The sequence below is a fragment of the Lichenostomus cassidix genome, chromosome 2 (assembly GCF_008360975.1).
Source record: "Lichenostomus cassidix isolate B80296 chromosome 2, HeHo_3.0, whole genome shotgun sequence".
Lineage (NCBI taxonomy): Eukaryota > Metazoa > Chordata > Aves > Passeriformes > Meliphagidae > Lichenostomus > Lichenostomus cassidix.
Genome location: NC_139482.1, coordinates 81,588,528 through 81,704,189, shown reverse-complemented (window position 1 = coordinate 81,704,189; position 115,662 = coordinate 81,588,528). Strand labels below are relative to the sequence as shown.

General features: G+C 40.0%; 1 protein-coding gene across 4 annotated transcripts; it reads left to right on the top strand.

Moving 5' to 3' along the window:
• Nucleotides 1-17,661: 17,661 nt before the first annotated feature.
• TENT4A (terminal nucleotidyltransferase 4A) lies at nucleotides 17,662-77,178 on the top strand. Of its 4 annotated transcripts, none has more exons than XM_085052169.1 (12): nucleotides 17,662-18,894; nucleotides 32,813-32,936; nucleotides 34,366-34,412; nucleotides 35,337-35,457; nucleotides 36,973-37,080; nucleotides 37,783-37,911; nucleotides 38,971-39,184; nucleotides 45,722-45,848; nucleotides 53,577-53,677; nucleotides 53,929-54,101; nucleotides 65,224-65,382; nucleotides 74,947-77,178. In XM_085052169.1, the coding sequence occupies exons 1-12, from the start codon at nucleotides 18,077-18,079 to the stop codon at nucleotides 75,121-75,123; spliced, it is 2,298 nt and encodes a 765-aa protein (XP_084908295.1). In that variant the 5' UTR covers nucleotides 17,662-18,076; the 3' UTR covers nucleotides 75,124-77,178. The 4 variants fall into 4 exon arrangements, with proteins under 4 accessions (XP_084908295.1, XP_084908294.1, XP_084908297.1 ...); XM_085052168.1 differs by having other exon boundaries at nucleotides 17,663-18,894; nucleotides 74,944-77,178; XM_085052171.1 differs by lacking the exon at nucleotides 65,224-65,382 and having other exon boundaries at nucleotides 17,663-18,894.
• Nucleotides 77,179-115,662: the final 38,484 nt, after the last annotated feature.

The window sequence follows — 115,662 nt, the reverse complement described above, 5'->3', positions numbered from 1 at the left end:
AGCCCACCGAGGAACCCTATGCCAGAGCAAGTGGATGCCTCAGAGGAAGCTGAGAAGCCTGTGCTGGAGCAGGGTCCTGGCAGGGATCAGTGGAGAGAGGAGCTCATGCTAGAGCAGGTGTCATGTTGGGACTCGTGACCATGTGGGGGACTCATACTGGAGTAGGCTGTGCCTGAAGTACTGCCCCCATGAAAAAATGACCCAGGCTGGAGCAGTTCATGGAGAACTGTTGCCCATGGGATGGATTCACATTAGAAAAGTTCATGGAGAACTCTCTCCCATGGGAAAGACCCCATGCTGGAGCAGGGGAAGGAGTCCTCTCCTCGAACAGCAGGAGAAACTATGGGTTGTGAACTGACCATGACCCCCATTCCCTGTCTCCCTATGCCACTGGGGGAGGAGCTAGAGGTTGAGAAGGTGGAGGGAAGGTGTTTTTAAGATTTATTTTACTTCTCATTATCCTGCTCTGATTTTGTTAGTGATAAATTCAATTAATATCCCCAATGTGAGTATGTTTTGCCAGTGACAGCACTTGATAAATGATCTCTCTTAGTATTTAGAAGAATGAGCCCATGAAGCTTTCACTATGATTTTTCCCCCCTGTCCAGCTGTGGAGGGGAGTGACAGAGTCACTTTGGTGGATACCTGGCCTACAGCCAGGGTCAACCCATCACAATATCTTATATCTTCAGGGATATTTGTTTAAAAATCACTAATGGGACAACCTACCTGTAAAAAAGATCTGCCTGTAGCAATTTAGTCTCTAATGTAACACCTTTTCTTTCTTTTTTGAAAAGGCAGACTCTTTTAATAATAAAAAAGGAAAGAAAGGTCACTGTTCACTATGTCTCTGTATATTCAAGAGCTGTAGCTCTTTAGTCAGTAGTCTCATAGTTTAGAGAAAATTCATATGGATGCCTCGATTTTGCTCTGCTACTATATTAATAATAGTAGTATAATAGGCAAGATTAGTAGTAATATAGGCAAGATAATAAATATTTATCTTGCCTAAAAGTTCGGCTGGTCTGCCCACATAATGTTAATTTATGGTTTGCCTATAGCAGGATCCAATCTGAAGTGTGATGGTCTGATGGCTTATCCCTGCTCTCTCTTGTTACAGAAGACGAAAAGCTAAGGTCTGTAGGCTGTAAATGTCAGCATGATTTGAAATTCTAGTTGATTTCATTAACAAAATAAAACCCAAACCCAAGCCAGGTGGTTTTGTTCTTTGTTTGATTATATTTTATATAATGATTATACCTCTAGAGCCTTCCCTAAGTAAAATACAGATTTTATTTTAGGCAGGTCATTAGAGCCCAGATCTGATGAGATGGGGCTGAGGGAGCTGGGGTGGTTTAGCCTGGAGAAAAGGAGGCTCAGGGCGAACTTACTGCTCTCTACAAGCACCTGAAAGGAAGTTGTAGCCAGGTGGGGGTCAGGCTCTTCTCCCAGGGAACAAGTGATAGAATGACAGGAAATGACTTCATGTTGTGCCAGGGGAGGTTTAGATTGGGCGTTACGAAAAATTTCTTCACTGAAAGGGTTGTCAAATACTGGAGCAGCCTGCTCAGGGAAGTGGTGAAGTCATCATCCTTTGAGGTATTTGAAAGACATAGTTGTGGCACTGAGGGACATGGTTTCGTGGTGGACTTCTTAGTGCTGGATTAAAGGTTGGACTCAATGAACTTAGAGGTCTTTTGCAATCTAAATGACTCTGTGACTCTTCCATTTCAAGACCCAGGTATGTTGGTGAAAGCCGACAATCAACTTGGTCAAATTCATACTTCACTTGCAATTCCTTCCCTTTTTAGCACTTTTGACAGATTTTTCTGTTGGAAAATATCTAATACAGAAATTTTTTATTGAGAATATGCAGTGTGAAAATGAATTCTGTTCTTCCCATTCCAGAGGGAGAAAAGATGCATGCGTTCTAATATATGTAGCAATTTTTAATAGAGATACTTCTAGTCACATTGCTACATCTTTTCCCCAAATCCCCTACTAATAAAATATTATTTGTGGTGTCTTGCTTGAATACTTGTTCTTCTATTAGTAATCCTTGCTCTAACATATGGAGATTGACCAAGGCTTTTGTACCAGCGATTTCATTATCCCAGTTGAGATCTTGGGGAACGTAAAAACATTGTTAGATTAAAATGACCTAGATGCATGTGTGAACTTGATGAGATGCACTCAAAGCAATTATTAAAAGTCACAAGGTAAATTTGTCTGGTGATATATTCTTTGTTACGTAAAACAGAGTATGTAGCTGAGATGTTCTCCACTTGCAATTAGAGCAAAGATTAACAGAAACAGAGACTGCTCATTTGGGTTCATCTCCTGGTGCTAGGTCACTTTTCACTTGAAAAAACTGTAGCACCTGCTGTTTCAACTATTTTGTGTTTCAGTTAATTGTGTATCTTTTGGGGAAGTGAAGATAGTGTACAAATGATTTATCATGTAAACTTCTATTCTTCCAACAAGCAGGAGATCCTGAGTGCCTACCACAGTTTTTATACCCTGTTTGTGATTGAAATATATTAATAACTTTAGTATGAGACTGTCCCAGCCTGTTTTATGCTCCTCAGTTTTACCAGTAACAGTTGCAGTTGTCGGGGCAGCCTTTCATATACTCATCCATTTTGTGAGGAAAGCAGACCTCAGGGTAAAATTGCACCACTTTTTGCAGTGATGCAACATATGTATCACCATCTATGTGCCCACACAAAAATACATGAAAGCAAGCAATTAAATTCCTGTTGCAGGAATTTAATTCCTATAGCAGGACAACTAAAGGGCAAAGTCTTAACCAAGGTTTGCATCTGAAAGAGTTGCACAACTGAAGCTTGCTCTTGAACTGCCTAAACCAACATTTTTTTACGTCCCTTGCTTGATTTACCATGTTTGCGTAAAAATCAAAGCCAATACGTGATGCTTTGTTGTGTACAAGTGGACAATGGAGACACTTTTTTCTCTGGTCCTAGAATTATGAGCCAGACATGGTTAAAGGGATAAGATTTAATAGGATCCTATGATGCACAACTTGTCAAGGTGGAAAACACCGAAATGCACATACTGTGTAAAGTGTATACAATTTTAATAGACCTTGCAAATTAGCATATCTGACAAAGATCCCCCAAATAAGAAGCTTAATAGATGAAGTAACGTCCCCCCTATTCTAAAATCTTCCCCCTCAGAAGAGGCTTGAACCCTCTTTACAAAACATGTCTCAGAGAGAAAGTTTCAGCTTTGGTTTCTACAGAAAGCCAAGATAGCATAGGGGCTTCCAGCCTCCAACTGAGAGGCTTTTAGGATGTTTGGTCTCCCTGCCTAGAAAAATACCTAACTAAGGTACAATAGCAGGCTAAAAAATTACAAATATGTGTGCCAAGAATACAAAGGATATATAAAAGGTATATAAAAAGAAAAAGGCAAAAAATCATCACGGCATCAGTGGAAGCAATAGGTTATTTGCTCGCAGACATGAAAGAAAACCTAACACTTGGTAAAACCTTGAGTGTAATGCTTCCCTGGAGATGATACATTACCAGCATGCTAACAAGAGTGTCTCAGTGGTGGTGTTTGTGCCTGCTTCCTCTTGTTTTGGAAATATCTGTCCAGTTTCTGAGATGACATGGGTGCTGGATCCAAAGAGATAGCATGAACAAAGCCACATGTTCCAGCTCTTCTGGGAGGGAATACTTATTTTTCTTGGGCTATTAAAAGAGAAAACCATGGCAAACTTAGTTATAAACTTCTGCCAGAAGAGAAAAAGCTGTGTGATCTGTGAATGGGGCCTCAGACATTGAGCAGCATTGTCCAGACTAAAGGGCACTCCAGTGTAAGCAAGCAAAACCTGCTTCAGGTACCTGCTATCTTTGTCTCCTGCTGGCTGCTTCACGGGGTTGGAATTTAGTCTTTTTAATCCATATCAGAGTGTTGGTGAACAGTCCAAGAGGCTTCCAGTTATGCCTTCACTCCAAGTGTTATGTTTGCTGCAGAAGACCAAGAACCACACGTTGTGCAGAGTCAGGGTCCCGTTAATGTGCAAGGAAGCCCTGTGACAAAGCAGCCCAATGCAATAGCACAGATTTGTAAGATTTTAATGTATTTGCAAGGCAAATAGATTTCCTCTTTCATTCTCTGCTTATCTCTTTGGAAAATGGTGATGGTATCAGAACGGGAGAGCTGACTTGAAAATCCCAAACAGTACTGTGGAAGTGTTCAAGTGTTAAAGGAGAGCCATCAGGATATAACAACATCAGTAACCAAAGATGAAAATAGTCCTTTTTATGCTTCAAATAATCCTTGTAAATTTTACTAGGCCTCAGAAATAAAGAGTATTAGATTAAACATAATATTTAGTCTAAAACAGTGCAATATATCATCATTATTGATAGAATAAAATAATACTAGGAAAAGTAGTTTAGAAAATACGAGTATCTATGCAGACAGCATATAGCAGTATAGTCTTATGAACAGAAAGCTAAATGATCGAGAAAAAATGAGTTATTTTCATGAGCAAAAAGAAAACACTACTCTAGTGTGGAGTCCTCGATGGGCTGCAGGTGGATCTCTGCTCTACTATGGACTTCCATGGGCTGCCAGGGCACAGCTTCCTCACCACAGCCTTCATCACAGACTGCGAGGGAATCTCAGCTCCGGTACCTGGAGCATCTCCTCACCCATCCTTGCTCACTGACCTTGGTGTCTGCACAGCTGTTGCTATCACATATTCTCACTCCTCTTTCCACTTGCAGTTGCAGTTTTTTCCCCCTTTTTAACTGTTATCCCAACAATGCTACCACCGTCACTGCTGGGCTCAGCCTTGGCCAGCAACAGGTCTGCACTGGAGCTGGCTGGTATTGGCTCTGTTGGACACAGGAGAAGGTTCTGCCAGCTTCTCACAAAAGCCTCCCCTGTAGCCCCCACCACCAATAAAACCTTGCAATCCAAGCTCAATACAATGTTTGACCTTATAATATAAAGCTCAAAATAAAACAATACCACTGCACTTGTAGGAAAAGTCTTTTGTCAATTACTTTAAGTGGTTTTCCTAAACTGAAACTGCCATGCAATGTAGACATTCCAGACTTCAATGAATAATATGCTATAATTACTACTTTTTAAATGGTTACTAATAAAAGTAAAAAACCCCAAAGTAATTGTACTTTGTTTCCTAAGTCTTCACACTAGATGAATTTTCATTGCAACAGCTTTTAATTTCAATTCAAAGCAGACAAAACAATCTCCTTTGCAGATGCAACCCCATCTGCTACTGTGGCTAAACCTCAGAGATCTTCTTCAATATTCTTGTTTCTGCATCAGATCAAAAAAAGATAAATTGCAAGTAACACTGCAGATGACAAACTGTGCCTTATTTTTCATAGAGTAATACTGTCATCTTCTGCCACTTTGTGGATGCATTAACACTAAGCTAATTAGAAACATGAAATGATTATCTAACATTTTCTTACATATAAAATCCAGTCTAACGCTGTTCTCAATTGTCTTATTGTGGCACTGCACAGATGTGGGCTTACTGGGTACCTATTGCATCATAGTTTCCAGTCCCCTCTAAGCACTGCCTAGAGCAGAAATTGTTACTCACAGTAGCAAATTCAGACAGTTTTCTATTCTACTTCAGGGACCCTGGAAGGAGACAAGAACGCACCCTCAAACACGCATGAATATATTATCAGCAGAGATCTGCACCAGCCATCTGTGTCTGTATTGTACAACATGTAGAAAAACAAGCAGTGCTAACCTTCCTACTCATGATCCTCTTTCTTCTCCAGCCCCCAGTGTGGTAGCCCTCAGTGAGATATTCCATCATCTACAAGCTTTCTAATAACTAGATCAGTTCCTTGCCAGCACCTAGGGCATAGACCCGCATTTGGAATCACAGCAGCCAGCCAAGCAGGCTGGGAAAGATGGAAACCTACATAGAGAATTTTTTAATTCAGCCTTTCAGAGGCTTACAACTTTTGTTTGGGTTTGGAAGTTTCTTATGTTTCTGGGAAATCTGTCAATACAAATGTACAAAGTGGATGCCTCCAGCAGCTGGGCTCAGGCTCCCAGTCTGCCCAGCAGTTGCCCCTGGATCTCAGTCTCCCCAGTCACTGGCACTTGGATGTACCAGCCCTTGCATGCATGGAGACACAACATGGATCCACCATTAATCCTGCTTAGACATGGAAGGCGAACAGCAGGAGGCCCTGGGTCCTCAATCTCCACAGCTGACAGCACTTGGACATGCAAAATTCTGAGAGACTTGCAGCTCTGTCCCAGCTGCTGGTATATTTAGTCTGTTCTTGGATTTTCTCTAAACACCTTCAGTTAAAACAAGCAAACAAAAAACAGAAAAAAAAATCTGTTCAATGATTTATTTATGTAATATTGTTTTACACATAGTGGATTTATGCACTATCTCATTAACTGATCATAAGAGGGGCTCCTGGAGGGTCTCATGTGGAGAACAAATTGCTTACTAAAGTGAAGTTTTACTTTGTTCTGGGTTTTTTGTGTTTTGGTTTTTTTCTTTGATCAGTTTTTGGTTTGGGGTTTTTTTTTTGTTTTTTTTAAAATAATATTGAAACTCTTTAACATCATAGAACTGTTCGTGTTTGTGCTGGTGAATTTTAGCAAAGCCCTGTTTGAAGGAGAAGCTGAAAGGGAAATGCTGGTACTGACCACAAGAGTCAGGCTCTATGTTTATTAATTATTTGCAACTTAAATATGTTCTAAAATAGATGACTGTAGCATAAGATGTAAGGGAAAATACAAAATACAAAGCACAGCACTATTGTTTATAGAGATTGCTTTCCATAACACTGTATTTTTTAGCCTAGGAGAATATATTTCCATGGGCATTTTAAACAGCAGCCTTTGAATGGGCTTTGGTTTAAAGTAAATGAGTTTTTTGAATTCAGTAAGGATTTGGAGTGGATACTAGTGAAGACTACAGGTAATTTTGGTCTCCAGGAACAAGCCCCTTATCTTTGTTAGCCTCTGTACAGATTTCTCCAGAGAAATACACTGCCTTTTCCTACTCTCTGTCCAACAGCAAGGCCAGCTGTTTGGCAGCAAGGCTGGGCATTCAGCCAGAGCTCTACTTGATCTAGAAAAGGTTTTATCTTTCCTAATGTACACTGTAAATATTTTGTTCTAGCAGATCCAATTTGAAACTTTCCAGGGTGATAGATGAGATCTGCCCTGAGACATCACAGACCATTTCTTCTTCCTTGTGGGTAACTGCAGATGTAATTTCTGTGAGATCAAAACATTTTGTTTGTAATTCTTGCTGACTTCCATGTGGCCCAAATGAGAAAGTTCAAACTGAATGAGAGAGTTTGAATCTGGCCCAGCAAAGAATTATGCCATGCAGTAAAAATGTCAAGAAATTGCTCTTCGCAGCTGTGCAGTAAGCTGAGGCAGAGGTGTCTATCCCATAAATGGCACAGTCAAGGTCAAACCACTTCCACCCTGTCTCCTAGCCCTATGTCAGAGCCATTGGTAGTAGAAACAGGTGGTTTCCAGGCCAGCACCGGGCAATAGAATCCTTACGGCAGAGCCAAGTAGTGCACTGAAAACTGTAACATGTGGTCAGCTAGAAAAATACCACACTCAGGGGAGGGAAAGGATTTCACTTGCCACAATGATACTGAAATCAGAAAACAGCAGGAAGAAAGACAGGGTAAAAGGTGAAAAAGGCAGCTTCCACATCCTCAGGACAGATCCTTGTATGTTCTCCTGTCCACGCCTAACAGATCCAGCTCAAGGGAAGACTGAAGGAGTCTGTACTTTACAGCTAAGAGTCAGCTATAGATTTATGCAATGGAACTCCTGAAGCATCCCACTGGGTAGTGTGGGGGATAGACTGATACTATGTATGGATCCTATAGGCAAGTTATAGAAGAGAATGGTAAAGGGAGGGTCCCCACTAGAGGGCAGAGGAACTGATCAATCTACGCCAAGAAGGAGCTGAAGGAGGATGACTGCATCATGTATGAACTGGCCGACTCCCTGACACAGCACCCTATGAGAACACTACTCTCAGAAAGGATCACCTCTGGACAGTATGACCTACACCATCAACAAGGGAAGGAATCAACAGAAGCATTTAAAATAAAATGGCAACAAAGTTGTCAGAGAAGCACTTTTCAACCACCAAGTGATGAAGTGTGCAGTTGGAAAGGGCAGTAGCACAGCTTTATGCTCAGAATCACTTCTGTGGAGTTGTCTATATGGCCAGTCTGATTAAGTGATGGAACATGAAGTGAGCAAATGAGATGCAGAAATTGCAAAAGAGATTCATTCAATGCATTTTGTTTCTCCCACCAGGCAAGACCTGTTGGTTGTACAGATCTTAACTTCCTGCACTGGTAGGCACATGGCTTAACCAGGTTCTGAAAATCCTGCATAATCCTAAAAATCTTAAATTGTGTTTAAATTGTGTTAATGACTGCCACCTTCTGAGTACATGCTCAAGAGATTATTTACATCCAACAAAAGTAGGTCTCATGGACCATGTCTGTCACTGCCTCATGAGGAACCATCTGGGATGAACTTCACAGTTATCATCAGGCAATTCTGAATGAAAAAACAGCTACATTGGTGATAAAAAGAGCCCTTCCAGGTCCCACCAGGCAGGCATGGAGCCAGAAGAACATATGTCTTGTGTCCAAATGAACTTGTTTCTAATGAGAAGGAGGTCTGTGCATCCTTGCTACCATATCAAAAGAAAAACGACAGCAGAACTTTTGTGTTTCTGTGAGCAGAATGAATATTCTATCTGTTTGATGGCATCATTCCATACCACACCATGAGCTCTGCTGGAGACTCTGCAAGTAAAGACTATCCCACTGCCAAATGTCATCTGTCAGCAACTATGGCAAAGATCTTCAATTTGAGCTGTAGTACTGGAAGCCAGACTATTCCAAGATAGGCTCCTGGCTGCAGGTTTCTTAGACCTCTCACTCAGCTGGGAAGCACTAGAAGCATCAGTGAACTGCCTGGACACCAGGACTCAGTGGAGTGGATCGCCAGCCTGTGAAGCCTCACTGCAGGAACCTGGAGCTGTTTCCAGGCTTCTGGATGCTTTGAGCCAGTGGTGAATTTGAGGCATGGGAAAAAGTCAAGCTGCCCCATCGCAAAGCTACATGGAAGTTTCAGCTTGGCACAAGGCAGCAGGAATAGCAGCCTCTCCTTGCTCTTGCCCATGACCTGCCAGGAGGGAGCAACAGATGTTCTACTATCTTAACCTAAGCACAGTAACCACAGGCAATCAGAAATCCTAATCTGTTTCAATGCTGACATTTCACTCCTCTTTCCTCATGCCTTTTCTGCTTTCACCACAATAAGTGAATGCTGTTTCTTCAACATTACCTGCATATCCATAGAGCTCATGAGCCCAGAAGCTCAGAGGCATAGACTTACTGTGAAGCCCATGCTTGCTGAGATAGAGACTAATATTATGAACAGACTCCTTAACTCAGTTTGCATGGTTGTGGAATGGAAACTGCCACTGCAGGTAATGATCATGTTCTCTGTGCTGGGTTCTGCCCTTGGATCACAACAACCCCCTGCAGTGCTAGACACTGGGGGAAGAGTGGCTGGAAAGCTGTCCTTTGGAAAAGGCCCTGGGGGTGCTGGTTCAGGTGACAACATGAGCCAGAGTGTGCCCAGGCAGTCAAGAAGGCCAATGGCATCCTGGTCTGTGCCAGTAATAGTGTGGCCAGCAGCATTAGGGCAGTGACTGACCCCCTGTACTTGGCACTGGTGAGTACTCAAATCCTGTGTCCAGTTCTGGGCCCCTCACTACAAGAAGGACATTGAGGTGCTGAAGTGAGTCCAGAGAAGGGCAGCAGAGCTGGTGAAGGATCTGGAGCACAAGTCTGATGAGGAATGGCTGAGGGAGCTGGGATTGTTTAGCCTGGAGAAAAGGAGGCTCAGGGGTGACCTTATCACTGTCCACAGCTACCTGAAAGGAGGCTGTAGCCAGGGGAGGGTTGGTCTCTTCTCCCAGATGACAAGTTACAGGACAAGAGGAAATGGCCTCAATCCGCACCAGGGGAGGTTTAGATTGGATATTAGGAAAAATTTCTTCACTGAAAGGGTTGTCAAGCACTGGCAGAGACTGCCTGGAAAAGTGGTGCAGTCACCAAGGTTTGATTGCCTGCAGGGATCCTGGAAGTGTTTAAAAGATGTGTAGATGTGGCACTTAGGGACACAGTTTAGTGGTGGACTTGGCAGTGCTGGGTAAAGGTCGGGCTCGATGTTCTACCAGGACTTTTCCAACCTAAACAATTCTATGATTCTCTGATGATAACCACAGACAGGAGATACTGGCACTGCCATCACAAGAGGGGTTTGGAACGCCCAGGTATGTTCTGTTCATCTACAGCCTTAAGTATCCCAAAAGCATGTCTGTTGGACTGCGTGGTAAGGTCTCAAGGTGAAATGTACTGACAAACTGAAGTCCTGGAGAACCCCTAGCTGATCTCTGTCCATGGTCTGTTCATGCACTGGAAAGAACTGGTGGTGAGGCTGTTTTTTATTTCTCAAGGAAGGCAGAGCTTCACTACTGAACCACAGGATAGGAACCACAGGAGGATTTGCTGCAAGAAAGTTGGTAGAAAGTCTGGGGGAGAGGTGCCTGAATACTCCTCTGGTTCCTGGCCTTGATTTTAGGTCCTTCTAAGAGCAAATGGACATGTGTGAGCTGACTGATGAGCCTACACACTGACAGTTTTCCTGGCCCCCTGGCCAACACCCTCATCTGTTCACTCCACATCTTTTTCTCCTCTTATTCCTAGTCCAGGTCTTTCTCTACATCAAATAAAATTGTCAGCCATGTTCTCTTACAGATGCATGCTTTTCTTATCTTTGTTCCTATACCATTCTAAAGGACCACCTAACCATATTATTCTTTCTTATAAGTCCCTATCTAATCTACCCTACAGCTGCTGCACATCAACTTTAGCTAAAAACCCTGCCAAAAAATCTTGCTCTCCTTTGATCTTCTGTACTTCTCTGCTAACTTATCCAGGGCCCAATGCAAATACAGCTCGGGTCAGCACTTTTATATTGGCATCAAGCTGTTTCTCTTCTGGAAATCTCTTTCCTGAGATGTCCAAGTGATTTAGTTGTGGCCCAAGAACAGTTAAAAATAATAGCTTTGAAGGTGGAGATGCAGGACATAGATATATTTAAGGAGAGGGAGGTGCATTGCAATAGAGCAGTTTCTATTTAAAGAGTGAATGTGTGTAGGTATGTGCCTGTGCTCCCTATAGATGAGGAGCAGTGGGCAGGATGAACCAATGATAAATACTTCCACAGTTGACCACGCAAAATAAATTATCTTCTAGAAATCTGTACAAGATCAAATATGGCTTTGATCTAGCATGGAATCTAATAAAAGTGAGCTACATCTTTCAGAATTATAGTTTTTGCTGATACCTGACGTAACCTTAATTCTAAGCACAGTCGTTCTGCTATGCATAAATGATCCTTCCAGGTCTAGTACAGAAGCAGCTGGTGCCCTGTCTGATGCCATGTTAACATGGTAGATCAGGGCTCCAGGGCACATCCTCACTAAGCAACTTTTACATCAGCTTTCTCACAGCTTGTCCCCTCCTGCTCTCCCCAGCAGAAAGCTTACATCCAGCAGAGATGAAGAAAGCATTTCTATTCTAATATTGTTCCCAGGAGAAACAATGCATTACTTGTATGTTCTTCTCCTGGCAGACAGTCTAGCCAGAACTACTTTTTCCTTCCATATTAGTGCACATGCAACCACATTGTGAGTTGGGATCCCTCCGCTCTGCCAGGATTCACACACCACATTCTGCATGCCCTCAGCTGTCCTCCATAGCAGCCTGGAGAGTGACCACTTAAAGATGATCCTGGGACCTCCAAGATTGCAAACACAAGTAAGTGAGGAATCCTGACCACTTTATTTCAATGAACTTCCGTAAGAGTCTCCTTAATATGTTCTCTCAACCTGTCATTCAAAGGCAAGTGACCCTTCTGACAGAAGCAACTCTGCAGGGCTGTGTGTTAATCAGAACAGGAAGACAGAACAGGAAGACAGAACATCTGATTTCATACAACTCTTCAGATCTCATTTAGAAAAATACTTTCAAAAGCTTTATATACATTTAACATAAACTTCATTTGTTTATGATCTCTCTCATAGAGTATTTTCTACAGCTAAAATTATTCTTAAAACCCTCTCTGTGCTTGTTACTATAATTTAATTTCATGTCTAAATAAAGCTTTGAAGAAAGAAAGTCTGTAAGATTTGTCTTCAATTAAGTGTTACTGCTGGCAGAACATCCTCTCTTATGAAAAATGACAAGTCTCAAAGGCAGAATTCCTAATGTCTGAGTAAAAAAACAAAACTTCCAAAATCTGTATGCTCCCAAACCTTCTCTAAATGATGAAAAGAAACAAAATAGAACACAAGAACTTTAAATTTTTCATAGACCACCCTTGAATAAATAAACATCATTGAATACTGCAAAACTATGCTGCATTAAGTATTTAATTGCTATGTAATAAGCTAAGATAAACATTCATAAAAACCAGACTGTTGAAAGTAATCCCTATCAGAGTCCCAACTATAGCAATGGAAATAGAACGTGGGAACGTCAAGGTGGCACCTTTACCTTGCTCCTGTTGTCGTATTGCACATCCATACCATGCACACAGTGCTGAAAGGTCTCCAAGGCAGAGTTCCCGCCAGAAGTGTTGACACACATCCAGCAGCGTGAGGCAAGAATCACACCTGGCTGTCTGTGCACCCTCTCCCACTATGATGCCACCCTGAATGCAAACAGAATGGAATGGCTTGTGAACCACCTCCCACGCTTTCTCCATTTACCACACAGCTATTTTATGAAGGCAGCTAGCAAAGTATTTTCATGTGCATGAACATGCCTGGCTGGAAGCTGCAGCTGTTCAGCTGCTGATTTATCATGTGTTCATCTTCTCTGACACAGGGCTGGCAACCCTTGTAAGAGCAGGGAAGACGGGATTGGGAAGAGGAGATGGCTGGTAGTTGACAGCTGTTTCAGGCTCTGCACTTTAATTGGCTCTGAATATGCTTCAGCAACCTAAATTTGGCTGATGCTTACTGTTCATCAGAAGAGGACATAGGAACTTGAAGAGAGAAAGAACTGAGCCAAGTAAAAGATTTCAGGGAGAAAACATAACATGATTTAGGCCTGTTCAGGATTACTCATGCCAGGCTTTCTTTAATGGGAGACACAAGACATTTTGAAGAAGGTAAAAGCCTGTATTTCCAGAGGACAGACCAAAAGAATGCCCCAAATCCTACCTTGTAAGAACCAGAAGCTTATGTCCTGGATTTCTACTTGTCTCCCTATTGTGATCAGTGACATTTGAGACATGAAAATTGTATCTCCTCTCCCATTCAGGAATGTATTTACTGAAAACAAAAAAGTGATGATAGCTAAGCTAAGGAAACTGTCTCCCTGTTACCTCCTCCCCAACACTATCTTCTGGTGACTAGCACACTCTGAAGGTCACTTGTCAGAGATGCACCTCCTTTGGTGGGAGAGCCTTTCTGTCACACCCCCATCCAGCCTGAGACCTTGACTTGTTTAGTTCTTTCCTCTTCCCGCCTTCATCAGCCACAAATGTGGTCAGCCATCCTGCTGAGCCCTACCTGCTGTGCCTTCTCCATCAATCCCAGCACAGAATCACAGAATATTCTGAGTTGGAAGGGACCCACAAGGACCATTGAGTCCAGGTCCCAAGTGAATGGCTCTGGGCCACAAAGGCAACAAAGAAGATCAGAGCTGATGAACATGAAAGAGGTGATGCAAAAGAGGCTTGCAGTGTGATTGTGGCAAGAATCAAGGTCATATGGGTCAAAATCCAAATGCCATATCCAGTCTTTCCTTAAACACCTCTAGGAATGGTGACTCTACCACCTCCCTGGACAGCCCATTACAATGTCTTGTCAACCTTTCTGTGAAAAAATTCCTCCTAATGTCCAACCTAAACCTCCCCTGGTGCAGATTGAAGCTGTATCCTCTCATCTTGTCACTGGTTGCCTGGGAGAAGAGACCAACCCTCATCTGGCTACAACCTCCTTTCAGGCAGTTGTAGAGAGCGATAAAGTCACCCCTGAGCCTCCTTTTCTCCAGGCTAAACAACCCCAGCTCCCTCAGCCATTCCTCATGGAATTTGTGCTCCAGACCCTTCATCAGTTTTGCTGCCTTTTTCTGGATGCACTCCAGCATCCCAATGTCCTTCCTGAACTGAGGGGCTCAGAACTGGACACAGGATTCCAGGTGCAGCCTCACCAATGCCAAGTATAGGGGGAGAGTTTCCATGACCTGCATCCTCACAAATTCAACAATGGGAAAGAAACTTTATCAAAAAGAAAGGAAATTTTTCTGATGATCCAAACTGTATTTGACTTTCAAACATTCCAAGAATCTTACCTTCAGTGTGGAGCTTCATTAAGTAAAGGAGAGCTGAATTAAAACCCACCAGACTTTTAGAAAAAATAATCCTTGCAAAGGAAGTTCTCACTTGCTACTTTTAGAATGAAATTCTCACTTTAAGCAGACAAGATTAGAAGCACGCTTTATTTAGATTTCTCACTGGAGAGGCTAGAAACAGGAGAATAAAAGCTGATGTTAGAAGATGATAATTTTTCTTGTCTGTGTGCCACAACAGACCATTGGGTATTATGTCTTCATACTGTACCCATTTATGTAGGAAACATGTAGTACCTCCTTTTCTGCACAGATATTTTGTTGATGTGCCACAAGCTTTGACAAACCACCATAAGATAGATTAATTAATTGGCATATTATCAAATTATTGCTTACAGATTTCTCAGAGATTTCCTTCTTCCCCAAGTTCTTAAAATGTGGACCTTTGAATACATTGTGCCCACCCATCCATCCCATGTTGTCTATTACACTTACATGGTATTTGCTGTTTTGAACCCATATAAAGAACTGACAAAGCACTACCGTAGCTTCAGAAATTCTGTCTAACACAGCTTAAGCTGGTGAGAGACAACTCTCTCTTTAGCTACTTCAGGAAATAGCCTAGCCTTTTCCAAGACAGTGTTGAGAATGGTGAGATGCTTTTGAGTTAGTGCCTCCTACAAGACAGTGGTCTCTACCGTTAGACCTCAAAATGAAGTTGGAAATAATTTTAGCTGAGTGGGAAATCAGGCCCTCTTGAAAATGCTGACTTTTAAAAGATGGCAGCAGGGTAGAGAAGCAAATAAAGAAAACAGGTAATGAAACTGCTGAGCTTGGAAAGCTTCCCATAAGATTGGCCATTGCATCTTTTTGGCTTCCCCGTCCACCTCTTTGAGCAACCTGGTCCAGTGGAAGGTGTCCCTGCCTATGGCAGGAGGGTTGGAACTAGGTGATCTTAAAAGTTCCTTTCAATTCAAACCACTTTGTGATTCTATGACCCTATGAGAACACTAATCAGTATTCCTTTATTTTAAGATATTTAACTCAGCAACTTGAAGATGTGATCTTCACTGGATGTATGAAAAGTCAGAACATGGAACTGAAAAGGCTGAGATCTGGGTTCTATAGCTGCCTCAGCCTTCTCAGTACTTCACAGTCAGCCTACAAAGTAACTCTTCCAACCGCTGGCACACCACACCAGCTAAGCTTGCCAAAATACTGCCGATCCTCACCTCTCCTTGCTGTACTCAGGCCATCACAGAGGAAAGAATGCAAAGTATTCAGGGCAAAAATAAGAAAGAAACAGCGTAATTCTCAGGTTTATTTCTTATGGCATTTATAGAAAAAGAACAGAGCTGAGGGGCCTGTTTATTTGTTTTCTTTCAAGTTCAGTTAAAACCAAACCAAAACAATCCAAAATCCTTTGGATGATGAACCATAAAACCAAGGACTGCTATCAGTAACTCAAGCTGAAATCTCTGCTGAAGATCTGAATATTTCATTGACCATGCAGGTTAGAAGGGTGCTTTGATTTCATCACATGGAAATTGTGGTGAACATACTTCTATATGAGACATAATTAATAGCTCCTTCATGTGGTTTGGTCTTGGTTAGTTTATTGTGTACTTTTATGTGTACTTTGGCTGTTAGTCCTGAGAATGGGCCTATTCCTTAACAAATCCAAATTAGTGACCTGCTTTTTCTAAATGACTTCCGATAATAAACATTAGGCTGTCACCCTCATATCAGCTGCCCTTGGTCTGAAGTTTGAAGATATAGTTAGAGAATACAACTGCATCAAATACAACTGCCCTCTGCTAACTAATGACAATCTTGTTCTCTTATCCTCTCTCTACCCCCTCCTCAGTGCCAGCTTTGATCACAAAGTAAGCTAATTCAAAATGAACTGCTGAAAACTATTACTTTTCTCCCAAGTGCAGTCTTCTCTGAATTAACAAGTTAAATTGGCTCACTGATCAATATCAGGGATTCTGCAAAGAAGCAGGGAAAGGAATTAGCAGGATTATGGAGAGTGGGACCTCTCCTCACCTTCTGTGGCAGCTGTATCACTCAAGATGTACCACACACCTGCATTGGAGGGCTATTCTAACTACGATTCCCTGATAGTATTTGTCTTTATGTACGTACAACCCTTCTCTGTGCCATTCTGCAGTCAGGTTAAAGGCTCTCTTGAATGGTCTGAAGAGTCCTGCACCGCTGGAGTTTCTGGGGGTACCCTGGGAAGGGACACTTTATCCATATGCATGCTGAAGCTGCTCAAGGAATAGGCCAAATCACTGGATTACAAAGAGAACTGTTATGGACATCATCTGGGAGGCTGGCTGTTAAAGCCCATCTTTAGATCATGGCATACCTGTGTCTGGTTCCGTTCCAATAGCAGTATGCATTTTACTCAGTGTTCACTGCACATGAGACCCATCCATTAGAGACACCCTTTGGAACAGGCACTGTCACCCTGAGACTCAAGCCCCCTTCCTTTGGTTATGGAACTGAATGGTGCTTGGATGCATCACCCGGGCCTCCCCTTTCCCGCAGTGAGTGAGTGGCCTTGCTCAGCCCCACACTCTCTGCCCCTCAGCCTCCCCAGAAAAGTCTGCCTGCACTTGCTTCCCCTCTGAATTTGTCCCCAAAACGCACCCTTTTATTTTTGTGGGAACTGGGCTACACTTCTCCAAAGGGACGAGCTGCAGCAGCGTTTGTGAGAAATCCACCGCAGGGCTGCGGCTGTGCCAGCCACTCACAGAGATGAAGGCAAGGCAGGTGAGAGAGGACCTCATCCCTGTAAGTACCTGAAGGAAAGGTGTCAACAGGATGGAGCCAGGCTTTTCTCGGTGCTGCTAAGCAATAGGACAAGAAGCAAAGGGAAGCAATTGATGCAAAGGATGTTCCACCTCAACACGAGGAAGAACTTCTTCCCTGTGCGAGTGAGCACACACAGAACAGGTTGCCCAGAGAGGTTGTCAAGTCTCCCTCACTGGAGATATTAAAGAACTGTTTGGATGCAATCAAGTGTTATGTGCTCTGGGATTACTCTGCTTGAGCAGGAAGGTTGAACCACTGCTCTCCCTCCCAGCCTGCCCCATTCAGCGACTGCGGGAGTTAGGGAGCTGCCGGCAGCCCGCCCCGCCGAGGCTGAGGCACGGCCACCCCGCTCCGCGCCGGCGCAGGCGGGCGAGCGCCGGGCGGGGGAGCATTCCCAGCTCCCTTCTCCCTCCCGCTTCCCGCGCATGTGCGGTTGCCAGGGCGGCCGTCTCCGGTGAAGGTTTAAAATCTGCGGGACATGCGCAGTGCCGGTTCTGGCCCTGGCGAGGGGGACACGCCACATTGGAACGGCGAGCGGAGCGCTCCGGGCACCGCCGGGTACAGTTTGCGCCGCCTCCGCTTCCTGCCGAGCCGCGCTCGCCTCGCCCGGCTCTGCCTCCGGCCGCCCTGCCGCCCTCCCCGCGACACATGCCGCTGCTGCCGGGCCGCTCCTAGCGCCGCTGCCGGGCCGAGCGAGCGAGGGAGCGGGCGGTGAGCGGGCGGCGGCGCGGCGCTCTGGCCGGGCGGTGAGGGACGGCGGCGGCGGCGGGCGGGCGTGGATGGATCCCCGCGTGGCCTGGATCCAGCCCGAGCAGAAAGGACCCGCGAATGCGCTGTGGATGCAGATCTGGGAGACCTCGCAGGGCGTGGGGGGCCGGGGCGGCGCCAGCTTCCCGCACTACCTCTGCCTCAACTCCCCGGCGCTGGACTCTGCCGCCTCTCCGCCCCGCGGGCACGGCTGCGTGCGGCTCGGGGCGCCCGGCGCCTGCTGCTCCTCCTCTTCGCCGCCTTCGCCTTCGCCTTCCCCGCCGGCCCTGCTGACCGGACTGGTGCCCGGTGTCCCTGCCGGCCCCGCGGCGGTGAACGGCGGAGGCGGTGAGGGAGGGCGGCGGCTGCAGAAGTCGCCTTCCGTGTCTTCCTCGTCCTCCTGCTCGTCGGTGGAGTCCGGCACCGAGAGCCCCGGCTTCTCCTCCTCGGGATCGTGCAGCGGCGGCGGAGGCGGCGGCTCCTCCTCTTCCTCCGGCGGCCCCCGGGCGGTGGCGGTGGCTCCTCCCGGGCTGCTGGGCAGCGGGGCCGGACCCGGGGAGTTTTTTAACTTCCACGAGAACAAAGTGAACGCTGTGAATGGGCACCACCAGCCGCCGCACCTGGCGCGCAGCCCGCACCCGCCGCCGGCGTCTCCCCAGCAGCACCAGTACCACCCGGGCCGCAGGAAACGGGAGAATAAAGCCAGCACCTATGGCATGAATTACCTGCTCTCCGGCAGCCGCGGCGTCGCCATCAACTCCCCCCACCAGCAGCGGCAGCCGCCTCAGCCAGCGCTGCAGAGCCCCGGCACCCCTTGGAAGACCAGGAAATACAGCCCGGGCGTGCAAGGGTGAGCAGCCGGGGTCCCGGGGGCTGCTGCAGCCCCAGAGAGAAGGGGGGCCTCGGCCGCCTCTTCTGCGGCCCCTCCGGGCAGTGGGACGGTGGGTTGGGATGACACGAACTCCTGTGGAGCCCGGCCTCAGCAGGGAGGCCGATGGTAGGGGATGGCGGGGCACAAACCCGTGCCCTTATATAAATCACCTTGGTCTGTGCCGGCAGGGTGGCTCCTGGCCGAAGCAGCGATTCATACGGGGCCAGCGAACCCTTAGATACAGGGAATTAGGCCTTAGCTTGTAGGTTGAGAGGTGAAGTTGTCAGGCCATTATCAGAGGTCACCTACAATAATAAAGCAAGGATCGGTGGAGGATGCTTGTCAGAGCTACCAGGTGTTAATTCAGATTGTAAAGGGGAAGTGGAATGCTTCCGTTCAGAAGAACTCAAAGAAAAACCTTGTGCTAATTTTTAAATGCCTCTGCTTAGGCTGCAGCAAGCTGGTTAGCTTGGGGAGTGTTAGGAACATCACTTGAAAGGGAGGTGCCGAGTTCTGTCTGAAATAGGCATGAAAGTCAGTGTGGTTTTAGAACATTTCTCTGAAGTGCATTTTAGCTCTAGGATAGGTTGAGCCAGCCAACACCTGTACAGAAATCTTGTCTTTTTGAAGAGAACACTTTTATGAAGCTTACGCTATCTTGAAAGCCATACCTTCTCATCTAAATGGGTAGTTAGTAAGGCCGAGTAATCAGTTTGATTTGATTGACATGGAGAAGGGACTAAAATTGAACTAAGCATGTCTGGGATGCAGTATGAGGTTGTTGTATTTCACCTGTCAAATTTCATTTAATCAAGAGGAAATGTTACTTTCTAAAGTTAAGGTTATTGTATTCCTGGAAAACATGCTAGCTAGCTGCATTGAATGACTGTAGCAGACTTCTTATGTCACTTCAAAAATAGTTTCTTGGAACATCCTAACATCAAGACCTTTGCATGCCTGTGGAGTAGGGGTGCTGCATATTTGCAGAGGGGAAATAGCTAAAGATAACTGGGCACCCTTTCAGAGCTGGGGATTTTTAATTGAGAGATTGAACTTAAGGAAAGTGTCTTCCTTTTCTCTTGTGTAGTACTGTCAGGTGCTGAGTATGTTAAAAGTTATTCAGAAGTATTAGAAGATATTTTTAAAGGTCTGTTTTTGCAAACCATAAGCTCTTCTGGGAAGGACAAAACTTGTGACTACTGCTTTTTGATTTCAGACTGACACTGAAAATAAAAATTTGTTACAGGAAGCTACGATTTGATCTTTAAGAGGTGTCTTGCACTAGGAGCTTTGAGTCCTATACTAAGAAGTTCGTATTTCTGAAGTTCCAATAGTATCTTTAAAATAGTGTGCAGTTTTTGTTTTTTCATCGAGATGTGGTAGAGCACTGAGTTAACCTTTTTATTTAGCTGTTTAATTCAAGTCAGTGTGAGGCAGATCTCCAGGCAGGTGGAGAAAGGAGCAGCCTGAATTTACCCAGCAGGTCTATGGCAAATGGCAAACCTGTGAATCAAATCCAGGCATTACAAGTTCTGTCCTGTAGCTGTTACGCAGAACCACTTATGCCATTCACATACCTTTATTTTTCATTGTTTGTCTTCCTGTTTTCTTTTGGCTTTCCTTTAACAGTGGCTATGCCACTCTTCAAGTATGAGTTTATAGAGAATCTATACTCAAGAAAATAATTTAGCTGAGATTCAGTTGCACTATTCAGTTCCATAATGCAGGTAGTTCTTTTGCTGATACATTAAAGATATTTTTCGCTAAATATCTTTGAAAGTGGAAGTTGTGTTTCCTGATCAGCTGCCAAGGATCTGTATTACAAAAGTGAGACCTGATTCTGGGAGTTACCAGTAACTACAGCATGTGTGGTCCTGTAGTTCCAGAGCTTTCCTTAAAGTTGCAGGGAACTAATGAGTGCTGAAGGAGAGCATGAATCTTGAAACCATAGACCTAAATATGACAAGCAGTTTCTACCTTGAGTTCTGTTACCCAGGGTGAATCTTGGACAAGTGTGTATTCTTAAACAGTTTTCTGTTTAGTGTTAGTAATTTTTATGAAGTGCTTGCATGATTGAGGTAAGAATACTGTTACTGATGGAGTGGATTTAGGTATCTAGCTCCAGCAGTAATTCCTGTTTAGTGGCGAGCTTATCTTTACCCTGAAACCTGGCTGGTGTGTTATCTGGCAATTCAAATAAAAATGCGCTGAAAAGGCTGGGATGGGGACAGATCCCTACAGGAGTTTTCTGTGGATCCCTTATGTTCCTTTAGTTGCCTGCTGTTCCCTGGAACTGTCAGCCAGGTCCTGAAGTATCACTTTGATAACTTATCATCTGTTGACACTATCTTCAGTGTTGCCATACTGATATAGGCAACTGTTGAAAAATGAAAATGAAAAACTGCTGAAAATCTTCAGCTGCAGTCTGGTTTGGGCATTGATCATGGGAAGAAGGACTTGATCATAGCTGCTCTTATGCTTACCCTGTACATGAATGGTAGAGCTTACTCTGCTGTGAATATTGTTCGTAAAAGAATGTTTTTCTACAACGTGCTGAAATTTCCAAGTGATATGCAGTGGCTCACAGTGTAACTGTATTATCTTTAGGTAACTGAGTAAGAAGGGTAATCTCTGTTAGCCCTCTCCCAGGCTGCAGTAGTACTTCTTATGAATTGCCTGCGTGCTTTGAAACAGTACTGTGCTCTCTCTGCTTTCTCATTCAGAGCTGAAGATGGTCTGTAGCACTGCAAGTCATTGTTTTTCACACTGCTCATAGTCAGTGGCTTTGTGATGGTAGGTGTGGTGGTGTTTAGGAATACTGTATGTTATAAAAGCTGTGTTTTCCTCTGTTTTATATACAGCATTCCTTTTTTTCCACTGGACTCATGCTTTCACCACTTTGATAGCAGCATGACAATCCTTGTAAAGGAAATTTTTCTCATAAAACACAAGTATGAATAGCTGTGCTTGATTAGATTTCATCCTAAAGCTGTGCTTTCGGATACCCTAGATTGTCCCATGTTACACTTTTACAGAACTTTGTAAGGTAAGGAGTGAGGAGATTGAAGCCATATTTATTCCAGTGCTTCAGCAGAGTGATTAATATCGCAACAGCGTAAATTCCTATATGCCTGGATTTAGTTTAGGACTACAGATGACAAAATGATTGGTTTCAGATGCAAGGCACAGAAGTGTCCTTTAATATTATGAGGTTAATTCAAACTGTGTGACTTATTTTCAGAACTACATGTTATTTCTTGGTACTGTAAAGTATCCTCTTGTGTGAATTAAAACTACATCTTGCCTCTTAGGATGTGCATTCTTTGTTCAGCAAATACCTTCTGTTTTTGTAAAGTCAGTATCTTAAATGTATCTGAGTAATTTAAGCATCCAGAGAGCTTAAAAGTGCTTGAATATTATTTCAAATAATAAGCTATTCTAAACTTTTTGCTAAGGACTCAACTGCTTTTGTTTGAATGCACAGCTGATACAGTGCTTTCTCTGAAGATGTAGCTAATAGCTTTTGAATAGTATCAAATCACATCAGATATAATTAGTTTGCTTCTTAATATGGATTTAACAACGTAAGTAAAGATTTAAGGCATTTTTAATAATGACTCTGTTCTGCTTCATACTTTCAACTAAGTGTTCAGTCTAATTGTAGATGTTGAATGAACATCTAGTGCTGAAATACCTAGCATATCTGCTTGGCACATTACAGTGCTGTGCAGAAACAACAGAACTGGCTTGTTGAGGATTAGTTTGGATACCAGAACCGTTATGATACATTGGAATGGTGCTGTGCCTGGACTAATTAGTGTTGCATAGTGTCTGATGACTTCCTGCATTCACTTTTCCCCCCATATAGCTGTTGCTTTTAACTCTCCGTTGATAATGACACACAAGTTCTGCTGTAGAGTACAAGAGCACCAAGACCTCCACATTTCCTTAGGCTGATCCAGGCCTAAGGATCCAGGCCAGCATTCCCTGATGGCCACAGCAGGTACCTGGGTAGAGTTCTTATAAGCAAAGTGAGCTTATGACAATGCTTTCCCGGAAGATTTGCTTCAGTGGTCACCAGCTTGCAGCTGAATGATACCGTGTACAAAAAGGGATGTCCAGAGATATGGTGGTGCTCCTATATGCTAAGCCTGTATTAGGTCGTCTTTATTTCTTCACCTGTATGCAGTGGTTTTAATTCCAGACTGACAGGGTTTTTTTCATTTTTGACATATTTCAGAACTTTGACTAAGATAAACTTAATTACTGTTTAGTGCAATGCACTATGAAAAATCCATTGCATTCAGGACTGTGCATAGCTCCAGCTGCATGTTTATCAGTCCTTGCTTCTTATTATCCTGCTGTCAGAGTTGTCAGATACAAATTAATGTGTGGGGATGCCACATTGTCAGCCCCTTCTGCAAGTTTTGTTTTCTTCTACTTCGAGCTGAAAGAATGTAGACTTTGGAAATGCTGTGAAGCCTTTACTGTCTGCACTGAGATGTCCAGCTCTTGTAGGGCTTTAAGGGCTTCCCAAAGGTGGTTATTCTTAACTCCTCCATGTACTTGACAGTGCTGTCTTGCTCCAACACACTTTTTAGTAAAGAGTCAATACAGTGGGCTGTGCTTCATCCACACTGCTGTTCAATCCTTGCTGTCTGCTATCTGTGGTGTTAAGTGTAGTGGAGGTATTAACGTGGGCAGCAGGTTGTGCTGGCATCGTACACTCAGTTCTTGGTTTGCTTGCCTATAGGGTCAGGGTAGAACTAGGCAGTAAATGCTGGAGTGTACGCCAGGAGAAGTGTGGAAGTAGTTGCCTGTTAGTCATAGTAAACTTCTGGAGAGCATTAGGATGTAGTTGAATGGATTGTTTCCATGCCTAAAGGCTGGTATGAAGGAAAGTTCCAGGGTAGCTGCTGGATCAATTGTCAAAAGAACAGAACATCTCTTTATTTCCGGTGGTCAAGTAAGTTGCCTTGGTGAAGCACAAAGTTTCCGTGCAAAGTGGATACCAGCGTAGAGACTGATGCTTTGGGGAGTGGAATGAAAGGAGTGTTGTCGGTGATGGATAGAGGTACTGAGCGTGGTTCATGCAAAGTCCGTTTTCTTTTTATACTGTTACATACTATAGCTTAGCCGTTACAAGAACTTTGGTTTCCTGGGTTACATGTTTTACTTTTCTTAATGGCTACTGATCACCGTCATCTCGCTTAACCTCTTCTATAAACTACTTATGCATAAGGTAAACGCAGACTTGTCTTACTCGTTGTCTCAGCCCCCGCTAAGGGCGATTCAGCTTATCTCTCTTAATGTTTCACATTAACTGGTAACAAAAGATCTCTGTAGCTGCCGGACCCCGCACCTCCACCCTGAACTCCCGCAGAATATTTTGGCAGCGGTAGGCTCAAGAGTCACTAGAGGTACTAGAGGTCAGAGAGGCTGAGCTACAGTAGTAAAACATGAGAAGGCCTTGCTTGACAGGTGTTCACATCTGTGTGTAAAGGAGAATGGGACATGTTTGGAGCAGTTTAATTCTGGCATCAGCTTCATGGTGCTTTTGCCAGTTGTTAGGCTTTGGCAGTAGAGACAGTTGGCACCAAGAACATCAACAGCTGTACTTGGTGAGACTGTTAGAGGCCAATGCTAAATATTGGGAAAAGGATATATTAACGAGAGCTTGGGGTGATATTTCCTGGAAGCATCTCCCAGCTTTAAATTGTCTATGGTTCTTGGACTACCTGGACTATAGGCAGTGCATTATTGTGCTTATTGTAGATTTTGCATGTGAATTTGTCTTGATCTTCTATGATCTTCTGGGATCAGCAATCACCTGTGGGAAGATGTTCCTCAGAGAAGCTATGCATTATGTAAAGGGTTTTTTTTCATTTATTTTCTTTTTTCGTGAGGCAGTCACTAGGGTTGTAGGGGCTGCCAATTGCAGGTCTGTGCATTACAGAGGCAGACCATGAGTGCACTTTGCAGGGGACTTGTAAAAGAGTGGTGGGGGGGAAAGGTTGAATGACCTGACAGTTGTTTGTTTTCTAGTCTGTTTAATCATTCCTTGTATTGAAACTGTTTCTTGCCTCTAGATGTTTATCTCCTCTGTATGCTTTTCAGTCCTGTTTTATCCTTGGGACTCATGTGAACCAGACCTGTGTGTGATAGTGTCACAATATTCCTGCGTCTTGGGCTATCTTGTTCTATCTTGTACTTTGTCTCCCGATTGGGGAGACATGGGACTTGCCTGTCGTTTTTCTTTTTGGGGCTTCACAAGTGATCTTCCTTTAATATGGAAACTAAGAGTTCCAGCTGCTTGTTTCCTGTTTAAAACAATTCTTTATCTATCTGAAGGGTCTTTCCCCTCATCTCATGTCAGCTTAGTTTCTTCATAAGCCTGCATAAGGCCATGTGGGGCCATTGTCAAGTGCTGTTTGGAAATCCAAGAAAATAACATTTCCCTTTGTGGTTCACTGATTCTTTCAAGTAGTTCTGAATGTTTTTTGTTTTGTTTTTTTTTAGACACTACTTCCATTTATGATAGTTATGTTAGCATCTTGATACTGTTGTAGCTATTCACTTGTTGCATTGATTCTACTTTAGGCTTCTTTGGCTATTTTTAATGTCAAAGCTAATCCTTTTAAATTAAAAAACAAGATAGCTACTTACTGTTCTCATACAAATGCAGTATCAAGTGCGTGTGACTTTTGGTGAATACCAGTCACCAGGAATAGGTTTTGCTGTGAAGTATTTTCTATGAAAAAGTTGGTTTGGGATAAGTTTTCCCTTTATAATTGTGGATCAGGGAAATCTGAGGAATTAAAAAAAATAAAATACTAGCTTCTCTACGTATCATACATTGGGATCACTTTCTCTGTACTGATCACTTAATTCACTTAGCAGAAGCAGGTTTTTGGGCTCTTGAACTAGTTTAGCCTTTCTCAGTCATAGCTTTGCATCTCGTTAAGTTGTACCTCATAATCGTTTTTGATACCCTTAATCTTCCAATCCTCTTTTCCTGCTTTGTGCATGACTTCAGGGTTTCTGAAGACCTCTCCTGATGGAATCCTGTGACAAGGTGGTAAAACCTCTTTTTTTCCACCTAAAACCTGATTAGTGATGCACACTAAACAACCAGTGTGATCTCTTTAAAAGTCTCTGAAAGACGTTGTTCTCTTGGTTATGATCTTAAAGGAGCTTCCTTTTTTAAATGGCAAAGTGCAGCAGTACTTAAATCCAGAAAAGACTTTTCTAGCTTTTGCCTTGCAGAGATGCTGACTTCGAATGTGAAGGGTTTGCTGCCAGTAGTGCTTTGATGAGTGCATTTTGAATTAGAGTCTGCTGCTCAGGATTATGTCAAGAGTTGCTTTTTTCTAATGTTTTGGTGGCTAACCTGGTGTAATGAGCACCTGATCTACATGGGCATAATTAGTCTTTCATCACTAATGTGTTTCTGCTGTTGCAGTCTGACTTGCCTGGGATGTTAATCGCTTGCTATCTTTGGGCATTCGGAAAATAATGGTATTAAGGCAGGAATTTCGGGGTTTAGTGGTTCTATTTATTGGCATAGCAAGCTTGCTGGTTCTGTCCCAAGGTTTAACATATGGCATTCTCCTTCACTGGTGCAACAAAATGATTGTGATGTTTTCTTGGTGGTGTAGGGAAGTCCATCAGTCGAAGTCAGGAGTAATGTACTTCAGAAGTTTACGTAGTGGATCTGCTTTGCCATATATTAAATTGGAGATGCACATCTGCTTATTTTTTAAATTTTTTATAATGCAGCTTTTGCAAAGTACATCTGGCCATTTATAAGGTAATTGGTTGAGTTTTATTGGATTGACATACTTTGCAAAAATAGATTAGTTTCTGATTCTTTTTAAAAATGCAGACAAATTCTGTTACTTAGGTCGGGAAATTTGCAGTGTAAATCAATCCAACAGACTTAGTTTCTTGAGCGCATCAACTGTCAAGGTGTTCCTAGGAGGTAAAAGATAATTGGCAAGAAACTTGGTATAAAGTTAAGATGGACTCTGATTTGCATTGCTGTGGGGCAAAGAGAAAGCTTAAGAAATAAGAACAATATGATCTCTTGTGTAAAAGGCACAATATATTTTATAAACTACTCTTTGTTCTGTGGATGAGAACAAAAGTACTTTTTTTCTTCCATCCTCTTCTTCGTAGCTAACTTGTGAAGAAAGCTCAATTCTTACTTGAGTTTAGTATTTAGGTTACCTAAAACATTTCACAGCTCTGATTCATAAGTTCTATACAGTTGAGATTTTTTTTCATTCTGCCAGTCTTTGGAGTTTGCTGCCTTCTATACAATTACAGTGACAAAGATAATTGCTGTCTGAATAACATAGTAAATGAGACTGATTTGGTTCAGTACAGTCTGTGAGTGTAGCACTGTTCTCATCTGTAAGCTTAGAACATTGCATAGGGCATAAGAGTTGTACTGCCTAAGCCTTACTGGTGTTGAGGAGGACTAATATACAAAGGTAAAAGCATCTGATGAATGTTTTGAGTGGGAGTCGGAAGAGAAGAATTGTAGCTCAGCTCTTCTTGGTCATAGTTGTATTTCAGCCCCTTTTGCAGTTGTCTTAAGCTTAGATCATACTGGGAAAAGTCTGTCTCAGAATATATTACTGTTTTCACTCATACATATATGTATTCTCCTTTATTTCACTGAATTGTGTTCCTTAGTTTTAGACTGTAAGACCACTTTCAACTATTGAATGCATTTGATTGTTGTGTGTGAGATTTCACCTGCATTTCCATGATAATGCAATTGTGCTTTGCTCTAGTCATAGGTGAAGGTACAGTTCAACAGCTTTCCAAAATATGTGCAGTGCTGTGCCTTTCACCATTTAGTCTTGAGACAATGAAGTCCTCACGCATGTTTTGGAGTTCATCCTTCATTGAAGGAATGTATTGTATGACTTGTAACCTTGATTTCAACAAAGATTCTTTTGAGATCCTGCCTATACTTCCCCATTTCTTTACTGCCCTTTTCTACAATCCCCTAGTGTTAGATCCCCATGCTTTAACTGTGGCATTTGTGCTTTCCTTTTATAAAGATTTTTGGATGATGTGTTAGACTTCAGTTAGGAAAAACATTCACTCTAGTAAGTAAAGGATGTTTTTAAAAAGCATTATTTGTTCGACGTAAAAGATGCAGTCATATTTCTGTCTGTTCCTTTAGAATAATGTGCTTAGTAGCATAGTCATGTTGAAAAGGAACTAGATGCCTACTTGAGTGAACAAACTCTCTGTAGCTTTTCATTTACCTTCTAGTTTGTTGATGATGTTTGAGAAATTCATTTCGCTGCATTGAAGTTAGCCCTTGAAGTAATAAGTTAATCTCATGTATAATATTTGCGGTAAATGAGTAAAGTGGATGATCTCCTTTCTTAAAAACTTGCCTTTAAGCAAAAACATTGCAAAAGTCTGAGAACATCACCTGAGTGTTATTTTAACTTGGAGACTAGAAATGTGTCTGCCTTTTCTAAAACAGTAAAAGGGGTAATTTTTTGATAAACAGATGATGTTAATTCTGTTGCATAGTTCAGCCTGTAAGCAGCAGATGCTTGCTGTGCTTAGCAGTAATAGCATCAGTGAACGGTAGGTTCCTCCAGGCTGTTGAAATTAGCAACCTGAATAGTGTAACAAGTACAAGTAGCCTCTTTCTGCATCCCTGCATTCTAATCTTTGCCATCTTATATTAAGTAAGAGTACAGTTATAGCTCACCAACAAGTTTCTTTCCCAGTATTTATATAAATACATAAGACTGTCTTGAGAAAAAGTTGATTACAAGGCTTGCATTTGCTAGTAAAGTAATACAATAGGCATCTTAAAATTTTATAAGAGATAGCTAGGTGCTGTGATGCTGTTGGGAGTCCACATTCTCTAAGAAGCAAATTGAGAAGGTTGACTTGTGCTATATGTTGAAGGAAGTTCTATGAAAAAGTTAGGATGTGACTTGTATCTGCATGTACACCATGTGCTTCAAATGGAAATTGTGTTCCTAATGCTTAAAATACTGTCACAGTCCTGGCTTAAGAAGTGCTTATGAAAATCATAGAGCCTGTGTGGACAAAATACTAATGTAAAAGCTATCCCTGTATTGGCTGGCTGAGTATTCCACTGTTACCTGTTTTTTTCAGACACCGCAGTATTCCTTCAGCTAGTAGAGGAGTTACTCTGGCATTAGTCCTGAACTGCATACAGGATCTTGTTTTATATACTTAAGAGCTGGGTTTTTCTTGTGACTGTGTTTCAGTAACCTTGTCTGAGCAAAGATGTTTACAAAAATGCGAAGTTCTGTAACATACAATTTTAAAAAAGCATCTCTGTTTTGAGACACTTCTTCAGGTGAAAACCAAAAGGTAAAATGTTACAGTGGTTGTGTTGTCATATGCAGACTGTGAGTATAGCATTGATTCTAATCCAGAAGGACGTAGACCAAGCAGACGATCTCTAAGAAGCAGAAACTGTTGAATTAACGAAAACTGGAGAGAGCAAACAAAAGAGAAGTCTGTTGAGACAGAGAGTTGAGAAATGGTTTGCTAAATGCAATGAGACCTGAAAGTCTTTCACATTGAAAGCAAGAAACTTGCCAGAGTCAATAGGGCTCATGGAGAGACATGAAAGGCCCCTGGGGGAAGGCAGATCAAGAACTAAGTGAACTAATTGCGTTGCTTTCTGTCATAGGACTTAAGACACTTCTCACCAGAACTTTCTCTGACTCCAGGCAAGTGTAATTTTAAATTTCAACAGGAGTTTAAATCGAGTCAGCAGAATGGTACCTGTTGTACCCCCATGTCTTGTGGTATATGCTGAAGAATTTCAGAGGAGTTAGCCGTGGGTATGTCTTGAACTCTCAATGAGCTTTGATTATCTGGCCCTTGGTTGTTGTCCTGTGCAGACTGAAGCATTAAACTAAGTACTGCATTGCCAGTGCAGAGTAGGAAATATGAACCTTTCTTCATATTAAAAAGCAGATCAGGGAAAGAAATGTAGACTCCTGATGAGTGATATTCTTCTGAGTCTTTCATGACATGGTTAACAATTGTGACAGTGTTAATCATCTGAAGAGAAGCTCAGTGACGAATCAAAGTGAGAGAGTACTTGTGTGTTGGCTATTTTTCTGAGCTCAGTGATGCACTGGGGCTGCTTTTGAAAGACTCTGCTGTGTATGGTAGAGGTTGTGATGCATATGGGGATGGAGACCCCTTTTTTCCCCTCCTTCCTTAACACAGGATGGCTACTGTAAATGCATTTTTTCCAGAAATACCTGGATCTCCTGGAATGGTTGGATGGGGCTGATACCATAACAAAACAGAACTTGTTGTATGAGCAAATGTAAAGAAAGGGTGTAGTGCATGTTTTGATAAAAGTAGTTGTGTTTCACAGGTCTCATTTTCTTGAAGGATTCATTGTTAATCCATATTCCTGTGTTCAGTTTGATAACACAACTGCTGGATTTTTTTCAGAAGAATGTTTGAGATTCTTTTTGAAGACTACAAATCAAACATTTGCAGGTTTGCTGGGCTAGCTGCGTACAAGTAGCCAAAGGAAGGAATAAATTATTTACTTTACAATAAGGGAAGGTTACAAATAGAGTTACTCAAGGCTGTTGCTCAATGTATTCATAAATACCTGGGGGGAAGAAATGAGTGAGAAAAGGATAGAAAGGATAATAGAAAGCTAGAGCTGACTGCAGACAGACGCAGTGGGAGTTTATTGTTCATTAGGTTATAAAATTGTTGGTAAAATTAAATTCTAGTAAATACAGAATCACGACTCAAGAAAAATAACTTAGGCTGAGTATACCCAGTGGGTGGGCTTTGTGTTAGTGGTTTTGTTCAGAAAATGCCTTGAAGCTCCTTCATAGTGGTCTCTTAAAGAGCAGCTGTGTGCTCAGATACCCTCAAGTAGCAGCAATATTCATAAGTGTAGGGACAATAAAATGGAAACAGGTGTGTGTCCTGGACTGAATGGCAGGATTACATGGTGACTCTGTGTGTATTTCTGCCCACCTGTCAGAGAATGTGCAAATTGAAAACAAGCTGAGGAAGGTTAGTAGTGATCAAACTTTGGGCTTTCTCTTGTTTAAGGAGACAGAAACCAATGAGGATTAGTAGCTTGGAAAACATCTGGTGAATAGAGACAAATGGATATGAATCAAGAGCCTGAGAAGTCTTATGTTTTGAGATGAAGTGCCAGTAACAACTTCTTTTGCCCCAAGAAAAAGCATAAGATAAAATCATTACAAGGCAGCAGTTTAAAATAAAGCACACTTAATTCTGTTGCATACTTAAATTCTCATGGAATACCATGAATAACAAAGCAGAAATGGACTAAAAGACCTGGAAAAATCTATGGAAGAAAAGTCCTTTGAGCTAATATGCGTCATGGTTGGGATTCACCCCAAAAGTATGCTAAAGGAAATTACTGGAGACTTGGGAAGGATGGCTGCCCCTTTGCTTTACCTGCTTTTCCTTACTTTCACCCCATATCTGCCTACTACAGATTATTATAGGCAGGAGAATGGGAAGTCTTTAGTTTGGCCCCACTGCTGTTAGGGTATTCAAGTATTTTATTTATTGGTCTTTTTGTCTTTGAAAGGTAGGAAAAAAGCATACTTTGTATAAACAAAACCAAATACAAGCATGTTAGTTTGCATTTTCTGTCTTGCTCTAAAAGTTTGGATTCCAGTAGATTAATCAGCAAATTGAAATGTTAGTTAAATCTGCTGTGTAGTTAAATGTTCAGTTTTGGGTCCAGGCTCAGTTGAAGATAAGAGAAAATGCAAAGTAATTCTAAATATGTGTGCTTTTTGGAAATAACTTTGTGCTTTGCTGCTAAAATCTCTTCGTGCGTGAAGAGGAATACTGAGACTTAAAAATTAGGCATGTTGTCTCTTGGAGGTTATCTGCTAGCAAGGGAATTACCTAGTAAAAATGAATTGTAAAAGTCTCAGATGAACAGTTGAGTTCTACTAGAGTTGTATTAAATTTTCCTTTTGGAACGCTAAGCATATAAACTATAGACTGATTTTTGGGTTTAGGATAGTATTTGGATTTCACTACAGTGTTGACTAGAAACCTTTTGTGAGTTAGACAGAAATCTTAGAAATATGTCAACAGCGAAAAGATGTTTTGGAAAAAAGTCACAGCAGTAGTTATTTGCATTTTTTGTTTGGCATGGCTTGATGCTTTTCCATTGAAGGCAGACATGACATTCACCTGAAAACTCAAATTTGGCAGCAAGAGTTCTGTAGTATTGGTAGATGTGAAACAAAAGGGCTTAATAGGTGTATAAGGTTACAGTGTCAGAACTCCTCATATAACACTGGTATAAAAATACTTTACACTTGAAAATATATTTAACATTTCTCACTGAGTTCAGTTGGAAGGTCACTTTCTATATGAATTAATAGCTAATGAAGGGCTTGAGTGTCAAAGGAACCTCCATTTGTCAAAGTGGACATTTTCACATGAAGAAATACTCAAATGTCCTTTTTATTGTCCTCTGCAAAAATTCGTTAATGCCAGTAGCCTGTTTGCATTCTGTGTAAGCTGCCACATACACAGAAGTAAGAACTGCTGGAAGAATAAGCCTGCTTGAAGACTTCAGTTGATCTTGTGTTGCTTCACTTTTGCATAATTTTGTAGTTTGAGTCAGCTTTGATTTTAAAGAAAGTAATCATTGAGAATCAGGAATTGGATTTGGCCTTCACTGTTGAGCCAGTAAGAAATTTAGTAAATGTCTACTAGAGTTTGTGTTCTGAGCTCTTTGGTTAAAGAAAGATATTAAATAAATCCTATAGCCTGTTTCTGGTAAAATTTATTGTAATAGCTAAATTGTCACTATAACTCATTCTACTTTCTCCATTAGATTACATGAAGAAATAATTGACTTCTATGACTTCATGTCCCCTCGTCCTGAAGAAGCAGCTATGAGAAGAGAAGTGGTAAAAAGAATAGAAACAGTCATCAAAGATCTTTGGCCTACAGCTGATGTGAGTGTAACTTAAGTTGTGATTTGATTCTTTAGTAAATTGTAGAGCTTGGTTCACTTATTCTTGCTATTGTCTGTCTTTATTTTAGAAATGAACAGGTAACTCTTCAAGCTTAAGGCAATTGATTTAAATCACAGCTCTTGCAGTACTTGGAAATTTATTTTAAAAAGTGGGGAAATTTCAAACCTAGATTCTGGGTTAATAAATGCTACTGAATAGTTTTTTTCATTTTGAGAGCTGGGAATGTGAAGAATTGTCAGCTTTTAGTAGTGCATTTCTTAAAGTAAGAGCTTATTATATTTGTCTCTGTACAATTTAATTTTGACTATTAAAGTGAGACAGACTAACTATATATCCATTTCTGCTAGGAGTCCTGTCTCTGTGGATGTTTGTAATTGAGCAATTAAATGCAGATTTTATTTTTTGTACTCCTCATGAATTTGACATTTGGGGAATTATTTTAGCCCCACTGTTGTGGGAAAATTGCACTCCCTGAGATACCTTGCAATCTAAGGTTGTGTACCTTCAAACACTTTGTTACCCAATGAATAAGTTTGCTCATCCAAAAAGAGTGTATTGTGAACCTGTGCAATTACCAGATTGTAGCATTGCTGTTAACAACCAGAAGAGTGTTTGAGACCACTGTGATTTCATAGCCTTCCATGGCAGAGAGTGAAGGCTCAGGCCAACACTGAGCTGAAAATACAGTAAAGCTCATCTACTTCATCCTCACTCATGTCTTTCCTTCATATGAGTAAGAATTTTCTACCTTGTGGAAATTGATATAAACACTGAAAAGGCCCTGTGTTGCCCAGGAGAGAACTAAGTGAGCTTGTAAATTGGGCTCTGCTGTATCAGAGAGGGAAGAACATCTCAATTCTTTAGATGGGAAGCTCGCTGAAAGTATTTGATGTATCCTATGGCTGTATCTTCATCATGCCTTCTTTTCCACACGCTAGACACCTGCTGCTACTTCATAGTCATTCTTAACAGTAAAATCTGGGGTATTTATATTTATCTGAATTGTATGTTTAGATGTACTTGCTGGTTTTTAAACCTAAAAGTTTGGAAAAATTTTTCCCTTAAAGTCTTTCAATTTCAGTAAACCTGTCCTCTAAGGAAAGGAAGGAGCAGGAGGGAAGGAAATAGATAAAAGCTTGTATGTCTGTCAAACTGGAAATAAATAGTGAAAATAATTTGCCTTAATTTATTCTCTGCTAGCTGGATTAGTAGTTATTTCATGCTAAAAAAGCCCAATTTCCTCTAGAGCTGCTTCTGTAAGAAAAAAATGTGTTTGTACAGAGAGTATATAGTAACTTTTTAAATTGGCTACATCCTTAACAAGTTGAGAAAAATTTTAAGTTTTGTGAAAGTAAAAGGAAGTGAACATTCATAATTGCAAGATATTTTCCTGCTGTGTTCTTTTCAGGTCCAGATATTTGGCAGCTTTAGTACAGGGCTTTATCTTCCAACTAGGTAAGTAATAGTTTACTCTTATATAGCAATTTGTCTTCTTTTAGTGAAGTGGTAAATTTCAAAGAGGAGTTTAGACTGGAATGTGAAAACCTCTCAAACTTTGAGTAAAACTTTAATATTTCATGTGACAAAAGGAAGACCTTTTGAACTTCAAGATTTGCAATAAGTATTTGATGTGTCATCTTACTGCTCTGTTCTGCTTATTGACCCTTTGGGGAATTATCTTTCTTTCCTTGTGTTTTGGGTTAGTCTGGCTTTTTAAAAAAATATATGGTGAAACTGAATGTTTAGTATTTCCCTTGTAAAGATTGTGTTTGTTTAATAAGATGAATTTCTGAGAATGTGTCACTTAGCACAGAATTACTGTGTGAAGTCAAAAGGGTCATCACAGTGCTATATTCCCATCTTTTTGGAGCGCAAAATGTCTTACTTAATTTGGCATTTTATATCACTTTATGGTTCAATTGGATGTGGAAACCTTTGTCGCTCTGTCTTAAAGACAATATTGTCTTTACATCAATTAAATTTTCAGTAGGAAGGCCCTGGAAATTTCATTTCTATGAATAGCAATCACTGATAAAATTGTTTGGATTATTAAAATGCATGTCAACATGAGTAAATAGATGAGGGATAGAATTGCGCTTTGGAAGTCAGAGGGGAGGGAGCATGAAAGGTGGAAGGGAAAGGAGCTCAAAGAACTTGTCAGAGTACTGGAAGTAAGAAGCTAGAATGCTGCTTTGGGTCCTGAAGCACCACGGACTTTCTTGCTTAATGTTCCTAGGAGAATCTTATTGGGGACCTGCATTGCAAGCTGCAAAATTATCACCTTGTACAACTTGTAATATGTAGAATGCCAATTTTACCTTTTTTTTGGTAGTGTATTATGCTTTAGACTTGATTTCATGTTCTCTTCTTTTTGTCTAGTGATATTGATCTAGTTGTTTTTGGGAAATGGGAGCGACCCCCTTTACAGCTGCTGGAGCAAGCACTAAGAAAACACAATGTGGCTGAGCCATATTCCATTAAAGTACTTGACAAAGCTACGGTAAGTAATAGCTTTGAAATACTGAACTGAAAAACTGAGACTCCTTAGCTTGTTGGTGATAAATAGTGTTCTTAATTTATGAAGCAAATAATGTTGTCTTAATCTCTCTGTGCAAGATTTCATAAGAATCTGTATGTGCTTAGCAATAGCATGGAATCTTTTACACAGACATAGGTAATTTTGTGCTATGTTTGCTGAAGGGCATACTTTATACTTGGGTTGTCAGTAAAGATCTGAAAGTTAGTATTTGCAAAATAGACAGTAAAATAAGTTAACTATTTGCATGATGTTTTTCCACTGACTGTTGAGGGGAATTTGTTTAGCCAGGGGCCAGGAACTAGAGCTGTCTAGCTTTCAACACAGTTTTCAGGTTGTCTTGTTTCTGATGGCATAGTGGTGTTCCAAACCTAACGTCAGGTTTTCCCTTCCAAAATAAATTACTTGGGAGCTTTATTTTGTTTGTGACACTGATGTGTATTATCTCCTGCATCTGTCTTGTAAGCCTGAATCATGTTAAATATGTTAATGCATGAGAATTTTATATTACTGGGCAAGTGATGTTTTCTCCAGGGGACTAAGGTGAGTATTCCAAACTTCTGTTAGCAAGCTTCTGTTTTGTGGTCTCTAAAACAGGTTTCCTCTCTTAGGTTCATAATATTCCTGTGGCTTTCATTAGAGTAGCAGTATATAACAGTAGCTTTAGTAGTCTTTGGTTTACCTGAGAATTAATGGGATTTTCAGAATCTGTATTAGCAGTTAATGATGGAGAATGGCACTAGGCTAGGTTTACAATTCTACCCTTTCTTATTTTATTTCTTCTGATGTTGTTATAAAATGGTGTTCTACTTCTCCACTTTCTTGTTTTCCATTTCATATTAAAAATATGAGGAGTTCAATTTAAAATAAATCTTATCAGCTGAAGTTTAGGTTATGATTGTAAGATGCTTTTGGAGGGGCGTTGCCTTCCAGGTGGTGTGAAGCTGAACTATGTATTCAGTCATGTTATAATAATTTATTCCTACCATATTGCTGCAGCTGCTTTGCTTTGTCTTCTGGCTTTCATTTGACTCTACATTGAACCAGTTCATCTTGATAAACCAACAGGCATTACTTTCTGCTAGGCTGATTTTCTGTCAGTTTAGCAAGTGAAAGGTGCAGTGCTGGGTCAGAGGAATGCAGTTCCCACAGGTTATGAGATTAGAAGATCTCCTATTACCTGGAATGAGTAATTAAATTAAGCAAATTAAGTTGTCGTATGTAACTGCCTTCTGCAGCTATGAAGGCAGATAGCTAATGTCTATGGGAGAGTGCAACAGTGATCTTAACTTAATGTGGTTGTACATTAATCACCTCCCTAGGAAGCATTCACTTGACAGCTTGGGATTGTTGCCTTCTCTCAGACAGACTTGATAGTTGCATTCGTTTGGACTGCTTGTATCCGTGTCTGGAGTAAGATAGGGAATAGCAGTTGTGTTGTATTTCTGGGGATTCATACTCTCGTCTTAATCTTTTCAGGTACCAATAATAAAACTTACTGACCAGGAGACAGAAGTGAAAGTTGACATCAGTTTTAATGTAGAAACTGGTGTGAAGGCAGCTCGATTTATCAAGGAATACATGAAGGTATCAGCCATATAGTGATTGTTATGCTACTTGCTAAGGATGTGCTAGATGCTTAGCTAACCTTTTTTGGTATGGATTAAAAATTTATTGCTGAAGACTATTTTCCTTAATACCAATTAAACATGGATGCTTTAATTTATTATCTACTGGTGTCCATTCTGTGTTCCCTTTAAATGCTAGGTGTTTGCGTGAATAAGCCTGTACACTGTGAAAGGACTTCTACAGTCATGTCTTGATCTGCAGATAGGTACTATGCTTCTAAAGCAAGTGTCTTTTCAGGTTTTGCTTACCTTGAATTTAAGTGATGCTGCATTATGAATACTGTCTTGCTAAACTGTTAAACAATTCTGTAGCTGCACACTTAAAAGTTTCCTTTTACACTCTGTAGTAAAAGTACTATCTAGAGTGAAAGCTTTGACTATAGTAAGTGACACTGGCATTCAAAGAAGGATATAAAAATCTTACTGTTTGGGTGGGAAATAAATTTGATATGTAAGGTCTTCAATCAAATAAGAGTAGAAGTCTATCAATCTGTTCCTAGAATAAAAAAAAACGTTTCAGTTCTTCCCATGGAAACACTGTATAGCACACCACTGAAAATATTTTTCTATTAGATGAATCTTGGTGTGTTGAGATTATGCAGTTCTTTATTTGTTTTTCAATGTTGACATTGTCACTGATAATACTTACTTTGCTTTGCAGAAATATTCTTTGCTACCTTACTTGATTTTAGTATTAAAACAGTTCCTCCTTCAGAGGGATTTGAATGAAGTTTTTACTGGTGGAATTAGCTCTTACAGCCTAATTTTAATGGCAATTAGTTTCCTGCAGGTAAGTCTACTCCTTATTCGTTTCTATGTTCTTTAAAATATATTGGGTTTTGTACCTATGCCTTTTTATTGTACTGTTTCTTCAGATGCCTCTTGCAATGCACAGCATTACTGTTACGGTTCTGAGTGTTTGACTCTTGAAAGATCCTGTGGTCTACCTCTCAAACATCCAAGATCTTCTTTGTGTGAACTGGAACAGCTGCAGGGGCCTTGTGAAAGGCATAGAGACTGTGCATTGCTCTTTACACTAGGGCCTGTACCTGAATCACCTTAGTGGTGTTTCATAAATCTGTGGGATGCAGTTTGTCTGTTGCTTCCCTGATGGCTGGTACTGAGTGTGCAGAGTAGTTGATTTCAAGGTGTAATAAAATGATGAAATCCCGCAGTCAAGTTGTTTTTTTAATTACATGTTGGTTCGGTTTTACATGTTAAAGACTGTCAGATGCTGTACTTGACTAATGAAATGGCCAAGTAACAATGTTACAAATAACTTACAACTTCTAATACGTTTTTGTGACCCTGAGCCTTGTACCTGTGTGATGTAGTATGCGGTTAGCATCTCTCAGCAGCTATGGTAATGGAAAACTTACATAGTCTGCTGGTGGTGGTGATGACTGAAATATTACTATAGATTTTATATACCACATATAAGAGGTGGAGATACAGACACAAACTGCATTTCCGTTGGGGCAACTAGATTGCTCCCACTTCCTGAAAACATTGAGGGATGGATTTTCTATGAAAAATCTGATACTAATGTGTTACTGACTAGGCCATAATTTAGCATGCAGTACTTCTTTATTGCTTTCGATTTAGGGAAAAGAATTCCCTAATCCTCAAAAACCTGAATGAGGAAAGGTGACAGAATTTTTTGGCTTCCAGATACTGCCGAAGTGCTGCCCCCTCTTGGTTATGTGGGAGTGGTTCAAGTACGTGAGAGAACGACTCAGTTGAGACTTACATGAAGTACTCAGTTGGTTAAATGAGAGCTTTTTGTTGCCCTGTGTTATGGTCTGAAAACCGCTAATTTTTAATAAGCGTAAACTGGTTTGTGTTCCAGCTACATCCAAGAATTGATGCCAGAAGAGCTGATGAAAACCTTGGAATGCTTCTAATAGAATTTTTTGAACTCTATGGAAGGAATTTTAACTACTTGAAAACTGGTATTAGAATAAAAAATGGAGGTGCCTATATTGCCAAAGAAGAAATCATGAAAGTCATGACTAATGGATACAGACCATCCATGCTATGTATTGAAGATCCTCTCCTGCCTGGTAAGGCTGTACACTTCTTGCAATATTCAGAGCTCTGGCTCAGCTTGTGCTCTCAGCTTGCGTTAGTCTGTCAAATGAATTAAGAAGCTGCACTGGGAAGAGGCTGTTGCTGGTGTAGAGGTACAGTCAGGTAGGAGGGCTAAGGGATAGGGACCTGAGGTCTCCCAAGATTCTTAGCCTGAGTAAATTGGATTCCATATGAACAGTGCCATTGCATAATGCTTTGGAGATCCAGAACCGTGTTGAGTACATAATAAGATTCTCTGACAGTGCTGAGAGTTAGTGAAAGAAGAATTCCTGAGAGGAATCTTTGGAAGGGAAAGGAAATCCTGGAAGGGGTGTTGCTGGTAGAACAGTTCTCCATTGTTTGCTGTGAGAATGAGATCGAAAGGTGTAGCTTTTCCTGCCAGTCTGTGGTGCCATACTTCAGATAAATCACACCATGTGGGAAAGAAATGCCCCAGATGCAGTACCTGTGCTGCCAGGTGGTGCCACAGAGACTGCACAGGAGCAGGGGTGGGTATTAGTAAAAAGCAGCTGCATTGCGGTGGTGTGGAGAGCACTTTGCATAACTGACTTCTGTGCTGCACAGGGATCTTTAGAGAAGGCCAGTTAGAGTTTTAGAGTTGCATATTCTTTTGAAAGTACTTAACATAATTTTTTTTTGTTTGTTTTTTTAGATTTGGTTTTGATTTAGTAACCCACAAAATAATGAAGCTTAATTTTGGCTAAGTGCCTCAGGAAAATTTCCAGCTTTATAGAACTCAGTTTGTATTCTATTTAGACTGTCAAGTAGCTGAAATTCCTAACCAGCTTTTTAACAAAGTCGATTTTCAGTTAATTTGGACTTCAGCACTGATATTTCTAGAATGTAATTGCCACTTAAAGTCCATTCTGTCACATCTTGCGTGTAGACTGCTTATGTACAGCACTTTTAAAGCAAATACCATGGATCAGGAGCTGAAGTCTGGCATCTTTCTAAATACTCAATACGCTGAATGTTCATAGTTCCCTAGAACAGGTTGCAGGTTGTGATACTCACTTGTTTAACCACATCTCTGATATGTTTGTAGCTCTGAGCTTGTGTCCATCATGACTCTTGTACTTGGCCAGGCATAGGTGTGATTTTGCAGAACTGTTACTGTCATTGAGATTTCCTTTAGGAGCTATGTACTTACTTGCCTGAAGACCCATTTGAATAGCAGCATGAGCCACAATTATTTAGAGTCAAAAATCTTTACTGCCCTCCAGTTTTGTTCCTTTTTATCTCCTGAAGACTGAAGGAGAACAAATTGTGTGTGCGCTACACAATGTTTTAATCACTGCTAATAGTACTCTGGAGAAGAAGAAAAAAACCTTTCAAGTCTAATAGGGGCTCTGAATGTTTCTTCCTAGCATTAATCTTGCAGAAACAAAGAACTGTAGTTTAGAAGAAAGAATAGCTGCATGCTATCAAAGAGTTGGTAAGAATTAAATTATAGAAGAGTTTGTATGGGCTGAGATAATGTAATTCTTACAGGAGATAGTGTTTTGGCAATGGAAATGAAAGATGACAATATTTTGAAGTTATCTCACCACTATGTCTCATAAGGATATGAGACATGTATCAGATACCACCAACCTTCAGAACTTGCCTGATGAAGCTGGGTGAAAAGTTATATAGAACATATAGGATGGCTCTTTGAATCAGATCTGATAAGTACAACCTCCTTAGATCCAGACATAATAACATATTCCTACCATATCTAAAATTGCCTGTCAAGTGGATGTTAGTAATGTCTAGAATTCTGTTAATTAATTTAGTTCCATTATTTCTTCTATCCTAGTGCAAAAATCTTTTCCAAGGATTCAGGTCCTTTCCCAGTTGACAAGTCATCCTCTCTAATTAGTTTGTGTTCAGATCCACTCAGTGTCTGACTCTGTGAGGCTTGGTGGCAGTACCATGAAAGGGATGGGAACAAGTTATTTTGCTAAAGAGTGGACACAGATGTCTTGACTTAAATTAGTATAAGCTGCTGCAGAGTTTTACCCCTGCAAACCCTTGCACTGTATACACAGGTTTTTAATTTTGTTTTCCAGTCTTTTTTTTTTTTTTTTTTTTTTTTGCCTGGTCACAACTATCTCTAAAGTTCCTGTTAAGCCTTGGAAGAATACTTGAAAAATATGGATTTTCAATCCAAAAATAAGATAAAAAATACAGGGATAAAAAAACCGCTCCCTTTTAATATCTCAAAGATTATCCCAGTAGTGTAAAACACTCCTGTGAGTGTATGCACTAGTTAAGCAATGGGATACTGAAGAGTATAACTCATAAGAACAGCTTTTAAGCAGTCTTGTAGGGAACAGGAATATGTTTAGTGGGATTAGTTCCTTTAAGTTGGAGGAACTGTTTTTTCCTCACTGTGAAATTGTGAGTGATGTCTGGCTAATAGGTGGAAGGTGTCATCAGAAGGATGTGATACTTCAGTTCTACCTGCTCGTTATCTTCTGTTACTTCCTGAATTTGGAGGGAACAGTCATGAAACTATTGTGTTGTTGTTTTGGTCATAGTGGGTTTTGCTTAGATTCTGTTGGGCACTGTAGGGTTTCCTCAGACATTTTCAGAGACTGATTATTGTGTGCTAGAAGATGATAATTTCTGTGATTTAAGAGCCAAGATTCCAATCAAGACATCAGAAGTCTACACTTAAAGTGGAAAGTTTGTTGAAATCTGGAATTGAGTTGTCAGACTAATCTAATGGTGATGCATTTTGAAGTAATCATTTATATTTGATCTTTGTACATAGTCTAAGGTCTTTCATCTTGAATTAGTGTCCCAGGATAGGGTAATGAGATGAAAATCATTGCCTTAGCATTTTCTAATGGAGGGAGTTTCCACAAACATCTTGTAGCTGCACCATTTCAATTTCTTAAAGCAGTTGTCCTTTTTGTAAAATATGTAAAAAGTAAAAGCTTTTGTTGAGGAGAACTGCAAAGCCAGGTGCTCGGAAGTTTGTTCAGAGGAATGTGTTGGAGCAGGGTGGATGATGTCATCTTAAAGAGGTTTGTTTGCAGTTGGTCTAGCAGTATTCTGTCTTGGAAGATGTAACTGTTTGCAGTTGACCAATCTTTTAATCTGTGGTTATTAAATAAGCTTGGCACATATTCAGCAGACTGTTAGGGGGGCTTGTTATTTTATACCGTTGTGAATCAGGTGATTATCAAGGTGCTCCAGTCATTTCTGATGCTCAGAACAGGAATGATTTTGATCTAGTTTCAGATTGGCAGTGGCTAGAGTAGCTAAATTGCTACTCTTTAACACCAAGTTTAAAACTTGGGGTTCCACCTGTGCTGCTCTCTTCCTGAGAAAGTTTGTTCTTCATTCTGAGTTGCTGTGGGTACTAATGAAAGTTCTAAACTTTAAATTCAATGTGTTTTCTTTGAAGAGTCTCTAACTCACACAATTTATTATGCTTCATGTTGCTTGCTTCTGCATCTTGATAGGTCACAAGTACAGGAAGTAAATAGACTTGAGATTGGGAATATCTATTGAGATAATATCTTCTAGTCTTAGTGGCTGCCAAAATTATGCATTGCAGCTTTTCAATATCAGCTATTTGTCATTAGAACCTGCAAATATGTATGTTTGCGTGTGTGTATAAAACATATGTGTTTAAAAATACACAAATACATTGAAGTTAGCATTTGAAAGAACTTCTTAAGTGCTGAATGTTGCAAAAAGCTGTTTACTAGCTAATAGCTTAACATAAATGGGTCTGCTTCAGTCCTAGCTCATGGTCTTACCTTTACCTTTTCAGGCCGTGTTCTTAAAACTGCTTCAGGTAAAGGAAGGCTACCTGATGAAGTGGTAATACTGATAGCAAGTGATGGAAATTTTGGACATGCTCCTTTAGGGATGAAGGCTTTGTAAGAAAGAATAAGGATTGAATTATACATGAAATCACACACCATTGTTATCTGCTAATGTACATCTGAGGATTGAAGTATGTATGATTTTTTCAAAAAGTGACAGCATTTGGGTTGCGTGCTTTAACTGATCAGTTTAGATTGTGACAAAAGAAGGATGCTCAGTTATGTAAGACATAGCTCTCTAATGAGAGTGATCTCTCAGAAGAAAATCTGTTCAGGACAGCAAATGCAAATGTGTGATCTTCTGGCTTCTTTAATATGCTGCTTTCTGGATTGGGTAGGGTCATCTCTATACAGACTTGACAGGTGCAGTTCACAGTAGCTCCCACTGCAGCCCCAGTCAGAAGCTCTGCAGACTGTATAATTTATCAAGACCTGTTAATTCAGACATTTTAATGAACTAGTTACAGATGCAGAATGAGGCAATTGAGGAACCTATGCATGGTATGGCATGAGCTGTTCTGCCTTTCTTCTCAAATCTGCTTCAATCAAGACTCCAACACAACTTCATTGATTTAAACTAAACTTCCCAAGTTTTCTGCAGGTGGCTTAGGGAAGGCTTATGATTTCTTTTGCTAGCACAACAGCAGAGATAGTGACAACTAATGAAAGGAATAACCAGTATTTTGTGGCAGCCCTGTCTTCATTTTTGTGTAACTTTATGCAGGATGCATGTCAAATGTACCTGCCTAGCATTAGGTTAGGCTAAACTCATACAGATTGCTTGAGTGTGTATTGAGTGTGTGTTCTCAACTCAAGTTATGTGACTTTATAGAATCATTTAGGTTGGAAAAGAGCCCTAACATCAAGTCTAGCCATAGATGGACTTGAATTTAGTGGTGGGTGCAATTATGTGTGTTTAGCTTCTTGTATGTATTCCATTTGTGTCTTGCTTCTCAATTTAATTATCTTTTTATATATAGGTATGTTTAGAATATCATTATGTGGCTGGACACAAGTGGCCTGCCTCTGAAAAACCTACACTGAATTAGTTGTTACTTTTCTAGTAGAATTAATATTATGTTCTGATTTTGTGACCACTAAAATATCTTGGTCACTTTTCAGCTGCCTTTAGAGTAAATCCTTTGTGAAGTCCTCTGTGAAAAATGTGACCATGAGTTTATTCCTAGATTCACTGTCCTAGGCCCACACTGATTTCTGCTTTTACTTCAGAATAGTCTAATAGTAAATAAACCATTTGGAGAGGGTTCTGTAACTTTGAGCCTAGTGGCTGCTGGATACTGCAGTGGTGCATTCAGAGCAAGATACTCAGTTATGTCAGTAAACAGGAAGTATTTCTTGAGCAGTTTTTATTTGCCCATGTAAATTACTGGAAAAATTCAGTTTTCCCAAAGTGCTCTTACATTTTCAGTTAATTTTCATTGATTATGCTTTTCTGTTAAAATGGCATTATGGTTGAAGAATTTTGAAAGGATTAAGATGTGTAAAGCCAAGGCTGTGGTTTTGTTCCCCTGGGTGGCAGATCTCAGCATGTTTGTCTATAATGGCGTGCTGGACAAAACACTTAGGGGAGTGAAGGGTTCCTCTACAGTCAAATTCAGCCTTGTTGGTTTCAGTCCTCCAGAGAATGGATTCTGTCCTTTACCCATGAATTTTTCAAAGCAGATTTTTCATTGATTTCTCTTATCCATGGGCCCGGATCTGATTTTTCATATTTGGAGGTTTATCTCTTTCTAGTCTTCTCACAGCATTTCACACATCATTCTGAAGGAGGGAGCCTTTCACTATAAGCAGTTTTCTACCCACTCAAGACCTAGTCTGTATCTTAGGCAATTTGAAAGCAGTTTTGTTTGTGCTTCTTAAATTGAGTGCTGACAATGAATTTTGGTGCCAAATCCATCTACAGAAAGCCCCCAAATGCTTTCTGCTAGTAATAGCAAGATTGCTCTAGATATCAGATGGGAGATCCATTCTTGAGCATTGTCACTGACACAGAAGGCGTAGTATGTTCTTGACTTCTGCAGTTCCTCACATGGCACTAGATTTGGAAAGAGTTCCAGTTAAAATGTTACTCATGCCTAAAGAAGGGCAGTTGAGAGTACGACAAACTTGATCAAAAAACAATGCTATAAAAGCTTCTGGAATCTTCTATGATAGATTTTTGACAAACTGGCTTGTCCTGTGGAGATAAATATCTGTGTGTGCTGGTTTATTGATCTGTAGTTTTGATAAGGTTAGATAGGGTTTGAAGTGAGTGTTTCTGACCCAATGAAGATAATGTGGTTACAGAAGTGAAATTTTAAACTATATTTGGCCTGCAGGAACTCTACTGGTAAGTGAGACATGATGCTTTAAGCTTGGTAGGTTTCCTCTTGGAAGAAAGCTGTAAGAGGTTTAAGTTGATCTCTATGCTCTGCTTCTTTCAAGCGCTATATGTGAGTATTTTAGAAATGGGAAATTGAATGCATAATGTTAAGTGTTGTTCCTAAGGTCAATTTTTTTTATTGCGATAGGCACACTTAGGTGTTCCTGATGTGGGTATGCTGTGATATCTGGTTTAAACAGAATTAAGCTGTATTGTTAAAGCTTCTGAGCTTTAAGTATGAATAATTTTTTGGTAACTGATATTAAAAAAAAGATGATCTGATGACTGTCACATTATTTCAGGAAACGACGTTGGCAGAAGTTCTTACGGTGCCATGCAAGTGAAACAAGTTTTTGATTATGCCTACATTGTTCTTAGCCATGCAGTATCACCACTTGCAAGATCATATCCAAACAGAGATTCTGAGAGGTAATTAGTTCACTTTTTCAATATCCATTTGTCTGTATAATCTGTTAGTAATGTTTGTGTCTAGATCCATAAAAGGAATATTGTTATTTATTGTTTAACTGTGGTTGTATCGAAATCTGCATAGAAATTTTAGCTGCCCAGGGATTTGAGAGTGCAATGCCTCAATGTGCAGCATTAAAATAGAGTATGTTAAAACCCAGGATGAGTCCAGTGTGAGATTCTGTTAGTGGGGAAGGGAGCCAGAAGATAATCAGTCTTTCCTCAAACATTCTACTTAAAATATTTCAAAGGAGGTTGTGATGGTTTAATTTTTAGTACGATGCATATCTGTAGAAATAAATGTATGCAATCAAATTGCTTGTTTAAACAATTAGAAAACTAGACAACAAGGCTAAGAATTTCCTTGGTTCTTTAATATATGCCCCCATCAGCTGTTTTAAAAGACATGACATGTATTGAACAATTAAAGAATTAAAAGTACTATATAAAAGAAATAAGTATTAATAGAATCAGTTCTGTTTGATCATAATGTCTGAACTGCTATTAAAAGTAGGATACTTCTAGACATGCCATTTTTATTGCAGTTCTTAGTGTCTTTCTTAGAAACACAACCAGTACTTTCTGAGCTCTCACCTTTGCAATTTCTGTTTTTGAAAAGGGAGAGAAGAAAGTCATTGAAGGCATGGCAGCCATGCAGTATTTCCTTTCATGTATCTGCTCTAGTGCCTTTTGTTCTAACCCTTGGTGTGAATTTGGGCTAGATCAGAGGATGTCTCTTCCCTGAGACTTCCCTAAAATCCCATTGGCTTTGAGGTCCCCAGCTAATTACAGGGAAGGATGGCTGTAACAGGTTACATAAACCACCTCGATACAATTGCAAACTGTAGTCCAGATGTAAACTTCCAGCACTAATGTCATTGGAAGGTGAAATAGCTTTCCTCTAGTGAGTTTGCATCAAAGTGAACACAATCTTTCACTTGTGAGTTGAAAATTGACAGTACTTTAACAGTGCCTGTAAATTCTTCAAATTTTCAGTGGTATTAAATTCACAGAGGTTGAGACTGCGCTGTGATGGAGTTACAGGAGAAGTGGTACAGAGTGTTGCACACTGACATTTGAGACTGCTGTATTAAGATACATTAAAGGTCTCTGCTAAATGTGTATTAGCTGACAATTCTTGGTACTGAATGCAATTTTGTTCTTACCTAAGTACAGATAGAATAACTTAAGGATTCCTGAGGTTTTGGTTGTCTTGGGTCCTGGCCTCCATTCACTTCTCTGTTTTTCTTTGAAGGATATAGTCATTCTCTTAAGAGGTGTCTGTATTTACTACCGACATCAAAAAGCATATTTGTAAAACATTTAATGGAAGCCTCAGGTGTCATCAATATGTGCCCTTTGCCATGTACTTGAACTTGTTACTGTATCTGGGGAAATGTTTTGATTTTGTCACAACTGCAAACCTGTGGAGCAGTCCCAGCAGCAGTGTTCAGGTGTTGTGTCTGACCTGTCGGCGAGTTCTGGGCTGTCTGTGCCTGTGGCATCTGAATCTCAGAACCCATCATGCCCTTGGCTTGCAAGAGGAGCAGCGTTTGACAAAGTTCTGTATACAAATAGTTGCCCTAGCACCAGTCTTGTCAGTGCCAAAGGACCTCTAAGTGGATGATGAGCTGTTTGGTAACAAGTTTGTTGCAGGAATCAGCTGTCCATGTTTGGTCTCAGTTAGACCTGATGTGCTTGGATAGTCCAGGTATGTTTGTGGATCCCTCTTCCTGCTGTAAGGCAGAGTGGTCCATGCTCTGTATGAAGACTTTTCTGGCAGCCTGACCTAAAGCCTGGCCCTCTGGGAGCCCATTGTCCTGATCCATTTTTGCTGTTTTCTAGACTTGTTAGTAGGTAGGTTGAACTCTATCATAACTGTAACTATAAACAATGGGCTCTGTTTAAAACCAGGGACTGGCTACATGACTTTGTACTAGAGGGGTTGAGTAAATGAAGAGTACTTGAAAGGATAGGAAGTCGCAGGAGGCTGAACTCCCCAATTTTGTCCTCACTGGGGTTAGCTTTTGCCTAAGTGGGATGGTTTGTTCTTGAGCTTGATGGGTTTGAATTCATATTTCCTCTTTCCAGGGAAGGTTTCTGTGTGCAGAGTTCTATTTCGTAGATAACAGTCTCAGCAGATGTCACATCTTTCTTGGTGTCTGTTATGGCTCTTTTCCAGGGTCAATCCAACACAAATGACCAAATGCCTACATTAATTTAAGGCTTTCTAGACAGCTGCTGATTCTGGTATTTCTGGTGGGAATAAAAAAATTTGGATTTTAGTCCTTCAGCAGCATAGTCCTTTTTCTTCTTCACCTACTTTAGTAGGAAGCCCCACAGAATAATAATGGATAGATTCACATCACTCTTACCACCATCTTCATTCAGGCTTCCAAGTAGAATATCTGAGGTGTGGTGGGAATTAAAAGCTATCTTCTGTTGTGGAAAAGCTTTCTTCTCAGTGGGAACAATAATCAGCTGAATCCTGAAGGTAATTCTTACAGCTACAGAAATTATCTTAAAACTGTTTTGTCCCCTGTCAATCTCACCTAGCTTCTTCCAAGAACAGCTCAGGAGAGCTTGATTAACAATTTGGTTGATTTTTTTAAAACAAACAGCTTTCTGTCATCTTGGAAAAAAGGAGTTTCCTCTTAGGAAAATAAAGAGACTGATCCATTTTGAACTTGTACAATTTCTATGCAAGGTAAAGTTTGGTGTTATGTCTTCAGCCAAGGTGATTAAAGTCATGATTAATTCCTTAGTATTTAAGGCCACAGAGACATGAGTCTAGCTGTGAAATACAGTTATGGACAGGATATCTCCTGCTTAAGGATTGGTGTCAGTATGTGCTTTGAACAGCTTTCATATGTTCTTTGCCCCTAGCCTGTCTCTGGGAAAGGGTGTGTCATTTTAAGTGAGTTCACTTCTTTAGTCTGTGAGGAATGATATTTTCACAGCATCATTTAGGTTGGAAAAGACCCCTAAGATCTTTGGGCTCAGCTGTTAACCCAGCTACCACTGTGCTCACCACTAAACCATGTCCCTCAGTGCTACACTTACATGTCTTTTAAATACATGCACTAACAGTAAACTTTATCACATCCCTGGACACCCTGTTCTAGTGCTTGACAACCTGTTTGTCGATGAAGTTTTTCCTAATATCCAATCTAAACCTTCTGCAGTGTAGCCTGAGGCCGTTTTCCTTTTATGCTTTCATTTGTTGCATGGGAGAAGAGACCAACATCCACCTGCCTACAACCTTCTTTCAGGTAGTTGTAGAGAATTATAAGGTCCACCCTGAGCTTCTTTTTTCCAGGCTAAACCCCTGGAAAAAAGTCCTCCTAGGACTTGTGCTCCAGACCCTTCACCAGCTTCATTGCCCTTCTTTGGACTCACAGTTTTGAGTCAGTGATGATTTTTCCAGTTCTATTTCTTGATGGCCCACAGGAAACCTTAGCAGATATTTTGCAACAACCTCTTGCTTATTGATTCGTGTTCATTGAAATAGTGGATTATCTGTTACCACTCTGTCCATGGCCTCTATATTAAGGTGTAATTTCACCTTGCCCAGCCTAATTACCTATGTACTGTCTTCTGTCAGCTGCTCTTTTCCTTCCTTCTCACTTTGAATCTTGCCTTGTATGAGATGTAGGAATCCTGCAGTCAGAAGGGCAGTCAGATGGACTTTCTGGTGTGACTGAGAACAAGTATCTCAATGCTTCTGTCATGTCAAGGAGTTGATCCAGCATGTGCCTGATGACAGGCAGATCAGGAGCAAGAGAAGCAGCAGGAGTTCACACTTGGGGAAAGAGAGAGAGAGTGGTATTACACCATTTCACACCCCTAAGTTATGCTGATGTGGATGTGACAAAAATGCATCCTTAGGTTAATATTTATGTTTTGCAGATCGGGATTTTGGCTTGCATTCTGGTCTGTCACATTGTTCAGCTATGGATGTGCACTCAGACTGCATTTTTAAACAGCTGTGTACCACGTTTGTGAAGCAGATGAGGTCATATGGAATGAGGAATGGAAGACTTGATTTTGCTGTCACATGCCCTTTAGTATAAATAAGACTTTGGAAATCTTCTGTATTGTGCTAGATGTGCAGGTGGATAAGGAAAAGAGACTGTCATGCCAACAGGGCAGAGTTTGAGAAAGCTGAGGCGGTTTCCGACTGCATGTCTGGAATTGTCATTTACAGGTGATAGTCTTCAAAAAAATCACAGCCAGATGGAAAGTGATCTTTCCACCTCTGTGCTTGGAGAGTTGTTTGTTCTCTTCCTCGTGTACAGCTCAACTGATCTGACTTCTGACAGGCCTATATGTTAGGTTTGGGTTGCCACTGGTTGGTCAGAATAGTTCTAGGAGCTGTCAGAGGGAATGTTAAACTTGCCTGCTAGGTCTGCTGACACAGGAGAAATGTACTATCTGAAATGGTTCTTTCTTTGCTTCACATCTTGAGTGGTGGTGGCTGTCATTAGAATGCCTTCTGTCCCTTTTAAGGTGTCAGTAATACCAGCTTTTCCTACAAAGTATTTTTTAGGGTAAAAGTTTTAGATTTGGGGTTTTTTTTAATTTTCATGGTCAAGGAGATCCTTCTCTGGTGCACCTTACTGTGCTTTTAGATTATATTGCACTTGTAGTACCTGGGGGATATGTCAGTTATTTAGACCACTTTTTCACAGACTTGATGTTTTTTCAGGTTCTGCTACTTACTTGTTCATGTGGAACTTGGCTGGAGCTTTACATATTTGATTTTACTGAATGTGATGTCATCACTCTGATCCTTTTAAGGGTGATCTTAAGATTGATTCACCCAGGAGTTGTTTTAATGACAGTTTGAAAGTGCCCCTGTGAACCCAGGTCTTGCAGCGTGTCGAAGGGGGAGCTTCTGAGTTCTTAATATAAAATAAACTAGATCTGTAAGTAGCTTATTCCTGGTCTTACTTACATGATAGTATTCAGGGGAAAACCTTAAAGGGGCATCTTTCACAGGAGAGCTGTCTAATTTTACTAACCAGTTAACTGTATTTTTTCATGTCTTCCAAACAAGCATCTTTGAAGAACTGCGTGTCTTCTACAGACATCTGTAGAAATTGTGGCCTCAGTCAAAACAAAAGCCCCAAAAGTATGACATTTTCTTATAATAAAGACAGGGTAGATTAATAGGTTTTTTGTTCCTAGGCATTTTCCAGTGTTGAAAACAGATCTAAGCACAATTTTCAAATACTTACTTGAAAAAGCAGTTCTTTGAACCCATGGATATGCTTGAGTCCCGTACATAGGAAATGTTGTTCTCTGAGATCAGTATCTGGTTTGATCTCACTCTCTTTCTTTGCAGCTATATTAAGTATGTGTCAGTATAACCTTAATCACCTTTCAGTTCCTGATGTCTCATAATGAATGTTTTCAATTTTCCTGCACAAGCAATGTAGCATGGATCTGCCTTTGAACTCCTGACCTTATAACTTGGCGAATTTCCTTTTTTCTACGTTTATACGTGTCTCAGTTTGGAGAGTGTCATCATAAGATCACCCCTAGACAATACCAAAAATGAGAGTTTAGAGCTTTGATCCCTGTGCTGTTTGAAAGGACCTGGTGAGAGAGCATATTCCCCCATTCTGTATGTGCAGCTCTGCCACAGTTGTTGGTGTAGCAGTAGCTTCACCAATTATGCCTATTTGATAGCAGGCATTTTTGTTAGATCAGTCATCCAGTCTGATAAAAATACTAACCTGGATTGTTCATTTTCCTTCTGGTATATAAAGTCATGACTATTGATTTACTTCCAGGAAAGTACTCCCAAGAAGCATCAGGCTTGACAAACTCCTTATCTGTGAGAGCTTGTGTTACTCAGTCCATGTTCACTTTCTGGTTCTAAGACCGCAGCTGGTGGTAGTTGTGAGATTTATGTGTTAACCTGGAGTAAAAGCTCAGCTCTTTCTGAAGGCATTCTCAGATGAAACTTTTTAACTGCAAGATTTCCTTCCCTATCCTGGTGCTGAAGAGACCCAGCAGGTGCATGCTTGAATGCCATACTGGAATTGCTGTCTAGTGCACTGCAGCTTTAGGGCCACAGCTGAATCTCTGCTGTTTTGGTCATCCCCATCTTTTTCTGTCTCCTCTTGTTCAACTTACTTTTTGAGACTGAGAAACCAGAATTGCATTGAGTATTTGAAATGCTGTTACATCATGGTAGTATACATTAACAAAATGTGATCTTCTGGTTTATTTGTTCTTTTCTTAGTGTGCTCTGCTTAGGTATTGAACTGTGGTTCCCAAAGAATCACGTATTATAACCTAGGTCTTTATTCTGAGTGATGACAACCACACCTTTAATTCTGCATGTAAAATTCATGATTGTGTTTTCCAGCATGCATCATTTAATGTATGTTACATAAATAGAATGGTGGATGACATGCATTCTGGCCTGGTGGCCCATCTGCAGCTATTTTACTTGTAATTTGGATGATATTATTTGGTTCAATGTTTTCTTAAAATGCTGGACTTTTGCAGTACTAACAGTAACATATCTTTAAATTGGAAGATTAACATGGAACATGTGGTATTTGGTCTTGCATGAAATAGTAATCCCAAAGACAGTAGGAGAATTATTGCTACTTTAAGTGTTACGATGAAACCTAATAAAGATGGTCTAAATATATTAGGGTTTTGTATGTCCTGACTTCCCATTGTACACCTTAAACCAAAAGAAAATTCCAGTACAGGTACAATGTACCTTTATGGTGTGAAATACAAAAGAGACTTTAATGTAACCACTGAAGATTAAAAAAATCAAAATAATATTGTGTGCTCCAAAGTGGTAACTTTGTACAGCCCATTTTTGTACAACAGTCATTTTTTCATGCACCTTGAGCATGGAGTTTATAGTTAGCATTTCAGTGACTAGTCTCTGATGAAGAGAAAGCTTGAAAATTTATCTCTTAAACAAGAAGACAACTCACTCCTTCTCAAGAAGTACAATTCAAATAGCTGGGTGTTGGGAAAGCATGTTGGAAAAACGCTACTTTGTTGATAACTGGTCACTGTTCAGCAGGACCAGGTAAGCTTTTTCTCTGAGCCTCTTACTATTACGAATTTAAAAAGAAAAAAAAATTAACTTGTTTCAGAGCCAGTCTTTTTCTTGTTCCACTACCTTATGATTCATGGTACTTACTTTATGATTGTGGGGCCTTAACACCTTCTAAGTTGTCTTGTAAGTCTGTAAGCAAGGGTTAGTGAAGGTCTCTGTCTCCAGACAGTCAGTTGCAATGCTGGGATGTTCATGTCTTCCATCCATCCCATGCTTGTTTATAATCCAGATGCTGTGGGAAAACTTCCTGTGTGGAGAAATGCAGGAAACATAAATTTCTTTTTTCAAGTACATTGTTATCAGCATGTACATTCTTGATAGTTAATATGCACTCCACTTGGAAATACAGAGTAAAAATCTTACCTGTGTGTCACTGCTTGCATGTTAGTATGGTAGAAGAAAAATAATACATGAATATAAAAACTGTCGTGCGTCAGTAGATTAAATGGTGTGCTAAAAAAAGTTCAAAAAGATTTTTTGGTTAGGGATATCTTAAACTGACTTTTAGCATAATTTGGTAGCTTGTTAAAATGCTTGCAAATATGTAACCAACAGTCTTTGTTTAATACTTAATTGAAAAATTTTTTTAGCACATTAGGTAGAATCATCAAAGTGACCCAAGAAGTGATTGACTACAGGGCCTGGATTAAAAAGAAGTGGGGGAGCAAAATTAATTTATCACCTGAACTTGGTAGGTATAGCAGGAAACCAACTTAAATTTTTTTCTTGAATTTGATGTAATTCAAAATACTCATGCCTTGAAATTAATCATTCAGAAATACAGGAAAAAATAAAAGGAATCTGTAACTTTCTAACCCAAGTTTAGTTTTCTCTGAGCCTGTTTTTCAATTAGCTTGTTAAACTGCAGCTCTTCTTAAGACTTCAAGGCCCATGTGTTTGTGTTCTCTGCTCTTTAATGATACTTATGTTTTCTGTTAACAGATAATAGGTTGAAAATAAGAGACCAGATAGCTCTCTGCAATGGAGAACAGCAGCAGAACAGAGACTCTGAACCATCTTACAATCAACACTTGGCATTATCATTGGCCAGTACACAACAGTTATCCTCTGGTTCATCTGCCTCTTCTGTGTCCTCGCTCTCCGGCAGTGACATTGTAAGCTTTTTCTTTTAATGGGTTACACTAGTAAGTAGCAGAGTTTATCATACTCTTTAGAGCCTCAGTTGATAAAACAACAGTTAATGTGATGCTATTCTTAAGCTGCTACAGCAAATCAGTAACATCCCCTGCTCAGAAAAATTGCTGAAATCAAATATTTTTTCCATTAAATTAAACAGGTCTTATTTCCATCCTAAATCTTTGGTACCCTTTGTGGTAGTAGTTAGATGTAATGAAATACAGCAACCCAATTTAACAGTCACCAATTAAGCAGAGGAGTAGAAATCTCTTCATTTATGCTTCCATTAAGCAAAATCTTCTATTGTCAAATTCTGATCATTATTCCCCATATCTGAAATTGGACATGAACATTGTATTATGCTGTGAAGGTGAATAATATTCCTTATCAGCCAAGCAGCCAGTTCATGTTTTAATCGTAACAGGGCACTCACATGAAGTCTTGTTGTCAGCTTCCTTATTTAAAAGTAATTGCTGGGCTTTATTATAACTTCCTGGAAGAGGAGGCAGCAGTCTCTTGAGGTACGTTGACAGACTCTTTAAGGTTCTGCCAGGTGGTCTTGTTTTGGTATAATGTTAAATCAGTGCTGAGTTGGGCAGTGCAGATTATAAAGCACAGCATTGCAAGGCATGAGCAGCTCATTTCAAATCTCCTAAAGCATTTTGTCATAGGTAGAGGCATTGATGGAACCAGATGTAATATGCAGTCAACTACAATACTGGATTAATGGGATGATGCCAAGAGAGGTCCAAATACCTGTTTCTTGACTGCTTTCAAAAACTAGTCAAATATGGAATTTAAAATTAGGAATTGTATTCAACAAAAATTTAATAACTTTTGAGGGACAAGCACTGTCTTTATATGTTCTGGTTACTTTCTGTAATCACTTCTTTGTGTTGAATTGCCTTTTCATGCCATTTTCAGTAAAGAGGACAAATGTTTTAGTTGTACCATCTGGCTAATGAACAAAGAGCAGCATGATGCTTGCCAGTGATACTGCTAGACATGCTTCTGGTTTAAGTATGTCAGTGGGAAAGATTTTGCTGTAATAAATTTTATGAAAAAAATGCATGCTTATTACATTGGGAGTGCACAATAATGGGTAGTGAGTGGTTATGAACTCCCCTTAGTCTGTTTTGCCTGATGTTAAAGGTGAAATGTCATTGCCTGATTCCAGAGAAATTAATGAAAAGTGAAAAGGAAGCTGTCAGCAAGACAGACCTGAAATCAAATTGGGCATTCACAAAGTAAAAGGAAATGATACCTTTTCTGACAACATAAAAAACCATGTCCATGTCCTTTGGACAGTCTCTAGTTTAAGGCCTGGTCATGTATTGGCATTAAACCTTAGCAGATTGATACAGCATGTTACATTAATTTGGAATGGAATGACAGGTTTCTGACAAATAACTGATGAGTTCATCCTACTCTTACTTTGGCTTGTGAGGAGGAGCAAGTTCTGCCCAAGCAGTCCTGAGCTGCATCCAATTCAGAAAGAGAAGCCTATTCTGCTATAGCCAGGTGATCATGCTATGATCTGGCACAATGCTGTGCCCAGGTTGCAGCAGAGAAACATCTGGCATGTGTGACAACTTGGTATTTGTGCCAAAACTTCTGGTGCAGTGCTAATAGGCATGATGTGGTGAGCTTTGCTATCAGCTTCAGAAAAACGTAATTTTGAATATGGTGTATCTCATCACTGTAGAATTACATGTAGTGTTACCTCTGATCTTGTGGAAGGATCATTCTTCAGGAAGGATTCTGTATTTATTTAAAGTTAAATCATCTGAACTTCTCTGATACTGGAAGACTGAAAGCAAGGTAAAGATAATAATGAAAATGCAGGAGACAAGGAGACCCTACAGTTACAGCTTGCTGACCTCTTCCCAATAATTTAGGTTTTATTTTAATAGCAAGATGGTATTCCCTATATTGCTATTAACCTTAAACACCAAGTCTACGTTGTTTCAGGAGGTGTGTTCTTCATGACTGCAGAATCTCATTTGCTGTTTGAGGTGCAAGATCCTAGCTGTTAAATTGGAGGGACTAGTTAGTGTATTTGCTTTTCTAATTACTGCTGAAGTTTCACTGATAATAGTGATCAACTGCATCTGGTCCTTTCTGAGTTCTACCTACCAATGTAATAGAATTCAGCTTAATTGTATTGAGTAAGAGGAAATAGGCTTGGAAACTTATGATATTCCTTTGTCACATTGCCCCAACTCCAGCCATGCACTCCAGCACAGTAGTTGTATTCTGAAGTCATCACATCACTGTTCACTGCTGATAAATATGGAGGCCTTGCATATATTTGTCAACATGTCCTGGAAGCAATATTGGCAATATATATTGAGTGTGCAGGCATTATCAGAGCAGTGCAGTATTGTTCATAGGGATCCTAGAATTTTTATTAACAGCTGGTTGCAACACAGCATGCTGTATGGTTTTAAAATATTTGCTTCCTTGGAGTTCTGACAGCATTACAGGTTTTGCATTAATAATCTGTAAATATGGCAATATGACTCAGCAGCTGAATAGGTAAGGGTTCTGGTGTCTTGGACTTACGGGTCTGTCAGCTAAAGCAGTGGTTATAGATTTATTCTGGCAGCAGGAGAATAGGTCTCAGAACAATAGCAAGGAGCATGTTTTTCTTGAGACTGGATTGGTATAATCCAGAGCTAACATTTAGAAGCCAGCCTCTCAATCTCTGTGTATGCTCAGAAAAATGGAAGTGTAGGGACATAGGAGCTCACAGTTACTACCCTGAGTTCTCCATATTGGTGACAACCTTTTTAAGATGAGAACTTGGGTATGCCTGAGGAACAAGAGAACTGCCTCCTTCAAGAACAGTCTTTTCTTTCCCCATATATTTTAGATTTATGTGCTTTTCCTCAGCTTGCCATCTGAAACTCAGGAGGATGTTTGCTTTTATCTTTGCACACCTAGGACTAGCTTGCAGTAGAAAATGCTTCTGAGCCACTGTCTACACAGCCCAGAATTAAGAACTGGATCTAATGAGACCAAATTATAATTTGAACAAAAGGTATCCTTGTATGGATTTCCCAAGGTAGCAAAGCTATTTACAAAATGCCTTGGTCTAACACTGTCTGGCCAATGAAATTCTAGCCATGCTGTCTTCAGTAGGTGTCATAGCCAACTGCAAAATCTTAATCACAAAGGACAGCTTTTCAAAGGGCCAGTAAATTTTGGATAAAAGACTTTGTGCAAGAGAAGCCTGTCTTTGGGTATCACTGTAAGTATCAGTCGGAGGGCTGTTCAGTTTATGGGGTTGTCTCATTGAACATGTCAATACAGAGCTCTGACTCACTCACCAGTACTTCTAACATAGTTATTTGCAAAATACTAAGTATTAAAATTCCTGCCTTGTTACCTCAGCTCTGTGAAGAATGTAAATATTGGTGATCAGGAGCAAGCTAAAGAGCACATGTTAAAAAACCTTATGGATACAAGGAATCTGGTTATCAGAACATATTTGACTGTTCAAATACATTTTTCTCAATTACGTTAATTGTCAAACTGATGTATGTAGTGTTCTTTGAATGAAGCTTTCTGCTGATTTCAAATACCCTATGCTGCCCTGAAAAAAAGCAGTGTGTATTCTTCACTCCTGCAAACAGGTAAGTTGTGCAATATGATGCATTCCCACATTATCCAACAAATGTTGAAGTGAATAATGGAAGATGCTTTATAAATGTCTTTGCCATCTAGGATGGTGCAAAATGTGTGAATTTTTACTGTATGGAAGCAAAAGTCAAACTGTTCCACAACAGAAAGCAAGCCTCTGCCATTACAAAATCTCACCCTCATAAGTGATTGCTATGAGAATCTGAAACCAGACAGAGCAAGCCCTGTTCACCCCCAGCTCTCTACTTGTTCTGGCTAGCTGCAGATGTCAGTCTCACAATCAAGCATTTACCAAATTCCTCTTGAAAATTTTTTTTTTTTTTTTCAGTTGGTTTGTTGGTTTTCTTTTTTTTTTCTGGGTGCTTTTTTTTTTTTTTTCATTCTGGACCTGCACTCTATAACTGGTGACCAGGATTTCCTGTTGATTAAGCTTTGTGGAAAAATGTTTTTCATTAGCTCAGGAAGTCCTAGAGTAGTGCTAGAGAATATCTACTGCCTGATTAACAGTCTCTGCCGTGTAAGAAATAATCTTAGGTATGTTTTTTCAGCCTCATTTTGGTCTGGTTTGATTTCTGGTGCTAAGTATGCTCTGCAGTTTTTATGATGTTATGCCAAATAAAGCGTAACATTTTATTTGACAGTGATGCCTGCATATTAGTAGCAGATAAAATGGCTCATAGGAAATTCTTAAAGCTCTTTTTTGTTACCCTATGAATATATAATGTCATATGTAGTCCATCACAGAATCGCCAAGTTGTCTCCAAATTTCATACACCTCACCTCAGTGTTTCTGTTGATAATGTTGTGTGGGCTTCTATGATGAGAATTTTGTGAAGACTTCTGAGTTCTCAAGGCCATGCATTCATGTCAAGGTAGTTGAAGTGAACAAGGTACCCTTGTAGTCTAGCTTTAGCGATGACACAATCCTTGCCCCTTCTTAACATTTTAGCATTTACAGTATCTTCTTTCAGACTGTTCTTGAAGTTTTCACTTGCAGGGTTATAAAAAACTTCCATCAGAATGTTAGTGCTTGGCCTGCCCACTGTTCAGCCCCATCAGCTTGAGAATATGCTGAGCAGAACCTTCAGTGTTTGTGAATGTGTCTTTTCACTTCACTGAAGTATTATGTATTCAGTACCTTGATTAGGTGCTTACATTGTGAGACTAACATATAAATATGACTGATAAGAATAAGACTCATTATTCTTCCAGTTCTGCTGAAAGCATACAAGATCAACACTGATTTTTTGGAACTGTTACTTTCTTTGCAGTAATTGTGGCTTAGTACTTGAACTCAGCATTCTTAATGAAGTTATCAACCATCTCAACTTCCTTCCTATTAACCAGACTAAATTTCAGCTTTTTAGCAGAAGCTATTGTGCTTCCATATTCAGAGAGAAGGGGTGATAGAGTATCTGGACAAATGTTGTGCTTCTTTAAAGTGATTAAATTTGCAGGCATAAGGCGTGTTTATCTTCAGTTGAGGGACAGACACTTCAGAATGTTTAACAGCTCTTCTTGTAGTCTTGTTAAATCCATCTTAATGACTGATTAATTTGTAGAGTTGCAATTGAAACTGTGTGTATAAGGAGTGGGGGCAAAAGGAGGTTGCCTAATAAAATTTTACAGCCTGAGAGAAGGAGCTACACACACTTTTCTCTTTTCTTTCTACATGCCAGAGCAGTCTTGTGTCCTAACTAAAGTAACTGTTCAAATGTGTATGAATAGTTGATCATCTTTGTGTAGAGTAATGCAGGTTTTGTCTTAAGCTTCTCTCCTTCGTGAGCAAATAGAGGCAAGTTCTTTGAAAAGCCTCTTAATGTTTCATCTTCAGAGAGATGTAAATGCTGACTTGCAGACAGCTTGTATCCAAATAAAGCAGTGGGCAACACTGAGTGCAGAGACATGGACAAATTGGTGTTACTGGGGAAAAGCATTTAATTGACATTTGATTTGGGGCATTTAAGACTTTAAGCCCCCAAATCCTTTAAAACTACATCCTCTTTTCTTACTCTTTTTATGCAGATTACTAACACTTCCTGTGAACCAGAGGGGAAAAAATTTTTTCTAGTGCTGCTTTTGCCTATTTTCCTCTTTCACTGTATGGCCTCACGTTTGTTTTTGAGGTTTTTAACCTCTATCTCTGACAGTGCAGTGTTTTATGCTGTCTCATGCTGTTCTTCAGTTCTTCTGTATCAGTTCCTTGAGCAGTCTCTTCTCCATATCCACTTGAAGTAAATTTCTGCAAAGCTGCAGGAGGCACAATTTTGAATACAAAATTCTAAACTAATTTTATTTAATAACAAGTTATTCTAAGCAGCAGAGGATACAGAGGGAATTTGTAATTCAGCAAGTAAAATAGGATTTTACTGCTGTGAGGTCAGTGAAGTAAGGAGAGAAGCACATTACTGTGTATGAGTCAACTTCAGACTAATTTCTGATGCCAAAGTCTAAGTTGTAATCTTGCCATATCTTAACATTCCCTCCCATGAAAAAAAAAAGCCCGCAGAGGTACCTAAGCCATTTTAGGATGGAAGAAAGCCTAAATTCAGAATTTATAGTCTAGTATGGTACATGTTCAGCTTTCATGAGTCCTATAATTTAGTGCACAACTTGAAAGTTGAACTGGAAATATTTCTATATTGTTAACAATACAGACCGGTTGAAAGCCTGTGAAATGAAAGTATTGGGGCAACAAAGGAAGTTTTAAATTATGCACTTTTGGGACCTTTTTTATTTAAGATGGCTTATCTGAAATACAGTGAGTATTGATAAAACATGGAATAAGCTTGCAGTCAAGCCTCTAAGGATATAACAAGGTGAGGTTGAAGGGGTACTGTGCTTGTATTTTATCTGATAGATACTAATCAGATAATGTTTTCAGCTGTCTTTCTGTAAAACAAAAATCCTTCAAACACTAATGCTTTTGGAGGATGCCTATATTTCAGTTTGCTTGTGTATCATCAACTCTTTCCCATTTCCCCTTCTGTAATCACAATGACCGAGATATTTTCTTTTTGCAATGAAAGGCAGAAAAATCGACCAATTTCACCATAACTCAAGACTTACAGGCTGGCCAGTGGAAGTGGAGCAACTATATTGATGCAAATTATCTTGTGACCTTCCATGGAAGTAGAAATTTTGTTCATGTCAATTCTACTTTATTTACACCAGAGTTGAAGTTATGGCTCCACCTACCAAGTAGGGAAATTGCACACAATGTGGAAGAAATGGGATGAGGGCAGGGATTGATCATAAAGTCACCTTGGCAGCATGGTGATTTATCGAGCAGAGTTAAGTACACTGGGGCTAGCATGCATTGAAGTTCTTATCCTGTGCATGGCCCCAAATTCTGAAATTTCTGAAGTACTCTGGTGTTGCTTTATGTTAAAAGGAGAGTGGTTTTACACATTACGAATCCAGTTCAGTTAGTAGGATATATTTGCTAGCCAAGTTTCATTTCATTAGCTGCTCCTGCTTTTCTGCACAGGTGTTCACCTAATCCTGTGGTGTATTAAATCACTGTAACTGTAAGAAAGGAGAGGAACACTTGAAAATGTACAGTCTAAAGTGTTAACTATGAACAACAATTTTCAGTTCTTTGATTTCAAATATGGAACACAGTTTTTACTGAAATGATCATTGTTCTCTCACAGCTTCCAACTCCTGAATGTTGTGGGAAAGAGAAAAAAAAATTCTTTAATTATTGGAAGAAATTTTGAGAGTGGAAACAATAAGTATCTTTTTGCCAAGACTTCTGTAGTTCATTCTTGGAGAGAGGGGGTGTAAACGCAAACACATCACATTATCAGCAAACTTGCATTCTATTGTTTTATTTCTGCATACTGACTTTAGGGTAGTTAGACTCCTTTAGCATTGAGCCAAACTTAAACAGACTGGGGTTGTGAATTAATCTTAGATGACCTTAGGTTCTAAGAAAGCATACTGTCTAAGAAATGGAAAGCTCTCAAATGGTAGCTGTTGTTAACTGAGAAGTTTACCAGGTATGTTAAGCCTTGAGTTATTAATGGAATTGAAATAAGCTCTTATGGCCAGACCTAGTTAGTACGGAGTTTTTGACAAGTAAATATTGTCTTGGTGATGAGATCCTGGGTCTTTTTATAATGGGAGATGCATTTTGCAGAAGAGTAAAGGATTTTATTTTGTTCTCATCCTATGTCATGAAGAGAAGTCTGGATTGCTTCTTTCATATGACTCCAGTGTTTCACTGTTTCTGTCTAGGCAGAAGTTAATCAGTAACACTTGAGTTTCTGTGTATCTTCCATACCTTTTTTTTTTTTTTTTTTTCCAGCATTAGAGTAAATTAGAGTCCCCAGTAATCAGGGCTATGAGCGGTAGAAATCTTCCTTCTGGGTACTAAATTCTTAATCAGGAAGTTGAAACTGGTTGAGGACCATGTTTTAAAATGGAAACTTCCCAGTAGTGTAAACCTGCATCTGGTAGTCTTTCTTGGTTTCCAAAAGCATACCTTTAGAAGATACTTTCCTTGCATGATGAGGTACTCTGACAGGCATTCAAAGCAGTACCATTCAAGAGATCAGGAACTTACCTTGGCTCTTAGTGCAGTCTTGTAGCTTTACCCCTACCTTACCTGCGAAAATCAATTGAGGGATTTTACCCCTTTAGTGAACATTTATCTTTTTTAATGTTACCTCTGTTGCCTTCACCCTAGTAGTGGTCAGAGTTTTTGTCTTCCTGATGTATACCCAAAGTTTTGAGAGTGTTACCTCCATGTTATTTACTTGTAGGTCATCTGAACTTCTGTAGTGCTTCAAGTTTGCATGCTACACTTAAGAATCTGGTCCAGAAGACGAAGAAAGATTTAATCCTTCAGTGTAGCCGGTGCTTATGGAAAATTAGATTTGTTCACACTGGGCTCAGTTTTCTGATCAGAGGTTAATCTTTCAGTTTAAGAAGGGTAATGCATTAACAATCCAGTATTGCCTTCGAAGAAAGGTACAATTTATTTGTATGAGACATATTTCAATAAATAACACTTGAGGCAGAAGAACATATCTATTACACAATTAAAATAAAGCAACACAAGCTTCATTTGTGGTGAAATCTAGTCCCAGTTAAATTATACGATGCTCTTTTATCTTCCATCTGCTACTCTTTCCCTACTGGAGTCAAATTTTTTTTGCTCAGAAGCCTCTTAAAAATCTCAAAAATGAGAAGTGTCCCATCTGCGTTAGGTGTGTGAACATTCTGGGATCTAATTGTATGCAAGCAGAAGAGAAAGGGGAGATCCTTTGAATAGAGACACTAAAATTGTTTTTTGGTCAGGTTTGTGAAGGCTGCATTACAGTAGATTTTTGACATTGGTTTTACTAGACAATAGGATCCCTTTTTCCATCCCATCTTCCAGCTCATGGGTACTTGTGAGCATGCTTAGAACTTGTCTGTGCAATTTCCCCTCTTCTCATAAGCTTTGTAATAATTCCATGACCAAAAGTGTCCCAAGAAACTCATCTTTGTGTGCATCTTAGCCTGTTCCCATGTTGCTGATACTGAAGGATCGGGCAAAGGAGAAAAATGCCATCTAATCCAGGCATCAGCTAAACTTAATTTTTGGTCAGTGTTACAGCATGTAATTTCCCATTATGATGAACATATTTATTAAAGAGTAAACTTCTGATCTCATAAATAAGAATTTTCTGCACAGATTCTTTTTGCAAGTATGATCTGTCTCTAGTGAATTCATGATGCAGTTATCGGCTACACAAAGGCATATTGTAACTTTTATCAATTAGAGGATATAATTGATATCAATTTATCAGTTAGAACTTAGAGGAGAGCAACTCCTTTCCTTCTAGAACTTACTTTTTAGTAAGCGCAACTTTACACAGACCAATAAAAGACTGGTGGTTCTAACAAATTGGTTTTATTGAGGACTCTTTCTACTGTGACTGTTCAATTCAGTTGAGATGCAAGTTTTGCTTTGTAGCAACTCATTGCTTAGGCTGCTCAGTATTCACAGTTGTCAGTCTCAAATAATCTTCTTCCCCAAGAAAAGCTTTAAAATATTTTCTTGTTTCTCTTCTTGAGCTGCCTATTCTCTAACTAAAGAATCTAATTTAGAAAACAAGGCCATGTGAGGGCAAGTAGTAGTGCTGGAGATCTATTTAAAGTTTGTGTGATTTAAGTGGGGAGTCTTTGCTTCCAGGCAATTAATCTTTAGAGACAGAGCAATAGAATACTTCAGTAATTACTTTAACAGTAAAGATCTATGATGACCTGAGCCAATAATGCCTTTTAATGTGGTAACTTCTAAACTACTAATTGGCTAAGCCCCATCTCTTGCTATATTTTGAGCCCGACAGCTGGGAGTGGAAAAAATGCTAGTGGTTTGGTATAAAGAATAGGTTTTTCCATTGTTTTGATGATCAGAATGCTTTGGAGTTAAGAACATGGTGAAAAGCAGCAGTAAAATGTAGGGAAAGCTACTTCTGCCATTATGTTGTGGCTGAAAAATAAGTTTTACAAGATCATTTGTGTTCAAAGTTGTTTTAAAAACACTGTAGCTGGCTTTCCACTTTTCTCAACTTAGAAAATAATTGGTCATTTAAGAACTGGGGTGTAGTCGAGTGTATTCAGGCTTCAGTAATTCCTGTCAGCCCCTGAATCTGTGCTTACCTCATTGTTCTTAAGTGGACCAGACACACAGTGTGTCTTTTAATATCACCAGTATGTCTGCTTAGGATGCATCGGAAATTGCTGGTGATCAGGCTGGAAGGAGGAGGAACGATAATCAGTGATAACAGTTCTTTGCTGTATCTTTTCTGTTATCCTGCATCCATCTTGTTTCCACTGAAGAATTATCCCTCAGATTTCAGATGGAAAATGAGGGGAGCAGAACTCCCCGCAAGCAGTGGTGTGTGTGACTGGTGCATACCTGCTGGTCTTGACTGGTAGAGCATCTCCTTGTTTCTTGGTAGGTGGAGCCCTAACTTTGCTGTTTCTGGGTAGAGTGGGAGAAGAATGTAACAATTACAGTGAGTAACTTGCCATATGAATAAGTACAATCCAGAACACAGTTCAGAGGACCGAATCTGCCATGACACCTAAAATTCTTGCTCTTCTATTGCCTCCAGTGTTGCTGTTCTTGTTCTGTTTTTCCCCAGTCTTAGTTCTCATCTTTTAATTTGAACTTGGTAGAGACATAACTTTGGCTTTAGATTTGTGCTAGCTGGAACTGACCTGTGATTGCTGTAGACCTGTTGACATTATCTTCTTAATGGAGGTTCAATTAAACTTTTGCTATATGTGTAAAATAAACGTAGTGCTGGCTTTTTTTTTTTTTACTGTTGAAAAAATAATTGTGTTACAGTATTCACTTGAGTTGATATTTGGGTGCATTTTCACATGCATAGTCTGTATATACTGTACTTTCTGTAAAGTTGCTTTTCTTTTCCCCTTTTTCTCTGCCAAAAGGAATCAGATACACCACCTTGCACAGCTCCTAATGTTTACCAGTTCAGTCTTCAAGCACCGACTCAGCTTATGGCCAGTTTAGCGCCCGCATTGCCCCTGCCAAGTGGTAAACCCCAATCTGCGCCTCCGAGAACCTTGATAATGGCCGCCAGTAATCAGGTATGAGCCAGCTGGATGGAGCAACTCTGTCACGAGCAAGCGATCACATCGCAAGTGCAGGTCGTGTGCGCTGTGCTGTCAGTCTGAAAGCCTCTGAGGATAACCTTCATACAGCATGTGCTAAGCTTCATGTGCTCATGAAAGTACTTATCGGCTGTGTCGGAGGTGTGGGGAGAACAAAGGGTGGGGAAGGGTTTAAAATAGAGCAGCCCCTCCACAACACAGACACCTAGGAGTAAGTTAAAGAATGAGTGTCAGGTGTCTGACTCCTTAAGTTGTATTTGAGAGTCCTGGTGCCCAACTAGTGGGATATTTGTCGATCTTTAGGCTGTTTAATTTCCACCACCATATAGGTGGTGGAGCTGTAAGCTAGTTGTTTTTGAATTTTAAGGAATAATACTGACCTTTCTAGGCTTATTTAATTGTCTTGATTTTGAATTATTAGAACAGATTTGGTTACACTTGTAACTTTCTGTAATACATTTTAAAGGTACAGAACAGAAAATTAATGATGGACATGTATACAAGAATTTTTACCAAAAAACTAAACATGTGCATAAATGTGCTGAGACCTGAATGTATTTTGGCTAATGTGTCCTTTCTGGTACAACCTCAGTGTGTCTTTCTGCAGGAGAATATTCCCTCAGTCTGGATAATTAAGGCTTTTTGTCAAACATGCCTCACATGAGGCTTACCACAAATTGTGGGTTGTAGGTTGCCTATGATAACAAAACAGTGAGCTTATTTCTTTGAAATTTAGTTTTGGTCAGGTTCTCATAATGTTCTGCTTCTCCTCTGAGTCCTTCTATCAGAGTTTTTAGGAGCCCAGGGCTAGGATATTTTCAGCTTAATGACTTTGCCTTTTTTAATTTTATTCAGCACTTACTTACCTTCATGGACCTCCACTGGACACTATCCCATTTGTCCATATCTCTGTTCCTGGGGAGCCCAGACCTGGGCCCAGCACTCCATGTGTGACCTTACCTGTGCTGAGTAGAGGGGAAATGATTACATCCCTTGACTTGCCTTGGGTTTTAATTTTCTAAACGATTACACAGATTCTTCCCCTCCTTCCTTTCCATGTCTTTCCCTACTGCTCAGTCCTACCTAGGCAATAGCAGCTTACCTACACAGGAAATGCTGTATTAGTGAGAAGCTAATAGAATAATATATTTCTGTTTTAGTGTCTGCAATTGTGTATTCACTGCCTAGTGAATACAGTACAGTCTGAAACTTAAGAAGTTTTTTTTTAGAATAAAACTGGAGGGTTATTTCAAGTTAAACTTCATCTAAAATACAAACTTAATGTAGATAATTCTTTCCTTAGCAGCTCTGCTTTTCTGAAGAAGTACCCTGGAGCTAGTTATGAGGCATGCAGTTGTTAGTACAAAACAAGTTGGCACTCAGAGTGTTTGCCACAGTTGTGAAGAGGCAACGTGTTGTGTGAATTTTGGATCTCTGTGGGAATTTCGAATCTTGGAAAACTGCTTTGTGGCACTTTTTCTGGCTTTCTGTTCCTTGGCTGTCCTTTCAAGTGATTGTTAACTGTTCTGTTAGTTTTATAGAATGTATTTGTTTTAAAGCAGGAACTTTTCTGTGGCTTTGCTTAATATGATTCTCAAAGGCGCATCTATGTTAGATCAAAAAAATTTCTTGCTACCTATAGTTCAGAAGTGGGATAATGGGATTTTTTGCATTATATAAATATAAACCTCAACAGCTTATATTTTGTGAAGTAGAAGTTTTCATTTTTGATAAAGTTTATGGTTGAGTCAAAAATGGGAAATGAAATCGTTCTACCCCAGAATACTGTAAATTCCTCCTTTCCACTTCCAACTTTCTGGAGCATGAGTGTGCTGGATTAGGCTGATGGTTTTTCTTTCGAGTTGATGTAACTTGAGACCCAGCTAGCTTATAACTTTTCATAGGCACATTCTACCATCTTAGAGGACTCCTGCCCTGATAGATTTGAACATGTGCAAGGCTTTCTTAACAGCAAGTCTTCTTTAATATTCAAAAAATTCTGAAAGGGATTAATTTGTCTGCATGGTGTCTTTTTCCCTGGCAGCTTTTTCCACCTCTGTTCAGCTTGGAAAGCTGTGCCTAGGTGTTGAGTACAACTCTCAAAAGCAGGAGGTGCCAAGAGCACTAAATGTATTTTGAACAAATTACAGCCTTCAAGGCAAGTTTGCTGCTGTTAAAGCTTCATTGGTATTTTCATTTTTGAAACATGTTTAGTGTGATTACCAATTCTATTTATGTACTGCGTAATTAATTGGAAAATTTCCAGGTAGTTCAGGGACTGATTAAGCTCCTGGCATAGGTCTGTGTGCTTTTGGGGATCATCATCATCATCCATCTTTTTCCAAGGTAATCATTCTTGTACTCTGGTGACAGCAGTTTGAAATTTCACATGGGGTAGCAGATCATTTTATGAAGCAGTGCTGCCCACTAGAAATAAGCAGAAAAACAAATGTTAACATGCATGTCCAGATGAATAGAGGAGCCAGAAATGACTTGGTAACTTCCCAAGGAGAGGATGGGACTATATTCCGTGTTGTTACTTTGAGATAAATCCAATTCATGCTGGATTGCTAGGTTCACTAGGTCACCAGTGAAGACAGAAGAAACTTCCTGTTTCTTAGGTTAGAAGAACTCTTTCATTTAACTTTTAAGATGCTTTCTTTTTTCCCCCAAAGGGTTGTGCTTTGATTCCAAAGTATTGGAAGCCAGTAAGCACCAGTCCCTCTGCTGCCCTGGCTGGCTTCTAGTGTTTCTGAGTAAACCTCCACTAAAGATGAGTGGTGTCTGATTGGGAATTTGTTTGTTGCTATGGAGACAACTAGGAAATGAAACCTTAATGTCAGTGCTGAAATACCACAGTCAAAACTTGTAAAACGACTTGCAGGAGTAGGTTCTTTTTTTTCAGATTCGAGTTTGGCTAAATAAGGCGCAACACTTATAAACAGCTTTTTTATATTGCGTTACAGGCACTTCTGTGGCTAGCATACTGTGCTTCAGAGTTTGATTTTATCCAGAACAATTGTTAATGGTGTTGCTTTGTCTCACTAGTACTGCTGATATTGCTGGTATCTCTGACATGATTGCTGGAAGGTTAACAGTGTTCCAAACAACATTGGTCAGGGACTTGAGTGAAAAATGTATTTGTTTTAGATGAGTGCAAGCAATTAAGTGCAGGTCACTTGGACGAAAGGTAAGTTTGTAGAGACACATTTAAATTTGTGTCACTTCAGAACTTTACCAAATACTTCTGAGAAGGCAGGTGTCATCAACTAGCCAGTGTACAAATACAAAAAATTCCCTTCGTATAGTGTGATACTTCAGGATTTTTGGTATGTCAGCTTCAATTTAGAAATTATCTGATTTGTTCAATGGCATTTTAAAGCTGTTTAGGTGCTGAAGGCTTCTTCACTCAACCAAATGAAAATTTCTTTTTTTTTTTTTAATTCAGAATGCTCTCATTTAGGGTGAAATAATTTTTCAGTGCCCCTGTATTTTCATAGGAAGAGCCTACAGTTGTCTTTAGAAACAGTTTTGATTCTAAATGTCAGCCTCCCACCTTCTGTGTGTGACAGAACATTGTTTGGGTTTTAACACATGCAGAAGTTAGGAGAAGATGATGTTTTATTTTCTTTCCTAAGGAAAGAAAAGGAAAAACTGCATCTGAGTTTCAGAGGTTGTTCAGCTGGTAACAGTACTAGAGATTTTTTCATCTAGGTTGTCCTATATTTATACACATAGTCTTTATGTGGTGTTATCCTTCCACATATGGAAACTGACTTAGCCTGACCAGACCCTGGATAACCTAATCTGACTCTGTTTATAACAGAACGTTGGGTTAAGTAATCTCCAGAAGTCTCCATATAAATATCCAGTCTGTAGGTTTATAGGACTGTATGAGAGCCTGTGGCCACATTGGTGGTTGCTTCCTGAGTGCTTTATGAGTCGCAGGAAAGACAAAGTCTAAATAGTAGTTTCTTAGAAACATAAACAAACTCACCATAAATAAGACTTATGGAAATGTAGAAATCATAACTTCCTTGTGTTTGCATAGTACTCCTTTATCTTCCAATATCATTGTAAACAGATTTTTGCTCACAAACTGAGATTGATTTGAATAATCACATATGCATTTCCTCTGCAGACTTTTTCACATGTATTGTATTGATATCACCTCATCTTTTGGAAAGGGTTTTTCTTGCTGTCGTAATAGTTTTTCTGTTCCAAATAAAACGTGACAATTCTCAGTGAAGTAAGATTTCTCTTTAAGGTCTGAAATTGTCAGCTTTGTGCTAAAAACGCTATTACCTCTTGTTCCCTGTAGTGACAAGTATGCAGATACACTTCATGCCCTATGTCACAACAGCAGCAAAGTTGCAGTGTGAGTTCTGTCTTCTGGTATCATTGTTTTGACTCTTGCCCCTCAGTTTTGAAACTTGGGTAGTGACAAGATCAAAAAGGGTATTTGTATTGTATGTCATTCTACTTTCTTTACCAAAACATAGTTCTGTATTTGCTGTGATGCTGATGGTTGTCTCTACTGTCAGTTACTCATTTTGGGGACTAGGACCTCTGCTCTCTCAAATACTAGTTTATCTTCTACCAATATTGCCTAAGCTGAAAGGTGAAGAGAACCTTGACCTTTGTGTGGTAGCTCTGCCAGTAGCCTGTAATGAAGAGAAATAAGATATGAAGGTTGATATAATCTGCTCCCTTGCAGCTTTAATTTTTCCAGTTCTCTTGTGTTGGAAGGTAAGAAACATCTAAAATTTTCCTTGCTTTTAAACTCTTTCTAGTCTTCAAGTTGGTTTTTCTTTTCTTTGCTGTTCTCATGGTTGGCTCCATAAATGCTGTTTTCCCCTTTTAATTACAGCAATAATTAGTTTGGGCTTGTTTATTCAGGACTCAAGATCTTTTCAGTTGTAGCTGAAAGTAGCCTGTAGGTCCCAAAAAGAAGTGTCTTTGTTTGCAGTGCTTTGGACCTTACTTTCCTAGATTGCCAGTAGTGAACAACCTTTGGAAGAGCTTACTTTGAATTTTCTCTGCTTCAGCTTAGAAACCTAAACCATATAGAAATCATACCAGGTTAAGAGTACACCCAGGTAGCACATGCAAATATCTTGTAGAATCTTCTTAACTAATCTAAACTAATGAGACTAGGTTGAACCATTGCCTAATACTTGTCTTATTGCTTATGCTGTTGGGACTAAAATGTTGGTTAAGCCATAGTTCATTATTTCTCTGCAAAACAATGAATTTATTTCATAAAGAACAAGAAGTTAAAATTTTTAGTGTATTTGCAGATATTGTTATGCTCAGAAAATGAGCGAGTGCTACAAAATAGAGGAATTTGGAAACATTCTCTAAAACAGAAAATTTGGAAATGTTGAAAACTTTGTGAAATATTTTGAGAATGCGTGTTATTTAAGGGATACTTAAAATGTTAATGGTACATTAAGGTAGCTCTGAATACTACCCTGGTATTTCACATCAAATCATTTTGAGGTGTATGAGTTTCATTTACAAGTCTGATCAACTGCAGACTAGATTCAATCCTGTAATCTTAAAAAATAGTAAATAGATGATCTTTCAGAACTGTCTTATGCCTTTTCTAAACTTTTTCTTTAGCTCTGTATGTACTTATCAATCATTTTTGAGCACTGTATGTTTAATCTCTTTTGAAGTTTTTTGAAGTTTACTTAATGAAGTATCTGTAATACAGATACTTCATTATCAACATTTCTCTGCCTTTTTTCTCCGTACTTTAGAAATACTATCAGGCAAAAAAAAAAAAAACCAGCAAAAGACCAACATTATTCAGAAGCCTGCTTATGTTTAGACTTCAGCTCTGTTATATGACTTGTGTTATTTGAAGTTGTAGAGGATTGATTTTGGCTATAAATTTTGCATAATGGCAGTCCTTGAATGTCAACATTTTTGTATAGGAAATTTGCCAGTATTTAAGAATAGAAGTTTTGTTTCCTTAGCAAATAATTACTTGGTATTTCTACTGCAACCAGATTTCTTTTCTGGAGATTTTTCTGGGGTTTTTTCTTTCTTTTTTCTTCGGGTTTTTTTGTGTTTTTTTGTTTGGTGGGTTGCTTTTTTTGGGGGTTTTTTTGTGGTTTTTTTTTTTTTTTGTTCAATTTGGGGGGGGGTTGTTTGTTTGTTTTGTTTTTTCTAGTTGCTTGTTTGTGCATTTTTTTCTATTTTCTGTCTGGTTTTTTTTTTTTCCTGGAAACTCTTTCAGCCTGGTATGTGATGCAGAATTTCACCTTACCCCTACTCCCAGGCTTGTCTTAAATGTGAATTCTTTAGTTTTCCTTCCAGATCTAGCAGCTTATTCAACACAGCTAAGAGCCAAACCAGTTCTATCATTCAGTCGTTGAATCAATAGCCAAGGAGATTGTTCTATTCAGAGAAATAAATCCAAAGAAGTCGAAAGTTCTAAATTGAAGATTTATCTGTTGTATCATAGATGAAGGGCTTCTTTTTTGGATGATCTGATCTCTATCTAGCCATCATCTGCTTACAGACATGCCATCTCTCAGTGATTGTGTGAGTCCCAAGCATGTGGATGTCCAGAAGTCTGTGCACAAGAGAAAGCTGTTTGATACAGCCTCTTGAGATTTCCAGAAACATGAAGCAAATTTGTTTTATTAAGGAATCCTGAGAGAAGCTAAATGGATGATATTTGTCCCCTTTTAAATAATTAACTAATTGGAAGATGAGGAGCAAAGACTAAATTTTGTAAGAAATGGAGTTCACCAGGAAAGCCCTTCAGGAATTTGTGTGGCTAATGTCTAAATAGCAGTGGATGAAACTTGGTGAAGTTTGCTGGTGGTGTGAAGTGCCTTAAGGGCTACCTGAGAAGGGGTGCAGAAGAGTCTTTCAAGGTGATCAATTAGGAGGGAGAGAAATGATTTAAACTTTGTAGAGAGTGACAGGCCTTGGGCTGACAGTTTCTTGTAAAGATGACATCTTGATGTTTTTGCAGAACACCAAAAGTGAGTATAATTTTGCCTCTTTTTTTTCCTCATCAGAGGAACATCAAAACACAAGTGGAAGCCGAATAGGGAAAGATGTTAATACTGATCCAACACATGGAATTGCTTCTGTGTGAAGAAAGAGTGATTATTTAACATTGACAAGAAAAGGATGAGGAGTATCATCTAGGTCTGTGTAGTCATCAGCAGTATATGAAAAAATTAGAGAGCAGAATAACAAGAAATTATTTACTCCAAGAGCTGATAGATCATCCCATAATGGGTTCAAATTAAATGTGATGCTAATTTAAGCTGTGAAATGCCATAGCACACGATGCAGGATGCTAAAAGCTGATGGTTTCAGAAAGACAAACTAATGAACAAATCTCGTTGAGAACTTTATAGTAAATATAAAGGTATCATCTCTGACTGAAGTGGTCCCTGAGTCAACTTCCTTAAGCACCTCTCTCAGCTAATGAGTTGTGAGACTGACTGATTCAGATCCTGCTCCAATAGATTAACAGTCTTCATCTTGATGGCCTAAAGACAATGCAGAATGCTTCATCACAAGCCAGAGTTCACATTCTGGCTAGGTTATGAAACATTCTTTTTAAGTTTGTTTACCTTTTGAGCAAACAAGGTGTGTGACATCTGTTAGGATACAGGTAGATGTGCTTAATTGTCATACTTGCTGTGCTGCTTGTCTAATCTTGGGGTCACCTGCCATCCTGCCCCCAGTATTTTTTTTTTGTGAACTCTCACTCACATTGAGGAAGAAGTTGCCAGATTTTTCACATTTTCAGCTGAAGTGGACAGATAGGCTTCCTTGAAGTTTGTGTGCTTACTGATCAGACTTTTCTTCTGGTTGTTCAGTAGCAATACTAAAGTTTTCTTCTGGTTTTTTCAGCAAATAGGTGAGGGTAACTGTGATGACCAGCTGCTTTTAGTGTTTTGACTATTACAGGGTCATTTTTAGTATCTTGAGGTCATTTCAAGTAAATGTTTGTATACAGTTGAGCCAGATACATACTTACTGAACTAGAAAACTGCATGAGAATGTGACAAGGTGGTGTGTTTGCTTGAAGGACCACTTGCCAAAAATATAAAGCATTCTAACATTTTTTTAGTTTCATGTTGTTGACTTTCATAAATAGCTTCTAGTAGATGTTTTAGCAACATACATCAATAAATTATGTTTGGGAAGTTGTGTCTCTTAAGAATGAAAAATTCTCAACTTGAATTTCCTTTTCTGTTTGTCCTTGAATTATTTTGCCACTGGTAATGTGAGGATAACAATTATTGTGTCAAAGGTTGATTAGGGTAAAAAACCTTTTAAGGGTTTTTTGCCACACTGCAGTTAACTGTGGTTATTCCTCAACAGTAGTCTTCACTGGTTTGTCTTTCTGGGTGCTCAGTGTCTCTTTTAGTTGCAGTTTGACAGTGAAATGTTGCTTATTGAATTACGCTTTCAATTACTGTTTTTGTTTTGTGCATGCAGTTGTAATGGTGGCTTGGTGTTCTTGTTTCTTTCTACTTCAAACTAGTTTGGAAGTACAGAATATGCAATATCTGCAGCTTCTTTAGTGTTCTAAGCAGTTGTCTCAAATTTTAGCTCTGTGTTCCTGTTTAACCACTTAAGTTTGGAATTAGCTTTTGTTACAGGCCATTAGTTGTCTGTAGAGGCATTGCTGTCAGACAGCAGGAAAGCTTACTTGCATTGATGTTATCAGTATTTAGGAAGTCTTTCAGTTTCATCTTTGAAACTCTTGTACATATTTTAAGTACATATGCATTAAGCCAACTTACTGTATGCCATTAAGAGACAGAGGTGCCTGTTGTACCTTATGGTGTGGTAGGTTTACTCAGGCTGCTACTACACCTTTTGGGAAGTTTTTGTTCCAGTTTATTGGAGATCCCCCAAAGAAAGCATCATGCTATATTTCTGATCACTTAGTCGTTTTGCCTTGGTCTGCATATGAGGTACAGTCTAGGAGCTGTGTAGCCTGGTGATCAGACCAGTAGGATTTACAAGCTCCTCACAAGCCATACTTAGTTGTCCATGTCACTGACATGAGATTATGGGAAAAGCAGACTTGTACTCCCCATGTATCAGCTCATGCCGTTCCATTTCTCCATGATGTTTCTAAAAGACTTAAGTATCTCACTTGATCATGCTAAGATGCTCCAAAATAGACACATCTGTCGCAATTAGTATTTTATGTGGAAGTTCCGTTTTATAAGGAGACATCTATCTATATATAACATCTAACACTGTTGTACAGTGATTGTATTTCACACTGAGATCCTGGGGTTTTAAGGATGCTTTGAAATCTACACCATTTCATTTGCAGAACATTTTCTTCAGAAAACACTTGGTAAGCTGTTAGTGCCTTGGGACTTGCACAGCTACAGTTAAACAAGCATGAAAAGACCAGTTGCTTCAAGCAGTGTTTTGTGGAACTGACTTATATGTTGAAGAAATATTACTGGTAATATGTGTTTTGTTTGTTGTTTTTGTGCATAAATGAATACTTACCTTATTTTATTTTTTTAGCAGCACAGTGGAATGAAGTTTTCCATGAAAGGAACTCATAACCAAGGCAACAGCTACAGCCCTGTCAGCAGTGGAGGCATGAGGCAACCAGTTGGTAACCGAGGACACCACCAGTACAATCGTAATATATGGAGGAGGAAAAAACACAGAGACAGTTTGCCTATTAGTCTGAGCAGATAATGGCAAATGCCAAAATGACCTTCCCTGTTCAGACAAACTGAGTGAGTGCCACTCGACTTGAGGGATGGAGACCAGCGTCCAGCACATCGTTTTATTGGTGTTGCCAAATATCTGCAGCTGACTTCTTTGCATGTTTCTTTGTGTGGTGGTTCAGTCCATCTTCAAGAAGTAGTTGTGCTTATCTGTGAAGCCTTATTAAATGTGGAAGTTTGTTTTCTGCCTTCCCACAATGGTTCATTCAGTGCCGAAGCAGCTCTGACAATAGAACTGCAAGGACATTTACAAATGCTGTAGCTTTTTTGCTGTGGCTATATCTGTTCCTTTTCTTTTATTTTAGAAGTGAAGGAAACTTCAGCCCCTTGGAATTTTTTTTTCTTTGCAGCAAATCAAGTTGGGAATTCATAAAAGTGAATTTGCTGCTCTCCCGGTTTTTTTTGTTTTGTTTTGTTTTTTTCAAAGCTCAGTTTTTTTTCTCTGTAAATATTGGAAGTATGATTTGTGCAATAACTTGGAATTTTTAATTTAATTTCATATTATCACATAAGTTATATTTAAGGGGAAGAGGTTTTTTAATTTACAGATCCTTTCCCAGGTTGCATTATCTAAGTTGGGGTCATAGTTTTGGCAGGTTGTCTGAGCAGTGTTATAAACATGACATTTGGTAATATTTGAGGCTTCTTGATTCACAATGAAAGTGCGATTTGGCTTACAATTTTAAGAATTTACTAAGCTCCAAAGCATTTTGACCCTGTGTTTTTTAGCTCATTGTCTGGCCTCTATCAGTCGTCTTGCTCTGACCAATGAGTTTTAATTTTCTTTACCTAGACAACAAATCCAACATTTGTAGTACCAGAAGTAAAACTTTTGAGAGGAATAGGAAAAAGGTTGGTTCAAGTCCTGATATGAAAACTAAAAGCTGTGAACTACAGGCTTTGATGCATTTTAGTAACGTAACCTGTTAATGTTTGGGTTGAAACAACACTATTAAACAGAGGTACCCGGCTTAAGGAATGTGGAGAAAGGAAATATGTTGATTCCATTAAGGAATCTGTATAGTAGTATGCATTAGTTCTGTTAAGAGCAAATATATAAAAAGTACTTCAGCTGCTCTAAGCATTACAAGAAGTATCTTTTAATGTGTTGCAGGAGAGCACAGCCCAGTGTTGTACACAGTATGAGTGGCTGGCACTTAATTTACAGATGCATACAGGTATACTATGCAAGTGTGTATTGCCATGACAAACACTGTCCTTAACTTTTTGAAAAATGTACATCCTGCCTAACCCTGAGTTTTTAAAGCACCACAGTTGTCCTGGGAGTAGGTCACATCTCATGCCCTCTGACTTCCCTTTTTTTAAATGAGAGTTAAGCTATACAGAAAACTACAGGTAAGTTATGTAAGTCCACTAGCACAGAAAGCTGAAGAATCCTGTTAACGAGACATCTATACTGTGTACAGATAGAGAAGGTTTTAAAACTGATACCTGAATATTGAAATGAGGTGTCAAGCATGAAGCTTTTTACTATGCTGTATGCCTTTGAAGCAGAAGTAGTTCATGTTATTACTGAATTTGTCAAACACAAACAGGTCCTTGAGGGAAGAGAGGGCAACATTCCAAAGTAGAGTAGTGCATATCTGTTTGCAGAAAGTTTGTCTTAATGCTCCAGACTCATCACAATTAAAACAAAAAGTTCTAGAAATTGTGAGCTGATTCATAAATAATATCTAAGGGCTGTTACATGAGCCTGTACTGCTTAGTCTTCACACACTAGCAATATTGAGCATAACTACATTAAAGAGCCTTCAGAGGCTTTAATTGGTGTCTTATACTAGCGTCCATTTTAAAGCAAAACTCATTCAAATAGTGGTATCATGTAACACTTCAGTCATGGTGAACCAAATGAATTGGCCTGGCTATCACTGTGGTTATGTGCTACAGGTTTAAAAAAATGTTTAAATTTTTTGTGTGGACAACTATGTGGAAGCTAAAATTGACATATTTTTATGTAAAGTTTTCTATTCTTTGATTTTTAATAAACTTTGGAGACCAGTCACTCTTCTGTCCTTTTTTATGGGAAACTTCATGGATGAAGTAACACTTGAACTTGCCCCATTCTTTGATGTACGCTTTGAATATCTACTTTAAATTGTTCATGCTGAGCACCTTCAGAATGAGGTTGGAAGGTGGATGGGTTCCCTCAAATGTTGGTGGTGTGTTTCTAAAGGGAGTAATGAGCATGAATGTTGCTTTTGTGGTTGTGGATTTATCCCTCGATAATGAGAAAGCAAAGGAGCTGGAGGTAGTTCCTGCGGTATTCTCAAGAGGAGATCAACCGACTTAATTCCTTGGGATACCTTAACTTTTCATTACCTTTTTTTTTTGCCTAGTCCCTCCCTGTGGTTTCTAAATTCCTTTCAAAATCTTTGTCTAGGTTTCAGCCTCCTCAAAGATTGGATGTGTCTTGTCTTTTTTCATTGAGTTGTGTTAACCCTCTGAGAGGACTCTGAAGTGTCAGTTAACTGACTGTAATTCAAAACTTTAGAAATGAGTCTTTGGAAGGAACTAATATAAGTCTGTGAATGCCGAGAAAGGGAACTGAAGTGTTGTTAATAGACAGCAGTGCAGGGCTAAGGATTGACAGCCAGAGAGATCTGTGGTACTTGGTCAGTCTTAAGGAGTATCTGCTGGAGAAAAGCGGAGAGGTGGTGGGAAGGGAAAATAAAAGCACTCAACAGTAGTTGGGATAATAACAATTTTTTCTTCTGTCAATTTAGTTAGCTAGTGGGACATGGCTGACAGAGGGATATATAATCTTTGCAGACACAAAGATTAAGTGCAGCAGCATTGGTTTCCCGGGCTCCACCTTTTCCCTCTTTCTGTCCAGATGATGGTTTTGCTTTATTCTTCCCACAGATTCTGCCCAACTGTCTATCCTTGATAGCAGTCTATGTTTAATGCATTAGGTAGGATAGTCCTTTGAACGAACCCTTGTTGTCTGATAATAATCTGAGCCATCTACTCGATCCCAGCCGTAGTGACTATTTTGTACATGGTTCATAAGCAAAATTAGTCATGGACTTCTGATGTTGAAGGAAGAGGCTGCAAAATGAATGGAGGGGTGGGACCCAGAGAGTCCATCATAGAAAGAGCTCAGTTGGGATCTATTCCTGTTTACAAGAGATGTCAGTGCTGCTGTTGTGTTGGACTTTCCCTATAACTCCATCCCTGCGCACTGGGGAAGGGTAAGAAGACAGAAATTTGACTGCCAGTACAGTGCTGCTGGTTCAGCACTGTTTCTTTCCATGGGAACAGCCTCTTGAGAATGGGCATAGCAATAGTCAGAGTAGCATTGGAATACAGCACACCTTTAAGCAATGTGAGCTCTTCATCATTTGTGGGTAAAAAGAAGAGCCTAAATTGTGAGCTAAGAGGCAGCTGATCACTCAGTGTATACATGTGGGGAAGTAAATGTGTCGACTTCTGTACTCTCAAGGACAAGAGAGTCCTAATTGCTGACTGCTGCCTGTATAGTCTGGTTATAAATTTAAAAATACCTGGACTAAACCAAAGTTATGACCTGAATTCTTCAACTGAAAGACATGACAGAGCCATCAATTAGGTAGCTGCTCTTGCGCACTTAGACTGTTTTTGATTGGGGCTTGAAGCGTTGTGGAAAAGATGTGCCAAAAAAGGGGGATTTTGGAAGTAGCCATAGAAGAGAAGCCTGAAAAACAAACATCGGGAGATCAGGAAAGATGTGTGAAGAAAAATACCAGAGGATGCCCCAGAACTTAACTGATAGTGCCTGTCTAATGCTCTGGTGACAGTTCTCAGTATTATGCTACTGCAAAAGTTTTGGCTTAGAGCTGCCTATGCCACAGTAGCCTTTCGGTTTCAAATCAATTAAGGATTCTCCAAGCATTTGCTTTTTCCATAATCCTTTTCTATTGAGGGATTGTTGCCTGAGCATAAAAAGAAATTTTGAATGGCCCATATGCAGCGCATACTGATGATATGCATGCCTGTGTGTGAGGTCAGGAAAAATAAAGGGCATCTCATCCAACACCAGCTATTTTCCCCTTAGCTACCAAAATGTGACATATTCTTCTGATACGGATTCTTAGGAAGCACAAAGCTGCTTCCTGCTTCAGTAACTTAGGAGAGTTGAACAGCAGGTTGACTTATGGTTTTACTAAAATATGTGTTCCAAGAAAATGCTTCAGTGACTTATTTTCAAACCTAAACCAACAGGATTTAGGAGCTCCTAGTACAGGATTTTCTGTGTTACAGGATGAATGCATGTTTAAACTGAAAGTCCATAACCCCTGTGCTAAAATTGCCACTATTTTTTAATGAAAGTTTTGGCACTGATCCGTGTGTGAGCATTCTGTCGTGAGGAAACCTTTGTAAGAAAATTCCTTGCGCCTTGCTCCTCCTTTCTAGAGAAGAAAAGCTGAATGTTCTGATGAGCTATATCCACACCTTCAGGATTGCCATTGTATGCATCTGGCTAATTTCAGGAGCCAAAATGAGTAGGTGCAATCTTGCCCTTGTCAAGGGTTGCATGTCCAGCTCATAGGAGTCATTGAGTACCATGTACTGTATAATTGTGGGTGAGTTCATCAAATCTCTGTTCCCTTGGGGGAATTCTTTAGGAGATTTAGGAATAGAAAAGAAGATTATGCTATTAGTTATTCATATATGTGCATGCAGTTTTCTGTGGATGAGCAGAGCAGAGTTGCAAATGCAGGATTTGTTGTGTGTTCACAAGGGCCCTGGAGGGAGCCAAGGCAGTCCAGCAGGTGTGTTTGCCCCTCAGATTAGGGAGTAACAGAGCAGGTCTGTGCAACAGCTTTCTCCACTGTTCCTAACACAGTGGCTGAACAAGATGACTTGCTGTTTGCTCCCAATCCTCTATTAAAAGAGAGTGGTCAAGGAATGTGAGGTTATGGGAGATGCATGTGCTGTGTGAGTATTAGGAATTATGAGTGGTTAAGCACTGGGATACAAGTGATCTGGTCTGGTAGTGAGATTTCCATCCTTTGATACTGTAAAAACCTGGCTGGACTAGGGCCCAGGTAACCCATTCTAATTTCAGTCAGTCCTGCTGGACTACTTCACCTCTATAGGGGTTTTCCCCCTTAAATTTTTCTGTGATACCTTAAAAAAAGAACTTTTTTTTTTTTTTTTAACTTTACCCTGCTGGGTTTCTGAAGTTTTTCTATGGGGACACAAGTCAGGTAGGTATTTGGTTTTTTGCTTTGTCCTGCACTTGATAAAATAAATCGGCAAATTCTAGGACCAATAGATTGAAACAGGTAAGAACCTAGTGATTTCTGAAGTTGATAATCCCTTGAAATGATTAGTCCCCAAGCATAAATTACTGATCAAGAAATAATTTCTTTTGTATCTTCTCTGTATTATTACTGGTAACAATGTTTTGTCTTCTGAATCACGTTGCATTTGCAATGGTAACACAATGAAGATGTGTGGGAGTAGTGGCTTGTGTAGGACATCAGCAAAATACTCCAAATTGACAAGTCCTTCACCTTTTTTTTCCCAGTGAGTTGCACAGATTCATCATGGAAACTTTTGATAATTAAAATGTGCTTGTTTGCCTTTATTCTGCAATACAGGGGTAGGTACATTACTTAGATGCCCTGAAAAGTTGTAAAATGGTATTGATGGAACTGTAAGCATCATGAAAAGGTTTTTTTTAGAGCTAAGATTTGGAAGCTGTTATTAGCCTAAGTGTTACCTAAATAACTCAAGATCGTATCTGTCTGGATCAGAATTGTCCCTTATGATGCATCATAGAAATCTGAGAGTGAAGAATGTCTATCAAGAGTGGATATGTAGAAAAGAAAATTTCCGCCAAGAAAAAGGAAGCAGAATCCAAGACTTAATTGATTTTAACTTAAAATGTAAAATAACCATTCCAGCAGAATGGGAATTGTGACATGCCAAGCTACAGATCTATTAATAAGGACTTAATCACCCCCTACTACTATTAGTGCTGCTGCTAGTAGTATGATGTATGGAGCATGTGGCTCCAGGATCTCTAAGATACTAGTAAGGCTAAATCATTCCAAAAGTCCTAATCTGGAATTAGGTAATCATACCACTATTTCACTTTTGTTTCTGCGGGACAACAGAATAGGGCTAATTAGAAGCAGAGGCAAATTTTAACACTAATTTATCAAATGTATTCTAATGCCTAACCCAGTATTGCTGCTATTAACATCTGTAAATTTAAATTGTTTGGTAAAGCCTGTGGTGTGGTTCAGTGCTGGGTGGTGACTGAGCCAGGGTGTTCTGAGCCCAAATAGTATCAATAGATGGCGCTGAGTGCAAATGTTTGGGCCAAAGTGGTGCAGTTAGTTGAAGATTAACTTTGGAAACAGATTATTTTATCTGTGTTTGCTAATGATTGTGACACAAGAAGTGTCACATGGGCTGAGTGTCCTGATGTGACAAATATGGGAAATGTGGCCTGTACAGAGTGTTGGAGTTTTGTAGTACTGAGTGTATAGAGATAGGATGAAATATAAAGCACACGGCTAGAAAATGAGAATTTATAGCTACTTTCAAACAGTGAAAGCTGATGGGTTAGAAATTATAAAGAGAGACACCTGTGCATATTTGTTAACAGTATGATTAAATTCACCAGCTTGTCTCACAAAGTTGATAAGTGAGCAAAACAGATGAAATATTTCCATTAATGTTAGTGATTTCCCTTTATTACAAATCCATAGTTTTACTGGTTAAATTACCTGTGGCTTTCCTCATTTCAGAGGGGAAAAAAGGAATAGACAAAAAAAGAAAAGAAGCATGATCCTCTTTTTTTCTTTAGTCAGTCATGGCAGGAGCTACAGACACAGATTTAAAGAACTTTCTGACACTTGAGAATATACTTCAGCTGAAGATTCATCAAGGCAGAAGCTAGCTTTTATGATGCCATGTCAAAATGCTGTGAAGTACTAGGGATGACAGATACCATCACCCAGCTTTTTGCACCCATTTGCACTGCTCTTGTATTGACAAACTTTTGATCTTTGGCTTTGATGTAGGAGTGACTTACCTCCTGGGGATGCTGAACATGCTAGCTGGCTGTCACTTCAGATCTCTGGGTGACAAGTAGAAGATCTGACTGGATGAAATCTGTCTAGGGAATGCAGTATAACTGAGGTAGTCAGCCTTCTTTTCTCAGTTTTGGTGGAGAAACACATGGGCTTTTATTCTGTTTCCTGTTAGAAGCTTATGTGGCATCTGGAGTAAAAAGTAACACAACATTTCAGACAGCTCCAATAACGCCACCCACTTTAGTGGGTAAAATTGGGTGTGAATTTCATAACACAATTTGACCTAGTCTGGCATCCTAGCTTGGTTCCTGATGGCTCTTGCTTCCTCTGCCTGTTCATTGACCTACCGGCACAGAAAGGTCCAAACTCAAAAGTTAAGGGAGGGGAAACGTCTGATGTTTTGAGGAATGTAATCCTGAAAGCATGAAAACTATTTAAATTCTCATTGCATGGCATCTGGCTGTCTGCAATAGCTTAAAAATGGCTAATTCTTCATCAGTGAGAAGGGTCCTCCCACGGGGAGGAAGAGATCTACCCCAGGACTGCTGTGTCTAAGTGGAATAAATGTTGCTGTTGCTCCCATCTTCTTGTATAGTCTGGTCTTAGTGACTTGCTTTAACGTGGAATTTAGAGTTGTAATATAGTCAATACTGTCCCAAAGGGGACAAATAACTCTGTTAGTCTGATTTGACCTGTAACTTACTCTACAATATTCATCATACCAATATTCTCAGACTTATGCAGGATATAGTTGAGGTTTTTTTTCTCTGTACACTCTGTGCAGTTCTAAATTTGATGCTTAAAAGAAAAATCTGTCATCAATGTGCCCTTAGATTACAGCATGGTTTTATAGCTTTATAAAGCAGAATTTTGGTAGTTTTCAGCACCAATGTCTCTGCCTCCAATGTGTTCAGAACAGCCAGACAGATCATCCATGCATGTCTTTATCAAAAATTATGGAACTGCTGAGATATCCAAGTGTACAGCAGCATTTTGCAGGACAGGGCTAAGATAGTTATTTGATTGAAAGTCTTGGAAATGCTTGAGCAGACCCTAAGATTCAGGATGCTGCCTGTTGTATCTGAGGGTGTAAACAGTCATGGCAGCCAAACTTCAAATCCAGAAAAGGTTCATAAACACTTCTCAAAACAATCCACTGGTTCATCCACCTCACAGCTTCCTGTTCCTTTTCCCTGTAGCGCTTATGTTCTGCAGGAACTAAAAACCTTTGCTTTCAGGCTCTGGTGAAGTCCTGAGAGGAGAGAGGACCATGGGGGAGGAGGGGCAGGGAGACATCTGATTGTGAGGACTGTAATACTCTAAGCAAGAATCCTATTTAAATTACCAAGGCAAAATGCACTATTCATTATGCATTTAAATTTCAGAGACCCTTTTGATGCAGGAGGTACAAAGAGGCTCAGCAGGATCTTTCTAAAGATGTTTTATGAAAAAGATTGTGGTGAACATGAATTAATTTCCAGCATTGTTTAAGCAGATTGCTGTCGGTAGTTACTTCACAATTAGCTTGTCCTTGTGTCTTTCTAAGCATTAAATCTGGAGAAAAAAGCTTTCTTTCCTGTGCATTTTGCCAAAGGGTTTTTTTATTATTATGTTAAGTGAAAGTCCCTGTGGACGCCTGGAAGAGAATGTTTCCCATCTAGCAATAAAACTTTAAATTGACTCAAGTATAGGATTTTTTTTTTTTTTTAATTTATCTTCTTACAGAGTATTACAAGATTTTGCTGCTGTTAATCAGGAAAATGCGATTTGCTAAATTCAATTTGCTCTGGCGACAGGGAGGGTGCGCTCTTGCATCGCTCTTATTTCCCAATGCAAAAGCAACAGCTCTACCGTCTCTGGTTTGGAGGTGTTGCTACTGTGATGGGAAAACCTTTCCTGAGGCACAGGGTAGCTTTAAAGGAAATGTCATTTTATTTCATACATAAGGATAAGACTCGGAACACTTTATTTATAATCAGTAATGGATGGCTAAGTAAGGTAGTTGTTTTTCCATCTATCAGAATTGTACTTGGGAAGCCCACATTTGATTTGTGCTGTGCAGCTGTAACCAACAGAAAAATGTTTAATCCTTCCAGATGTTAAATTGTTGTTTCCTTCTTGGGGATCTCTCAGTCCCTTAGCTACGCACAACCAGCTCAGGTGCATGAGATCCTGATTGTTTTAGCATGCAGAAGGGGTGTTTTATTCCCAAGTGCTCTTGGGAATGGAACTGGGACACAGACAGGTTTTCTTAGCTAGCCTGAAATGGCTGTTTCAGGTTGGGGTTTTTTTCCCCTCCCTTTAAGTCTAAGATGTCAGCTGGAAATAGAATATACTCAGTATGGATGTAAAAGACACTCTTGAAAATAGCTCCAGGTGTCATCCAGTTTGGAATGGATTCTTTGATTTATGCAAGCAGATACTTGTGTTCAGATAACACAGATCCTTGTGTTATCCAGATTTAGTTCAATGGGCAATTTACTATTTTTACTATTTTCTAAGGCTAGAGTTGGTAAAGCCAAATCTTTTTTTCAGTAACATAATCTCAACAATCACCATGGCAAATGAATTTGTGTTCACTATCGGTGCATGGGGAAGAATAAATAGGAATAAGATTTCTAACACAGAGCAAAGATGTGCAACCCAGAGCTTTATTCAGTTCTGTGCAGTTGGGGCTGATTGCAGGGAGTCAGTTACCATCAGTTTCAGAGTGAAATTTGTGCTTTTAAAGAAGAATTGGAATTGCAAAGGAAACAGGCTGAATCAGTAGACGTATTTAAAGAGGCTGTTGTGTTTAGTTCAAGAACTTCTAAACACAACTGTGTTTCTTCACAAGTTTGTCCTTTCTTGCAGAGTAGGGTTAGAATTGTCTCAAGCAAAGTTTGGGTGTTGGTTTTATGTTTGGAGTTCCCCACCCCAAAGACTTCCAGCCCCCTTCTCCCTCGAAGTTACTAGAAATAAGAGTGCTGGTATGTTTCTCATCCTGTACCATTTGCTGGGGGATTGCCTCTATTTAGACTCACATTCAGAATGAGCATCTAAGACCTTCATTTTCTTGTGTTTATATTAACACTGTGAGGAATGGGAGGGGGATTTGCAGAGCTTGGCTTTTATTGTCAGAAATAAGCATGTGTTTCACTGTAGAAGAGGGACTTGATCTTTCCTAGGGCCTGTTTCTCTTTCCAGCTACTTCACATGCTGTAAAATGAATAGTCCTTTAGAAAAATCATGATTTGTCAATCCTGTGTATCAAACCTTCTGTATTTTATCAAATTTTATATGATGAAGGTTCATAAAATATTTTAGATTCCTGGTTTGGTTACTGTATTTCTTACTTTGAATTCAACATGCATTTAAAAAAAGCTTTCAGCAGTGCAGCCTAGAGCAGATGTATTTTTTTTCCCCCCACATTAATTTACTTTTACATAGTTCTCAGTCATTACATGCAGGCTTCGATTCAGATGAATTTAAGAATCTAAGCCATATATTCATGTATGGTCAGATTTGGAGATGCCAAAAGTAAAAACCTGTTTAGTTTCTATGTAAACTGTATCGTTTCCACATCAGACTACATAGGATACACAGACAGGACTTTTCATCTATGACAAAAGAGAAATGAAGATGGATTTGACAAATGTGTAAACTATCAGGTGAGGGAATAGTTGCCGGTCTCTTCTGACAACAGTTGAACATCATTAAGTCATATGTCTGCAGGTGGAAAGAGAGCAAGGGGAACAATGTGTGTAGCTTCTGGTTTAGTTGCAGAATTTCATCCTGAAAAATTTTTGCATGTGAAATTTTGATTTTGAAGAGCAGTTGAACAAATCCTAAGAAAAGAAACCTGTTCAGGGCTATTAAATGTGAGATAATGCCTCTGGGTGCAGCAACCAGCACTGCAAAGGAGCTGGTTTGGAAAGGGAGCTGTGTGGTGCAGAAGGAAGCATCTCTTTTCACCCCCCTTCAGAGGCAGGCAGCAGTTTCCAGAGCTTTGGCTGGCTTCAGGTTGAGGTAAACTGTCTCCAGATAAACTTAACTGAAAATAGGTTGTATGGAGAAGGAAAGGGACAGAAGAGAAAAGGAGTTTCTACGATGAAAAGGATCTTGGAAAAAGCATAATAAGATTAAATTGAAGAAAATTGCATTAAAAGAGTCTGGTGATACTGACTTCTTCAACAATACAGGAGAGGGGAGAGCAGTGAAGGGCTTTAGAGAGACGAGAAAATGAAGAATAAGCTAATTACACGGAGGTGCTGGAGAGGGGAAGTGGCAGGCGGATAAGTGGAACTTGTTGCAGGTGAGGAAAAAGTGGAAGAATAAAAAGAGAGAAAACTGGCAGCTGTTTATGGTTTATGGGGTTTAAATGGTGTGTTTGTCACCTGTTTTGCCCCAGCTGCCCACCTAGCATGAAATGCCTTGTGGTTCTACAGCCTCCAGGTATTTTTCTCTCTGCCATGTGTCTCTTCTCTGGCTTGTCTCAGTTGCCACTGCTCTGCTGGGTGGCAAAGGCCTTTGTTATCTCTGCTCCTGGCCACCTGTGGGATTCATGCCAACAGTCTGGGGTGAATATTAGTATGGCTAATGCACTTACAGATATGAAAACAAGCTCTTTCTAGTGTGTAGAAGCCTCTTTTTTATGAGTCTGTACCTTATTATTTCAATGTACCACTGATTATTTTAATTGTACCAAATTTTGGAGTCTTGTCTGCTGGGTCTGCCCTCTGGCTTAGGCTGTTGTCTGTTTTGATTCGGTACAGGTTTGGGCAGCCTGAGAGGTGCTGTAACCTGTATGGTAATCCATTGGTCATGCTTTTAAAGAGTTTTTTGATTCTAAGACTAAATATGTGCCCTCTTTCTATGCGTTTAGTCAATACTACACAATGTTTACTAGGGATTCGCAGCAATGCTCTTAATCCTTGTGCTTAACAGTGTCTAACACTAAACCAATGATTTCACATGTAGGGAATGACCCATTTTTACTCCATAAGTACTGTGTTTATACATGGACTTTTGGGGATGAAATCTAAATGACTTATTACTTTATTATAAAAATATTTAGTATATTGCATAAGCTTAGTTTTCTTAGGAAACTCCCCTAAAAATATGGCCTTTTAGACCTATTCTTGAGTCTCGCATCCCACTGAACTTCAGCTTTTCTTGGGTGACAGATATCAAGATTTGGAAGGAGAGAACAATTTGATTAAATTTGTCTCTTTTGTTGCCGCAGGTACATTCTGTGTATTCTTAGAATATAAATCCTGCTGCTAATTAAGTTGTTCACAATTTGATATGATAGTCTTAAAAAAATATAGCTCACCTCAGGGAGTCCCAGAAAGTAAAATGTCCATACACAGGATTGTAATTTACCAGGAATAACTACTGTGTATCCTTTCACTGGAAACAATTGAAGCTATTTTAACTTTCTTATAAATTCTTTTCAGTTTGCAGAAGTTACTTTTATTCTCAAAAGCTGAAAACCAATTATAATTCTGAGAAAATCACATATTGATCATTTGAGTTGAACAATGGAGAATAAAATTGCTCAAGCTGATCTCTGCTCCATGCTCCATTTTAACTCTAGAGAGGTGAACAATAATTAAATATAACATTTATGCAGAAGCAACATGCTCAAAGGGTGACAACAAATAAAAATCTTACATAATGGGTTTGAATTAATTTTGTATCTGAAAAAAACAAGACCCCACAGAAACAGGTTGTTTTATGAGCAGCAGAACGAATCCATTCCAGTCTGCCTGTACTGTTTCTGTCTCCTACCCTCTATCCCAGTGCTTCATGTGTCTGCTGTGGTATCTCTACTGGACAGAGGCCTGGAACTCACCTGCAGCTTTCCTGCTGACCATTGGCATATGGAGGGCACATCCTCTGAGTGACTACTGCAGTTTGATGTCAGGACACTCATGTACTTGTGCTTCCCTTTCATCCACCTGTGGATTTTCAGAGAAGCTGTAGGAAGTGAGTTCCTTGGTGCAGCATGTGCTCTCCAGGGAGCATCTGAGGAATGGGGATAGATTCAGCACACAGGAGAGGAGGGTTCAGGGGGACCTGATGGGTTTCCAGAGCCCCCAAGGAGATTATTGAAAAGGTGAAACCAGGTTTTTCGTGGTGGTGCCTGTTGGGATGATAGGAGCCAGCAAGTAGAGATTGAAACATGAGAGGCTCTGACAGAATGTAAGGAGAGACTTCTTAACCATCACAACAGTCAAACAGTGGACCAAAATGCCCACAGAGGTTGTGTAGTCTCCAGTATTAGAAGTTCTCAAGACTAGGTTGGAGAAAACCTTGGGGAGTGTTTTTGTGATCCCGTGTTGTTCAGAGGTTATGTTTGACAGCCTTCAGGGGTTGAAGTCCCTCCCAGTCTGTGCTATTCTGTGACCCTATTTTTCTTTCCAATTTGGTTGACCTTGTGAGACAGCTGCATGGAATACATACAGGGAATTGCATAAAAAGGAGTGTGGTTTTTTCCCTTAAAAAACCCCCTTCATTTTGCTTATGATAAAAATAGGTATAAATTTTGTTTTTCTTCTTCACAGCAAGCTGATAATATTTGGAGGGGAAGACTTTCTTTCATCACATCCTACACCCTTAACAGGTCAAGGGAAGTGAGGAAAACCTTCCTGTTAAAACAGGACTGTGCAGGATGAACTGAAGAAAGCTGTTTATGCTTTGGTATTTCAGTTTGTCTTCCAAGGAACTTCAATGGATATAAGCATCTCTGTCCCACCTACTTAACAGTTCTAATATTTATGCACATAGTTTGCCTTTAGTTTCTTATTCCTACTACTGATAAAATAGCTATTGGTTTAAAGTTTAATCCTCTTACAATAATTCCTTCTCTTTGTAGGAGTGTTTACTGTCTTCTAGACTAACACCTTACAGAGCCTTTTTACTTCCACAGCCACTCTTGCCCACTCTTGTAAGTGTGTCCCAAATATTGAAATAAAGGAGTCAGCTTAGGTAATTAGGAATAATTCCCATATTTCTTGTCAATTTGCTTCATTTAAATAAGAAAAAAAGTCTCAGAGGATGATTGTGGCTTTCTTTTTGAAATTACCTTTTTTTTTGTATGAACCTGCTACACCTGTCTTGAGTATTCTTGAAGTGTGATGTCTGCTATCCCTTTTTGTATCCTGATGCGGTTATTCTGGATGGAAAGCAGTTGATGGGACTTTTTAAAAGAAACACCCTGAAGACTTTGTGAAGACTGTTTGTTACATCTGTGGTATCATTGAAATGCTTCTTTTGCATCATTAATGGGCAGAATTATTTTCTCTTCAGCCATGATATGAAGTCAAGAGTTTAAACAGGTTCAGAACAGTCTCTCTGCTATTGATAACAACCTGGACTGCAACATTAGGTAAGACTGAGAGAAAAACAGCCAAACAAGAAGGGATATTAGTTTGGACACTATATGGGCATCAGAGGAGTTTCAGGGAAAAAGAGTTGGGGGACACAGTCAGCCAGCTACATTTTCAGGTTTTAGGCTAAACAAAGGGTTTTCTTGTTACAAGTGGAAAATCATGTTTTAAGTTTGATTTAGCTTAGAAAATATGCTGAAAAACCAGGTTTAACTGCTCATGGTATATTTAAATAGCCAGAATATTTACAGAAGATACTGAATAGTTGAAAAATACACTTTCTGAAAGGAACAATAATTGAAAAACAAGAAGCAAATGAAATATTATTGGTACCATTCCGGATTTAATTTCAAGACTGATAGGAAAGGAGAAAAAAAGAAAGCTACTGTAATGATTCCAAGTAATATTAGCAAAGAGGGTTTTATTCCCTATTTCCCTATTAGTTTTTAGTTTACTGTGTTTGATAAACTGTTACTGCTCACACCTTTAACCCACAATTTAATCACAGGAGGCATGCATTTTCCTTGAAAGAGCATAGTTTTCACTAACCCCAGAAAGAGATGCCATATGTGACAGTAACTTGATGCCACAGGGCACTGTGTTTTCCAGCACACTCTGGAGCAAGATATTCCCCTGGGAACATCAGAGGACAGTGCTCAGGTGCAGCTCCAGAGGAAGCTGCCACTCTCCAGGTCTGGAGCTGCAGGGAGTGCCTGGAGCTGTAGGTAGAGGCTGGGGCAGAGGGAGGAGGTGTCCATACCTACAGGAGTTGTGTGCTGGTCCAAGAGGTGTCACCAAGTTAAGGAGCTGCAGGAAGATGGTTGCTTATAGCACACGGTTAGGGGTGATGAAAAACAGATTTGCTGCATCCAGACAGCACCCTCTGCAGAAATGAGAGCCTGGACTCTTGTCTGCACTCAGGGACAGCCAAACCCTCTACTTATCAGGGTAGCAGACGGAGACTCCTATGATCATGAAGGGTGGAGGCTGTGATTTCCGGCAGCAGGAGGGCAGTTCCATCTCCAGCTGCAGGAGGGGGTCAGAGCCCTGGCAGCAGGCAAGGGGCTGCACATGAGGTATTGGAACTAGCCAAGCCTGATCCCTGTGAGAGCACCAAGGGGAAGCAATGGATGGTAATAGCAGGAGATATCCCCCTCCAGGAAACTCAAGCAGCCACTTGCTACCTGCCTTGCTGTCTGGGGAGGTTTGCTGCTTGCAATCAGGATGTCATAGAAAGATCCAAGCTATTCCCACCCAGCTGTTTTTCCCTGTGGGCATCATTAATACTGCTGGGGAAACCTTGAGTGTATCAAGAGTGACTGCACATCCCTGGTGTTCAACATCAGGTGCATGGAGAGCCGGTTTTCTCTTCATTCCAGCTAAGGATAGGGAAAGGCTTGAGGAAAGTTTGGATGGGTCCTACTTTTCCCCTTGTTGTAACTTCATGATCAGTTCTGTCAACCTCTTTCTGCAGCCTGTCAATGTCCCTTTGCATGACAACCTAGCCCCTCCACTTTTCTCAGCCTTGAGCCATCTTGCTGAGGGAGCACTCTGCCCTGCCATCTAGAAAATGTATTTTTCCATCTCCTGACATTATGCTCACCCATTCCCTGCTCCTCTGGATTCTCCTGTCTGTGGTTTTACCCTGCTGATGATGCTAGGTGCTACCACGAGTTGTCAGCAACTGGTGTCCTTTGCCAGGAAGAATACGATGTTCACGTTGATAATTCCATCTTTCTCCTTCTAACAACTACTTGGGGTCATTTCTGTTTGCTCTCTAACATACTTTGTCATGTTTGCACCTTCTTCATTTGTCTCCAGCTCAAATGTTACATCAACATTTGCTGTATCCTGTGTCTTTTATGTATTACTGTTAATAAATATATTATTGTTCTATCTCACGAGGCCTATATTCTCTATACTTCATCATTATTTTAGGGACATAAATGTCACATTCCACATAGAATAACTTACTACTACTGCTAGCTCTATAAAGGAGTGTTTGTACAAATTGGCCACGGATTCATGATAACCAAGTAAACTAATTTAGAGCAACCAAGTAAGGCAAACTTGCAGGTCAGGAAAAGCTGAGCCAGAACACATCTGAGAAACGTAAGGTCTGGTGCCTTTTAAACTCATTACAAAGTCTGTGGCCTGTCAGTGACCATGGCAAAACTGTGTAACAGTTTGCGTGGTCAAACGATTAGTAATTTTATTGCAGATTTTGTAGCTTTGTATCAGTACATTGGGATTTGGTTCAGTGTATTCAGATCTGTTGTTCCTCCCAGGTGAATTACGCATAAGAAGCAAGAGCTCCTAAGTATAGTAACTAGTTGGTTTCTAACATCATTGCATTTGGATGCTGCACTGCTTCTGTCATAATGAACTAGCCTGTTTGGTTTAATGGCCAGGATGTCAGGCTCCAGGAAAAGCCCATTATATAGCATTAGATCTTTAAGATGCAAATTATGTCAGAGTCATTTGTTCTCATGTATAATAGTACTTGAGTTGTAGCAGTATTTTCTGTACCTGGACTGTATAAACACCCTGAAGTGCTTTTCATCCAGCCTACTCTTTACTATGGGCTGGAGAACATCTCACCTCTATATACGAAGAAAAGCTTCTTGCATTACTAGTTTTGAGGTCAAGATTTGATAGTGCTCTTAATGCCAGAACAAAAATTTTCTGTGTTACCTCTCTTGTGTCTTTTTGCCCTTGTTACACACCACGTTAAGATAAGTGCAGGTGAGCTACCTTGTGTTTGCATTTTCAGATTATCTGTGCATTTCAGTCACTGTATATTTACTCTTTGTCTTGTCTATCAGAAGAACCATTCCCGTGGGTATTCTCTGATAGGCTTTGAGTGTTTCAATATCTTGTCAGTCAATTAACATTCATTAAAGACATAGCCTTGGGGAGAGTCTGCTGGGAAAGGTCTGGTACTGCCTGCTGCATCTAGTTGTGGACCTGAATAGAAATCTGTCACTTAAGAGCAAGGATGAGCCTGAATAGGAAGAGAAAATTATCTCTAGAGGTTGTTTAAGATGCAGTTTTAATATGAATTTAGATGCAGATGTCTATAAATAGAACAAAACTTTATATTTAAAGGTAGTTAAACATGTTTGAAAATGCAAATGGAAGAGTCCATTTTCAGAGAGTTTTCTTTAGCACTGCTCTTTCATTTCCCGCTTCACAAAGTCCATTCTCATGAGTTTAAATTATTTCATTTTCAACTTCACAGTAATTTACAGATAGGGAAACATCCATGAAATGTGCTTTTGGTCCTACCCAAACTGTGATTGCCCCTGTTCAAGGGAACTTGCAAGCAGCCCCTGGGTGGCCAAATCAGTGCAGATGTACTGCAAACATGGACTTATATTTTTAAACTGTTTGAGATTTTGATCCTGCTCTTATGAGAATCCGTTTCCAGAATATGATTGCACCAATAGTCTAGATTCCTGTTCTTTTCTATTACAAATGGGCATTTATTCATAGGTCATTAAGAGTAATTTGTTCTCATGCATAATAGTTCATTTTCTTCCCTGACGTTAACTGAAATATCTGCCATTGTGTGTATAGGTACACATGCTAGAATAACATTTTGCCTTTTAGAGGAGGATTTCTTGGAACCCAACAGCCAATACCTTCTCACAGTGACTCTGAAAGCAGCCCCCCCCATGTCTTTCATCTCCCAGGAAGACCTTCTCCACATGCCTCTAAATATTTGTCTTTCTTGAGTATAGGTCATCAATCCTGGATCCATTGTTGAGAGCAATTTTCCATCTACTTGGAATACCTCTGCAGAGAGATCTTAGGATTTTATTCTTTTTTTTTTTGAGCTTTTATAAGTACTGTATTATACCAGCCATTTATGTGGGCATACTTAAGCAGTGTCCCAGTACTGTGTATAGAAAGAAAAACCAACATAAGGCTCTCTCTCTGCTTATAAAACCAGAGCAACTGTGCCTCTTCTGTAATATGCACTGACCGTGTTCAAGGCAAGGCTTTCCCTACTGCTTCTTCACAGTGTTGGTACTGAAAACAAAGTTCTTCCATAATCATCTGCTGTCTTTCATAAAAGAGAGAGGAAGTGAAATGAAAAGTCTTACATAAAGTATTTTGCCAGAAAAAGCTCTTTTCTCTTGAAACAATATGTTGCAAGAGAGAGGAGATTTTGCATCTAAGAGGATTTTTTATGATGATGCTATTTCCCTGTTCATATATTCTGAGTTCTATTTTAAATCTTGCTCAAAAAGTGTCCATACAGTTTGTCAGTTTTGTGCATTTACTTATGCCATTATGCATTGCTATACTCTAGGACAGCAGATCTGAAATGTAGTTTGCAAAATGCTAGTTAGAGGAAAATTTGCCTCTAAATTCTTATGTAGGAGAAAACAATCATGTGACTTGAACTGTGCGGTTAAATCAGTTTCTTTCAAGTCATTGATTTTTTTCCAACAAATATGATTTTGTTATAAAATACGTGAGGATCTGGGTAACCCTCCTACCCAAATGTCTCTTTTCTGGGTTTTTTGTCATATCCATCACAGTGGTACCTGTGGCTGCCCTGAATTCCAAAATCCATTACGTTTGGAAGCACATGGATTTCAAAGGGTAACAACAGAAACGAATCTCTTGTATCATATCTGAAAAGCAGCTGTCTGATTGTATATTTTCTTTCTGCATTGTCACTTGTAAAATAAATATAGTATTTGGATTATTGACAGTGCCTGTAAGGGGTGAAAGTTAGGTATGAAAAATGAATGACTTTAAAGAAATATGTAAATAATTTAAAGTCATTACTGATTAATCAATACCTACTGATTTAATTAATAAGCAACCATGCAATATTATTCAATGCTAGAATATTAAAAGAAATTCTTAAAATGCACATTGTGTTTATCTACCTACAGTTACAATATTATATACATGTATGCACACATACATATTTGTTTGCATAGTAATTGTCATATTACATTGCAGAGATCCTTTGTCAGATGCTTGCTTCTGTCAAAATGATCTGGATCTAACCCCGGTTCTCCCCCAGTGAATGACTGGCCTTGTTCATGCAGGGTGGATCTCAGACAGACCCATGCCCTAGGGATTTTGTACATTATTTGTTCCCTGGTCTTCAGTGCTCATTGTGCTCAGCACTTCTATGCCTCACTTTGCAGCAGCCAGCAGCTCATCACTGTGTTGCTGATATCAGCTGCTGCTGCTGGTGTTCCTTAACTGCTGTGTTTGCTCCTGTGCTCGAGTAGCTTCGCCCTACACAACACGAGCCTTGTCAGCAGGCTCATCCATCCCGGGGCTCCTGGTCCATCAGGGCTTCCAGTGTTTGGGCAAATAAGTGGAACAGATCAGTGTCTTTGGACAGAGTCCCTTGCCAGAGCTTTAGAGGATACTAAGCCTCTGTGGCACAGGACAGCAGGTCCATTCACCAGTGCACAGCTGGTTACAAAGGAAACAGAGAGTGCATGATTGGATCTGGCTAAAGAGAAATCACCAACCTGTCTGCGAGTGCCTGTGCTGCTCACCAGGAAAGGAGGTGCTCAATGGGTTAAGAAAATTGCAGATAGTGCCCTGTTACTCATTGCAGTGAGGGTTGGAGCAGCCTGTGAAGAGCTGAAGGACATTTCCAAACCACTCAGTCCCATAATAAGCTTACTCAGATGTAATTCAGCAGAGGCAAGTGCAAAGCAGTGGGCTTTGGGGTAAGGTAGGCATCATGTCAATTGTGAACTGGTGGACTCAGAGCTGATCTGCACAGCTCAGGGGCAAGATGGTGGGGTTATGCTAAATGATTCCATCAAGACATTCGCTCAGCACCCCGTGATGGTCCAAATAGAAACCAAATGGGAGTTTTTAGGAAAACAATGATGCCATTCTTCCATTATATAATTCTATTCTCCTACTGTATAACTTCACAGCCTAGCAAAGACATGGGGGATATAACAGCGCTCTACTGTTCTCCAGTATGAAACCTAGAGGCTTAAACTTCCAAAGCTAGCAGAAAACCACTTCAAGAGCAAAAAAAATCCTGTTGAAAGAGTGTTGGAAAGGACCATTCCTACCATTCTCTGCCCTGCCTGCGCAAAGCAGACCATTGGATTGGGCATTTTCTTCACTGAAATGGTGGCCTGGCACTGCAACAGGCTGCCCAGGGGAGTGGTAGAATCACCGTCACTGAGCATATTTAGAAGATGAGCAGATGTGGCATTTGGGGATGTGTTTTAGAGGTGGATTTGGCAGTGCTGGGTTAATGGTTGGTTATTGGTTAATGGTTGATGATGTTAGAGGTCTTCTCCAACTGTAAGGATTCTGCATTTCCTATGACTTTGAAGCAGAGGCTTTAGCTTCCCTTGTCTCTGCAGTGTCCTGCTTAACCCACCCCTGGTGTCACACGGCACCTCTTGGTGACATGCTGTGGGTAAAAAATGCCATGCAAAAATGCAAACTCCAAGAGCTGAGAGCATTCAGCAATGCTTTGTGTGTGCATCAGTGGTTTTGGCAATCTGTTTCTGGGATAAGCTATTACCAACTGTTTGTCTATTTAGAAATGATCAGTTTGACAAATGGTGGTTATAAAATGAAGGCTTTCAAATTGCTGACCTTAGGAAGCCCGAGGAGGAGGTAGCTTTAGAAACTATGAAGACTGAAGACATCTTAAAATAGACACAAATCATATTTGCCATCGTGAAGGTTATCCATCAAAAAACAAAATAGAAATCAACCTTTTTTCCTCCTAAAATTCAATACATATGGAGAATTTGCAGTTATATTTAGGAAAATAAGAAAGGAAATGACAATGTCATGAATATATCTCTATGTATTTTATGTCAAATGACTGCAAAGCTGGTAAAAATACCTCTACTGAATTGGACCCAGACCCCAGACTAAACTTGAAGTTTTATGTGATTGTAAAGTAGACATGAAGTTTTTGTGCATTTATCACAGTTCAGGAGAACCCGGAATTGAGGAGTTTGAATTTAGAATATGTTTCCATTTACTATTCAATTTGCTGTTTTGTGTATCTCCCAGATAATTTGCTACAGCTGGTATGATTTTATTAAACCATGTCTTTGTCAAGTTGGTGTGGTCCAACTTTTCAGCTCACAAGCAGAAAATGCTCAGAAGTTGACTTTGCCCATCTTTCTTTATTATTTATCCACAAGGGACAAATTATTGCTTTGGTCTAAAGAAAAATCTGTGGTTCATTTTGAGGACAATGTTTAACAGTGTCTACTCTGACACTCTCCCTAAATTTCCTGAGGGATTCCAAATGTATGCTATTAGTTATGAAGATGGCATAAATGGAAGAGATTATATATAATAAGCTGGCAGTAAAGTAAGATTTTAATGGACAGCTGAGAGATTGCACATTTAAATTCAGATGGAGATGAAAAACTGTATAGTAATAAACATTTAAAATAGCGGGGAAATGAAAAACTGTACTATTCAATCTTAAAACAAAATGTTCTGCTTCTTATTAAGGACCACAACAAGCTTTTGGGTTTGCTCTGCAGCAAGGAAAGATGGGAAAAGCACAAAAAAGAACTACTGATGTATTGCACTCACCTGTGTACACGCCAGGCACCTCTGCATCCACAAATAATTTTCCAGCTTCCATGACTTACAGGTGTCATTTGTCATGACAAGCCACAGATTAATAGTAACCGAAGATCAGCTTGTCTAATTTCATGCTGTATTTTTCTCCCTGTATGCATTCTGACATAAAGCATTGTAAAAACTGAGAATATACTGAAACACAATCCTGTAAAACCTTGAGACTTTGCAATTTATCCAGGGATTTACTAGTTATGCAGCCTGAAGGATATCTCTTCCAACAAACCAGAACTCAGTAACGAGGCATTTTTGAATGTTTCATTGTGTCCTGCTGCTGAATTCCAGATTTATTGCACACAAAAACGTCAAGTGTTGCCAAAATCAAACGTGACAAATCTTTGACATTGCTGTCGCTTCCTATGAAGGACTTTGCCCTCAAGAAAGAGCAACAGTGATCACATCCTTTTCCTTACTGGGGGGAGAGGAGGAGAGAAAACTTGCAAGTGAACTCTAACAAACTAACAAGGGGTAAATATCTAGTGGTCTTTCCTGTTGGTGCAAGTAGCAAAAAAAGCTGAGTTCAATTACTGAGGAGGTATTATCCTTAAAAATAAATAGCAAGAAAAGCTGCAAACCAGAGGAATTGAATTCCATCATGACAACCCCATTGTAAGTAACATCTCCTGTACAGTTTCCCAGGTGCTGTGCAGCACCAGTGCTTGGATCCAGATTGTGTCTGCTGTGGGTGACACTGGATAGCCATTAAAAATGGATTCATTGGTACTGTAAACAGTGACTGGGGAGAAGGCAAAGGGGAGTGAGTGGTATTTACTCCACCAAGAAAGGAGGGAGAACTCTCTTCTCTTTTAACTGGGGAGAATAAGGGTGCTGTTATGGTTCCCAAAATCCAGCCAAACTCTTGTGAATTTGAAGATATAGGACTTTGACTCTCAAGTCTCTGGTCTCCTAAGTAGCATCCAGAGCTTTGCATGGAAAAAAATCACCATCAGGTACAGGAAGGCTTAAAATAGATGGAAAATTTGTTAAGCGTTTTGTAATTTGATGCACAGATTTTGCAGGAATGTCTTGGTTTTCAAGCTTTATACTGCAGTTCCTTGTTCCTCCTCTGGATGTCTGAGGGATACCACCTGGAAATCTTCCAACCTTGTTTGTAAAAAGAGTGCAGCAGGTCTAAGGCTTTTTAGGATGGTGGAGTCTGGTGTCAGAGGGCAGAGGTAGTATAGGTGGAAGAAGAAATGAAAGGGATCAAACAGAACAAATCAGTGGTATGTCCAAGCTCAGGTGGCTCTTTGCATCCAGTCCCTGTAGTGCAAGTCTGGATAGCAGCACATGTAGCCTTATTGCTTTGATGCTGTCTAGAGGATCTGTGCATGGCTACATTGACTGGAAGCAGCCTTTGGGGCAACAATTAACTTAGTGGATCCAGATTCTTGCGTGCCTTTGTTTCTCTGTCGCCACTTTCTCATGGAAAAAGATTAGGAAGAGAGTTTATTTAATCAACGTGTCAAATAAAGAGTGCTAGAAAAGGAAAAAATAGATGTTTAAAAGGATAAAAATCACTACATTTACTTGGCAAAGAGAGTGTATTCTCAAGACACTCATATGTTGTGATGATTTTGGAAATAGGCAGGTAGGAAAGTTGAAGAACCAAATCAGCTATAAAAAAATATTTTTTGCAAGCCTCACTCAGGGCTTGTGGATTTTTCAAAGCACACATCTATAGAAGAAGGAAATTAGGATAATAAAGATGAAAAATGTGAAAAGACATGAAATACCTGAAGGAAATACTCACAGTATATTGGCAGTGAAGAACTACTAAAGGAATCATTCAATTGAGTTTAATGTTCTGGTTTTGAAAAAGTAAACAGTTTTTTTGGCTAAAATTTTGATTGCTAGACAGAACAGAATTCACTGAACATGTAAATTGTATTAATTAGGACAAAAACTTATTTCTCTGCCAATTTTTGTATACTTCACTCTACAAAAGTTTCTGTGGAAGAAAGGAAAATATACTTGGATTTTTGAACTGTACTGAATAACAAATTGCCTTTACATCATTCAGTCAATTTTGATAGACCATTTGTATTATTCACACATTGGTGTATTGCTTCTGCACTTGTTAGTACCTCTTGAATGGATATTCCCTATCTATTTCATTTAATTTGTCAGTAGCAATAAATCACAGTGGGTTTGTTTGCATGTCCCTGAAGTAAGACAAATAACTTTGCCTTGCTGCACTTAGCCCCAGGCTTCCTTGTGGGTGATATGAATGCCTGGAAATTTAAGTCAGAAGCAATACTTGTTTTTTCATTATCCAGTTGCTGTCTGTACAGCCCTGGAGAATGGAAAATTCAGTTTTCAAGTATTTGGGACTGAGCTGTAACAAATCACCTCCAACTTCCAATCTGGAACCTCACTGAAAATATTTCACAAATGAGTATATAAGACCTCTTCTAAAAAGAAACAAGCTTGAAGTATGAGGAAGTAGAGCCACTCACAGCTCTCAGCATCTAAAGAGCCATGGCCAAAATTCATTAAATTTAAACAAGCTAATTTTGTGGTAACCCTATCATCATCCAAACCTTCTGTCTGTATTTAGGGCAGAGCTGAGTAGTTTTGAAGATGATTTTAAATAGCTCACTTGCTAAAATATGCATGTGTAAGAGACCTCAACATAGCCCAAAATTTATGTAGAATAATTTTGTCTGAAAATGTTACCTGAACCTGAAAACAGTGCTCTCCTTGCTACAGGAAGATCTGATATTTGGATATTCAAGACCCCGAGAGCACCAGTAGGCTTTAATGGCCCCTGCCAGTGTCACCAGGGACTCCACTCACCTCTTTGACCAGGGCACCTAGGCCCTTATTTAAGCTGAAGCTCAAATATCCTCAGTTCTTCTCTCAGACATAGTGGTCTCCAGCTCATCCTCAGAACAGACCTTGGACATATGCATCAGGTAACATTACTTCCACACCTGCCTATGGCCCTGCCAGTCCTAAGTGGACCCCAAACCTGACTGATGGCTTTCCTTTCCCTGGGTCTGCTGGTAGAGCCCATTACCAGCATCCTGCCCTGTCCACTGTGTGCAGGTCCTCTGGGACTGTGCCCTATAGGTGAGGACACTCATTCCCTCGCTTTCTGGTTTGTTCCCTCTCTTTGAGCAGTCACACTCATGGTTCTCCCTGGCACTGCTTTGGGATAGCCAAAGTACAAATCATTCTTTGCCTGTTTCAGAGATGGACCTTCATAAGGCCCTCTTGTTTTCCAGGATAAGCTCCTGCCTCCCAGACTCTTGGCACGAGGTCAAGAGGAGGATGGTTTATGAGGCTCTGGGATGCAGTGTTTTGAGCATTTTCTCTAAAAGACAATTTCACTGTGCTGACTGTGATGTAGTTACAGATGGAAACAGCAGTCAATCCCACTGTACCTCCTTAAGTGTTTATTTAATTGTCAATTCTTTTGGAATTATGTTCTCTGTCTCTCCCTGGAGGCAACCTACTATATTTAAATGCAGTTTGGCACAGACTGGGGCACTGCTCCATATACACACGACATTAATGAGATTTCAGAGACCTGCTCTATGCCTACTTCACACAGCCAGAACTAGCAGGGCACTCTGTGCCACCTTTTGGTTAGCACCTTTGGCAAAGCAAGCACCTGGAACAGGGTGCTCTGTCACTGATAACAACTGCTCTGGCTCTGGTGAATAGAAAAGGGATACAGCACTCCATCCTTACTCTCTCTCTGAATGCTACCTAACCAAAAACCTAATACAGCTCTGATGGGTTTGCTTTAAGAGTGTTTCTTTATGACTCTGTTGGGGATAAATGGAGTATGAGATAACCGCACAGATGGAGGTGATCATGCTACAGGTTTTGCAAGAAGGTCCTCTTATGGTTTGAAACCTCTTTTAAAGAAGGAGAAAGATAAAAGCAGGTTTGATGGTAATTTTCCAAGATAGAGAATTATCAGCAGTGGCATTCCAGGGGTTGTTACTAGACCAAGATCTGAGATTTATCCATCATCTTCATCACTGATTTAGAAATGGCAGTGTGCAGTGAAAGTCTGCAAGTGATGTATTTTGGTATTCAAAGACTGTTTAAGTTGCAAGAATCTCCAAGGCACCTTCATTAAACAGAGTAAGTGAATATCCATGCCATTTTGACTAGGAAATGGGGAGAGGAAAGGGGGTCATGGACAAACCTCTCTAGGTGATGTGGAGTTCCATGAAGAGCATCAATCTGTGGTTGTCCCTGGTGACACTGAATCTGCAGAGGATGAATATTGGTGCCAAGTGGGCCAGTCTCTACAGTTGCACTAGACAATACCCAGTGGCTTGGGATGAACAGCAGGGGGTGTAGGGCTTTGGGATGGTGAAGTTCCCCTCTTCAAGATTCAACCACTGGTGGTTATTTTGGGACAATCACAAACACTTAGATCAGTCTCTGAACTTCTGAAGAGTTTAGTATCATTCAAAAACTCAGAGATTTCATTGTGGATTTAATTCTCTAAACATATTGAATAGATAAGTCCCTCTACTGATTCCTGCTGGAAATTTAAATATAATTTTGGAAGGACAGACACTCAGGCTATGACTACACTAGTGAATTAAACTGTGACTAAAAATACACCAAGACACAGTTTGGGCCAGGAAATATGCCTAGTTCCCAGGATTAATGACATCATGCCATCTTGGCAAAAATCCCTCTGCTTCAGTCATCCATCCCTTTCCCATTAGGTCTTGTGCTCCCATGTAGACCTGCACGTCATGAAAAAAACACCCTTTGCATTAAACTGTGAAAACCCTATTTTCAGAGGCTGGTTTTTTTCAAGTCTTTGACAAGAGAAACAGCTTAGAGCTATGTGGGATCCTGAAGAAGTGAAGATTCTCATTTTGAGGACCCTGTGTGGGAAGATGGACCAGGAGTGTGTGTATGTGGGGGGGAAGGTGTGTGTAGCATCAAATGAATCTTCCCAAGTGTATGTGAAGTGGCAGTATGAAGTCTAGAGATAATCAGTGATTTCCACCTGCTATTGCATCCCCAACCTTCACTGGGTTACAGGCCAGAAGAGAGCTCCAGTGAGCATTAAATGGGGTTCCTACTCTTGCTTTTGGGGTAGAACATGGAGCCTTTATACCATCAGATGCTTGGTCACAGTGGACAACATATGCAGAAAATTGGCACATGCTTTTGTGGGTGGTGGAGAGCTACCATCTCCTCAAATGACAGTCTCCCATGGCAACCACAGCAGACACAGCAGCAGCTCCTGGGGATTATGGATAAACCAAAACCAGCTATTTCACAGACCAGAGCACTGCCTCCTGAGAAATGATAATGCAGCATCTGTAAAGATGCTCAGATGTTTGTCTTCCTAAAGAGGCTGACATGGCTGTCCATGCCCAGGGACTCCAGCTAGCTCCTTTACTGCTAGAGCACACAGGACACTGCTAAACCACCAAAACTGGTCTTTTGTCTCTTGGCCACACAGCAGACACCTCTGAACACCTGGAAGCAACTTTTTTGTCTTTTCCAGAGGTACTTCCACCCAGTGGAGGAGCCACCATGGCAAATAGCCTACGTCTCTCTCTTCTCACACCTGGAGAGGACCCAACTTGCACATTTGGCATAGTCCCAAGGCAGACTTGGGCAGCATCCTCAGCTGTTTTTGCCTGCTTTCTCTTCATTCAAAAAATCAGTGGAACAGGTAGCCTAGAAAGGCTCAGCTGCTTCCATCCTTGGACATTTGGGAAGTCATGTTGGAGGTCAGACCAAATCCTTGGCAATGCAGCCTGGCCTTATGGCTGCCAGACTCTGAGCAGGAGATTCAACTGCATGAACCTCTTTCTCCTCCTCCAACCTGTATTATCCTGTGATGATGAGCCAGATGGCACTCAGGAAGCTGCTGGTGATACCCAGCTGGAGTTCAGGTGCTGTGCTGCAGGGCAGGCTGCCCTCATGCTGGGGGAATGGGTCATCAGGAACCTCATCAACTGCACAGGTAAGGGCTGGTCCCTGCCCCAGGAACAGCATTATCCCATGCAACAAAGGAGTCTGGGCTCCCACCAGCTGGGCAGCAGATTTGCAAAACAGGTAACCCAAGTCCAACACCAGCCAGTGGTGGCTCTTGTGGCAAAGACCAGCAGTCTGTGGTCTCTGGGAGAAGAGAGGAGCCCCTATGGAGAGGAGCTGGTAGCCTGAAGAAAATCATTCTTCCCCTCTATTTGACAATCATGAGATATCAGCAGAAGGACCAGGCTCACTTGGAGGCTACAGTGCAAAAACACTTCCATAGGCAGAAGAAACAGCTACAGGGTACAAAGGATGGCTTTTGAAACATTGCCCAGGAATGCAGAGATGATTTAGAAAAGTCAAAGCTCAGCTGCAGTTGAAGCTGGTGAAGGACATCAAGGGTACCATGAACTTCTACTCCTACTTTGGTAACAAACATGGCCCAGTTGCTTAGTGGGCCAGTGGTTTTAATAAAATAGACACAGGCTGGGGTGCTCGAAGCCTCACTCCTCACCAACAACATCTGCCAGTCCTCTTTGCTTAGTGAAAGGGTTCAAGGTGGAGAGCAACTTCCAGCAGCAGGTGAGGGTTGAGTCATGGATTGCATGTGAGAACTCAGCTACCACGAGTCCAAGGTACCCTAATGGGCTCTGCCTGAGGATACCAAGACAACTGGCCAATGTCTTTGCATGAACATGCTCCATAGTTTAGAAAGCTAGAGAGATCAGGGGAGATTCCTGACATAACTGAAAAAGTTGTACCCAACTTCAAAAAGACCCAAAAAGTCAACAGTGGGAAACAGAACGTCAGTTTGGTTTTGGAAAAGTCATGTAGTGAGTCACCTTGGAACTTCTCCAAACATGCAGAAGATCACTGGAAACAGTGAGCATGGAATTAATTACCAAGGGTAAGTTACACTTTACCCACAGCTTGCCTGCTGTGATCGAATGACTGCATGTGTGGAACTGGGTGGAGGGAAACCAGCGAATGTCATCTCTCACAACTTCAGAAGAGCTCTCAACACCCTCTCCCACAATCCTGAAAGGTAAAGAACAGGTTGGAAGTTTGAGCCCAGAGGGTAGTGGTTAATGGATTCCCACATCCCACCACATTTCTCTTTTGGATTTAATTTTTCTTATGATCCTGTCACACTCTGGTGGTTACTTGAGGACCCATCAGATACATTCCAGCTTCACTGCTCACATAAATGCAGGAGAGAAGAAGGAGGGAGTGCAGCTCATGATTGGTATGGAATATGCATGTCAGTGGGAATTAACAGGTCAGAAATTTAGGGCTAGGGAACAGTGAGAATAGTTAAAAGAATACAGATTTGGTTAGGCACTGTTTCACTGCTTGTAAAGTGGTCGGGGTAGGGGGAATACATCAAATCTTTGAGCATGGAGTCTGTGATTGGTTCTGTCCTGAAGCTGTCAACATGCAGAATTTTTTATGATGCCCCCTAATAAATCTAAGCACTGTGAATGTGGAGACATTTTAAGAAAGGGTCACAGCATATTGATGGGGTGATTTTTTTAATCTGCTTTGTGTTTGACTTCTACTGTTGTAAAAGCATTCAGGATACTGTATAAAGTTTATCCTTAATTCTAAGTTTATTGGCAATAACAGGAACACTAATATCAGTTTTGCTGCTAGTCTCACAGCAGTGATAGCTCTGACAGCTCCAGAACTCTCTGAAAAGTACAGAAGTTCTACATGACTGGTGGGGTGGTCCATGAACTGAAAAGGCACACAAAGTAATACCCCCTTTTTGGAATATCAGCTATATGTTAATACATGTCAGCACCCTGTGTGACAGGAAAAATGGTGGTGGCTGTCCTCATGCCTAATATCCCTGGAGCAATTTCCTCCTTTTACATAGTGATCATTAGGGCTCAGGTGTCAGGCAGGATTTTGGGCCAAGATATTTTTGTGAGGTTTGTCATTCATTGTACCAACATGTTTAAGACTGTCAATATTACTGCTAGCTCTACCTGCCAAGTGCCTGTAAGGATAAGATGGGCACAAGAATAAGGTGCCCTAACCCATGTCCACGGAAGTCCCCAGCCTCAGCAACCCTTTCCTAGAATCTTTAGATATTTTTAATTCATGAATCTAAACAGCCATTCCCAAGCACTGCAGTCCTAGACCTGTGAGTGTCACTCCTCCTCCTACTGTTTTTTAAACACTGTTTAAAACCAAAATTATACATTCCATTCCTCAACATGAATATAATGTGTGACAGAGAAAAGGGATGACAGGCTTCTTTCTCAGGGAGGATGAGCTGAGCAAGACAATGGAGTCAGCAGGGCTGGTGCCTCACTGTCCAGATCACAGCCCTGCACTATCTGAGCAAGATGAGCAAGGCAGCCAGGCTGAACTGTGAGTCCAGATCCAGAGGTAAAGTCAGGTCCAAGGGCAAAGTCAAATGAGTCAGGTCCAGGTGAAGACAGGAAGCCAATTTGCAGTCCAGGGTCAGGTTTGGTGAGGGTAATCAGGGTCAGATACAGCCCAGTGATTGTTGTCTGATGAGAAAAAGCAGTGCTTGGAAGAGTCCATAGCAATGAAGGAGAAAATTTTTGATGTGCAACAACTGACTGGTCTCCTACAAGAAGTGAAACTTTTGAGAGGCTGCAGGAGTGAGACAACAATGAGGATCATCTCCCATGCTATGAGACAGGTGGTGATGAAAATGTGTGAGTAGACTGCTGGATGGAAAACAATGCTGTCTTCTGCATCTGCATGTTCCTGTTTGTGTTTCTTATGCCTAAGGCTGTAGTGCTAATTGGTGAAAGTACAAAGGGACATTTCAAAATAAAATTTGAAGAGAAATGTGTTCAGTGAGGTAATGGTGGCCTTTCTCATTTCAAGTGGCTTTTGTACATTTAAAAACAAATCACAATCCTTGAACACCATGTTGGCTGTTTCAGCCCCCAACGTGAATTATATCTTATCAGTTAATAGGTTCACATATTCCCAATCTATTCCTAAGTTACTATCCCAAATGCCTTTAATGCAAATTATGGCAGATTCTATAATTGCCTCTAAGGCTGTTTTTTACAGGGCATCAGCCATCTCACTGATGCTGGCCTGTATGAAATAGCATCTCGTTTTGATTTTAATGGAAATCCCCTGCAAGCACAATGTTCCAGCATCCATAAACTGCATTTCCTCCACAAAATGTTTCATTGCAGAGCAGCTAAAAATACTGCTGCACTCTCCTGCACTTTGTGCCTGCTGTCTCCAAACAACTCCACCTCCAAAAAACAACCACCATATGTAGACACTGAAAGAAACAGAGCTGGGTTTTGGTTGGTAATTGGACTTTAGATTTTTTATATTTCTTTTGTGGCTTGTGTGCAGTTTGGGCTAGCTGCAGCAGGCCTAGTAGAAGACTATTGTCCATCCAGAAAGCAGTGATCCAGGGAACAATTGCTCTGAGCAGGCACAAGTCTGTGTTCTGAGCAACAGGGACAGGGAAGGTTAACAAGACAGGTTCAAGGTCAAGCCAAGACAGCCAAACGACATTCCAGACAAAAGGCTAGGGACAGGCACACTTAATACATAGCTAAGGAAGGGGTTGAGGGCCCAGAACTGAGCTTATAGGGAGCCCCTGGGCTATGGACATGAGTGGAGGCCATGGATATGTCTGGAGTAATTTGGGACTACTACTGCCTTCACAAATTAGTCCTGACAAATTCTTAGCATGTCACACAGCCAGTAAGGAAGAGATGTGTGACCTTCAAAAAGAGCTGAGTTGCCACTGCTGCTGCTGCTGCTCCCTGGGGGTGTGCTTCTGGGCAGAGGAACCTGTGCCTGTTCTCTCTGTGGTGGAGCAGACCCTGGTGAGAAGATACATTACTAAGATTTTACTAATCATCATCACATCATCAACAAAACAATACTGATTTTATTATAGAAATAAGAGGCTTTTAGTGTAAGAACTGGGGTTTTTTTTCTGCCAGTGCATCTATTTATTTACATACTGAAAAAAGCTACTGGCATTCAGTGCTAAAGAGGAAGGACTAAGGCCAACATCCTGCCTTTCTGTCAGGGCAGGCTTAGAAGAATGATGTCCCACTGTCTGATGAGTGACCTGTACCTTCAGGAGAAGGATCTGTTAGTGCACTCAAGGCTGTGCCATCAACCACTTGGGTGCATGCTTAGAAAGGATTCTCTGGGATAGGGGTTTGCTGAAAAAAATTAAATAATGAGAGCTCTTTGGTGTCTGTCTCCACAATTAGTCAAAAGGCTTATATCTCCTCTGGTTTGTCTCTGTTACATTCCTAATATTACTGTACATGATCATATTAACAGTGATGGTCAAAGCCCTTGCAAAACATATTTCTGCTCTAATTTTTTTCTCTTTTATTCAAGGAATAGGGACCAGCATAATATTGATCTGAATATAGGCTGAAGGCAAACAGGTTACAGTCAGGGATGAACTTTTCCCTGTTGGCTGACAGCTCTATGTGGTCTTTCCTATGGCTGCCCAATGTCAGTATGAACTGCAGGTGTTCTTTTACACCATAGCTGTTTCTAAAATCAAGCTGCATTGGTTTCACTATGGTTTGTTCATCATCCACATACAGAACCACAAAATTTATATCTTAGTGTTTGAAGCTGAAAGGGTTCTAAGCACAGTTACTGCCAAAAGCCTTGTTCTCTGTCACTATGATAACAAGAAGCTTGAGCAGCTGTCCCAGAAACAAATTTTCCTGGTTGCTGACGTGGCTGCCTGCCTGTGATGTTGAATCCTTTCACGCCCACCTGGTCACCAGGTATTTAATGCTGGCCATGTGCAAAGACTCAGTGTGTCCCAAACCCACCCTTGTGACACCCACACTCTTCACACACAGCAGGCCAAGGATAATAACTGGCTTGCAGGTTCCTGTTGCCAGGGAGCACATCAAACAAATGCTGTCTTTGCTGCACATGAGCACAATTTTCACATGTGTTCAGATCTCTCTAATCTTCTCTATTCCTGGCTATAGAGAAGCCCAGAGGTGTAGACTGCCATGGTGGAAAATGGTGTCATCTTCACAGTCTTCTCCATGCTTCGAAGAAATCCAGCTTTGATTTGCTGTATTACTTTTCTTGAGGAGCCTTAAATGTAACTCATCCCTTTGAAATTACATATCTCCTTTACTAGTCATAGAACAGTTTTTTTTTTTTTTCCCCTGGGCTTTCAATTTCTTTTGCACCATTTGGCCTGGGTTGTTCTTTTTCTTCTTCACAGCCAGCCTGCTGTCTGGTGCCTCCTGTCCTCATGGTTTTAAAGGACAGACACAGGCTGCCCCTGTGCCAGAAGGCATGACAAGTCTCTCTTTCTTTTGAAGTTTTCCTGTGAATGTAAATAAGTCACAAGCCCTCCTTGATGTTCTGCTGTTTCCAGCTTCCCCAACACAGCCTTGGAAATTCATCCAAACCATATTTTCTGCAGTGCCTTGTGTGAGGCTTTCAACATGTGACTTTATAATTCCCAAAGCTTTTAGAAAAGTTGTCTGGGCTTCCTCCAGCTGAAGTATATGGAATTCCATGTGGTATATGGATCCTTCACATACAGAATACATGGCAGGCTGCAGAGCCTACCACCTATGCATGTCACAGACATAGCAGGAATTCTTGGAATTTCAGGTACACCATGGCTAGCCTGGACAGTATGATTCATTTACAAGGCTGGGTCCCTGTAGCAATTTGCTTCCACTGTGTTGATGGGGTTTATTAAAATATCAGAGACTTCCAGGGCTGCAGATACTCATTTACAATCAACTTCCTGAAACAAAGTGTGTTTGTTGTGGTCAATATTTATTTTAACCCTGACTGTGTCAACACAGAGCAGCAGCAGGCAGGCAGGCAGTGCAGCTATGGTTATAAGTACTTATATAGCCTGAAAATGTGTTTTGTAGCAAAAAGTGTTGTACACTATTAAATATCTCCACATCTTGGTTTAGAGTGCTCAGTTAAAGTGATTTATGATGGAGGCTTTTACTTCACTAATAGTAACAAAGTGTTAAAGGTTATGCAGCTTTAAAAGCCTTTTTTGAAGACCAACTTAAAACATATTTTCCCAGTCAGTCTGTAGCTTCCCAGGTGGTGTGCCCTTTGTAAAAATGGTTCTAAATTGTTGTCCCTGGCTATTATGCTGTGGCCTGCAAAATGTACCTGTCACCTTGAAGATGCACTTAATACCAGCCTTGTATTTTGGAAAACTATTGCAACATCCACTGGGGCAGGCACTGTACCTCCACCTCTGCCACAATTACCATGTTTTCTTTTCCAAGTTGTTTCTTGCTGCCTTACAGAAGCTTTAAGCTTCTTGGTTTGCAAGACACGCAGGCTTTTAACTTCTCCAGTCATGTGAGTTCAGCCTCCAGAGATTCCCATTTTCCCAGGATCACAGTGTCTTCTAACAAGAGCTGTGGCAAAGACATGTCTCTCAACACACTGTTACTACACATGTTAAGAAATGAAACACTGGGCAATCTCATCTGCAGAAGAATTTTATTAACTGGGTAGGACTAGTAATGGCTGCTGGTCAGGCTTCTCTGGCTCCAGCACCAATGAAACCTTTCCTGTGTTTCTCATCATCTTTTCCTGCTATGGATTTATGTCACAGTTTATAATGGGTATGACTAGAAGACACCTGTGTCTTCCCACTGCTTGAAGCTGAATTACAAAGAAGCAGATGTAGTAAGATGGACTTTTCTTCTCTCTCTTTGTTGTTTGGGATGAGTATTTTTCATTCTGTATCTAGCAAGCTATCTTTAAAGGGGTCAGTGGAGCATGTGTTCAGCATTTTGCTAGCTGCACTGATTCAAAAGAAAGTTAGTGAGTTGTTTATTTTGGAGGAAGGAACAAGCAAAATGTTCCCAGCTTAAACCACAGCCGACAATGTGGTCCCTAAATGATGTACTCAGGAGGGAATTTGAACACGACTGGAAGTCCAACGCCTTGTTTGATTTCAGATTTCAATGCAGAGAAACTGCCTGAAGACTTCAAAACTGGAGTTGCAGATGAGTGCATGCTATAGTGCACTGACATTTTCTGTTGTTCTCTTTTGATGCTGTGTATCAGATAAGTCATATTTGTATTTATGTTATCCCATTTGTTCTCCAAAGCTAGCATCCTAATGACTTGCATAATGAAATATGAAAATCCTATATTTGGCTCAGCAAATGTTTTAAAGCATGAAAACCCAAAGAAATGGAGCCAAGCAAAAGTTTGAATTCTGTGTTCTGATGTATTAATTTCAATATCAATTTCATGCGAATTTTTAATGTGGATTTCTTTTAAAAAGTTATAATTAAGCAGACTAGTAATGAATGACTGTGGTTTTAATTTAGATCCCTAACATATATCCAGACCACATTTATTTTTATCCAGACCATTTTAAAAAAAATTCAAAACTTTGCAATCAGCAGCATGAAAGCATTTTTATCACTAGACTAATGTCACACTACTGTGACATTGACAAAGAGCTTTTTAGCCAAGAAAAGTGTTTCATTCTTTTTTCTTAGATTTTCCATCTGACACAATCTCATTCACTACAGGATGATGAAAACACCTTTCAAATCTGATTGTTCGAATGAAAACTGAGATTCTGTTTTTTCACCTCCCACCTGTCATATTAACCTCAGTTAATGTCAAGAAGGAGAGAACATTGCTACAGTTCTGTATCTGCCTTTTAGTGACCAGACTTCTAGTACGCAGGCAAAAGGCTCAATATATATATGAATGGGATGTTACTTACCTTCACTTTTTTGCCTTGAATGGCTTGTAGTGGAAGAATGAAAATGTGCGTTGATTCCCAGGAACATTTTTGTCCATTCTGGGAATAAATACAAAGGTCCAGTCTGAGAGTTTGTAATTTCATGATCTTCCATGAGCATTGAATTGACATGGATTTCATAATGCAGTCACACTGGGAAAAGAACTACAGTGACATTGTTGTATATTTTTTGAAATTCATTTAACATTGACATTTATTTTATTATACCCAGCCTGTACTGCTGCAGGGGTGAGCTAACTGACATCTTTAGAAAGCTTTTTTGATTTGATCATGGCACTTCATTAGGTGAAGATGAGGGTCTACTAAAGGATGGTATCCACCTAATAGTAAGGAGAAGATCCCTGTGAACAGACATAATAATGAAATGGGAGGTTCTTGAACTAGAACAAGAACTAGAACTCTGCTCAAGAACAGAGATCTTGACATGGAGGCAAGTAAGGGAGTGCTGCATGTGGAGAAGATAGCACAAGAGAAGGTTACAAGGAGAACTTTTCACTTTACTATTTAAAATTAAGGACTTTCAAAGGCACATCTCAAATGTGTGGATATTGGTGCTCAGAGTTTGAGCTACAAGCAAGAAGCATTGAAAGTGCAAGCACTGAGTCAAGGAGCTTCTTCAACATCAGGGCAGCAAATGTCCATGTAGCTGACAACATTTCATCATTTTAATTTATATACAAATTTAGCTTCCTCAAGAGGGAAATTGCAGATATAAAGACATTCTGCCTGTCTTATAGGTGGTACTGCTGTAATAATTGTCTCCATAATTATTTTGTTGAATGAGTGTAGCTACCATACAGGCAAAATGAGACCTCTCTTTTTCAATCTGATATATTGCCATCAGAAGACTCAAACTGAAGACACCTTATAACTCTTGAGAATTTACACAAGTTCTGCTTGTGTCAAATCAAAGGTAAAAGCCCCACACCATCCTGATTTCCTGTTAGTTTTCTTTTCCCACTTTTCTCTCTCACATTTGCATTTAATTTAGCAAATCTCTGAAATGAAAGGGAGAAAGAGATGTTATCACTATTTAGTAGACTTCACTGAGCTCTCTCCCCTTTACTTGATTACCTGATGTGCTAAACATACATTTCTCTTCACCTGTGCATATATTTTCCTCTGGGAAGACAGAAATTTTATGCAGAAGAAGTCTGTGTTTTCTAAAAGGGCAGCCTTGTATTGATGAAAAGAAAAACTGTGTTGACACATGCACTGTGGTGGGCTGACCCTGACTGGATACCATGCGCCCACTAAAGGCTCTCTGTCATTTCCCCTCCTCAGCTGGGCAGGGGAGAAAACAGGCTTGTGGGTCAAGATAGGGATGGGGAGAGATCACTCACCAGTTACCATCATGGGCAAAACTGACTTAACTTGGGGAAACTATTTAATTTTATCACCAATCAAATCTGCGTCGGATAATGAGAAATAAAACCAAATCTTTAAACCTTCCCCCCACCCTTCCCTTCTTCCTGGGCTCAACTTCATTCCCAATTTTCTCTCAGTTATTTACCCACAGCAGAAGAGAGAATGGGGGCTGTGGTCAGTTCATTCCACAGTGTCTCTGCTGCTCCTTCCTTTTAATGGGGAGGACTCCTCACATTCTCCCCCTGCTCCAGCAATTGGCCCTTCCCATGGGATTCCGTCCTTCATGAACTTTTCTGACATGAGTCCTTCCCATGGGCTGCAGTTCTGAACTGCTCCAGTGCTGGTCCCTTCCATGCCTGGAGCACCTTCTTCCCTTCCTTCCCCTCCTTCTTCACTGACCTTGGTTCCTGCAGGGTTGTTTCTTTCACATATTCTCACTCCTCTCTTCCCTGGCTGCAGCTGCTCTTGTGAAGAACATTTTATCCTCAAAGACATTACCCCAGAGGTGCCAGCACCATTGCTGCTGGGCTCAGCCTTGGCCAGCAATGGGTCCATCCTGGAGCCATCTGGCATTGGCTCTGGATGTGGGGGAAGCTCCTGGCAGCTTCTCACAACAGCCACCCCTGTAGCCCTCCCACCAAAGTCTTGCCACAGAAACTCAACACATGCACATATTAAGCTTCAGAGCTGAATACAATTCTTGCTTATTTTTAATAACCTGGGCAAATTCTAGTAAAATAAGGATTGAAACCAAATTTTAAAGAAAGAAATCTGAATGACTAAAATAGCATGCAAAATTTTTTTATTTCCACTTAAACTGCTCCTTTTCTATATTTTATATATCCAGGATGAAATAAAATTGTGGTGCACTTGAATATCAGTTAATGAATTTTTAACAGGAAATTAAGCTTTTTGAAACTAAAGAATGTGAGTCAGTAGAGCACATTTAATCATGGGCCAGATCAATCATCTTCAACAATCATTCTTTCTTGATAAAAGTATTTAGGATGTGATTGTTTAGGTGATGTGTGGTGATCTTCTATGCAGGGATTCAGGTCGCTATGCACTAACACAATGTTGGCATTTTACATGTACATTTCACCTCCCATTTGCAACAATTACTACCCCATGCTTCCTCCTAGCCTAGATGAGACTTTAGCATGGCAGAAAAAAGACTGATTAAGGTCCATCTTGTGTGAAGTAGAAATATTTTTTACTTTGAAATATGAGAAGTAGATCAAAGCAAACAGGGATTATTCCACACAAACATTTTCTCAATATGTTTTTTAATGCTTTAAACTGCATAAGTAGCTACAGCACAAAAGGCACCCATAGGTCCCTTAGTCCAGTCTATAAGAGACATCCAGAATATTCAATGTGTCCAGAGTTCTCTAATATTAAAATGACTAGGCATGGGTCAAAGATATTTTGACTGAAATGTGAATTTACTTTAGCTCAGCTACTGAGCTAAAGTAATGTGAATGTACTTTAGATTCTGGTTTCAGGTGTGCAGATAAAGTGAGCAAGCATTTCAAGTCCACAAAGAGTATCGATTACCTGACTGCAGTTTTTAATGTGCTTCTTTCTATTTCTAGCTTCCTCTTTCTTAAAAAAAATCTATCAAAAAAGTGGCTCCATGTGACATTAGTACTGTCTCTTGAAACTGTAAACCCCAAAGTTTTTTCACAACATCATTGAAAATATGCAACATTTCCCAGAATTTTTCTGTCCCAACAATTCTACTAGAAATGAGTGACATGGATAACCTTTAACAGTTAAATTTTAATCCCAGCCTTGCAGCTGATTGACCTGGGGAGATGGAGCTGCAATAGCCTCACTTGTTTAGCTAAATAGGTTCTTTATTCAAAACTTTGAAGTCTTTGTTTCTAGATTAACACTTGTATCTCTTGCCTTAATTAATTTATCTAGGACAGGTCAGTGAACAACATACTTGCTTGAGGTGAAGAAACCATAGTTTAGTACATCTAAATTTTCATGTAAATAAAACAAACTTAGCATCTGAGCCAATCAATGACTGGGGATATTTCTTTTCCTGGCTATACTAAGGACCTGCTGGTATGAGCAATGGTTTTAAGACCTAAAATTACCTAGTTCAACTATTTAACAATAAAGAATTTCATTATATTTTGATGTGAATCTTCTAGCTAAATCCTTCAGGTGTTTCTGCATTCTTCATTAATATTGCCATAAATGAATCTCTATCTCTCTGTGATATTTTGGTAATTTAGTGACTAAACTGATTTAATCTTTTTCCTCTGAGGCAATCTATTTACTACAACTTTTTTTAAACTCTCCCCTCATTCTCCAGTATTATCTTCATTCATTTAAATGAATAGGATTAGGAAGTCAGCATATGGAGAACTGAAAAGCTGCTGTTTATGGTGCCTTCTATCCACACAGATCTGCATGGAATATCTGCTGCCTTGTGGTGATGAAGATTGGTCCAAGGATCCAGTTACAGCTGTTTGATCCCACTAGAGACTTAAAGACCCTATGGCAGGAAGAGCTGACTGTTCATCAAACACAAGCAATATTTTAGAGTGTTATGGAGAAAAAAATCTTTTCAAGAGAATGAGTCCCTCCCTAAAAGGATATGAAGGAGCTTTGGGTCACAGACTATATAGGACAGCAATTGTCCCAATGTTAGTAAAAAATCCATTCAGTTCTGGAAGTGTGTTGGGAGTTTCTTCTCCATTCCTCTCAGAAAAAGAGAGTTCACCTCTGTTATGTTTTTCTAGTTACTGTTAACCCAGAAGCAGTGGTTTTTTGTTTGCACAAGCTCATGTGTGCAGCTGTGTATTGATGGTGTTCTGGTGATCTGTATGCTATGCGTTTGTGACAACAGGGCTTTTTCTTAAACAAATATGTCATTATTTCTGAAATATTCAGCAGTTCTTGGGCTATATTTGGAATTCATCTGTTTGTGAAGCTATTTGTGAATAGAATTAAAATAGAATTGATTCTATTTTATATTTAGAAGTGTTAATTTAAGTCCTCTGTTAATAGAATGATAATTTCGAGGGTGAAGCCTTTAATATATCCCCTTTATTGTCCTTTAAGGGTTTTCCTGAAGTTGTTATCAGCCAAAGGAACATATTGGTACAGCTACAAGGCACCCTATGTACTATTTAAAAACAGATATTAGGGATGCCAAGGTAAGTTCAAGTGAGAAAACCAGTAAGAGTTCGTGACATAGTAATGTTATTTTACTTACTGCACAAATGGTTGTTCTCTTGACTGCCATTCTATTTGTTGGTCTGAAAACAGATACAAATGTGTACACCTGGTTTCAAACCTGCCCCTAC

Coding starts and splice junctions, on each gene's coding strand:
- TENT4A (XM_085052168.1), top strand. CDS start 18,077: ATGGATCCCCGCGTGGCCTGGATCCAGCCCGAGCAGAAAGGACCCGCG. Junction 34,413..35,336: donor GGGCTTTATCTTCCAACTAG/GTAAGTAATAGT, acceptor CTTTTTGTCTAG/TGATATTGATCTAGTTGTTT. Junction 37,912..38,970: donor TGGCAATTAGTTTCCTGCAG/GTAAGTCTACTC, acceptor TTTGTGTTCCAG/CTACATCCAAGAATTGATGC.